Raw genomic sequence first — 114,789 nt, 5'->3', positions numbered from 1 at the left:
AAACGATTTTTAATTAAACTACTCGATTTTTTTTTTGTATTTGGCATTTCTCTGACAACAGTCTTAACGATTTTTGTTAGCTGGATTGCCGTTTATATTTTGACGATCATTTGTTGCTAGGAGACTACGGCTATTTCATTCAGAAAAAAAAACAATTGGCGATTGCCATTACAATTCGCGATGCTACCCATTATTTGATAAAAATTTATAAAGAACTTGTTATTAATCCTCTTAAATTTTTAAGCTACATTTATTTTAATTTTATTAATTAAAAATTTCTCGAATCATGTTATATGGTTTTGCTAATGCTGAGTGCTAATGGTTTGAAACTGTGCAATCAAAAATAAGTGTTATTGCTGCCAGCTCTTGCTTATTTTGATTTTTTTTTTATTCAGGAGGGACGGCTTTGCCATAATGCTTAAAATTGCCTTTTTTTGATTACCCATAGCAAAATTGTGATTTGGTAATGTAATGTGAAACACGAGCTAGAAACAGTGGAATATGAATGGAAAAATCGTTGAAATGTAAATAATAGAATGGTAGCATCTATACACCGGAGCCCACATATTTCCTAAACCTAAACCAACTCAATCAACTATTTTCTAACGGGATATTTTTTTATGTTTTCTTTTACTTATTCTAGGTGTTGCCTGCCACCTGATCGTTCACGCAATAACCTCAAGCAGACTTTTTTTTTTGTACGATTGGAACGTATTTTCGTGCGTGCTGATCATCTTTCGAGTGCCTTGACCTTGGACTGAGTGTTACGCTACTTGCAGCATAGGAGGATATAAGATATAAGAAGAAGAAGAACATTCGCGGTGCAACTTCCAAAGAGGATCATTTTGCATCTGCAATCATACAGCTGGAATTCAAAACATCGATTTGACAAGGATTTGGCCACCGGTCGGAAACATTATGAAAAAAAAAATGAAATAATGTATAATACTATAAGCATTTCAGTTTATTTTTCTCGATTTATTAATGTTATCTTTTACTCCGTTATTTGTAGACGAAAGCGTCAAACACGCACCTATCATCCAACACATTTAAATGTGTTTGCCTTACGAACGTTGAGTCCCGTGTGTTGTTTTTTGAGAATGTTGTGATAACATATGTTGGCCAAATTGTAAGGACCAGAATAACCATCTCTTTTTGCAGAAATATGTTTATTTTGTTATGAATATGATTTGTTCCTAGTTGCTAGCTACAGGAACGTTTTCGAATGCATTTACAAAGCAAAATGGAATCTAAATGACACCAGCATAACATTACTTCAGCTTTGAGGGTAAATACACGCTGTGCCCAGAATTAGCACAGAAGAAGGAAAGGGTATAAACCATTATTTTAAGAATGTGAAAATCATTAGTATTCTTATATTGCTGAAGATTTTGTTAAGAGAAGGAAGCACAATTTTATTTGTTGTAACAACATCAACTTTACGACGGTGTAACAGAGTTAATTTTGAAAATACTATTTACAAAGCTTATTAAATAAACCATTTATTCAACAAGCATTATCATCAAAGAAGCTACACATATTTAGAAATCCAAAATAAACGACACATGTCTTCCCAAAGAGTAGGAAGTTTTGCCGGGGAGTTTTATCCCATGAGCAACAATTCGATTTGTTTCTAATAATAAACGAGAAAAACCACTGCAGAAACGTTTTTGGGCGCATTTACAAAGCAAAACTGGAACTGAACTTAACGTGATCTTTAAGGGCACATTTTGAAGTATATTTACTTCAAAATGAACAAACGAGTTTAGAAAAAGACAAGAACAACGTAAAATTTATTGGGTATGAAAAAAAAGATCTAAATCAGATACATTCCTATATTTACAAAGAAATGGATAGAAAGAGGTTATGTTTTACATCAATATACATTGCAACAGTGCAACATGACAATGACACGATAAAATTGTCTACAGAACCAATGACACTATTTCCAAAGGCATGAAAGGTAGACTGATTATAAAACTATTCACCATTTATTGCCACAGCTGCTTTTTGAAATCCAAAGAAAACAATCAAACGTTCAGATACGCAAAAACGACAACGAGTTTTCATATATAGATGTATTTTTTTTTTCGCAAACGTTTTCTTTTCCTTTTAACGCAACACAGAAACAAATAAATAACCATCTGACAAAAAACAGAAAACAAAAGCACGCGGCTTCCTAGTTATTTCCCGTTTAACGTTTACCCAGCACAAACAAAACTGCCCATCCGAACACGTGAGTACGCCGCCTTCCTTCCTATTCTTTCCAATTCCAGCCACGGATGAGTACTTTGTTGTGCTTACTTGTTTAAATCATCCCTTAGATTGAAGTTTATGTGTTACGGAAATGTCTGCTAATTCGAAACGATACAATCGCCACTCTTCCGACGCCAATGCTATCGCGTTTCCTTTCTGTTTTGCTACAATTTATACTCTCACAACAAGATCGTTGGATTTTTTTTTACACCCCCCGTATTGGGTGCAAATACTCAGTTTTTTGCTTCATCGTTGAAGTTGTTTACAATTCATTCGATACAGTGTTTTTTATTATTTTGGAATCGTCATGGGTTCGAGAAGACTGCTGCATACACTGTTCTCCGATTATTAAGCTTATCAACGACCGCGCCGGGCGTCTTCCTGCTCTTGCCCGGCTCTGTTGCACTGGCTGATGAACGTTCCACCTTCGTCGATCGGGTGAGAGTATCGTATTGGTTGTGTTGCGTATTGCACAAAATAACCAACCCCCTTTGGTTGCGCTTCTTTCCACTTTGCTCTCACGCAAAACGGGCCACAAGCTACGGCCACTAGTAAGACGTAGTTTCACAAACCATGCGCCAGGGAGTAATCTTAAGTGGTATTGCTTAATACTTAATCTTTCATTCGACCAAAAACGGAACTTAATAAACTCGTTTTGAATGCATCACATGCTCGCGGTACCGTGTGACGCGCGTAGGGCGAGCGAACAGAGGGTAAGGTCCGGGGACCTGCTCACGCCGCTCCGCCCGGGGTGGCCGGCCCGACAGGCGTTTGGTCGCTCAGAAATGGAAATGTTTGCTCGAGCTGGACGCGCGTACTGCAGGACAGCACCTCCGGCAGGGTCGACACGAACAACCCGTTCAAGTACACCTGTAGCCGCTGGCGCCGCTGCTCCACGAGATCGGCATTCTGATGTGAAACAACAATAAAAAAAAAACAAATAGGAAATAAAAAAAGACACAATACTGATGGGAAAAATGAAGTTTTGGTCGGAATCGATTCCGGCTAGCTCCAAATATTTGTGGAATTGATTCCAGATAGTAGGTCCGGAATCAGTTTCAGGATCAGCGCCGGCTTTGGAATTGGATCCGGAATCAGTTTCGGAATCGGATTCGGATCCGTAATCGGAATCGGCTCCGGAATCAGAAACGGCTCCGAAATCGCAATTGGGTCCGGAAGCGGTTTCGGAATCGGAATCGACTACGAAATTGGCATCAGCTCCGGATTCGGTTCCGGAATCAGAATCGGCTCCGGAATCGCAATTGGCTCCGGAATCAGTTCCTGAATCGAAATCGACTACGAAATTGGCATCGACTCCGGAATCGGAATAGGCTCCGGATTCGGTTCCGGAATCAGAATCGGCTCCGGAATCGCAATTGGCTTCGGAACTGGAATTGAATCCGGAATCGGTTCCGTAATCGGAATCGGCTCCGTAATCAGAATCGGATCCGGAATCGGAATCGGCTCCGAAATCGCAATCGGCTCGGGTATCGGTATCGCCTCCGTGATCGGGATCGGCTCCGGAACTAGAATCGGCTTCGAAATCGGCACCAGAATCGGAATCGGCTCTGGATTCGGAATTGGATCCGACATCCGATTATCTGAATGGGCTCCGGAATCGAAATAGGCACCGGATTCGGTCCCGGAATTGGAATCGGCTCCGGAATCAGAATCGGATCCGGAATCGCAATTGGGTCTGGCTTCAGCCCACTTCATTAGTGGGTACAAGCAGGCCTTGACCAGCAGCGGTTGTTGTGCCAAAAGAAGAAGAAGAGATGAAAAAGCATTCATCGATTCTTTGCAGCGTGCAATTAATGTTTAGTTGTGATGCATGCAATGTTCTGATTGCTTTTTCGGTCAACTTTTTACAACGTTGGTAAAATTAAATCGATCTCCATAGCAATCGCATTAACAATCAAAGGAGCCTGACCGTACGGCCAGACAGGGTGAAATATACAGCGATATGAACTTTTTGACGGCATATGGAGATTCTGGAGCTGATTTCAATTCCGAAGTCGATTCTGATTGCAGTTGTGTAATCGGAATTGGAATCGATTCCGGAGACGGATAGTTCCGATTCCGAGCTCGCACCACTAGACACAATGGTGAGGTGCGGGAAGAACCGGCAACACGCCCGGCCCAGTCTCTTACCAGATTGCCAAACTTTTTCTTCGGCGGAAAGTCGAGCTTCTTGACCGTCGGGTACTGTTTCTGCAGGCGGCGGTGCAACCGGTAGAACTCGTTGTAGCGCCGGTACACGCACCAGCTCTCGTTGCCGGCCGTCGAGCCGCTCACGCCGGACGGGGTGATGCGGATCTCGTACACATGGTAGGGGCGGCGCGACCGTCCACCGTCCGCCGCCCGCTGTATCGCTTTCGGAATGCTGAAGCTGAAGAACGCCACCGACAGCCGGTTGGAGCGCGTGAGCGCACGCAGGCGGTAGTTTTCGCTGCAAACGAAATGGCACGGATTAGTGGGGTGTCATGCCAAGCTCTGCCTAGACACTTACAGACTCAGTGCGGCGACGCGCGACTCCAGCAGATGGCAGCGCTCCTCCAGCTCTTGATTTCTTCGCTGCAGCTTCTCGTAGGGCCGCCCCGAGGGTGCAGGGGTGGAGGGCAGTTCGGGCTCTGGCCGCAGCAACGGCGCCGGCGATCCGGAACGGGTCCGGTGCCGGTACGCCACCTCCGAGCCCGTGTCCTCCTCCGTGCCCCGTCCCTCTCCGCTGAGCGAACTGCCCGTGGTCGAGCGGGAGCTGGTGGTGGCGCTGGCCGACGAGTAGTTGAGCATGCTGTCCTCCGCCACATCGACCGTCCCGGCCGGCGATGCACTGGCACCCGGGTCTGGCCCATCCGCTTCTCCCGCGCCCCAGCCGCCGAGCGCTTCCGTCACCGTGTATGGCACTTCTTCCCGTGGCGCGGCACCACCCGCAGTAGCGTCCGTGCCTTCCAGCGGCGTCCGCCTGCTGCTGGTGCTCGGTGGTGTTAGCTGGCGCGGCACCGCATCGTCCAATATTTCCCGCTGCACCGCATTCACCTTGCGCACCGGGCCGACGGGCCGGCGGGTGACGATGATCGGTTCCGGCTTCTGCTCCTGCCCGGCCAGCCCCGTGACGGGCCGGTTGAGCTCGCTCCGATCGATCACGATCGCGAACAGGACGGTGCCGAGGCCGGCGGCCACGTTCGGCAGCACCGATTGGCACTCGCCGTGCCGCAGCATCGCCCACGGTTCGTAGTGTGTGTTGAGCAGCTCGCCGTCGCCGAGCCACACGAGCACGTACCGCTCGAGCGCGCGCTCGTTGAGGAAGGCGCGCAGCAGGGCCCGGGCCCGGCCGCGCCGCGTCACCACCTGCTGCAGGGCGCAGAACCGTTCGCGCTCGTCCCGCGTGAGATGGTTCGAGGCAAAGTCCCAGAAGCAGGGCCGCTCGACCGCGGGCCGGCCGCCCTCCGGCGGCCCGAAGTACTCAAGGATGTTGAACGGCATCCAGGCGGCCGTGCGCAGCCCGTGCGACAGCACCCGCTCCCACACGTCGCACAGCGTGCCGATCAGCGGGTCGTCCTCGGTCGCGAGCTTCGCATGGCCACCGTACTGCTGCTGGCACTGGCGCACCGTCGCGAGCAGCTCGTTCAGCAGGGCCTGCCGCTCGTGGTTGCGCTCGGGCTCCTGGTCCGTGCCCGCGGCGGCCCGGCTCCCCCCGACAATGCTCTCCAGCGTGGACGCGTTCAGCCCGAAGCTGCTCATGCCGACCATCGCACGGGCGGCAACCGTCGGACGCGCCAGAAATGCCTAAAACAAAACCCCCCCGAGGCGAAGTTACCGATAAAGTGAGGAGTGGATAAAGTGGATGGAGGGGAGGTGGTGGATTTCTCCAAGGGCGTGCTTTGGTTCGCTCACCAAACAACTCACCCAACACAGAACACCAGCGTGGAGGGGTTTTGTTTTCTCTGCTGTTCTGCCAAATCGAAAACTCGTGCGCCAAGGCCTGCTACGATTGACCAGCGATCGAATCCCTGTTGGGAGGAATTATCAAAACCTTGGGGTGGATTAGCGCTTTTACGCCCTCTCGTTGTGTTGTTTTGGTGCTGTCGTTTCGCGCGATGAGTAAGCTTTGTTTACAATTTTGTTTTGCTTTCGCGACGGTCCGCGGCCAGCTGACAGCTGCCCTGCTAGTGTGCGTGAGCGCGCAAGCAGGACGGCAAGCAACCGAACGTTTTTCAGTCAACCACACAACAGTGAACGCAGCTTATCGTTTTTGGTGGGTGGAATGAAAAGTCTCTTGCTTGCAACTTTTTACGCTTGGAATGAAAATGTGAAAAAAATATTTCTTTTCAAGCCATTATTGTGCATTTGGCATATTTATACGCTTGACCACATTTTATATAAAAACTTTTGTTAGGTCTGGGTCTATGAACATCTTGCAGCAATATTTGTTCAATGGCAACATCTATGGATTTTCCTATTTATTTCAAAAACTGTGTACAAATGTGCTCACAAAAACATTGTAAAATTACGTTGAAATGATTTTTTATCCGTTTTGGAGAGCAAACAAGTCCAAAAAAGTTCCGGCAACAAAATACATTTCTTTCACTTGCAACAAAAATGTTCCCAAAACATGAGTTTGACAGTCCATAGTATTTGACAACAAATATTCCCGTAACATTTTCATAGACCCGGGCCTTATTGAAATGTGGATCTATACCTGATACCTCCCAAATAGCCAGAATTGCTTAAGCAGCTCATTTTGGCACGCAAAAGATCGTTGCTCGAATTCGCCCTTTGCAGTAGTTTAACAGCATCATAGTTCCAGGCGGTCCTTCTAAATAGCACCTAAGCAGCTTCCTTATGCTACGGTACTGGGGATTATTTTTCTTTGTGTTTTATTATCAAGCAAACGTCATCAATCAAATAAACAACAGGATTTGTTTTGTTTGTGTACATGTGTATATTTTTAAATCCTTAATATTCATAAATAACACGAATCCAAGTGCCACAAATCCACTAAACGACCACTAAACGGCTTCTAAACGACTCAAGTTCTCTACCTAAAAGGAATATAGAAAGACTTCGTTTAGCAGACGGCAAACGACTCATGCATTCTAAAAATATCGAAAAAGCTGGTGGCGCTCTCTGTTGGTGGGATACCCCAACCAGTTGAGCTTCATCGCTTGGAGGAGAGCTTTCTCATTTCCTCTGTACTGTTGTATGGTTTCGCATTGAGGTTATGCACCGCTAGAACTAGAACGGCGATACGATTGTTTAAATACTAAACTCCAATGGAAACCACCAGCACTGAAGCTAGTGAGATTTGAGTAATGCTAGTTGGTGTTGATACCCACGTATCTGACCACACGACCATTCATCTAGATTTTTGCTCGGAAAGTTAGAAGGCTATATCTATTGATCAAACCAATAAAGCTGTGGAGCCTTCATTTTTTTTCTATGGATATTCAATTTACCAGTCGTTTAAGCTTAATCTGTGGCGCATGGGAAATGTATCAAAATTTACTGTACAATAACAATCACTTCCCTCAAAATCCCTTCTTCAAAGAACTAATCTAACTTGTGCAGCAGCAATGAGATTAGTGACAGCGTCAGTCTTGGACAATTTGACAAGAGCCAACTTGTACCGGTGTCATGCATAAAAAAGCTATAAAGTTCCACCAAGTTCGGCACATCTTCTTAACAAGCCTTCAATTTCCATCGTGAACCATACACATCAGGCTAACCAGCTGCATGGATCCAGAGAGTATTAAGTGCTTGTTAAAAAGCGCCATAGTTCCGCAAAGTACCGTCTATCTCTTAATCAGCCGCAAAGTACGGCATCGGCACGATTGTAAGACAGCCTCAAATGAGCTGTAAAGTACGAGCTGGCTATTTGGGCACATTCACTCCAAAATATGTGCTCGTCACACACATAAAACAAATAAAAAATATGCATGCAACACGGTTGTAGCATGTTGTCCAAACGATACGGCATCAATTTTGAGCGCAACATTGTCATATTTTGCGCTCCCCTTCCATTTTGCCATTCCCGTGCGCAACGGTTTTGCTATCCTGCGGTTTGAATTTATAACCACCAAACGTCACACAAGCTCGATGTGCTGGTGCAGCACGGTCAACTGTCATAACAATCCCGAAACGATCAAAACATCCTACCAGCGGTGTGAAGAACTTTCCAGCGCGAAAGGTAAATACCGCTGTGCCGCCTTAAAACACAAACTCGTCGGTAAATCGGGGCTTTTCATTTCTTCCAGTAGAAGATAGAAGAAGGAAACAACACAATCCTTCCTTCCTAGTGCCAGGTTGGTCACACGCACAATGAACACCGTTTTCCGGCCTTTCGCTGGTCGGTGGAGCCGGCTTATCAGCTGCACCACCCATCGGTTGCCTCCGGCCGTGCCGGGCCGCACTAGGATGCCACAGGAAGCGCTTGCCACCGGGCTGCTACGGACCAGCCCCACCCTGCACAGCCGTCAGTACAGTTCGATGAATCCAAACGATTTCATTGCCACCTCGCTGATCGATTCCGTCACGTTTGTGGCCGTCTGCTCGGACACGCTCGAATCGCTGGTTGACTACTTCGAGCAGATCATCGACGAAACGAGCACGCTCAAGAATCCGGACGTAACGTACGGGGTAAGAGTCGAGCGTTCGTTGCCGCGTCGCTGTTGCTCCTTTTTCTAGCTCACTTTCCCCCCTTTGCCAGGACGGTGTGCTAACGGTTAGCTTCGGGGAGCCGCACGGCACGTACGTTATCAATCGCCAGCTACCGAACCGCCAGATCTGGCTCAGCTCGCCCACCAGCGGCCCGAAGCGGTACGACTTCATCCCGGACAAGCGCACCGTGAACGAGGGCTACTGGCTGTACCGGCACGACGGCGTGACGCTGCACGAGCTGCTCCAGCGGGAGATCAGTGCGATCGTTGGCCGGGAGCTGGAATTTTTCGCCCTGCCGCACAGCCAGCGACCGCAGGAACCGGCCCCGGATGGACGGGAGGGATGAACTGGATTATCGACCGGCGGAGGAGGTTGGGGACGCAACACGCTGTGACACGCTGTGTTTATAGATTTAGTTTTTAGGACGGGAAAGGGCCCTCGAACGGGGAACTTCCTGAGGGAACTTCGGTGGCTCGATGTAGTACACACGCCGCTAGCAACCGTCGATGGTTTCCTTTGCCTGTTTGGTGGTTGCGCGATTAGCTGGATTGAAGAATTTTTGGGGGGATTGCTACTAGGGACGGATAGCTAGAACGCTTAATAAAACTCGTGCGTCAACAGCGCATAGAACGTGGAGCTGAGTTTGTCATGCTTGGTCAGTTGGAATTAAGTCTTTCGAAAAGGATCGACTGGAACTATATCCGTAAATGCTATCTTGTTGATTATGGGACTTATTTTAGAGTAAAAAAGAGTGTAGTTTGATTTTGAAATAGATTCTTGGTAAAAGAAAATTGGGTTAAGCAACGATCAGCCCTCTACCCTAGCCGACAATTTCAAATATTTTCGACGTCGTGTGTACGTCGTGTCGGGGTCGTCGCATTTAATTCAATATACGACGAAGCGAAATTTTGTAAAACGAAAAACGCTACAATTATGGAAGATTTTCTGGAGTATTTCGCTCATGGTTTTTGTCTAGGTTAATGGCTATAAAAAAGGTGGTTCAAAAAGTCGATATTTCCTCTCCCCCTTACTCTTTTCCCTGTGGGTACCGTACGATCCAGCCAGCTATTCTCACGCGGTAGCGGGAGTGATACCCACCTCCTTCATTCCCACGCTTCTCTCCCAGCAGTTATTGGCGAAAGCTTGACCTTGCCTTGTGTGCTTGAGACTTGGTTATTGTTTTTTCCTTCTCCGTTTTGTTTTCGCTGCTCGATCCATTGCGCGTTATCTACAGCCATCGTTCGAATCTGGATTTGATCTACGCTCATAGTGATATGTATGAATAGATTTACCGTTGGAGCTATTTGCCGGATCGATCGGATGCATGCCGCGCCCGGGTTTTATATTGTTTGTTAGTGCAGTTAGTTACACTTGTGAAAAATAATAATAATAATTAATCAATCAAAGGACGATTATCAATGCACTAGCACACACAGCATATCATGTGAAGACAACCAATGCTTAAAATTGTCAAATATTCAAATAAAGGATCATGTATTTGAATACATTTTTCTTTTCATTTTTTATTGTTTTTATTCAAATGCACAATTCCTCCAATCCCCCCTTCCCCTCTCCATCCTTCCCACACAATAGAGAATGCAGGTAAGGATTTAACCACCATGTTCTACCGTCTTCTTCCTTATTAAAGGGGGCTCCTCTCCGGAAGAAAGAAAGGCAGTTCTTCCCTGCCTCTCGCTCCATGCTGTAAACGAGGAGTGCCCGCCTCGGCTTAGCTGGCGCACGTATCGCTCGCTCGCGTTGCCTAGCTTGCTCTTTATCTCGCCTTTTTTGGAGACGCATCATCGTGGCGAATGATGCTGCGCGGCCATATCGCTATCTAGAGGGTGGCATAGAGAGTTGTAGTCTAGCCCGTCGTTGCACTCGCCATTGACGCAGCATGCGTAAGTGACGTTTATGCTGCATGCATTGGCCATAGCGCTGCGGCTGCGGTCGGGGATTGGCTATGGCGACCGGCCCTCTGGGAGCCTCAAATGCCAGTGGTGCAGCCGGAGCCACCCGCCAAGCTGCTCTACGCGTCCCTACCAGTGGCGCGTTAAACGGTGGGCGGCCGCCAGGGGCCCCGTCGATCTAGGGGGCCCCGTCATTGTGGATGTTCGACTTCGTACCGATTCTACCCCCCCCCCCCCTCTGGATGGGACTTTTACCATCTATTTCAAAAAGACACATTTTTAATTAATTCATTTTTCCCATCGCTTTACTCACTGTACTTTGTCGAGGGCCCCGAACTGCAGAAAACCGGGGCCCATACTACTCAAAGCAGCACATTAAATGTTCTAAGAAATCTGCCAATACTTGCATCAAAGCTGCGCTGCGACACGCGCGCACAGCTCAAATCAATACCTCATCATCGTTGGCGCAAAGTATTGGACAGAGCGAGAAACCGTCAATTTTTGCTGGTGTGGGTGGTCTGTGCACGAGACACCCAAACCCACAACCACGCAGAGCAACTTGCTGCTAAAATGGAATGCACAGAACGCTGCGCTTAACTACCACCGAAAACCCGTTACACAACACAAGCATACAACACACCCAAACAAAAGTTTAAAGGCCCCGAAACACAATATCAATACACCGGCTCGTAGCCGGTAAAATTAGCAGGAAAAATTGACTAACATCAAGCAAGCAACGGTGCTCCAGAGGGTAGAGGTTTCATTCGAGAAACGATTCCATCGATATCGATGTGTGCGCTTTTCAATTTGGCTGGGATGAAACGTGCTTGCGCTTGTCTAGGGGCCCCTATACTTGTTTTGCAGATGTGTGCCGAAAACAGACAGCTGTTTTCACGCGAAAAATGGTATTCACATCTCAAGCCTGAGATCGTGGAGCGTGCCTGCTTTTAACGCAAAACGTTAAATTTTCACGCGGGGCCTTACTCAACTTTTGTGGTCAACTGACAAATAGGGGAAATCGGGAAGGGGTGGTATTTATATGTCCAAAAAGAAACTGTGCCATGTTAATATTAAAATGATGTTTTATCACTATTTACATACAACTTTTTGCGTGAAGACAAGATAAAAAACCGTTACAGCTATGCTGAAACTAAAACTCAAAGGTGGTTTACGGGGCCCCAACTATTATGTGGACTCTTCGATGAAGGGGCCCCTTCGGTAAGGGCCCCCGTCGGTAAGGAGGCCCCGTCGATAAGGGGCCCCGTCTATAAGGGGCCCCGTCAATGAAGGGCCCGTCCATTTGGTGTCTTGGTGTGGATGGTCGATGCACGAGCTCACCAAAAAAAACGCGGAGACACTTGCTGCTAAAATCCAATGCACAGCACACAGAACAGAACGCTGCGTTTAACCACAAAGAAAACCCGTTTCAACAGCCACAAGCACACATCATACACAGACAAAAATTTAAAGGCCCCTAAACAAAATTTCAATACACCGGCTCGTAGCCGGAGAAATTAGCAGGAAAAAATGACACCAAGCTCGCGTCGCTTTAAAAAGCCTAGGAAGGTCGTTTGGTCAACGGTGGGTTCAGTGGGTTGAGGTTTCATTCGAGGAATGGTTAAATCGATGTCATTGTGTGCGCTCTTGGCTGGGATGAACCGTCCTGTTGTTGTATACGGGGCCCCTGCTACCGCTTTGCGATTCTGTGCCAAAAGCAGACAGCTGTTTCACACGAAAAATGGTATTTACATTCCTGGCCTGGGATAGTGGATTGTGTGTGTCTTTTAATGCAAAAACTAAAATTTTCATTCTTGGCCCTAATCGAACACATCCAGTTTGTGGACCGAAGAGAAGGGGAAATGGGAAAGGTTTCAGTTAGAAGGAAGGGGGGAAGGGTATAAAAATACTCAAGGAACCTATGGACCATGTTGATTTATATATGGTTTTCATCGACTATTTCAATTTTTGCGAATACAACAAGACCAAAAACCGTTACAGATGCATCTACATACAGCCATACACAGCCATAATACGAAGAACAATCTCCATTGCCGCGTCCATTTGGGGCCCCGTTGATGATCCCGTCTAGGCATGTGTAAAATGAACGAGAATCGCACCGTTCGAACAGTTCGGTAAAGTGCACGAACGAACGAAGTTCTTAACAAAAAGAACGACCAGGACTTTTGGAAAAACTGACTACACCGAACGCGTTCGAACGTTCCGTTCAGTGTTCGACGGCACACATAAATGTGGTAATAAAACGTGCAAAATCATATTGCTTTCTCGCTCTTTCTCGCACCGTGCGAACGGGTCGTCAGAGATCAAAATGTACCCTGTTGGTGTTGAAATCGTACCCATACAACTCAATTCCTCGAACGCCGTCGAATTTGTCCAGCAGTGTTCGATACGTGTTCTGTTGGTGTATAAATCGTACCTACACAACTGAATTCATCGAACGCGTTCGAACTGGTGTTCTATCTGTGTTCTGTTGGTGTATAAATCGTACCTACACAACTGAATTCATCGAACGCGTTCGAACTGGTGTTCGATCTGTGTTCTGTTGGTGTGTAAATCGTACCTACACAACTGAATTCATCGAACGCGTTCGAACTGGTGTTCGATCTGTGTTCTGTTGGTGTATAAATCGTACCTACACAACTGAATTCATCGAACGCGTTCGAACTGGTGTTCGATCTGTGTTCTGTTGGTGTATAAATCGTACATACACAACTGAATTCATCGAACGCGTTCGAACTGGTGTTCGATCTGTGTTCTGTTGGTGTGTAAATCGTACCTACACAACTGAATTCATCGAACGCGTTCGAACTGGTGTTCGATCTGTGTTCTGTTGGTGTATAAATCGTACATACACAACTGAATTCATCGAACGCGTTCGAACTGGTGTTCGATCTGTGTTCTGTTGGTGTGTAAATCGTACCTACACAACTGAATTCATCGAACGCGTTCGAACTGGTGTTCGATCTGTGTTCTGTTGGTGTATAAATCGTACCTACACAACTGAATTCATCGAACGCGTTCGAACTGGTGTTCGATCTGCGTTCTGTTGGTGTATAAATCGTACATACACAACTGAATTCATCGAACGCGTTCGAACTGGTGTTCGATCTGTGTTCTGTTGGTGTGTAAATCGTACCTACACAACTGAATTCATCGAACGCGTTCGAACTGGTGTTCGATCTGTGTTCTGTTGGCATGGAAATTATACCTATACAATTCAAAAGATCGAGCCCGTTCAAACGGATTAGTCATTGTTCGCGAATGAACTGAACTGAATTGATTGCGCTCATCATGTTGATCCATATTTAAGTAGTTTTTTTAAATAGAATCCTTAAGTGTGTATAAGGCATGGGGTACAATATATGCAGGAGACATTTTTGCTCGTATTAGTTTTTTACATGCTAGTTTTTGGTCGGTTTTGCGATGGATTGTGTTGACCAGACAGCCGAGTGCTTAATGTTTTTAAATGATTGGTTTCAACCGCAGAATGAGTACTTCTTTGGCTACAGTATGCGTCTATGGTGGGTAAATGAAAAAGATAACGAGCGTTCTTTGTGAATAAAAACCTCATGAAACAAAGAACGAAAGAATCGTCGTTCGCGTTCGGTTCTTTTTGGTGAGCGAACTAGTTCGTTCGCGTTCGGTGAAAAGAATCGTTTTGCTCATGCCTAATCCCGTCGATTGAGAGGCCCCTTCTATTTGGTGTTGTCAACCCAATATATCTCCATTTTCCCCCCGGGGGTTATGTTTACAATCAGATTTACTATTACTACCAGACCTATCAGAAGCATATTTATTTTATTTATCATAAGCAGTTTACTATCAGAAGCAGAAAACATTTGCCTTTTTAACATGTGCAATATTTTTGTTTAACACGTGCACCTTATTTGGAAGCGTAGAACGCTGCGATACATGCCCACAGCTCAAAACAATATCATTTCATCATCGTTGGCCCAATGCATTGAACGTTACGCGCGAGTTGGGTTAAGCGAAATCCGTTACAAGAGATGCCTCACGCAAACTACTTGCACATACGACATTAAAAGGCTCCGAAACCGATCTCAACACAACGGTTCGTAACCGGAGAAATTAGCAAGAAAAATTGGCTGACACCAAGCACGCTCTTTTTATCTGTTGAGGTTTCATTCAAGAATCGATTCCGATGTCGATGTGTGCGCTTTTTAATTTGGCCTGTGTCTATGTTATCAGGCAAAAACTAAGAACTCGTGCCCCTGCTATTTTTTGGGGACTGGACGAAGTGATGGTGGAAAAGCAAGCTGTTGAAGGGTTTGGGTCAAATTTGGAAGGGTCGGCGGAAAGGAAATATCGATATGAATGATCGCGTCAATATGCCACAATCGCCACAATATGCAGTCAGGCCCGAGAAAATATTTGCGCGATTTTGAAAGATAGGAAGATCCTATTCATTACAAATTAACTGAACATATTTTAATATGACAATTCATATCGTTGAACTATTCCAAATTTGATCACCATAACATGGATTGTCGGACCAATCAATATGGTCAAATTTGAGGAGAAATTAGAAAATAGAAACGAATAATTCCATAAAAACCTGACTGTTGATTTTACGAGAACAATGGTTACACACTATTGCATTTTAAGGATGCAACGATTTTCTTGGAGCTTTTTTTTTAAAGAAATGCACTATCAATTGGTCTGACCTGGCCTTACTTGTCCGTGGCCTCATAATAGTACTGAACGATTGTACGATTGTCTCGATAATTTTTCAGCTGTTAAGGTTTTTGTACCATCTTCAGATATATCCTGAAAACATTTTGCAACATGGAAGGAAGGGTACATTCAGAAGCGATATTGCGATTTTGCTTAATTGTTTTGAACTTTTTATGACTTTTGCACAGTATGCTGCAGACTCTTAATTGAAGAATCTTTACAATCAATTTTAGTTATTTAATAAAATGAATTTGAAACTTGCTTGGATGATATAATAATTTAAGAAAACCAATAACCAATCGCATTGTTTAATATCATAAACCAGTTATTTGGGTATTAACTGTAATAATATAATAATATATGTGTAAAAAAATGCATTCTCCTGGCCCTCACCGCTCGATCATTTAGAAAGCAGCTGATCTAAAGCAGTGGTCTCCAACCTGTGGTCCGTGGATTACTTGAGACAAACATATTGCAATACAAGGTATTTCCAGTTACTTTCGAATGAAAATATTGTTTTTCCCGCGTGCAACAAGTTATCGCTCTGACCGATTGAAAATGAAGTGGCCGTAATTCGAAGCAAGACGGTACTTCAGTATTCATTGTAAAGGTAAACACCAACGTAAAAGCAAAATATTGTTTTCATGTTATGCTCACGATGACGATTTTAAATCAAATCGTCCGTATTATGAAACACGAGCTAGAAACTGTAAAGTAGGTAAGAAAATATCGTTTAGAACCATCGTTCTTGTCAATAAAAGACAAATGTAACTAGCTTAGCGAAAACGATAACTTTCCGACCTTTAACTTCTTTTGAGTATAGATAAAACCAACTCCGATCATGGCAGGTCAGATTTGTTCGGATTGTCAGGATAGGACTAAGCCCATCCATCATCTATCGACTTCTCATTTAAGGAGTTTAGTTATGTCCTCCTACCCAAGGTAATCCCTCTAAACTCCAACGTCCGAAAGGTTTTTATGATCGCCTAGACGATCAAGTGTCGAAAGTCCGCTTCGAAACAGTATCCACAGTACCCAAAATTTGAACATACTACAAAGCCTTTCTGATATTACTGATTGTTTAGTCATTGATATCGATTAAAAATTGGCGAAAAAAAGTATTGAAATTGGGGTTTTTATTGATGCGCGGGTGGCAGTCCATGCTGCTCTTGTTCATCTCTGTTTCATAAAGATTTATACAGATGTGAACTGTATTTTGTCGAAACAAGTTTGTTGATTTGGTACGCACTCACGGTTATCATGAAATTTCAGCAAGAACAGCAAAGTGGTGTGAAGATTTTTCTCAACCAAAACGTTAATCCCGCAAGCCGAATACGCACCTAAAATTTATCGGGGTGTAAGCGGTTACCAAATCAAATGTTTGTTCATCACGAGCAAGTGGGCATCGCATTATGTTTTCTTTTGAAGCTCAGAAATGTCGTTTTGACAGAATAAATAGCTGCATTTTCAGTAATTTGTTTTACTGATATTCAGTGAAACGAGAAAACCATGTATTACTCAATAGCTTTCAGTAAAAAATGTAACTGCAGCAAACTTATAAAATTTGCAGTGTATGATTCGTACCTACCGCGGTTTATGCGGGTCGACCTACCGGGTTGGAACCATCCGGATCATTTGTGAGGTGCGAGGTCCTTTCCAAATCGCTGCTCCCATGAGTCGGAATGGTACTTGCCGAACTACTTGGCGCTCCGCTGACCACATATCACCGCTCCTTGGAACCACGTGGTCGATTACAACCAGTGGCCGAAAAGACCCCACAGGTCCCTGTCATCTGCGTACCAAGCCAATTGCTCACGTGCGAGAAAGAGCAGCAACAACCAAACCGTAGAGCCAATAGGATTGTGCGAATGTGACAGGACATCATCGACTGTGAGCGAGAGTGAAACAGAAGTCAGAACCGTAATCTTCCCATCCATAATTGGCGACCATAATTTGAGTGTGTGTCTTCGCTCCATACAAATCGTGAAAAAAAAACATTTTCGCTAGGTCGTAAATCGCGGCGAAAACCGCCTTTTGCGGCTAGGGTGTTTTGTCAGGGATGTTGACCGCCTTTTTGCGGATAAGGAATCATAGCAATCAGCTGATCACATACAGTGTACACTCTCTCTTATTTGAGACCTCTCCAATTTGAAACCCCCCTCTTAATTAAACATGTTTTACAGTCTTAAAATTTTCAGTACATTTTTGTCTCTATGATTTGGAAAACCTCTGAAACTCTGTACCCCTCTTAATTGTGTTTGGTAGTGATCAAATGAAGCTTTCGTGGGAACCGATTCCAGCTAGCCCCGATGTTTTCTGGAATCAATTCCGGATAGTAGGTTCAGAATCAGTTTCCGGAATCGGCTCCGGAATTGGTTCCTGAATTGGCTCCGGAACTGGCTCCGGAATCATAATCGGCTCCGGAATCGAATTCGGCTTCAAAATCAGAATCGGCTTCGAAATCGGAATCGGTTTCGGCATCTTTGGATCCAATGATGCTAAGTATTGATAACCGCAATTCAAGAACTGATTCTCATTCCGGAATTAGTTCCAATTCTGGAGTCAATTCAGATTCTGTTACCGGAACAAATTGCGATTCCCAGGTCGATTCCGATTTCCGGCACCGATTCTGATTCCGGAACCTATTCCGATACCAGCATCGGAATCGGCTCCGGAATTGGTTCCGAACCCGGCATCGGATCCGATGCCGAGCTACCACCACTAGTGTATGATGTTGCCATCGTTATTGAGTCGTGTATACTCCAATCTGCTATGTTTCTTTCTAGTTTGTATGGACTTTTCATTCACTTTCAATCTCTGTAATTTGAAAATCCCTCTTGCATGGCAGTCCCATCGCCACTCAAATAAGAAAGAGTTGACTGTATTTGCATTTTGTTTGCAGATTTCGTTCTAGTGGTTCAATAAAGAATTCCTATTTTGTGAAAGAATTTTAAAGTTATCTCCGAGATTTTGGTCTGGCGATTTGACGCCTACTGGGATGTGTCGTCTGCCCGTCTCGATTGATTTTCTCTGCAATATACATCTAAATCAACAAGCATATTTCAAACGAGGGAACGAAAAGAATAGTCCCTAATATTATTTTCTTAATGTTTAAAGCAGTGTTGAGCATATAATGTAATCGAAATAAACTTAAGTGTAATGAGTACTGTAGCTTAACAGCTAGGTGGGAAAAAATATGGAGTAGAAAAAAACAATTGCCATCAAAGACCAAAAACTTCACAATATAGGCGGTCTCCGAGATACACGGTACCTCTTATACGCGGATTCGGAGATACGCGGTTTTCAAAATTTGACAGTTCTTTGAGCAAATTGTACTGATTTGACACATCCATTGTGAAATACCAAATAATTTCCGTACTGATCGAATGTAGAATACCATTTAAAAGGGTTTAAAACTGTTCAATTCATTAGAAACATATCAAATAAATAATTTGGTAGCTAAAACCACCCCCACCTCCAAATTTGCACGAAAATTAGTGATATTTTGGCTGGAAATCACGAGATTCGACTTACGCGGAAATTCAAGATACGCGGTATTTTGCGGCCGTTTTCGGTCCCCAATAACCGTGTATCTCGGGGACCGCCTGTACAAGATTAAATTTCAAATTGAAATCCACCGTCATCCCTGCTGCTCGAAAAAGAAACTTCGAGAAATTGTCGCTTGCACTGCTTTATTTTCCATTCCATTTATTTATGTGTACTGATTGCACATGCTACTCCTTCCTTACACTTTACTTCTCTATTAATTTTGTTTTTTTTTTTTAATATTTGAAACGTGCACCTAATAGTTCTTGGTTTTACTTTTCGTTTGTTTGTTCGAAATAGAAACAAAAGCGTTAAGAAATATTCCATCAACTTAGTAACGGTTGGTGGGCGCGATCTTAAAGATAGCCCGCGTTTTTCTCTCTCTCTCTCTCTCTCTCTCTCTCTTTCTCTCTCTCTTTCTCTCTCTCTCTCACATACACACAAACACACACGATTATTATCCTTATCACTATCGGTATACAAATAGACAGCGCACGTGCCCGCGCGCTGACTCTTCGTGTCGAGTGTACACACGTGTCTAGAGAATGTGTCTTGAGTGTTTGAGGGTGCTTTTTGTTTATTCTTACTGCTAAATATGTTGCCAGCAGGACGCCCTGTGATGTCCTCAAGATGCATATATCGGGCTCATGCAGGATCGGTAGCATTAATGCTCTGCTATTCTAGTTTCGCTTCACTGCTTTCTTGTTTAGTTTAATCTTGCATACACCTACGCTCCACCCACACACACACACACACACAGACATGCGCGCACGCGCCCCAAGCTGGTTTGTTCTTGCTATGTTTTATGCTTTTGCTTTATGATTCGTGACAGCCCTATTGCTAAATTGCTGCTCAAGGAAGTTGCTGCATTTGGCTGCTTTTTCTTTCGTTTTTTGTTCGGCTCTTTCAAACATCTTGCCGAAGGGCGCCTTACTACTTGTATTGCTCTGTATTGTAGTTACCACCTTTTCCCCTACCTTCTTCTCACTGCCTTTTATTGTTGCATTCAGGGTAAATGGTACACCCTCAAACGCCACGATTTGTGGTTTTGTTTTTTTCGTATTGTGTTGGAGAGGACATTTTTGTTTCATCCGAGTTACACAGAATGGGAAGGGCGGAGCATGCATCACGAAAAGCACAAAAGAAAGTGTTGTAACGTCAGTAGTAGTAATAATAATAATAATAATAATAATAATAATAATAGTTAATTATTAAAACAACAGTCATTGATGCAATCAGCAAAGCAGTAATATTAATAAGAAACATTTTGTAATAAGCCATTACAACAGCCGTACCACTTTAATCGTCTTCCATACAGTTGTCGGTTATTGTATTGTAGAAAGTAATCGGTAGCGGGGATAGGTTGTAGATAGTAGTAGTGGAAATGGTGGTAATACTGTAGCATGCCTGCTATAAAAAATTATATAATCATAGAGCCATCTGGAAGCAATCACATTTCACATATCAAACAGTTAAAACACACACTCAAATAATTCCAAAATATAAACCAGGGTTTACGTGAAAAAAAGACAGATTGGTATAGACAGTAAATGAAGTTGCACGTATATTAATGCATGAGCTGGGAGTGTCCTCCTACCCAAGGTAAGGCCTCTCAGCTCCAACGATTGCAGTAAGGGAAATTTCTTACCAATTTCCAAGATCGCCTGCACGATCACAAGTATCATAAAGTGAGAACATAAACAGTAAACAATTCTTATATTTCAATACCGTTTCTGTTTGAGTCTGTTTTGATCTATTCTAACTCGTTACCGCTTAAATCACACTTCAATGTGAAAACATTTACTGAATGCGTAGTACAGGATTTTCCATGGGTTCTCATAGTTGTGGGCAGTGCTGCAAAATGTTACTGTCAATGTCATAAAAAATTCTGACTAAAACAAAATCCATGTCAGCGCCACGTAGTTAATTGTGATAATCAAAGGTTATGCTCAAACGGTTGGTGTGATCAATACATTCTTGGTGACATTTTAGCAATCAACGCTTGGTCAGTCACTAAGTAATGATTTTTTTCTACTGTGATCAATTCTGAAAAATGTCACTGACACAGTCATGACAAATTCCGGCTGAAACAAATTCATGTCAGCATCACGGTTTCTGGCTCTGTTTGACCGGACAGACAAGCAAAGCTGACAGAGCGAGAAAGAATGCCCATGTTGTTGCTTAGTACCACACGCCAAGTATATTCCAAGAATGTCGTGAATGTCACCGACAGAAAATGTCACGACCAAATGACTGACCAATAGTTGGTTGCACACAATTCCACCAGGCTTGTGAAGGTCGCACCAACAGTTTGAGTCTCACATCTGATCATTTCAGTTGTGTGCGCTCCACTTGCCAGTCAGAGTATCGCGTTGGATCCCAACATTCGCATGTCGTGTTCGACATGTCATGACGCACTTTCATTGAGTATCAGCAAAGGGCATCAAGCTACGACGGATATGTTCATTGTTTTCGTTGGTGAATATCTCGTGATGCTCATGACATTTTGCAACACTGTTTGTGAGACACTTCCTTGACTCTTGTGGAATTGATCTCCACATGTTGGAAATTGGACTCTATGGCACCCTTTTTGGACAGGCTCCTTGGAAATTCCTATTAGATTTGTCAAACAAGGGTGCTATAGGGTTCAATCTCCGTCACATAAAGCTCATTTCCCCTAAGGAAAAGCCAATAAAGTGCCCCACAGCTATGATAACTCCTGGGAAACCCCTGTAATGCATGCCGAAAAAAATACTTCATTTCCATCAGCGTAAGCACGTGCGCAACCAAAACAAAGCGGTTGGTTTTTAGTGTTCAGAAGGGTGGGGGGGAAAAGTCGATGTGTTTGATATTTCGTTAAAGATTTGCTTTCTTCTGGTTGACGGCACAGAGTCTCACTAATAACAACAAGTAAACTTTATGCCTAAGCGCCAGTGGGAGATTTATTTGAATATTTAAAAAATTAAATACATCGAAACCTGGATAAGAAAAAGTAACCCAAGGATGTGGAAAAAAATCTTATAAATGTTAATGTGTTTTTTTTTTTTTGTTGTTACCTATGGTGTTTGGCAAAAATGTTTGTATTTGAATATTTCTAACGCTTCCTATCATTTCATCGATCCAAACAAGCACAAATTATTTGTTGAATAACATAGTTAGAGGATTAAATCAATACACTTTTTTTCTTTTCTAGCAGCCATTGGTTTAGAAATTTCTGCGTTGAAATGGAGGGTTTAGCTCTCTCTCGTATCCAGGTATCCAAGGAAATCTCCGTTATGATGTGCACGTATTACTGTATTTGCACTCTGCTGCACTTGCCAATCTCTTGGTTGGTTGCGCTCGCTAGACCAAACGTTTCTCATATATGCTTTTGCAGTCTAAAGTGAACTGATTTTACCACTGCTCTTTTTTAATGTTGGTCTCCCCACCGTAGGAAAGAAAGATTTTTATTAAATAATTATGTTTCTGCATTAAACAATGTCCACCATTTCCGCTCGGAAACGGAGTGAGAAATCTCATAAATGACAAGCATGCACATACGGTACACGCCCTAATGATCGTAAACCGAACAGCTGATACAGCAGTGAAGGTTGCTACTATTTCCGGGTTGGAGGGTTGCGGCTGCCAACCAAATTTGGATGGGTTTAAACAATCTGACAAGCGACTACAGGCAAGCTACAGCTTAACCACCGAGGGCAAGCTGAACAAAAAAAAAAACAAAATAAACTACTCAAAATGTAAAATAAAATACAAAACAAGCCCGAAAACATTACACATTTTTTGCATCAAATTTGACAACTGAAACGAGTGGATGATCAGGTTGGGAGTTATGAGTTTTGCTAAAATTTCGAATAACCGAATCGTGCGGAACGTACTAACACGTTCGTTACCCGTGAGCGGGTATGTGATTGGCGGATGGCGCGTGTTTTGATTAGAGAGGCAGCTTAAAATAACAGCCCCCGGAAGGGCGGGAAGATGGAGACCAGTGGGGGGGTGAGAGTGGAGAAGGTAGTATGGATTTATCGTCTAATTTTGTTCACGCTAATATAAGACACAGTCTATTTATGCTTTTTCCTTTGCTTTTAAAATCCTATGACTCTACTATACCCACTTTTCTTAATGCCGCGCTACTATGCTACTCGGTTTCTTCGCTCTCCCTTGTTTTCCCGCTGCCTTTCCCCACCTTTCACCATTCGGTCTTCGTATGTACGTGCAATGCCGCATTTTGTTTCTTTTGTAATAATGATTAGAAATTATGTGTTGGGAGGGGGGGCGGGGAGCGGGACTACGTTCACAGTACGCATTTAATAAGCTTTCCAGCAAAAAGCAAACAAAACCTCTTCAACCAAAACCCGACTGTGACCGTTGGATTTTGACGCATTTTCAAACGCACTTCCATACAACAGGTAGATTTGTTTATGGTTTTTTTTCTGTTGCTGTTGTTGTGTGTATAGGAAAGAAACAAACATTATACAAAATTTTCGTGATTTTTGGCGTCCCTTAGTGTTTCTATCATCCAGTGCTATCGTATTGCTTATTGTTGGTAGATCCGGTGCTGGTGGCAAAATCGTTCGCATTTACAGTTTTGGCGTTTTGTTTCGGGTTGAGAAAAGTAAACCGAATCTTCATCGGTAACCTATTAAACTAGCCAAGGGGACCAAAGCCTACCTCTTTTCGCAAACGCTACGTTGGCCATCATCACACTGTCATTGCTGGTTGGGGTCGACTCCACTTCTCTGCCGTTGTTGCGGAGGGATGCAAAAGAAAAATACGCTTATTGCAAAACCCTACCAATTACCTTGAACCGAGCGCCACATTTGAGCACAAAGGGGGAGCAGAGCTTATGATGCGATTGCAATTGCGAGGCCCTTGTTTGCGCACTCGAATTTTCTTTTTTTTACTGGTCAATCGCGTCAAACGGCGAACCGTGGGCCAACATATAAGTGGAATAGAATTATTTACAATATATATCTTTATCTAACACTATGTATCGGATAACTTTTGTCCCGCTCTTCTGTCGCTCTCGCGCTCCCTTCCTTTCCACTTCAAGCTTTCCGCGCAATAATAATGCCTAAAGCTGTACATGCCCCACAATCAGCATGTTTGAAAAAAAAACCGGCTAACACTTTAACGTACTAGTACGAGCAAAACAAAAAAAAACAAACGAAAAAGAACAAAAAAAAACACGGAAACATTGAAATATGCATGTGGGTATGCATTACATGGAGCATACCGATAGGGACAGAGAGTAAATTAAATATAAAATAAAAACTAAACACACAACATAAACCACAAGTAAACGTTCAATTGAGAGTGGGTAGTGAGAAAGTGCGTGGATTAATTGCATTGAGCTACGGGTGCACATGGGACAAAACATAAGTCGTACTTTTAGACCTAATTCTAATTGCCAATTTTAAGCTGGAGACGAGCTGGACGTGACCAAAATCTGCGTCGCTCTAAGAAAAAAAAAAAGCCAAAACAGAAAAATATAAACCGCTACAAACCGTGGGTGCGTGCGTGCGTCCCCTGCCTCATATGATAATCTACCTTCCTTTTTCGATTGATTTCGTATGCCTTCGCTAAAGATGGTGACCCCATTCGCACCATTCTTCTCGTTCTCTCTCTCTCTCTCTCTCTCTCTCTCTCTCTCTCTCTCTCTCTCTCTCTCTCTCTCTCTCTCTCTCTCTCGGTATCGACCTATATTATCGTTTTTTTTGCTATTCGTTCGTTTACGCTTCGCTATGACTATTTTGTCTAGTTTCGTGTGTTTCTGCTTGTGTGCGTGTGTGTGTTTGTTTATGAGGAATTTGTATGTGTGCGTGTGTGTGTATGTGTGTGTTTGTTTATGAGGAATTTGTATGTGTGTGTGTGTGTGTTGTGGGCGCTAGTACCGCTCGGTTTGGCTGTTCTTTCGTCTGGGCACCAAACGTTCAGTCCGAGTCAAGTGCACGTGTTCGACACTGGAGAGGCGGACACAAGGGGTGACGCTGGGGTATTTTTTTTTTGCTTCTCCTTGCAGAGCACGGTCGAAGAACAGGATCCAGCCACTACGCGCTGGACACTATTACGACCGAAGGGCGGCGGCGGCGACGACGACGCTGCCGACGGTTTCGCTAACGGTTGCGGATGAGCGGGTGGCAATGTCGGCGCGGCACGACTATTGATCCGGGGCCGGCTTTAGCTCCTTGATCTGCTTGATCAGGTAAGCCTTCTCGTCGTTGAACTGTTCGTCCTCCGAGCGGTCGGTGTGGAAGCGGGTCAGAAAGTCGACCAGCTTTTCCTGGTTGCGCAGCAGTATGTCCAGGATCGGTTTCGGTTTGTTCGGGTTCGCGACAAACACCTGCAGGGAAAGAGGAGGGGAGGTATGAAAAAAGAGCAAGCCATGACAACGGAACCCGTTACTGAGAGCCCTCCCCCTTTTTTTCTTTCTTTCTTTCGCTCTCAACTTACCTTGAACACGTGGAACGCCTCGAACTGGATGTTGCGCGACTTCTCCTTGAGCATGTTCATCATCAGCTTCAGGTTGTCCGGGTTGGAGATGTACTTCGTCATGACCTGCCAAATAGGGGAAAAGCTGTAAGTCCGGCCCCGTAGCAGCGGGAAGAAGAGGGCAACGACCGAAGCAGCCCGAACCTTACCGTGAAGTTGTGCCGGTCGAGCAGCAGCTCGCCGAGCAGCTTAAGGCTTTGCCGCCGCGTCACGTAGTTTTCCGAGTTGAGCAGATGCTCGTAGTGGTTGAACACCTTGTCGTAGTTCTGCTCAAGGAACTCCGCGCACAGGATCTTGTGGCGGGTGAGCAGCTCCTTGAAGGTGGAGAATGCATCGGACGCAATATCGAACGTGGACACCTCGACGTAGCGGAAGAAGTTGAAGAACTCGTCCGAGTGCAGCATGATCTTGGCGAGCGCCTCGTAACGGGCGCACTCGCGCAGCATGGTACCGCAGTTCAGCGCGATCTCCTGATGCTCGTACCTGCAAGGAATGGTCGCAGAAGTTACAGATGCAGACGCTTTAAATTGAAACAAAGAAGAAAGAAGAATTTCAACATACCCAGCCATCAGCGTGAACAGAATTTCGGGCTTTGTGCAGATGTATTCCACCGTCGGCGAGCGGGTGCCGATCTGTCGTCTGAGCACATTGTTGAAGATCTGTGCCACGTCCTTCTTGCCCTCGAAGTCGATGCGGTTCAGGTTCTGAGCAGATGTAAACCCAAAAGGTTGCATTAGTTTAGTCATTTTCCCCGTGATGTTTGATCGTGCGTACCTGTATCAGAAGCAGCAGCAGGTTGGTGCTGTACAGCTCGTGGGCCAGCTGGGAAACGACGATTTCGGTTTGCGGTTCGGCATCGGACGTACCGTAGAGCATGTTTTTGATCAACACCTGGGTAAAACAAACAAAAGATACTAGGCATTAGTAGGTGCAGCAGCGAACAAAAGTGCAGCGCGCTCTGACATTCCATAGAACGCAGCGTTCCGCGTATTGGTTTGGATAAGTTTGATGAATGAATAGCTGCAGTTGAGGTCAAGTGAGGCTACCGAACCACGGAAATAGAAACTCCTTGCCATACTCATAGCGAAAATTCCGTGTCTATTTCATGTTCAAACGCTCGCTGAAATGATTCACCGCATAGCACAGCTGCGAACAAGCTGTATTTTTCTGGAGCGAACATTTATGGCGTTTTGCTCTGTACGTACCGGCATATGAGCTGGAACGTATATTTAGCAGTGCAGTGAAGGAAAATGATTCCGTCATGATATCCACATCAATCGCACTGTTTACACGAATCAATGCGGCACCGGAAGAGGGCCCCGTAGGATCGTAAACTTCTGGGCAGCTTTGGTATTTGTTTACAAGTGCACTTTAATGTCTACTCAAGACGGCAGGATCTTACGAGAAAGAATGTGCATTTCCGTAAGTGTGGCAAAAATCTTCACGATCTTGTTCCTGCGGTATGTCCGGAGAACCTTAGGAAGCATCACTATCTAGTTGCGCTACCTTGATCGGTTTCGAAATTCGTTGAACCTTCAAGAACTCAGTCGGAACGGCATTCCAGCAAAAGGTAACTTATACGTTATACTAGTCAAAAGATCGTTACGGTTTCTGGTTATATTGAATTCCAGAAGGACGACATCGAGGACAGAGAATGAGTGATTTTTAATATTTGGAGTTGTTACACGTCCATTAGCTGCTATTGCTACCATCTGATGGACATCAGCTTGTGGGAATATCTGAGGAAGTTAATACTGGAATTAATTGGAATTACACTTCATGCTTCATGCCAACGGTGCATCGTCATGGAAAAAATTTCAGCTAAAATGATATTTCCAGCTAAAATGACCATTTGTTCTTAGAACATGAAATCATGAACCGGACGCTACGGAATGTCTTGGTGACATCACAACATTGCAGAGTCTAGCAGGATCATCTGATCTGACACTGATTTGGTCAGCAAAAAAAAAAAAGAAAACTGTGCCAACTATGTCAGCCTCCGTCTAGACAAAGTTGAAATCAGATTCCACACACTCTCCTATCCTCTCCTAACCAGGGGCTCTGCCTTTGTTGGTGGATATCGCTAGCAGCGAGTTCTGATGACTACCATGATGCATCGTTTGCAAAATAAAAACACTCTGCACAGATGCGCTGTTTGCACAATCTTGCGCGCACAATGCCGTTGGGCATGATTCATGCCCCCCCAGACAAGGTACTGTTTTCTCACCTGTAAGCTATGTCCACAAGTATACATGTTTGGGGTAATGCTACAAGTATGATGCAGGTGGAAAAGCTAGCATGGCATTAATAGTACACTTGTGCGGTGTTAGCACACTTGTGTCACTTTGTCCATGCATGCTTCAATCGCATACATTGCAACTTGAGGACGTGCAACATGAGAGATGCTCTATATCTGAGGTTAGTTGTGGTCCATTGCTAAGAAAGTAACAACTCAGATAAATCGATTCTTGAAGATTTATTTATTTATTTATTTACGTCCTTATTTATTGAAAGACCTTATTAATCGTCACGACCATATTTCTAATATTCTTGAAGAATCATGAATCATAGCGAAGAATCTCAATCATGAAGAATCTCTTAATTCCAGATTTTAAAGGCTACAGGAGCACATTGCATGGGGTGTCTGGAGAACATTCGATTACGCTAAAGTTTCCGATCTCAAATATCTGAGGTAAAACGGCCGATGAGCATTTCGTCATGTTATATTATTTTCTTAAGGTTATTGCTACATGCCATCTGTGCGAACGATAATGATTTCCATCCTCAAACGTGAATGAACGTGACGCTACGGAATGTCTTGATGACATCACACAATCGCAGAATCTAGCAGGATCATCTGAGCTGACACTGATTTGCTCAGCAAAACAAAGGACGGTGCCAACTGTGACAGCTTCCGTCAAAACAAAGTTGAAATCAGATTCCACACACTCTCCCAACTCTAACGAGGAGATATGCCCTTCGCCGGTTGATATCACTAGCAGCAAGAGCTCTGATGACTACCATGATGCATCGTTAGCAAAATAAAAACACAGATGCGATGTTTGCATATCTTGCGCGAACAATGCAGTGGACCAAATGACTCATGCCCCGGGGAGGTAGCTGCTCACTAACGCGTCCCACCGGTAAACTATTGACAGAAGTGTGTATGCTTCTGATAATGCCACCAGAGTGGCAAAGCTGGCTCAGCATTATTAGTAAGCATTTGCGGTATTTGCACCCTTGTGTCACTTTGTCGCTCCTTCGATAGAGCCTGGTCTGGACGTGACTATGCCAATCAAGGCAGTCGGTAGGCATAATTTATTTTTGTATGTACCATAGTTGTTTTTTTTTGCTGGCTAATTTCACAAATAAATAATCGGTTTTGCTATGTTTATGTTTTACGACTTCTGGGGAATGACTGCACAATACCAGCGTAAGCATGCTCCTTTCGGCGAGCGAGTGACGAATGCCTTCGAAGGGGTGATGTTTATTTGTGTTCGAAAAGGCGAGCATTAAAAACTAATTTTATGCCCGTCTGGAGCTACAGTTCAGGAAATGAGCTACCTCCCTCGCCGGGCAGCTTCACGTACCACCACCGCGCAAAGCGATGGAAACTTAAGCCATCGCCAGCGAATGGACGACACACGGGCTGCACAAAATTTACGACGCTTTGTTGACGCGGGACCGTTCAGCATTTCTTTGCATCCTTTTGATTTTCGTTCGTTCTTGCGCGAAAAGAATCTTCTCGCGGCGCGGACGCGGGACTGCAATAAAACACGAATGCAAAAACCCCAACTCGCACTCGCAAAAGAAACACGGCACACCAGAGAGGACCGATCAGCGCGCCATCAAAGCGGTCCCAGCATGGGAGGGGAGTTTCGATTTTTATTGGAAACATGAAGCATGACCGAGCTCCTGCTAGAACCGAGTCGAAGTGCAGCTAAATAACACCAATAAAACGGCACTTCCCTTGCTTTCGGTTTGGTTCGGGTTTGTTTTCGCCCACAGCCCGCCCAAGGAATACGCGCGTGCCGCCCGACTCTCGTCTTGTCGGGTAAGAGCGAAGGTCTCGCGAGAAGACGAGGTCAAACTACGACCAACGGGAAGGAATTGCCGAGGGAGCCGGCGGTCGTCGTGAGTCATCGCCGGTCGGGCAGACATTCGGTTCTGTCCCTCGCTGGCTGTTTGCTGTGCCGGTGTGCATAATTGGTGCAGTAAAAGTGTGGCGAAAATAACATTTCCCCTCCGCGTCGGTGCAACGACGGTGCTGCCTACGCTGCATCCTCGCTGCATGCATGGGGCTCACCCCCTGCGGCAAGCTCGGTACAAGCGACTTCAAAACGATCAGTTCAAGCGGGAGAGTGTCCAACATCGCTGATCTTGTATTGCCCGTACCGCTTGCTCGCCCCGTATGTGGCTCCAGAAAAGCCCAACGGCGCCAAACGGGAGGGAAGAGCTGCGAGCCACTGTGAGTCATCGGCGGGAAAGTTTGGGGCGGCGGAGGGAGGAGCGACGTGAAAGCGAGTGCCATAATAAATCGTTCGCTGGGGCGCAAAATGGTACGGTTAATTAAAGGAAGGTACTGTAAAGATCGACCGGTCAATTGGTATTGCTTTTTTCGTACTGCTTTACGATTATAAGCGCATAATTATGCTTACCATTGGCAACAGGCATTGTAAAATTGATCCTGCTGCAATATAAATCATCTTCGTCTTATGACGGGCATGTGTGCAATGTGGTATCTATACTTCCAAATGAATTTAACAAATTTTAATGAGCTTTAACGTTAATTTCTTGAACATGGGGCTGTGTCGTGTACCGCAATAATAGCGAACGTATAGCGATAACAGATAATTGCATTAATTTATAATTTCCCTACAGCCATCTTTCGATAGGAAACCAAGCATACTAGTTGCAATGTCAGTTATTTGTAAAGTGTTCAAACTAGGGACCCGCAATACCATTTTATTGAGATGTACTTGTATTCAAAATAGTCTCCATGGAGAGTAGAAATCGAAAAAATATGTTCATTGTAGCGGATACATTTTGAGTCACAAAACTACAAAAATGTATTGCCCAACGGCAATGTATTTAACTGTACACATGATAAACTAAACAAATCCTGCTGCGGTGCCATAATTAAACATTATAAGATAGTAAAATTAACGAAACTATTGTGGGGTATTTACAGCGGCTGTCTGACGACAGCTCCACAGTATGGTTGCAAAATTCCCCTAGTTGATTGCAACACTCCCCTATATGATTGCAAACTTCCACAGCTTGCTTGCAACATTCTCTTACCGATTTGCAACATTCCTCTAAGGGATTGAACTATTCTCTTATATGGTTCGTAAGACCCTTGTCATATCCCTTGTACCTTTGTAAGTACTCTTGTCATATCAATAAGTTGAGAACGAGAATAATCAAAGCGTTTTAGCCGGTACATTGGGCAGCCTTAAAATTATATCTAATAGATCAACTGATCATCGTATTTGTCGTGCAATTACGCTTTAAGCTAGGACGTAAATATTGTCCCCTTGTGTTGTTATACATGATGATTCAACAAAATTATTCTGAAAATAAATAACACACTAAAAATATCTTTACAAGGTTTTCCAAATCAGTTTCCAAATGTAAACGTAGTTATTCACCGCGTGCAAGGTGTTAATTCTCAGCAATCTGATTTTTAATTTCCATCCTCATAATTTTGAATTTCTTCATCATGATTTTCAACACTTCTATAGCTGGATTGAGTTTGACATTTCTTTCTGATGTGTTGAAAATCATGTTTAAAAACTGAAATTTCGTCATGAAGCAAATACACCATTTGACAGCTGTTGAAAAACATCTTGGTGACGGTGAATTATTATGTGCACATTCAAAAGTGACTTGGAAAACACTGTATACTGTTTTTGTCCTTTACAACGGTCAAGCCGTATTGCTAATGCCTGACAGGGGTTTTCAAGTCATTTCCGAATGTGCACACATTTTTTCATCACCTGCAAGATGTTTTCCAACAGCTGTCAAATGGTGTGAGTTGCATCAACATAAAATTTTAGTTCTTACACATGATTTTCAACACACCACAAAGAACGGTCAGACACAGTCCAGCTTGCGACGTGTTGAAAATCATGTGGAAGAACTGAAACATTATTGTGATGCAAATACAACATTTGACAGCTGTTGAAAAGCATCTCGCAATCATTGAAAAATGTTATATACATTGGAAATCGACTCGCAAATTTTATTTCATTTAATTTTTTACCTTCAAATAACTTATTTTAATACCTTTTTTATTTTGTCCTATTCACCTTTTTGTATGGCCATCTTCCTTTTACTCGTTGTTTTTTGTTTAATAGCCAACGACAAGTATCATAAATCTTTGAAATACAACCTATCTAACAAGGCAACAAAAAACACCCATGTACCCGGTGTGCGAGAGAAAAATGCCGGTGAAACCTTCGCCAAAAAAAAAAAAACGGTCGTACCAGTATGGTTGTGTGGCAGCGTTTGTGTATATGGGGCCGCCACTGATTTACCGGGTAAAAGTAAGTATCTAGTCCGGAACCGGAGAGAACCATCAAAAGCAAAGATTCAAAAAAAGAAGGCAAAACCAAATACACACACACACACACACACACACACACATACCGCCACTTCGATTATGCACACTCGGAAAACGGAAAACCGATGAAAAATGCACCGGTTCATCGCGGAATTGAAAGCGGAAAAAGAGAGAAAGAAAGAGAAGGAAGAAAGATAGAGGAAGAGAGAGAGAGAGAGAAAAGGAGAGTAAACCCTAAAAAAAAGGAACAAGAAGAAACAACTCTCTCACAAATTAGCAGGTAGCTGTGCATTAGAAACACACAGGAGCCCCCCTCCTTCCCCTGTATCATAAAAGGAACCCGACAGCATCAACACAGAAAAACGAACATGTCCAACATTACCCGCTCTAAAAGAAATTAGTTTTGCATCAAGTGTTCTGTAGCATTCTAGCTCCATGGGGGAGGGGGGGGGGGGGGGGGGGGGAACACTTTAATCACAAGTGCGATTGCTTTAAGAGCTCAATAAACTATTTTTTCCCCATACCCCAACCATCCAACCGCCCCTCACAGTGCAGGGTGGGGGAGGGGGGGGGGAGGATGTGTCATCGACTATTTGTAATTGGCTCGGTAAAATGGTTACCGATAAAACGGGCGCTTTCTTGCCACCGGAAGAAGGAACGAAACGTATGACCTCACGATGTTCTGGCCGCATTACAAATCGCCTTCCATCGCCTTTCAGATCGCGAGGGACGGAAAGTGGGCTGTGGGGTTTTGGGTGAAGTCAAAGAAGAAGAAGAAGAAGAAGAAGAAGCAGAAGGGAAATCAGAAATATGTACGCATCAAACGCATCAAACTGTGCAAGAGACTGTGCAACTGTGTGCAACGGACGTGACACGGGGGTAACACCATGCAATCAAATCACTGCGTTTCGATAGCGAGAGAGAAAGGGATAGAGAGGTAGAGAGGCACTGAAAGAAAAAGAAGATCGGTAAAAGGAAACCCCGTACGTACGGAAATGCAATCTTTAATGGTTTGCCGATGCATCGATGCGTTAAGAATACACTTAAGAAATAAAAAAAAAGACTACAAATTGACGACACCGACGACTTTCATCATTCTCATAGCGTGAACCAATAAATATCTTCATGCTTGGTGCAGGCAGCCTAGGCAACATCGCTCCAATCGCCCAGGCGATTGAGGCAGGCAAATAAAATAAAGTTAAAATAAATAAAAAAAACCGATGAAGCGCATTTTTGTATGCTTCAAAGGATTGCTCATTGCGTTGGTCGGCAGATGGTTTACGTTTTATTGCCACTTTTTTACGATCGGGTGGAGGTCTGGAGATAGAGAGTTGCAGAGCGACCCAACGACAAGGCGGATTTCAATACCCAATCACTTCCCGAAATCCTCAAAAAAAATATGCAATGCTACAAGTAGTAGTAGTAGTAGTAGTAGTGTCGTATCCAACTTACCAAATTCTTGCTGACATCTTCCTGCGCCTTTTCAGCCTTCTTGTCGCCGCGCTCCAGCGAGTTGACCGCCTCCTTCAGTGCCTTCACCAGCTCCTGGGGGCTTTTCTGCGACTTGCCGAACAGGGGCATCTCGGTGCGAGTGGCTGTTTCACGATGGCCGAAACGTTCACGTTCACGAAGCCTCCTCCCGAGCAGCCCAAGCAACGCACCGCCGAACCAGAAATCACTAACAGACTCACACGAGTGTGCTGTTGCGCGCACGTTTTCGGCGCAGTAATGATCTGCGTCCACTCGTGTTCAATGCACAACAATAAAACCGCACGCACACACACGACAACCACGTTTCACGCACTAAGCACTATTTGTGTTTGATAGGGATGAGCGATTTTTTTTTTTGAATGCTGCAAAAAGAAGGCACAAAAACGTTTGTAAAATCCCACTGGCAAGGTTTATCGAGGCAACGCTGACGGACGGGTCTTTTGGGAAAGATTTGGTGGCAGAGAGATGATTGCTGAGACTGCTCGCTGGAAATTGGCCTGCCGAGCGACGGGAAGCAGGGAAATCACTTCAACGGGTGCAAAAACAAAAAATAAATAACAATCACAAGTAACACCCAGAGCGGTATGGTTTTGTATGTACGCGCGCGCACGCCCAACCGTTCACCACGATGCACAATGCAAGAATGCACAATGCATGCCCCGAACGTGCTCGGTGCGGACTCGCGAAGCGCTTCCGAGAGGAGGCAGTGCACAAGAGGAGATAGACGAAGAAGAAGAAGAAACCGATCGGCTCCAGCTTCGATCAAATGCTGTTCGTAAACAGGGTGGGGGGGAGTCCACACACACACACACTCTGCCGGCGAAACTGCTCGAATTGCCGGATCGCAGGAGCGCTACAAAGCTGTCACAATTTGTGACAGTTTCCAGGGAGAAAGAGAGCGAGAGAGAGAGAAAGAGAGAGAGAGAAAGAGAGAGAGAGAAAGAGAGAGAGAGAGAGAGAGAGAGAGAGAGAGAGAGAAAGAGGAGGAGAAGAGAGATAACAATAACACTCTGAGGACAATACAGTGGAGCCCCGCATATCGAGTTAAGTCCGTGCCTGTGACTCACTCGTCATACAAAAAACTTTTGCGGGAGGCTCTTTGAACCATAATTTGTATGAAAAGTGAAATTATTGGTTCATTTTTTACCGCCAATGTGATGGTAAAAAGGGTGCATATACGCATCTGATAAAATCTGAAGTATTGGAAAGATATTTGTAATTCACTATTTATTAGTCATTATTACTGATTCATTGTCTTGATACGATCTTTTATGAGTTTATATCTTAGGAGAGTTTGATGTTCCGCAGATAGACTACTTCCTGCTAGTCTTTTTTTTTTGGAAAAAGCCAGTTTCATCACAATTAAATATTTGTGGTGGTAATTATTTTCCAGCATAGTTGAGGTTTTAAATATATTTTTTGGAATAAATTTATTGCCATGAAATCTACAACACACTTGCACACCACATATGAAACTCCTCCGAGTGGCAGCAAATGGCAGGGAAAACTTTCTTTCTCGTATCCAGCACAACAAACACTCGTCAATATACATGACGAGACACACTTGTGGCAATAGTTTTATGTTAAACGATGCTTACAAAATTTCTTGATGCCTGATTGTTGGCACATGAATAAATCAACAAAACTCTTAGATATTACGTGGATATGTATTAACTAGTGATGGAGGCTCGGGATCGGACCTACATGATTCCAATTCCGTGTTCGGAATCATCTTCCGAGCCGATAACGTTGCTGACATCGTTTCAATTCAAGAGAGAGTCACAATATGCTCCGGAAACGGAATCAGAATTGACTCCAAAATTGGAATTAGCTCCGAAATGAGGGTCAGTTCTTGAATTGAAAGACGAAGTTTCAGAAGCGAAATCAGTCCGGGAATCTCCATGAGAATGGATCGTTTACAAGTAAATTTGGATTCTTTGCGGCTATCACTATGTAGCATCATTAGGCCCAAACGCCTATTCTTATGGAGATGCCGAAACTGACTCCGGTTATGAAGCCGATTCTGATTCTGGACCCGATGTTTAATTAATGTTGCCTACTATTTCCTCCCATTTTGAACGACAACCTAACCTGCAGTACACTGCATGAATATAACTAATAGTTTAAAAACCATAAAACTAAAGTAAGTTAAATTGTTCTCTACACAAAACATGAGGCTGGTTTAAAATATTAAGGATCATTCATACCTCATGTCTATCAACTGATCTATTGTCAAAACTGATATATTGCCCCCAATAAGGCCCCAAGAACGCTTTATGCTTTGTCCTTGCCTTAAAAAACTACTCATAAGAAAATGTAATACAATCTTCACTTGCCCATATCCATAAGCCATTCAAAAATGATTTTGATGAACCAATGAGGAAGGTTTGGTATGAAAGAGTAATTCAATGTTTGGGTGTACACTTTGCGTGATGTTCCAAAACCATACAAAACTATTCATCATAGTGTTGCAAATAGAAAAAAGAGCTATTTGTCTACAAGAATGTAACCAGCAAATGCAAACAGGTGTTCGGCATTCGTACTATCCAGCCTGTCCAGAGAAAAAAAAACAAACTCCAGTTGCGTGGTAAAAATAAATTCCAGACGCTCGTGTCATCCCGAGCTGACTGCATGATGTTATTTAAGCCACTGACATCACAAAGTCCATGGACCATAGTGTTTATTTTGGTGTAAAAGATGTTGAAATATTATGTATTAAGCCTGTAGTTCGGCAAAATGTGTACATCAGAATTGTTGAAACCCTTTACAGACTGCTCGAGAAAGAAGGTGTCTTCGTTGAGCTCGGGATCCTAATCGGCCGTTTAGTTCACTCTATCGATGATCCGTATGTGCCCTGACATGTACAGACAGAAGTATAAGAGTGTTACAATTGAGTTTAGACTAGATGCATACTTTGTATGCATCGTCGCATCAGGTTTTTGATAACCGTTCATTACGCGCAGTGGATTTTTGATAAAGAGCAATCGATTTCAGCAGGCTGCTTACGAGAGGTGCGTTTATAACAATCCATGTGGCAGATCGATTTGTATAATGAGCGTTGGTCATATGTACTAGGGTGCTACTAGGATTAGGACCTTCCTTATTATTCGAAGAGACGTGTGGTCTTGATTCGGAATCGGACCTTTTGTCTGCCCTTTTTTACGGATGTCCTCGCGACTATGCAATAGACCTGAACTCTTGTTGTCGAATATAAGGCGTCATCCATCAATTACGTAACGCAAAAATTGCACATTTTCAACCATCGTAGCGTAATAAAATTGTAACGTTCTTCGGTAAGTTTTTCCGTCCATCCGACCGTGGTAACCAAATTCCGTCGTGAGTTCAATCCTCACATGAACCGGCCCCCTAGCAGTGACGTATTATTCGGCTACGTAGTACATAAAAAGTAGCGAAATCCTTTTTTAGGCCGGCATAACCGCGAATGTAGTTTAATCAAGCAGGACAATCATCGTTTATTACTCATTTCTTATATGAAAAAAAATTGTTTGCATTACGTAACTAAAGTTTAATTCTCCCTCTTACCCGTGTAACAAATTGTAACATTTGTCGACAGCTCCTCCACCACCCCTCCCCCTCAGCATTACGCAGTTGATGGATGACGTGTTGATTATTGTTGATGTTGTCGCACCTTTTCTCGACTGCTCGCAAGGCAGCTTTTTCAGGCAACGCTCTGCCAGCTATCGATCACCAGTGCATATATGGCTTGCACTGTATGAGTTGTGTTATCTACGTTAGTTGACAGTTTTTTTAGAAGTTTTTTGTTTTATTTTTCGTTAAATATTAATATAATTTTAGACCATACGGCCTGTTTGGACAGTTCCTCTTAAATAAAAAAATTCGATGGATATTCACATGAACTAGGCAAATCCCACATGGAAATAGTGGGTGTTTTGAGAGTTCTTTAAATTTAGGCAGAGATGAATGATCACCTTACGCACAAAGACTTGTTCAACAGTCTCGTTCGATATTAAACAGAGTGTATAACTCCTCAATTAAACGATAGCAGGTTGCTATAAGCATTATAGAATTTTGCTCCAAGAATACTTATGAGATCATGAAGACGTTTTCTAAACTCTGCTAATGGAATGGCATTAAACTCCAGCAGCAACTAACGTAAAACACGTGATACATTCTCCACTCTATTGGGGATAAGGATTATAACGAATAATGAGCAAATAAAGCTTCACGGCTGTTTGGCGTCGTACACTGAAGTGGGATAATTAGGTGCTCAAACACATCCAATTACAAAGCAAACCGCAAACAATCCACCCGCTAATGCGCTGGCCATATTTAACAAATCTAATTTTATGATCAATTTCTCACCCGACCAAACCGAACGGTTCGAAGCGGTTTGGCGATGGAACAAAGCAGCCGATGGTGGAACCAAGTCAGGGTGCATCTTCACACTCCCCTCTAGCGTCCCTGTTATCAGCAGTGTGACGTTTGCCCACCGAGCCCCGCTCGTGATCGTTCGTGTCGTAGGCGTTTCACCTATTGCCCTCGTTACAGCAGACGCGTGCTTCGTTTAGGTTTATTTCTGCTGCCGATAAGCCAACATTACCAAGGGTGAGGCTGGGCGAACGCAGGATCCCGAAAATGCAACCCGCCACTTTTCCCGCAGAAGCCAAAGCCATGTGCAGTGTTATCGGGTCGAAAGAGCGATGACTAATTGCTTGCCACAAAGTAGCACAGCTGCAGGGGTTGCCTTCATGACGCCAAAGTGAACGACAAAAAAAAAAAGACAAGACATCACTGACCTAATCGTTTGATCAGGTGATTTTTACGCTGAAACGATCGAACATGGAACTTCATGATCATAAGCAACAAAAAAAGAGGAAGCAAAACCGATAGCCTAAAAACTGGTACGATTTAGGCCGCACCGCGTTTCGCATCGTCGCCCCGCCAAAGCCCCGCCAAATCGGCCGTGGGCTAACCGGAAGCGGGCTCCAGAGGGGGCTCGGACGGCCCCAATTTCTCTTGCCGGTGCCGACATCTGGGGACTGGGTGGGTTTCCATTCGGCAAGCATGCTCGCAGCCTGCTCGTTCGCTCTGTGTTCTTCCCTTCTTTTGCAGCCGAAGCCGAATTTCCCGGTTTGTTTGTTTTTGTCTTCTCCTGCTACGGATTTCGGCTCATTCTGGCTGCGGACACGCGAACGCGCCTGATCGTTCTGCGCAGCAGCCACTGCCCACCCCGTTATGGATCGTTAACAAATAGCAAAACACACATACGCAAATACAACCCAATATGTGTGTGTGTGCCCGAGCGACCGTAAACAGTGCGCGATTCGGACAACAACAAACAACGGAATTCCATCCCTTCGCGTGGTTCAACACGCTGCTACGTCACAGAGTACGTGTTGCAATGACGTCACATGACCGGATAGGGGTGATGTGTGCCAACCAATTATGACGCTTCTGGTAATTGTGGTTTAATGGTGGCAACGGTAGAACATCCTTCACTACCATCAGCATCATCATCATAGGCAGGCAGGCCACGAGCTTATCTCCAATTGCCATTTTACCTTTGCTCCTTCTTCCTCCTGTCATTAAAAAGGTGGCCACAATCGTGGGGGAGACGATGAGCGGGAAAATATAATGCGCATGGGGCAATGTGTGCCGTACAGAGCTTTCCCAAATTTACACACGATCACTTGCACCACACACACACACACACACACTACGCTTGACAGATGCTGAGGTATCACCGCGAGGCACCATTACGCGATGCGGTGCAATCTCGCCAAGCGTGATCGTTTTGGCTAGATTGCAGGGTTTTGCAGGGCAGTGCATCAAGCGAGCAAATCTTTTCTAAATTAAGCAACAGTGCACGCTGCAAAAAAAGCAAATTTAGATATTTGTTCGCCTATTAAGCTAAAACACAATTTGTTAGCAAACCCAAGAAACATTGTCCATACCCTTTACACTTAAACATGTATTAAAGCATTCTTTGCTATGAGTGTACCGAGCCACATAGTTTTAACATGTCTTTTGAAGATGCTTACCAGTCTTGAAAGTTATTAAACTTTTAAAACGTTCTGAAGACGCTTATAAGACTGTCTGAAAAAACCAAAATTGGAGTTTTGATGGATGATTTTAATCAACCTGTAAATGTATTCTTAAGCACGTTTAAAGACTTGTTATTTGAGACTAAGGCATCAATATCAATTGATGTTATTAAATGAATATTAAGTCTTGGACGAAGGGAACATGGAACAGGTTATACAGATTGTATCTGAAATACGCTATTAACGCAAAAACTGGATAAGCCGAGTAATTCTAACTTCTGCGTAAGTTGTATTTTGCAGTTTTCAGCTATAACATATTAATCTTCTTTTCCTTTTGCTTCCAGTGGGTGGTTTTATCCCCTGCAAAGATTATTAGATCTGTCTAATTCTAATAATCTATATACGGGATAAATCTGAGAAAACCACGATTATGTAAATATGTGTATTCCAAGGTTCCTTGTACAAGGGATTTTTTGTACAAGGTTCTGCGTATCTCTGACACTGCTTGTACGCGGAGAGTCTTCAAACTTTTTAGTCTGAACAAGCGCTTCCTAAAGCTATGTGCTGTTTAAAAAGATCTTAGCCACACATATTGCACAACAAATCAACTGAACTTGTAATCAGGAAAGTCCTTCTGATCTTAAGCCATTTTTAATCCATTAATCCAAGGAATCCATTTTTATTAATATGATTGTTGATTTATGTGTCCAATATGTGTCAGTCATGTTTCATTTTGACCCTGTATGCCTGTATTTTGAAAATATTTAATTTTTAAACTAAAAAGATGCATGTTATTGAGGCAATTTGATATTTTTTAAATTATTAAAATGCATTTCAACGGTGAAATTTTCTTGGCATGGATTTCTGCACATACGCGAGTGAGATCGTGAGAAAAAATATCAATACAACAACAAAATTCTCAAGAACATATCCATAGCAATAAGCTGAAATTTTAATAGTTTATTTGCGCTTCGCCTCTTAAAGGTCTAGAAATGGTTTTAACTAGCAGTCTTAATAGAGTTATGAGCCCTTTCATTCTTAAGTGAGTTTTATTTTAATCTTATTGGGTCATACACGACTCTCAAATGAAAAAGGGAAGGTTTAATTAAATGACCGTAACAACATCGTTAACAATATGATAAGATTTAAAATGTTCCTTGGGGAAATTATGTTGTTCTTATTTCAAAAACGCCACATTACGAGTGGAGCATCATCAATTATAGCGATCTTTCAACTTTTCGATACCATGCGGTTGGTGCGATTTGTTATTTGCCTCACATTAGTCCCCAGTTTCGGTGATCATCTCTTCATTTAACGAACATTTTTTCCCAGCGAGTATCCTTTTGGTATCTGAGATCGGGAAATGTTTAGTTGCTGGGAGCCATGTCTGGAGCATACGGTAGATGGGAAAGCAATTTGTTACCCAATTCATTAATCAGATCATGATTTATGAATTTGATTCAATCTTAATCAGATTCATGAATTTGAATCTTTGAAATGATTCAATGAATCTAAATCTTCGTTGGAATTCATGAATCACGAAGTTTCCATTAATCTCGAAATATTGAATTCTTCTTGGTGTAACAACCAACGTGTTTATGCCAGCCCATACAGGCATTCTAGAGTTCTTGGTATCACGCAGCCGGATAGTCTTTTTTGCTAGGGAAAGACGGTCTATGCGAGAACCACGATGGGCATGTCGTGCGAGTTAACGGCTGTAACATGGGATCGCGCAAATTATAATATAATAAATACAAATTATAACAGAATATGCTCAAAATTATGTATGTCTAATGAACCATGTGCTCCTGGAGATTCATAAATCTAGATCTAGATCATGAATATGTCGAGATTATTCAATCTTCAAAGATTCATGAATCTTTAGAGAGGCGATACAAGATTCGGATCACTCATCGCTGAAGACTAATTTGAATGAATAGCAACACAAGATTCATGAAACCCAGCACTAGTGTGTTCGCGCGGTAACCAATTTGCATTAGGCTTTCTCACATCCCAAATATTTGTGATGATCACTATGAGAGATCTTTTGGGTGTCAGCTTTCTAGATCAATTTTTATTAATGTTTGTTTTTGTTGATAACCACCTCTTTGGGGTGTCTTCTGCGATCATCATTCTCAGTGCTCATTTCACCACATTTTAACTTATCATACCAATACTTAAAGGTTGATTTTGGTCCGAAAACTCTTCATCGAGCCAAATTTATTGTTTCGACTGTTTTTTTTTCCCTTCAAACAAACAATATGTTATCAACACGCGAAATAATATTTTTCTATAATTTTTCAAAACACAAAATGATTTAAATGGCGAAGTCATTGCAATCAACTGTTGACACAAATCTTTGTAAGGTTGGTACAAAATTAAAACAATATATATGGATTTAATTTTACTAGGGCTAACAATATTCCCATCTTAGACCCGACAATGGTAATTGATTTAAAAATTAAGTAAACAGTTACAGAAAATAACTGTCAACGCAGCCGTTAGTGAAACGCAAAGGACATTGGACTAACATCCTGAACTTTTAAACGACATTTCTTTGCCTAAATTGTAAGCTTGCCATCTTAACCCATCTCAACGTTCACAGCATCTCCGAGCGCCCCGTGACGTCACAATCTCTCGAAAGGCAACCCTTAGCTCAGCACTTTTCCCCCGTTATAATCTTTCCGCTAGCGTGTAAACATTACGCGTTCCATGTACACCAGCACATGCTGCGGTAGTCTTACTACACGGATCCGCACCTTTGCGTAATAGGCGTCAGACGAGGGAAAAAAACACAACTAGCTTGTTTGCTACTGGAGCAACCGGTGTGTTTGCTGTTTGGACTGCACGGTCCCACCATTGGACTAATCGGAGACGTGACATTGCTCGGTGTGCACTTTATTAGCAAACTACAACTGCTCTGCCGATAGTGCGCTTGGATTACGGACGACTGTCAACAAGCATTGGCGTGCCTGCGGCTCGAAATGTTTAGAAATGGTAATTCTACCAGTAAGGAGCGTATGTTTGTGTGTATGTTTTTGTGGAAATGTTTACCAAACCGAACTAGTCCGTTGTAGCCATAACATTTAATCGCACTCGCTCGCAATTAATTACGCGGCAAAAGTGAGCAATTATTTGAGTTTTGACATTTGATAATTCTACTGGTAGCTGGTTTGGTAAATCAGCATATCAGAAGGAAATAAAAAGATCCTAGTTGTAGAAAATAATGTACATTTCACTTTGTGTAAGATTTCACAGAAAATTGTTCCTGAAAAGTTTCCTGCTGGACATGTGAAGATATGGATTCTTTTGCATAACGTGATGTACCATTCCTTTAAAAAAATCATAGAACAGAGGAGATGCAGCCGAACTATTAAGAGCAGACACTAAGCTAAAAACTCTGCATGGAAAATGCCCAAATAAAATTCTAGCTAGGATTGCTATTAACAATTTCAGGATCTCCAAGAATTTTCCAAACATCTGGGATTCTTGCATTTTAATTTATTTAACCCTTTTTTTTAAATACATAGTTCATATTGATGCATCAAAACTATCAAGAATCAACACGGAACTAACAAATTTACATTAAAAGTCCGCAATTACAGAATTCCGAGAATGTTGCAAAACTATAAAAATCCGCAATTTCAGGAATTCCGAGAATGTACCAACATGTTGAGCTGCGGTTGTCAATTATGGTTCTTATTTATAATATTTTACGTAAAAAAGACATTTGATGTCATTTGAAAATTTAATCACGAGAGCAGAAGAATCATAAAGCAATCTTTCTTCATGTCTTTTGAAAATGTTTAATGTTTAATATTTGCCATTTGCTCTTTGATCGCATAAAGGTAACGAATTGTTGGGATGTCGTTTCATAGAGTGAACTAGGTACCTGTCACAGGGTTTTTTACTTGATTTCCCAAGCGTAGCAACGTTTTACGCAACTGCAGAATTTGACAGGACAAGCTCTTAAGTTGTTTTCAGAACGTCATCATGCTTAAGACAGCCTTCGCACTTGATATCGCAAGCGCGGTACAATTCCAGGGCTGCGGATTCAAGCAAGTATTCAACTACATGTGTTTAAACAAATTCAAGTCAATCTGTGCTCTCAATTTTCGGGTGTGTGCGTAACTTTGAAAACGTGTACAGGCGCTGGTTAGATGATTGCTACAAGCCGCAAAACCCCTTGTGATATTGTGTAGCGCGCTTGCGATATCTTCTGAAATGTTGCAGTTGTGTTCAACAATGCTAAGCTTGTAAAATCAAGTAAAAACCCTGCAACTCAAAGCTCTTCTGTCATACTGCAGTCTTTCCCCGAGTTAAGCGACTATTGAGTTCCGGAGACATTCGCGTATCTTGTATATTCGCGCAGGTCGAATATCACGTTTTGCAGCCAAATAATTGTTTATATTTAGTTATTTTTTATTTAATTAGTGCGTTTATGTACTAAATGACTTATTTAGAAATCGCATAAAAGATAAGATTATTTCTGTCTTTATAGCGATTTCAAACATTCAAAAATAATTAAATTTATTTTGCATTTGACAATTGGCGGAGAAAATTGCACTGATTTAACGTATAAACTGTTAAAATTAAAAAAATCGCGTGACTCACAACTCGAATTCACGTTAGTCACGTGTCGCGTAACTCGGAGAAAGACTTACAAGATTCTCTTTTCCTAGAACGATTTGCTTCGAATCCTGCGCGCTGGTGAGATTGGGCTGGGTTAGAGTAACCCTGTACTGGCTCCGGAATCGGAGACTCCGAAATTGGTTCAGGAATCGGATCCAGAATCGGAATCGACTCCAGAATTGATTCCGGAATCGACTCCAGAATTCGGAATCCGTTCCGGCATCGACTCCGGAATAAGAATCGGTTCTGGAATCGAAATCGGCTCTCGAATTGGAATTGGCTCCTAAATTAGAATCGGCTTCTAAACGGAGTCAGTTTCGGCATCGCCATAAAAATAGGGGTTTTGGTCCAATCATACTACGTATTGATAACCAATACGAATACTTTTTTCAATTCAAGAATTAATTTACATTCCTAATTCTAATTCTAATTCTGGCTAATAATTCTGGCAGCTCATTCTAATTATGGAATCAATTATGATTCCGTTACCGGGGCAAATTGCGATTCTCAGGTCAATTCCGATTCCGAAGCCGATTCTGATCGCGGAATCGATTCGATAGTCTACTCTGGAATCGACTCCGGAGTCAACTCCGGAATCGACTCCGGAATTGGAATCGATTCCAGCATCAGAATCGGCTCCGGAATTGATTCCGAACACGGAATCGGAATCGGGTAGCTCCGATTCCGAGCTCTCACCCCTAATGCAGAGTAAGATTATCATTTTGACGGAATGGGGGAAATATTGGGGTCGTTCTTGGCAGGCGCACCATCAGCTGTTCCACTGGTAGGAGCGGTCGAATTTTCTTTTTGTGGATGACGAGATGACGAGGTGTTAACATCACAAAAGGACCAAAAAGATTTTATACATTGCAATGGAAAGAGAAGCAAGAGAGGGAAGGTCGGAAGGACGGAAGGCCAGAAATCTTCCTGGCTATGTGTATGTATGCGGCGCCGGCAGGTAACGGTTTCTTTCGTGGCCTTGTTCAAGGATGTACAACAGTGCGGTTGATCGTGGAATAGATTGTGACGCAAAACACACACTCACACATCAATCGTTGACAGTAAAGGAATGAAACGAACGATTCAATTTAGCAAAGGAACGACAAAAAAGGAATCTTCCACTGTCCTGTGTGTATGTGTATGTGTGATTTGATTTGATTGCGAGATGGAAAGGGGACAGAGGAGTTGCATTGTTGTTTTTCATTTGTTCCACATTGCTTTCTAATTATTGCTTAACATGTGACAATCTTCTGCTAGTTCTGCTAGTGTTTCTTCTTGTTTGTTTTTTTTTTAATGGTTACACATACGCACGCTTTCATTCTTTCTCTCTTTCTCTCTCTCTGCGTATCGCTCACATTTACTGTCAGACCAAAACCAAAAGAACAGGAACAAAAAGGGCAACACATTTCCACACCAAAAGGGGAACCACATAGCACAACAACAATTCGAAAAATAAGGAACGAGATAGGAAGTAGTTTGGCGTCTGTGTGAGTGTGTGTGTGTGTGTGGTTTTTGCGGATAGGGAGGTGGACGGGCGGAGGGGGGGGGGTGTTTGGGAGGGTGTGATGGGAAAGGATTGGAAGGCTCTCCCCCCAAATTTGCCTCAAGACGGCCAGTGTGTGTGTGTGTAAGAGGTGGGTGGTGGGAGGAGTGCCTGAATTGCCCAAATATTTAAACCCCATTCCTGAAAGGCAGGAGAGGTGGTGGGTGGTGATACCGGTCACCGAAATGGGGTGGTTTGCGGGCGTGCATGGTTCTATTTATCATTTTTTGCACATACACACACACACACACACACATACGTGCACAAACATGCAATTACAGAGTGGCCACTTCCGCCACACGGTAGCACACTATCACGCGCCTGCACACACAAGCACACACACGCACACAGAAACACAAATTAGGCATAAGGAGATACGGGATGGTTTTGTTGTTTTTTTTTCCTCATCATCATCTTCTCTCTCTCTCTCTCTCTCTGCCTCGCGCGCACACACTCTAATGCTGTCATCTGCCTGCCCTTTCGCGCCCCGCTCTTCGCTTCGCCTTCCGGCGCATCTTCTTCTTCGTTCGCGCTGCCTCTATCTCGCTTTCGCACACGTCGCGCTGCTGTGACGCTCTATTTTCATCAACAATATTACGATTGTGTCACTTCGGGACGGGATTCCTGCTCCTTTCATTCCCTTTCCTCATTTGCGTGCAATTGCGTGCACACACACACACCCTACACCCCCCAAAAAAAAGGTGTGCAGTGATAAGACACACACCCACACACACACACACGCGTAAATACACACACGGATGGGCACAGGAATTGTTACACTCGTGTGGGGGAGGGAAGACGATTCGCAAGGTGGCCCGCGGCGGATCCTGTTCTATTATTCACCGACTTAGAAAGTGCAGCAGCCGCACACACACAACACACACACACACGCAACCCACCCCCGTCAGTGTGGACCGGATCAGGGCGACACATGCACGACACTGTTTCGCTGGCTTTTGGGTTCGTTCCTGGCTGCCGCACACCGACCGATAGAATAACCAGAAACGTCTAAAGGACGGACCACACCGACACGCACACAAACTCACACACACACTCACACTGAAGCACACGGGGCGCGCGTTGGGCAAGAATGTACGTCAGCCGGAAAGATATGCTGGATGACCCTGCTGGTTGAGGCAACCGTGTGTCCAATACCTTGACACAGTGGGAACGGCTAAAGTTAAATAGCGTAAAAAAAAATATCAAAAAACACCCTTTTTATTTAAAAAAATATCTTCAAGCGAGAAGAGAAGAAAGAAAATACACAATAATACATAAAAAAAGTTGAACATAATTATTTCAGTTTGTTTTAAATATATGTCCACCTGCTTCGACAAGGGACCATTCTGGCACAGCAACAATGACGCATTGGTTTGTTCCCGTTTTCGTTGCGGTCGTAAAAATCATCCTCACTTTAGACCGGTACGGTACCATAGTTGCGCTATGACCGTATCTCTCTGTGTTTGTGTGTGTTGAAGCCCGTGTCTGTGTGCGTGCGTGTATTCTATTGCTGACGTATTGCTATCAAGGTTAGTAAGCACAAGCTATAGCTTTGGTAAGCTTTTTGGCACAGCGGGCCCAGCGGTGGGTATGCTTTTTTTAAGTTGAAATTTAAATTGTACTCCTTTCAACGAGAATGTTTTTTGGTTTGTCAGTTTTCAGCTTCTAAACGACTCAAGTTCTCTACCTAAACGGAATATAGAAAGACTTCGTTTAGCAGACGGCAACCCAAGTGCCACAAATCCACTAAACGACCACTAAACGGCTTCTAAACGACTCAAGTTCTCTACCTAAACGGAATATAGAAAGACTTCGTTTAGCAGACGGCAAACGACTCATGCATTCTAAAAATAGCAAAAAAGCTGATGGCGCTATCTGTTGGTGGGATACACCAACCAGTTGAGCCTTCATCGCTTGGAGGAGAGCTTTCTCATTTCCTCTGTACTGTTGTATGGTTTCGCATTGAAGTTATGCATCGCTAGAACTAGAACGGCGATACGATTGTTTAAATACTAAACTCCAACGGAAATCACCAGCACTGAAAAGCAAGTGAGATTAGAGTAGGCAGCGGTCTAATGTTGTTGCGCGCAACATTGTTGCTCGGCAACATGTCGCTGAGGTGGTCTATGAATGTTGCTGGCAACATTTCGCTTTGACATTGTTTAGCGTCAAAAAATTGCCTATTAACAGCTCAGAGTTTATTTTTTATCATTCACTTGTTGAATAAAGTGTTGAAAAAACAAAATATACATCAAAAACTTTATTATAAATGCTTAAAATCCAAATTTAGTGGATGTCAACAAAACGCACACTGCTGCTGTGTCATTTCATACACCCGATTACCATGACCAAGGTAAATAGAAAATGTTGCCAGACAAAAATCAAATTGGATTGAATTTGGCATGCAACAAAGTTGCGCTAGCTGTCAAAATCCATACATTTTGCCAGCAACAATGTTGCGCGCAACAAGATTAGACCAGTGCCTAATGGTCGTTGGTGTTGATACCCACGTATCTGACCACACGACTATCCATATAGATTTTTGCTCAGAAAGTTAGAAGGCTATATAGGTCATGATAAGATGAAACTTGTCGAAACACATTGCAAGAAAAGGATAGCAATATAATGATGAGTTGTAATACGCCATCTATTGATTAAACCAATGAAGCTGTGGAGCTTTCATTTTTTTTCTATGGATATTTAATTTTCCAGTCGTTTAAGCTTAATCTGTGGCGCTTGGGAAACGACTCACGCATTCTAAAAATAGCGAAAAAGCTGGTGGCGCTCTCTGTTGGTGGGATACCCCAACTAGTTGAGCTTCATCGCTTGAAGGAGAGCTTTCTCATTTCCTCTGTACTGTTGTATGGTTTCGCATTGAAGTTATGCATCGCTAGAACTAGAACGGCGATACGATTGTTTAAATACTAAACTCCAAAGGAAACCACCAGCACTGAAGCAAGTGAGATTTGAGTAATGGTCGTTGGTGTTGATACCCACGTACCTGACCACACGACCATTCATATAGATTTTTGCTCGGAAAGTTAGAAGGCTATATAGGTCATGATAAGATGAAACTTGTCGAAACACATTGCAAGAAAAGGATAGCAATATAATGATGAGTTGTAATACGCCATCTATTGATCAAACCAATGAAGCTGTGGAGCTTTCATTTTTTTTCTATGGATATTCAATTTTCCAGTCGTTTAAGCTTAATCTGTGACGCTTGGGACGCCGCCAATCATCTCATTGCTGCTGTACAAGTTAGATTAGTTCTTTGAAGAAGGGATTTTGAAGGAAGTGATTGTGATTGTGCAGTAAATTGTGATACGTTTCGTGTAATTTATGAATATTAAGGATTGAAAAATATACTCATGTACACAAACAAAACAAATCCTGTTGTTTATTTCATCGATGACGCTTGCTTGAAAATAAAACACAAAGAAAAATAATCCCCGGCACCGTAGCTTAAGGAAGCTGCTTAGGCGATATTTAGAAAGACCACCTGGAACTTTGATGCTGTTTATCTACTGCAAAAGGCTTATTCAAGCAGCGATCTTTAGCATACCAAAATTGGCTGCTAAAGCAATTTTGGCTATTTGGGAAAGCTCATGAACACTGCGTTACGTAATTAAAAGTGGTTCCTAATCAAAAAAATTTTGTTATTGTAAACAGCTTTATTTTTACAATTGTTGCTTTTTTCGTACACGAGGGCTTTCTATCGTTTTTTCGTGTGTCGTAGGAAGTGCCGTTCTGCTCGCTGTCATTCCTATTTTATTGCAGTTCTTGTAGATTAGATTATTGCACCCGAGATAAGTATAAGTAACCTAATTTTAAATTGTTTACATTATTGTATTTTTATTGTGGCTTTGGTCAAAGTAAAATGAGTTTCAATCAATGCTGAAATTTCATTCTAAAAAAACAAAATCAAACATTTAACGGCCAGTTCAAACCGAAAAAAATAACTGTCACCACTGACACCTCAGAAGCCCTTGCACTTTGGCCAGCTGTCAGCGCGAGTAGCCGTTTGTTTATTGTTTGTGCTCCTGCCAGTGTCAGTCTGGCTGGTTCGCTTTTATTCGCAGTTTTGATTGCAAACAATACGAACCCTCCTTCGCACCGACTTTTGCGACTGGAGTGAAAATCCGCCGCGAATGAATCGTTCGCCCACTTCATTGTGAAAAAAAAAAAAAATTAAAGTAATACAAAAAACAAGCATTAAAGAACAACCCGAACGGGGTGGCGCAAGTGGGTGTTGAAAACCGGGCGTTGAAAATTTACGCGTACTCGTGGGTGTAAGTGTGTTTTTTGTGTGGTTGTGTGTTTGTGTGTGCAGTCTTATATTACGTAGCGAGCGGTCACGGGCACGGGTTCGAATCTGGCCACCGACGGCCGTGCGAAGCGCAACGGACGCAATTCAATCGACTGGGTGCTTTGTGTTTGTGTGTGTGTGTGTGTGGTGTGTGAGTGGTGGGGCCACCAGTTCGCCCCTTCGGTGCACCATCGGCGACCATCCATCCAGCCCACGATCTGTCCAACCGATGCGTCTGCGCGGTGTCACCGTTCAATAAAGCACTAAACGAGCAGCGCACGGCACGGGGAGGAAGAGACGAAGCAAGCGAACACACACACACGCACACGGTCGCGGTGGAAATCCACCCGTGGAAAGAGCCCGTGCGGCACGTGCCCGAAAGCGAGTGACCCCAGCGCATCGGGGGCTTTGACACAGTGAACTAGAAAGCGGCTGTGGTTTTTTTTGGACGGTCCGCTTTTCGTGAGCCGTGGGATTGCCAGCTGAAGAAACCACCGAAACTACCACCAACCCCCCCCCCCCCCCTCCGATGTGAACCGCTCCGCCCAGCAGCAGGACAACGAAATAAAGCGCAATGGCCGATCAAACGCCGTCACCGGAAAGTGAAGAGTTTCCCGGCAGGTTGCTGCACCAGGTAAAGTGTGTGTGTGTGTGTGTCTACCCTCGTGAAAAGCGCCGTCATGTCCCATCAGTTCTCCCGGCAGGTTTAGGGAAGTATTGATTTGAAGGGGAGGGAAATGGTGGACCTTTTTTTCTTCTCGCTCTCTGCTCTCGCGCCGCTGCTGCTGCTGCGCTTTCACGTAACGCACGCGGAACCGACCGGCCACTTTCTCCGATGAATGAAACATGAAACATGAAAGGCGTGAAGGCAGCGGTGGCAGTGGCGGCCCATAAATAGCCTCACCACCTTGACCCTGAGCGGAGCCGAGTGGTGGTTTTTGGCAGTGGCCGCATATTTTTAGCACCGTTGCGGTCGCCCGCCCCCACACACTCGCAACGCTCAGCCCCGTGCATTGTAACGCATTTCCCTACAATCAAACGCGGCGGGTCAGTCGGGACGAGGTTTGGGAGACGAACGCCCAGAGCAACGTGCACGCCTGAGCCAATCAACCGTCATCAATCAATTCCGGATGTTTCTCCGGCACCGCGGGTTACGGGGTGCAACTTCCTGTCCGTGTGTGAGAGAGTTTTTTTTAAAATGGCTTCACCCCTCGGCATGTTGGGCAGGCCCGGTAATGTAATCTAATCAAGTTCCGTCAACTGGAAAGACGAGGCGAGAGACGATTGGAGGTTCGGATAGGGAGAGAGAGAAATAAACCGTCGCACCGTATGAGCGATGAGCTTCCCAGCCATCCAAAATCCTCCACCGCCGCAGATACGCGGGCGGCGGGCAATTCAGGTGAAGCAGAGACGTCCTACGCCATCCACTCAGGGCCGCTTTCTACTCGCCGCTTTGACATTGGTGGACGCGTGTTGAGGGCCGAGCGAGTTGCATTTGGTGTGAGCGCCCGACAGACAAGAACGACGCAAGAACGACGGCAGCTGGCCACTTGTCTTTGAAGGTAAGTTGCCAATGGTCTCCCAGCCCCAACCGGGCAACAATCTGAAAACCCGTTCCTTATTTCTTCTCTTTTTTTACAGTTTTTTGGCTTCCGATGGCCCGGAGCTGAATCTGCCAGAACGGGGAAAACAGCGACGATTGTCAGCTGCTGCCTGTCTTGGCAGGGCTGTTCTTATGCTGCGGTCACTGCTGAAACCCAACACTGCTTCGCCATCTGTCCGTTGTATGGCTCGGAGGGAAAGGGGTGGAGTGCGACAAAAAAAACGAGTAGCACAGTCAGGGCTGTAACGAAATGATTGAGCGAAAGCATAAAACAAACCGTGTTTTTTATGTTTAATGCACATGCATAGTTTGTTTGTGCCTTTCTTGTTTCTCAATCCCTCGCTCGGCCTCTCTCTCTCTCTCATTATCTTATAAGGGGTCTTTAGACTTTTGCTAATTCATGCATGCGTGGGGTTTGATCTGCAAAGCGAAAGCGCAAGATGTGGCCATGACGGCGGGCGCACTGTTTCATGCGCCCGATGTAAATGAACACGAGCGAACCGGGCGTCTAGCAATGATTACAGATAAGGGGGAGAAGAAAAACAAAAGGTGAAAGCCATGTTTATTAAGCCACATCAAGCTCTGTTGCCTACTTGCACGATTTTGGCTGCTGTTCGTGCGATATCCAATGCAAGACACCTTCAGTGAGACAGTTTGATTTTGAACATAGCATGTGTGAGAGATTGTGTTGAAACGCGTTGTACCCAGTTTATCATTAAGCTAGCTTTACGTTGAGAGCAGTGCTGCAAAATGTCAAAGTCAATGTCATAAAATAATCTGACTGAAACAAAATCCACGTCGGCGTCATGCGCTCATTTGTAATAATCAGAGGCGATACTCAAAACGATGGGTGTGACCAATGCATGCTTCGTGACATTTTTGCGACCATCGCTTGGTCAGTCACAATGTCATGACTTTTTTTTTTACTGTGATCAGTTCTGCAAAATGTCACTGTCATAGTTATAACAAATTTCGGCTGAAACAAAATAATGTCAGCGCCACGAGCTCTACTGTGATGGCCAGAGGTGAGACTCAAACAACTGGTGCTATCATCACATGCTTGGTGACATTTTGTGCTAACAACTCTTGGTCAGCCACTTGGTGATCATCTCGATAGTCATGGGAGATATGCGGTGCGTACGAGTGGTTCCAAGATACAAAATGAGCATGCTTTCTTGCTCTGTTTGACCCGACAGACACTTAAACCAGACAGAGCGAGAAAGCATACTCATTTCGCTGCTTGGAACCGCACTCCAAGTATATTCCAAGAATGTCGTGGATATCAGGCTTTAAATAAGGTAGGGAATTTGCGCTCCACACTTTGAGCAACAATTCTCAACCAATTGTGTGTTTCTTGAAGTCACGCAATGTGCTAGAAACGTAATTTTCGACTAACTTTTGGTGTTTGGTACGATATATTCTATGGCAAGGGCAGACTCATGGTAGCCCTAACACATCAAAAGTATTATTGTATTCAAAATGCAGCAAAGTCTGCAATCTTTCAACCGATTATCGTATTTACAAAATCTTTACATACGTGTCAGTAAAAAATAGTAAACAGTCGCATCCACGATAGTACAGCTGTTTATTCGGTATTCAGGTATAATTCCATTCTCAAACTCGATTAGAACGGATAGAAGATTTTTTCTATGTTGACTAATAGAAATTACCGTATTTTAGTGAGTGTAAGGACCCCCTTTTAAGTCGATAATGACCAAAATCATATTAAAGGGGTTGTTATACAGTGCCTACCATAACTATATGGACAGTCGTTTTTCGCGATTTGCGGAAAATTCAGAAGAGACAGATAAAAACAGTGAATGATGAATTGTGCAAAATACTATTTCACATATTTGTAAATGTTTTTCAAAATTGTATGACCATTTAGGATCGTTTCATAACTATAAAGACACTTCGAAAAAAAATTGTTTTTTATACTAGCTAATGCATTTAAAAATCGTCCAAAAATAAAAATAACATATTTTTGGAAGGTTTTACAGAAATACATTTTTTGATGATTTATCGCCTCTGTAGTAGTAAGAGAATATGGAAGGTTACATGGGAGGTGGGAGGAAAAAATATCAGATTTGGATTACATTCCTTAACTATATATGTAAGAACAGCTAACATTTGGTTTCTGCTTAAAATCGTTATTTTGGGTTATGTTTTAATTTTGATTTTTTTTACTTTGATCTAGGAGAAATTGATAAGATTCTCATGACAGTTTAAAATTATTATTTTTTTATCGTTTTTCCAAATACTTTGGTTTGTATGGTTACAACAATCATTAACTGTAAAAAAATAGATTTTTTGTATATTATAAAATTATTTTCTTAATTATTCTTATGAAACACATAACACTTTAAAAAAGTTATTAAACACTTTAATAATCGTCAAAAATGTATTTCTATAAAACAGTCCTAAAATATGTTATTTGTATTTTTGGACGATTTTTAAATGCATCAGTTAATATAAAAAACTATTTTTCGAAACATCTTTTTAAGTTATGGTACGACCCTAAATTCGTTTTTTTTTTTTGTAATAAGCCATGGTAATAAAATATAGATAAAAATACAAAGATGTGAAATAGCACTTTGCACAATTCATACATTCACTTTTTTTATCTATCTCCTCCGAATTTTCCGCAAATCGCAAAAAAAAAACAACTGTCCATACTGTCCAACAACTGTCCAGTTATGGTAGGCGCTGTAGACGGGTAGTATATTTTTTATTACATTTTCGAGACTAGGAAAAAGCAAGGAGTATGTTGCCAAGGATATGCGTAAGGAAAATGAAAGAGGTTTGGAAACTGAGCGACTAATAAATCTCGCTGGTTCCTTAAATTTTCGATTTAAGTTCCTAAATTCACTTGCTAAATTCAGATTCACTTTAGCATAAGGACAAAAACGAATGCTAAGAAAATACCAAAAAATCCGGAGGTAGATTGATGGCCTTCCACTCGTTTTTTCTAGAAAAAAAAGAAGAAAAAAATGGTCTGAAATAAATTGGCAACATAGACAAAGATGTTTTTAAAGTAATTTAATTCTAGATTATTAAAAATTCATCAGGGAGGGTCGTCTTTGACTGCTTAAAGTAATGAAATTAAGGATCTGATACTTTTACAGGTGATTTTTTATTGCTTAAAACTGAAATTTAAACCTCGAAATTAGCAAAATGTCGTTCTCGATCACGATTTCTCGCTATTTTTTCATTTCAAGAAATTAAAGGCTTAAAGCTATTATCGATTCAAACAAAAATGATCTACAAAAACAAAGCAAAACATGTAGATGTTATGCGTAAAATTCTGTTGCTTGACATATTTCTTTGCTAAACACGAATCTGGTGTTCGAAGCGAAGCACGTTATTTGCAATACAATTTTAAACTTTATTCCAATAATAGAATAAATCTTCTTGCTGCAAAAAAAAAAAAAACAAAACAAAAAGCAGCCAGAATGCTCTAGAAAAGGTAGAAAAACGTAATATCCGATTTTAGCTAGTCGCAATTGTAAGGTTAAATAATAGCCCATGGTTACCGAAACAAAAAGCATTTTTGGTTAGGCAAGGCACCGAGCACCGTGCCTCAAATTAGCTCTAAATCGTCCACATTCCCCACATTCCATACGATCGATCCGCCCGTGCTGCCCTACATACCCATACGCTGGCAGCTCAGCTGGCCCGGGAGCGAACGGTTCCATTCCCCGTTTGCGCCGACCCACGGTGGGCTTCCCGGAGACGGTGGCCCAAACGCGCACCGGCTGCAGCTATTGCGGCTTATGTTTTCGCTGCCGTTTCCGCCGCGCCGTGCCGGTGGTGGCGGCAGTGGATTAGCTGAATGCGATTTACCCCAGCGGTGGGGAAAGCTGATACGGGCGCACCGGTTGTAACCTGATCGGGAAGGGTGGACGCATCGGCTCGCTGCGGTTAGCGTAATGTACTGTCCGGTTCGGTTTTGCGCTTGGCGAATAGCTGTGAGAGACGTGCAAAAAAAAAACAACCAAATGGACAAACAACAAGGCTTCGTACGGCATCGTTTCATTAAGCCGGCGAAGAATGTGTACGCCACGCTACTAATTGTATTTGGCGCTGGTTGTTCCGTTCTGAGAAGGGAGCTCTGAGGATGTTGTAAAGGGAAAAAACGCACCCAGCCACCGGAGGTCATTAGCCTTCGTTGGGCCTGTTGGGTCCGCAGGATTCGCGGCCTCGATTTGCAAGCCCGTTGCGGTCCGCTGTGGGCAAGGTGGGTGGGAGGAGCCCAGCGCTGCAAAACAGTAGATGCGCGACACTCGGCATGAGCGGACCACCACCGCGCTAGCAGGCGCTCGGGCCGCATATACTGCCGGCATACTGATGGGACTGTTCGAGCGCAAGATACGCGAGCTGCGCGTGCTGAGCAAGCTGCATAATCGCAAACTTCGCATCTTAAAGGCGGCCCTGTGGGACAACGTGGAGCTGCTGGAGGACCTGCTGCAGGAGGAGGTGCACCTGATCGACTGTCTCGATTCGTGGGGCCGGGCGCCGATCCATGCGGCCGCCATCACGGCCGACTCCCGCTGCCTCCCGATGCTGATCCACGCCGGGGCAAACATCAACGCGACGGCCGGCTGCCGGTGTGACAATAAGGTAAGGGATGAAGTGCGTCCGAGCAGGCGTTTCGGGGAGGGGCTGTATTAACCTTTTGGTTGCTTCCTGTGCTTTCCCAGACTGCGCTCCACTTCAGTGCCGAGCATGGGCACGTGAGCAACATCAGGGTGCTGCTCGATGCCGGTGCCTCCTTCGTCGCGAAAGATCGCAACGGGCTGACGGCCCTGGACCTGGCGGAGCGGAGCGGGCACGAGGCGTGCGTACAGCTGCTGAAGGATGCAGCCGGTGAGTAGCTAGGTGCCGGAGGTGCCATCGGTCTTATCGGTTGCGCTCTATCTGTCTTTTTTGCAACAAAAAAAAAAAGAAGGGAGAAAACAACCGCGGTTTATTGAGTTAAGTTGTGTAAACAAAAGGCACGCTGCGGAGGCTAATTAATTTAATCTAAGCGATAATGAGCAGGCGGGCTCGAGTAGGTCAGTAGTGTAAGCGGACGGCGACGACATCTGCTTCGAAACGGTTACTTTATTTATGTGCAATAGAGAGAGAGAGAGAGAGAGCGGGAGAGAGGGAGAAGGCAAAGATAAGGACAGCAAGGACAATGTGCTAGAAATACGCAAAACGCCGCTCGGTCACAACTACATCCGCAGGGATGACGGCCAGGCCCGATCCAGACCGGGTTGGGGTTGTGGAATGTGGGGGAAACCCTTTTTTGTTGTTGTTGTTGTTAGAGGGCGTCCCGTTGTCAACCCAATTTTTCTCGGGCATGCGCATGATGCCGGCTTCAAACAACGTTGGGCTTCCAGCGTACGATACTGCTTCGGCGCTTGCGAACGGGACCGTGATTCTTTCGCCCTTTTCCGCAGGCGTCTTGTTCGCGCTCTCCCTCTCTATCTCATGATGGAATCAATTGTCTGTTAGAAAACACTTGCAGTTAGGGCTAGGAGTTAAGGAGCAAGTGTCTGTTAGTGAATGAAAATTTTGAATTTAGGATTTAAAATTATAAAAAATAAGGAAGTTTATTTTAGCATTTACACGTGTTGGTTGGCACTTCCTCTCACGCGCTCGTTCTCAATAGAAATCTTACAATTTTCCGTGTGAGAGACGGAGCTCGTTACGACGGCGCGTTTTTTTTTCTCTTCTGGTCCGTCTGCAGACATACACACAAAGTCAGGGAAAGCACAAAACAACAACAACAACAACAACAACAACGTTCCGGTGGACCACGATGATGGCATGATAGTCACCGCAACACGGCAAAAAACGAAAACCCCGTACCAATACCACGCCACGCGGTCGCGCGTGATACGCAAGGCAATCGGTGTCGGTGGCGTGGGCTCGTCGGCTCGTGTGTTGTGCCGGAGTGGCTGCAGTCTGGTTTATTATTTTTTTTTTTGCGCAAACCCGCCAACTGCTGTGGCAAAGCGTGGCGGGAAAGGCATCGGCATCGCCTGCCACTTCGCTCCGGTGCGGGATCGTGATTGGATGTGTGGTTTACTTTGCTGCTTGCACCGGGACACACACTACGGGATCGTCCGGGCCGGCTAGCAAAAGAAAAAAAGTCGAAAGGAACAAACGGTGCGCTCTGTACGCGACAGTCCTGACGCTGATGTGGTCCACGTTTTGCCGCGAGCGATGGTAGCGTAGTGGGTCCACGTCCCATGGACACGGCGTGTGTAGACATTGGTGTGACGTGCGCGAACGTGCGCGTGTGATTCGTGACGCAAGACAAAGGGGCGGCCCCAAAGATGTCCTGGAAGTTTGGCGAGGTGCCCAAACCGGGCGCCGAACAGGCGTTCGATGCGTGCGACTACTTCGTGGACGAGGTGATCGAACCGTGGAAAATACCAGGTAACCACGGGCGTAATTGAACAAAACGCTCTCTGTCAGTGTGTGTGTGTATGTATGTGTGTATGTGTGCGTGTGTGACCCTTTCTGCAATATTGATTGTTGCGCAAAGGTGAAAGGATCAAGCAGGGGGAGGGGGGGGGGGGCAGAGTCCGCGTGGACTTATTTTTAGTGCCCGTGTGGACTCTCACGTGTGAATGCAGTTGCGTGCCGCTGGGTACTTACACCACTCAACAGGCGCCAGTGTGTGCGTGTATGTGTGTGTGTGATTTTTTTTGTTAGTTTTCCCTTCGTTGTCGTTTCCACGTGTGTACATTAGTGATGGGTAAAGTTGGCAAAAATCCGAGTAGTCGACTCTGGTAATGTCGGAACCGACTCCTGAAGGTAGGTCCGTCCAGCATTATCCGGTGTCAGAGTCGCCTGGAGTTGTCAGGACTCATTCGGAGTAGTTTGGAGTTGGCCGAAGTGGTCCGGACTCGTCCAGAGATGTTCGGAGTTGCCAGGAGTTGACCGAAGTCGCCAGTAGTCGGAGTGGTCCGGAGTTGTCAGGAGTCGTCCGGAGTTGTCCGGAGTCGTTCGGAGTCGTCTGCAGTCATCCGGAGTTGTCCAGAGTTGTCCAGTGTCGTCCGGAATCGCCCGGAGTCGCCCGGAGTCGGAGTCGTCCACAATTGTCCGGAGTTGGTCGGAATCGGAGTCGTCCGAATTTGTCCGGAGTCGTCCGAAATCATTCGGAGTCAGCCTTCGAAACCAAGGCCTGTTTACGAAGTGCAGGAATTGATGACTCTGGACAAATCCGGACGACTTTTAACGACTTCGGTCAACTCTGGACGACTCCAGAAAGACTCCGGACAACTCAGGACAACTCCAACTCTGGACGACTCAGGATAACTCCAACTCCAGGCGACTCAGGATAACTCCAACTCCGGGCGACTTCGGACAACTCGTGGCAACATCTCTGGACATCTCTGGACAACTCCGGACGACTCCAGAGGAATCCGAACGACACCGGACGACACCGGACGACTCCGACTCCGAGTGGAACTGGCGGTTACCATTTTCCCGGAGTCGGAATCGGACTAACAATAAACGGTGTATGATCGGAGTCGTGGGTGCGCTCCAGAGAGCACATCGCTAGTGTGCACATGCATGTTTAATTCCGCACGGGCAGCGAGCATACAAATGTTGCAATCGATTTTTTTTACATTTTAATTGCCGTCTGGCGTTTTGGAAAGGTAACGAACACCTTTCAAACCATTGTTTGAACGAATTTGCAACAATGATTGACCTCCAGAAATTTGGAACGGTTTATTGTGCGGAGGGGCGGTGCGTGTTGTCTCCTTGACGAAACGGAGCATTCGCAGCGAAATACATTAAAGGCGATAACCGGGCAAAGCAGAGCAACAGAGGCAAAAGACACGAAGACGAGTTTTACGATCGATGGATCCAGTTGGCCGTAAAATGATATCGTTTCCTCCGTAAAGAGCAGTTTTCTTTGTGTGAAAAAAGAAAAAAAAAGCCTCACGCAAGTTATACCAGCTTTGCGGTTTTGCGGAACGGAACTTCCCAGCTGCTGCTGCTGCTGCTGGTTTAATGTCTGCGGTTTTGGGCTTCCGTTGGCTTCCTTAGCTTAGATATCGCTGCTGCTCAGCACCGATCGAACCCGCGGTTGAAATGTAGCTTGGAAAGGGTAACAAAACAAATGCTTCTCAATCTCTCTCCCGCTGCTAGATACGCGCGAACAGATACGCAGCCAGAAGCATCGGGCACTGCGGGAGGCGGTGACGGCGACGGACGAAACCGCCGTCCAGCTGCTGCTGGAGAGCATCGGTTCGGATCGAGAAATCATCGTCAATATGGCACCGGGCGGTGCCAACACGCTCCTGTTCATGTATGTAGCTTTCCGTTTCCCGTGTTGGCGTGTGAAAACTTTTGTTTTAACTCTCTGTTCTCTTTCTCTCTTTCTCTCCTTCGCTTCGCCAGTGCGGCACAGGCTGGGTCGGAGCGCATCGTCCAGCTGCTGCTGGAAGCCGGTGCGGATGGGCGGGCACATGCGGTCACCAAATACTCGCCCCTGTACACGGCGGTCCACAACGGGCATACGCAGGTGGCCGCCCTGCTGCTCGACCGGTTTCCCGAGCTGGTGCAGCAGGTAACGGTCGAACGGTGGCTCCCGTTCCATGCCGCCTGCATCAATGGGCACTGCGCGGTGGTGGAGCTGCTCATCAAGCACCCGTACGTGGAGGAGCTGCTCGGTGTGTACCGCAGTCCGAACGGGGAGCTCGAGTGGCGGCTGCCGTTCGACCCGAACGCGCAGGACGTGGCCGGCCAGACCGCACTGTACGTGGGCTGCCTGCTCGGCAATCCGCAGCTCGTCGAAACGTTGCTGAAATGGCGGGTGAAGTGTGTGCGGCATACGCTGGCGTCCAGCACCGACCACGAGCAGGCGGAAATGGGCGGCAGTGGTGGTCGTGATCACGGTGGTAGTGGTGGTGGTGGTAGTAGTACTAGCAACCCGCTCAGTCCCACCAGCCGCAAGATATCGTTCGGCATACAGTCGATCATGTCGCGGCTCAGCCTGAGCGGCGGCCGCACCGATCCGTCCGAGGAGGGGGAGGAGGGCCAGCAGGGCGAGATGCGCTGCCCGCTCGATCTGGACATTCTTTGCGGGGCGGCCCGGGAGACGGCCCTGCTCGCCGCGGTTCGCGGTGGCTTCCTGGACGTGGTGACGATACTGCTGGAGAACGGGGCCGACCCGAACGTGATTGCGCGCGCCGTAGAAGACCAGAACGATCCGAAGTAGGTATTTATTTACTTCAATTAATTTAACCGCCAATAAGTTTTTACAAATTTTAATAGTAATGCTTAGAAAATAACGAAACCAACAGCTTTAAAGGCCGGGGTACATTGTCCGTACTCGCTAGTGTAATTTCGATTTGCACTAGCGCATCTGGCGAAGGTCAGGAACATCGATAGTGCTAAGGATTAAACCAGCAGTGAAGCAAGACTGATCAATATGCCGTCTCTTTTCTAAAGAATCTATTTCCATAAGTTGACAGCGATACCGTGGTACAGTCGTCAACTCGTATGATTCAATAACATGCCCGTCATGGGCTCAAACCGTCCCCCCATAGCAAGGATTGACTATTCGGCATGTCCGCGTAGGACATTACGAAGAAGTAGTAGTAGAATAAAAGTAGAAGAAGTAGACAACGGTCTGAATATGCGGGGCAAAGGAGAAAAGAGCAATATGCGCCGAATAACGACTCTGGTGAAGAGTTTCTGTACTTTTTCAATCCGAGTAATGCCTCCAATACTGGTAGGACTCAATATTATGCTGATGGTCGAATCTAGAAGAGGGACGGGCTAGGCCAAACCCGTTCGGTGGCGATTGGAGGAAAGATGTTCAAATCAAATGCGAAGTCCCCTTGGCTATCGACAGGAAGGATGCGGCTAACGACACTACCTTGAAGTACGCCAGAGGAGCAAGAAAATTTATCAGATAATGTTTTACCTAATTTGACAAGGTTTGAAAGGTAAGACTGTAACCATTCAATGAGAGTAGATGAGATTTCAAGTTTATTAAGCTTAGTCAACTGTAGAGCATGTGAAACACGATCGAAAGCTGCTTTCAGATCGAAGCAGACAGCGTCAATCTGAATGCCATATATTCAGGAATTGAAATAAAGATGAGACAAAGGACATAAGATTTGTACTTGTGGCACGTTCAGTCATAAAGCCATGTTGCTTAGGACTTATCCAGGACCGGCAGGCATTGGATATTGCAGGATGCAATACCGATTCGAATGCTTTTGCACCTCCACAAAGCAGGGTGATGCCACGATAATTGCTTACATTGTCACAATTATTCTTTTGATGTATGGGAAAAAGTTACCTGGATTTCTACAAGGTGGGAATCGTTTTTCAATTAGCGAATAATTGGCAGCCAGCATCCTTGCACGCAACTCAACTACCTGATATAGGTGAAGTTTGGGACGACTTCAAAAGTCCATTCATCTATGTGTACGTAACCCCTACGTCAGTTTGGATTCGTTATTAGTAGGGTCGCTGATGTTGCCGCCATCAGTTTGGTCTTTGCCTCTATTATCTGCAATCCGAGGTGCCACCTGCTCGATCCCTTGGAAGGCTTCTGCTACTTAGGAGAACTGCAGACCAATGATGTCTATATCAAATGCCAGGATATGGGTTGATTTATAACAGATTGTTCTCGTAGTCTCCACCCTGGAGATACGGATGGCTTTCTCTAGCGCCAAGTTGAATAGGAGACAGGCCAGTCTGTCCCCGTACCGCAATCCTTTGGTGGTAGCAAAAGGCCCTGAGAGTTTTCCATCCATCTTCACCTGGCAATTGACGTTGGTCATAGTCATTCTAACTAGCCCTATTAGTTTGGCCTAGATTCCAAAAGAGTTCATAGCGTCTTTCAGTTTTACCTTGTCTATGCTATCATATGCGGCTTTGAAGTCAATAAAGTGATTGACGTGATGATACGTGTTGTGTCAGTATTATCCCATCTTCTCCTAGATCTGCCGCATGGGGAATCTGCCGCACTAGGACACAGTATTTTAATCATTAGGAGTATTGATATAATAAGTAGATAAATTATCAGCAAATAGAATACAAGCCTCAACGGGTGCTGAGCCAGAGCGATTGTCGAGATGAATGGGATAAGGAAGGACTTTATGAGTTTGTAGGGAATGGAAATGTTGCCTTAAATGGCGGGGATGGGTCACAAGTAGAGCTTGTAGCTTACATTCTATAGTAATCTATGAACGATAACGTACCCGATTATAATTACGATATGCAGATGCTGCGTATTTAAAGGCGCTAAGGTTGTGCAATGATCAATGCCGTTGGTAATAGTGTTGGATAACTCTGATTCAGATTCATGAATCTTAGTGAATCTTTGAAATTATTCAGTGAATCTGAATCTCGGATGGCAAGATTCATGAATCTCGAAAGATTCACGAGTCTCTAGGCATTCACGAATCTTAGGCCGCGGGGCCACGGGGCTTTCTCAAGCTGAGAAAACATTCTCAAGCACTCATTTAAGTTTCTCAAGCACTCAAAACTTGTTCTCAGACGCGAGCTCGTGGCCGTCGTCAATTTTTCTCACTCTGAAAAACTGATAAAGCCACTCAAGTTTTATGTAGCTTTAAATAGAAAATATGTTTTTAATCGCATTTTTTTAACTTTTTCAATTATAAATATTGAATACATTTTCCAAAGAGATTATCGAAAAACAAATAGCACAATTGCTTATATTTCAGTTATCCGATCGCTGCATCGTTAATTTTCTCAAAGATTCTCAAAGATTCTCAAAAGCGATTTTGTTCCGATTCGACAAACGCTGAGAACGAGGATTTCTCACAAGCATTCATGAGAGCTTGAGAATATGAGCGCTGAGAATCCCCATGGCCCCGCGGCCTTAAGGGATTCATAAATCTTCAAAGATTCACAGAGCTTGAACTTTTTATTACTTTTCTTCTTGGCGTAACAACCTTGGTATGCAATACAGGCTATACAGGCTTTCAAGACTTCTTGGCAAGTACGACGTAGCCTAATAGTTTGTTTTCCTACGGGGAGACGGTCCATGAGAGGCTTGAACCCACGACGGACATGTTGTTAAGTCGTGCGAGTTCACCACAGCACCATCGTACAAATTCAATGTTTTGAAAATCATACGTCTCTAAAGATTCCAGATTCCCTGGAGATTTTATGAATCTTAGAGATCTATGAATTCTTGGAGATTCATAAATCTTGCGATGCGAATCACTCATCGATGAAGATTCGTATGAATGAATCTCAACGAAAGATTCGTGAAACCTAACTATGGTTGGTAACGGCGTAAATAACAATTGTTGTCCGTCCGTAGAGAACGAAGCAGACGATTCGACTATGGTGGCTTCACATGGAGAAAGAAGAGGTACATACATGTAAGTTATTCGTGAAAAATGTTACAGCTTCATCGACCGACGACGTGCAGGAGGGTTGCAAAGCATTAAGCGTTCGTTTTGCACAGTGTAACAGCATAGTTCTTAACCCCTCCCCTCCTTCTTTTTCCCTTTCAGATCTTCGGACGAGATCTACGGCTTTTCCAACGTGCCGCTGGCCGAGGCGACGCGCCAAAAGTCGCTGCCGATGGTGGAGCTGCTGCTGAAGCACGGCGCACGGGACGACCAGTCGGTCGCGCTCGGCATCGCCGTGCAGAACGGCGACGAACCGATCATCTGCCGGCTGTTCGCGATCAAAGCCCATCCCGATCCGGACTACAAGATCAACAAGCGGGCGCTCGCCGGACAGGAAGCGTCCACGCCCGAGTACGGCACGGCGCCGCTCGCGTTCGTCGGCAAGCTGGGCGGCAGCTTCACGTACAGCTCGCTGTTCCCGAGCACCGCCACCATGATCAACTGGCACAGCAATAACTGCCGGCTGGGGCTGATCCGCATGGCGTGGGTCAGCGAGGCGGTGCTGCAGTGCAACCGGAAGCTGCGGGCGCACCCGAAGTGCCACCAGCTGGCGCTGGCCGCCCTGACGCGCATCGATATCTCGCACAACACGCTCACGACGCTGCCGGCCGAGCTGTTTGCGCTCGGCAGCCTGCGCTATCTGAACGCGGCGCAGAACAAAATCGAGCGGCTGCCGCTGCCCGACGAGGACGCTGGCGGGCAGGGCAAGCGGCGCGGCTCGGCCAAACCGGCCGACTACCAGTGCCCGGTGCTGGAGGAGCTGTACCTGCAGGACAATCGGCTCGAGTGCGTGCCGGCCGTCCTGTTCCGGCTGCCGAACCTCGCGATCCTGGACGTGTCGAACAACAAGCTGCAGGAGCTGCCGTTCGAGATGTGGAAGGCGCCGAAGCTGAAGGAGCTGAACGTGGCGTTCAACTTTCTCAAGGATCTGCCGTCGCTGCCGCTGCCCGAGCTGCTGCTGAGCGGCGGGCAGGGCCAGGGCGGGGACGGTGGCCGGCCGGAGCTGCCCTCCCCTGTGACGATCGCGGTGGAAGGTGGTGGTGGTGGTGGTGGGGGTTGTGGTAGCAGTGCAGCGGCTGCCGCCATGTTCCATCCGTACACTGGCACGAGCGCCTCGTTCGACGATGGTACGGAGGCGCTGGCGCGGAACCGCCACGTGACGAACCTGGAGCTGGTGCGGCACCACATTTGGGCCCGCTCGCTCGAGGTGACCGAGCAGGAGCTGCGACTGGCGGACGCCCGCCACGACAGTGCGCTGTCGCAACTGAGCAGCCTGAATTTGGCGAACAACCTGTTCACCAGCATCCCGCTGGCGCTGCCCTGCCTGGCGGTCAATCTGACGCGCCTCAACATGTCCTATAACAGCCTGCGGTCGATGGGCCACGTCACCAGCTATCCGGCGTCGTTGAAGCAGCTCGACCTGGGCCACAACGAGATCAGCTGCTGGCCCAGCCTGCCCCGCATTGCGGCGTCCGATCCGCACCTGATGTGCTACAACCCGCAGGAGGGCAAGAAGCATCCCACGGATAGTGGTGGTGGTGGTGGTGGTGGTGGAGCGGGCACTGGTGGTGGTAGTGGGGGCAAATCGGGCAGCCGTGGCGGGTCGGGCGGCGGCGACACGACGCCCTCCTCCAACGCGTCCACCACGTCGTACGGTGGCACGGAGATGACGACGGTGGTGAAATCGTCCACCAGCTCGAACAGCATCACCTCCCTGCGCACGGCCGTGCTGAAGAGTGTGTGCTGCCATCGGCGCCACCTGCGGCTCGAGTCGCTGCGCACGCTCGTGCTCGCCGACAACTCGCTCACGCGCATCCAGCTCTCCACCGACGACGTGACGACGCTGGGCGAGTCGGACGATGCGGAGTGGAGCCTGATCGGGATGGCCAAGTCGCGGCTCATCTTTCCCAACCTCTCGATGTTGGACATCAGCAACAACTGCCTGAAAGAGATACCGGCCTCGATCCACGAGCTGACCAACCTGAGCGTGCTGAACCTGAGCGGCAACATGGACATTACCGAGCTGCCACCGCACATGGGGCTGCTGTCGCGGCTCTGGAACCTGAACACGCGCGGCTGCTCGCTCCAGGACCCGCTGCGCTCGATGATCGACAGCAAAAAGTACAAAACGATGGACATCGTCGGCTACCTGAAGTCGGTGTACGAGGACGCGCGGCCGTACGCGCGCATGAAGCTGATGGTGGTCGGCGTGCAGGGCATCGGCAAGACCAGCCTGCTCGAGCAGCTGCGGGCGGAGGGCTCCGCCCGGGGGAAGAAACCGGTCGACCACTGGGCGAAGCGGATGGGCCACCGGCACATCAACCAGAAGACGTCCCGCGGCATCAACATGTCGACGGTCGGCGTCGACATCGGCGACTGGGTGTGCGAGAAGAAGGTGCGGGGCCAGTCGCACCACGGGCCGGTCGTGTTCCGCACGTGGGACTTTGGCGGGCAGCGGGAGTACTACGCGACGCACCAGTACTTCCTGTCCAAGCGCAGCCTGTACCTGGTGCTGTGGCGCATCATCGACGGGCGGCGCGGCCTGGCCGAGGTGCTCCAGTGGCTCGGCAACATACAGGCGCGCGCCCCGAACTCGCCCGTCATCATCGTCGGCACGCACTACGATGCGGTCGGCGAGACGCTGCCGGCGAAGAAGGCGGAAGAGCTGCAGCAGATCATACGCGACCGGTTCATCGCGGTGTCGGACGCGGAAAAGATTGGGCTGCCGCGCGTGCTCGACTCGATCGAGGTGAGCTGCCGGACCGGGCACAACATCAAGCTGCTGGTGGGGCTGATCTACGATACGGCGTTCTCGCTGCGGCCGCCCGGCTGCAAGGAGCCGCTGCTGTACCAGCGCGTCCCGGCCAGCTACCTGGCGCTGGAGGACGTGGTCGCGAACATTGCCGCCAGCCTGCGGCAGCACGGTGCCGATCCGGTGCTGGACGCGGACCGGTACCGCCAGACGGTCACGCACGAGATGCAGCTGCGCGGGCTGAAGGGTTTCCGGGACTGGTCGGAGCTGAACCAGGCGACCATGTTCCTGCACGACAACGGCGTGCTGCTGCACTACGATGACGCGACGCTGCGCGATCTGTACTTTCTCGACCCGCAGTGGCTGTGCGACATGCTCGCGCACGTGGTGACGGTGCGCGAGATCAACCCGTTCGCGCGCACCGGTGTGATGAAGATGGACGATCTGCAGCACGTGTTCAAGAGCTCCTGCCTGGGCAGCAACAATAATCGAGGGTAAGCGGGAAGGGTGAAAGGCTGTGTGTGTGTATGATTGCGTGATGCTGACGATGCTTCTCCTTTCCTACAGCTACATCGTGAGCCTGTTGAACAAATTTGAAGTTGCCCTGTCGTGGGACGCCCGCACACTGTTGATCCCGTCCCTGCTGCCAACCGAGGAGGATAGCAGCTCGGATCGAATGGTCACGGTAAAGGTGAGTTAGCCGTTTTTATACTAGCAGTCTCGGTAGAATCGTATTTCACAACCTTATGTCCTGCCAAAACTGTCAATTTACTGTCTTAAATTTTAAGTCAAATTTGAATATGTTAGTATAGTTTTGCCGCATTAGCTCCATGCTGTACGCTTCCACTTGCAAAATATTACCTGTTTCAAATGTTTGATTTGTTCATTTGTGTATTGATGGCCCGTTTCGAAGGCGATTTTTAAGGGATTGTAACGAGACTCCAACATCGAAAATATGACAAACTTCATTAAATGCCCCAATCATGGAGTTGAGAGGGACTCTAGAACCATATCCAGTTCTACTACGGTTTAGGGCAACGAAGCAACGGACGGGAACGAAGCTGAATTGCGGGTGGGTAAAAGTTTAACTGCCGGAACAGGGATGGACAGTCGATATCACTTTGCAGTAAACCAGCCACAAACGCGTTTCATAAGGTGGTAACTGACTGCCAGGTGGCCAAGGTAACAGGCGTGCCGCGTATCGGGTTAAGCGATGTTCTATCGATTCCATTCTCTCAGAGAGTCTTTGGGTTGAGGGCTTTCAGACAACACAGGCGAGTACTGGATGGATAATACCGCAGTATAATGTTTTGATGCAGATTGGGTCTTTGAAATCTTTTGTTACCCGAAACAACATGCCATGCAACTGATTACCTCGAGTAATCACATCCTCCGTTTGCTGGTCAAAGGACCGCTTTGAATCAAGTATGACACCGAGATTAGTGCGCTCTATTTGTAAACCGTTTACTGTGTAGCTGGTTTTTCTGATTTCTCGTGCTCGTGTGAAAGAAATGACTCGACATTTTTCAATGCAAAGGCTCAGGCAGTTGCGATTGTACCAATCGGTGAAAATCGGAAAGGTATTGCTGTAGCTCGGAGTGGTATGTGTCATTCTTTATCGTCATGTAGATTTTGATGTCTTCTGCATACATTATGTGATTCGCTGCTGGTACTACATAAGATAGGTCGTTGATGAAAGGTCGTTAATGAAAGACCTTCAAATGCACTGTTGGAAAGATACAGCATAAGATCGATTGATAAGGTTACGATTCTAACCGTCATGTTAAATTTCGCTCCAGTCCCAATTTATTCATCTTGGCTAGAAGAATGTTGTGATCGAAGCTATCAAAAGCCGCCTTTAAATCCATATAAATTGCATCTATTTGCGTTCTGCAATTCATGTTACGGAGACATTGTGATGTAAAGTCAACAAGGTTAGTGTTCGTCGATCGCTTTGGAACGAAACCATGTTGTTGAGGGCTAATATAGTGATATGAAGACGTCAGCAAACTTGTTTGGATTAATTTCTCAAATACTTTGGCACCAGCACTGAGTGGTGTTATGCCCCTATAGTTGGCTGCTTGTTCTTTGTCACCTTTTTTTAAATATGGGGACAATCCATGAGCTCTTCCAGATAGAAGGGAACTCCCCCATCTGGGCCAGGACTAGCTTTAGGATTAACTGCTTTTAACGCATTTAGTACAGCTTCTTGCGATATATTCAGGTATAGTTAGATTAAGGTCGATGACATCATTAGGAGTGTTAATTAAAGGTCGCTTTTTGGTGTGATAATTAGCACACACGAGTGACACTCTTACCATTTTGCTAACTTTAGCTGCTTTAGCAACACCATTAACTGTTGAAGATTTATCAAAAAATCATCATGTTGATGTAAAATGCTAGTTATTTAGATTTTTTTTTTCATACAAAACTACTAAAATTTATTAAAAGCTGGTAAAACTAAATGTCGATGTATCAATTATCGCAGTATGCCAAGGATGCATGCATTGCTTACTACTGTCGTCATTTTGGTTGTAGTGTAAAGTTTTGAAATAAGAAACATAGGATTTCTTGTTGCTAGTTTCGCGATTAAACGTGTTAAAACACGTGTTAAACGTCGCTTAGGTTCGGAGTACGTCACAATGTTATAAAATCGGTAAATTTTCATCAAAATGACACCGACTTGAATGGCTTTCACACGCAAACAAACACTCCCGCTCTTTCCTGAGCTCTCATAGTTGATCACGTCTTGGCCAGAATGTAAAAAAATGGAATTAAAAGATACATGACCAATGGATACGATTCTTCATTTAAACCTGTTTCTAACTAAAACCAACTATCCTAATCTATTTAAATCAGGTATTTGATTTATTGCTATCGGTATACAATAGCAAAGCAACATTCTAGTAGGATTAGCCGTACAAATTTGCGGGATATTTTTTTGGTAGCTATTAACACAATGAGTGAAAGAAAGCGAAGATTTCAAACGATGCATATTTTACGTATTTAATACTTTTCATAAACTCATTCACAACTAAGTTATGGTGTAAAGATGCACTATTTTAACTTTTAGCCACAATAGAGATACTTATGGCGAAAGACTAGGAACATTGTAGTCATAATGGATATCTAGAGATGAAATCATAGATAGAAATTTCCTACAATGTGCACTAAAAAAAATTTGATGTACAAATTTAAGGGTCAGTTTATTTTTGACAACAGTAAAATCGGTACATCGAAGGCATATCATAGCCATAATTGGTACACGTACGCTTCTTCTTTTAACGAACAAAATGTCGAATGTAGAGCCCAAGTCCTTGCGTTCAACATAACATTTCTATGCTGTTGGTTTCAGGTTTCAGGAGGTTGGTTTCAGGAGCATTTTCAGGTCATCTAGGTAACATAATCTGTGATTGAGTAAACAAGATCGTTATTATAATCTGTCAAACCTCATAATTTGCGAACAATACATCACCTGATGCCACAGAGAGTTCAGAAATAAAGGCAGCATTATCAGATAATTAGGAAAACCACTGTATGTAGTTCTTCATAGAGCACTCCGATCATGTCTTACATACGGCATGATAGATCTTAGCATATTACCTTCATATTTCCCTAGATTATATTTTATTTGAGAAGTCAATCTTAAGTGAAGTTGGATGGATCAATCTTTATGGTCGAACTCCGTGTAAAATTTCCCCATTATATGGCACTTCTCCTCCTGGCAATAGTAACAATATGCAGTGATAGTTACTAAATGAACATTTTTGTCGATAATTTTTTGGCCGTTAAGATTTTTGCACCATTCTTAGAATATCACCAATCATGTGTGCGGCATGGGATGAGAAGGTCATCAAGAAACGGTATTGCCGGATCGATTAGAAAATTATCGGTAACAATATCACTTGCCGTAGCGGTCAGAAAAGTCCGCCCGCCGCAACATTCATTCCCATGAAAGGTTTTGCTATACAAATTACTGACCATCTTTTAGGATGACATTTCATTCGTTTGATGAACTAATCATTAAGGGTAATTATGTGATTCGAGTGTTAGAGAAAAAGTGTCCACAATGTTTATTTTGTATAATAAAGCGTGTTAAAAAAAACATCGATTTGTCTCGTGTGTGTGACATGTCTAGCTGAGCTAAGGATTTTGTCAATCATTATTCATTGCATTACCCGACTCAAACGATCCTAACTCAAGATCAGAGCTACGAGAAGTGTTATAATTTACACTAATAGTAAATAATTTCAATGAAAAACGAAAAATGATAGTAAAAAATGAGACTTATCTAACAACCGTCTATAATACGGATATAACTTCCGTTCCGATCTCGTAGTACAGTCGTGAACTCGTACGTCCTAACAACATGCCCGTCATAGGTTCAAGCCCCAAATGGACCGTGCCGCCATACGTAGGACTGAATATTCTATCGAGACAACTCCGGAATCGTCCCCGGAATCGAATCTGGAATCGACTCCGGAATCAGCTTCGATTCCAGCATCGGATAGACCTGGGAATCGCAATTTGTTCCGGTAACAGAATCAGAATTGACTCCAGAATTGGAATTAACTCGGGAATGAGAAACGTGGCATGGGAGGAGGCGATATCGCGAGAATGGCATGGCGATCAAGAGGCGATACCGCTCTCGCTTGGTTTTTTTGTCAGATCAAACTATTGCGCACTCTGTTCCCGATCTTAAACTGAAGAATCTTTGCAATTACAGTAGAACTCCTCATAACGAGTACCCCTTATTACGAGTTTTTCACATAACGAGTAAATCTCAGAGTTGAATCTCGCATAACTTTCGTTACTAGGACGAGAAGTATGGTATAACTTTATGATGTACAAGTGTGTGGTATGATATATTGACGTGTACTGTAGATCAAAAGCCAGTTCATTTATTGAAATCCTTGAAAAAATAGTTCGTGCTGCAGAATATTTACATCAAAGTTTCGTGTGTGATAAAAAAATGATGAAAACTAGTATAAAATGTCTAACATCTGAGCATCGAAGTCTTCCCAAACACAAACCGATAACAGATCGTTCAACATTTTTATTTTGCAGCAATTTTAATCATTGATCAAACAATTGAATGAGTAATAATGACAGAGGAATAGTGAACTGCAGATTAATATCCAATTATTAGTATTTTGAAGATGTCTTCTCGATGTCTTTTTTCATCTTTTTTCTGTTGCTCATGTGCATTTATACTAGCATATTTGTGATCTTGGAACTATTTATTTCACTTTTGATACACATTGTAATGGAAAGAGTCTCCCACATAACGAGTTAGTAACTGGAACACATTAAACTCGTTACGAGGGTTTCCATTGTAGTTTTTATAATAGGAATTACCAATTTTGAACCTTGCTTGGATGATATAATTACATACAAACAGCAATATCTCATTGCTTGAAATTATGTACCAATCACTTTGTTGTTTCTAAATGTGTTTTTATTTAGAAGGAAATTGCTAAAATGTTATAATGTAATCATTTATTTTCAAAAAAACTGCATTCTGCTGACCCGCGCCTCTCGTTAATATGCTAAATTCTCCGATCTCTGATTTAAATCAATTTAAAAATATTTAGTACAGGCAGGCCTTGACCGACATCGGTTGTTGAGCCAAAGAAGAAAGAAAAATATTTAAACAGCATAGCTAATATAAACATTCTTTCTCTGTCTCTCTCTCTCTCTCTCTCTCTATCTCCCTCTCTTGCGTGATAGATTGCAACACGTTCGAAAGGATGGGTGAATCGGGCACGCCGTAACCCGCTGGCCTACACCGGCCACTCACTGCCCTCGTACGATCAGGCGCCTTCGCAAACGCTGGCCAGTTCGGCTAGCCTGGACCACTCGCCGATACCGACACCAACGCCCCTGGACAGCAGCCACCCCGCGACCGGCACCGGCTGCGACGTGCAGATGGTGCCCCACCCGGACCGGTCCATCTCCCGGCTGCTGCTCATGTCCTACTTTCCGTCCGGCTTCTGGTCGCGGCTCATTACGCGCGTGCTGGCCGACGACCAGGTGGTGGAAGCGGTCCGTGGCCTCTACCCCCTGCCCAAGGACCTGCTCGACCAGTGGCCCGCGCTGGAGGAGACGCCGGCCCTGGCCGCCCACTGGGCGGTATGGCAGACCGGGCTCGCGCTACACTTCGGCCCGTCCACGGTGGTGTTTAAGATGCGCGAAATCTCCGTCACCTGCCCGACCTCTCCGTACCGGAACCCGATGAACCGGTTCAAGCTGAAGCAGGACGGCGTCTGGTGCGACATCGACCTGACGGCCAGCTCGATCCTGGAGATACACTTTCCGTGCAGCGCGCTGCGGGTGCAGGTGCCGGCGACGCCCGACGAAGCCCGGCCGCCGGCCGCGCACGAGATCGAACCGAACGTCCAGTGCCTGACGCAGCTGCTCGCCCTAACCGTCGACCATATCGATCTGCTGCTGGAGGACTGGTACCCGACGCTCGGCACGCGGTTTGTGCACACGTCCGAGGGCCGGTTCCTGGTGACCCGGCTCGTCCCCTGCCCGCGGTGCCTGCGGGAGTGCGAGGAGCGGCACGCGCCGAACCTGCCGTCGCAGGTGAAGCCCTGCTCGGCGCTGAACCAGCGGTATGCGGCGAACGGGGGCGGTGGCGTTCATCGGCACCATCGGTTAAGCATCGGCGAGCGGCGAACGGCCGACGGGGGCGGAACGGGCAACGGCGAGACGAGCGGCGGCGGAGGCGGCTTGAACGAGCTGCCGGGCATACTGCACGACTGCACGGCGCTGGCCGGCCGGAAGTCGCAGGACTCGCTCGGCTGGTCCGACTGCGACTCGGGTGTCGGCCAGGAGACGGCCGACAGCTCGAGCGAAACGTCGATCGAGTGCTACACGCTGGCGGCCCTGGCCGGGGACGGTTCGCCCAGCTACAGCTGGATGGTGGAGGAGTGCATACTGGCGGCGTACGATCGGAAGACGGTCGCCTGCCCGGTGCACGGCGAGATCGAGCTGAGCCGCATCACGCCCGACGTGGTAGGTGGTAGAGAGGCGGGGGCTAGTGTTAAACAAAACAGTTACGAGCTTTTATGTTTTCTTCGTCTACTTTTAGAACTTTATGGACCTGCCCGACCACTATCTGATCCGGTCGAGCGATATCAACCGCGGTCCGCTGCTAGGGCGCGGTGCGTTCGGGTTCGTGTTCAAGGCCACGTGCAAAGCGACCCGGCTGGCCGGCAGCAGCAGCAGCATCACCACTACCACCACCCTTGCCGGTCGGCTATCGTCGCTTCTGTCGTCTCCGAGTGCTGGCCCAACGAGCGGCGGGGGCAGCACTGGCGCCGGGCCCACGATCAACATAGCGATGAAGATGCTGCAGCCGGTTGCGCCTGGGCCGCGGGCACGCCAGAGCGCCATCATCGCGTACAAGGCGGCGCTCGGCAAGTGGGAGCGCGATCCGCTCCAGCACGCCTGCAAAGCGTACTGCACCGCCCGGCAGGAGCTGGCGGTGCTGCTCACCCTGCGCCATCCGCACATCGTGCCGCTGGTCGGGGTCTGCACCCAGCCGCTAGCGCTCGTGCTCGATCTCGCGCCGAAGGGTGCGCTCGACGCGGTGCTGCGCCACTTCCGGCGCAGCGGCGCCCGCATCGGCCCGTACTGCTTCCAGGCGCTGGTGCTGCAGGCCGCCAAAGCGATGGAGTACCTGCACCGACGGCGCGTCATCTACCGCGACCTGAAGGCGGAAAACATTCTCGTGTGGGAGTTCCCGGAACCGCACGCGTAAGTACAGCCTGTCTGCTTTGGACAGTGGTCGGCAGAATAAAGTGCCCACTACTTACAATTTTACCATTTTTTTCCCCCGTGAAAAAGGAAGTTATCGTACTGCTTTGATTTTTGAAACATTGTTCGCTACATGCTTATGAATGTGCAGTACCCAGTGCTGCAAAATGTCATGAGCATCACGAGATATTCACCAACGAAAACATAGAACATATCCGTGGTAGTTTGATGTTCATTGCTGATATTCAATGAAAGTATGTCAACGACATGCGAGTGCTTGAGTCAAACGCGATACTCTGACTAACAAGCTAATACCGTCGCAAGCATAATCATTTTTCTCGCTGTGAACAGTGCTGCCGAATGCCACTTTTTCAGTCACCAAAACTCATGACTGAAACGAAGTTCAAGTCAGCTCACGTACACAACTGTGATACGACTGTGATGATCAGAGGTGAGACTCAAATAGTTGATTGGAATCACATGCCTAATGACATTTTGGGTGGCACCCAACTCTTGATCACTCATTTGGTCACTTGGTGATATTCACGTCATTCTTAGAATATACTTGGCGTGTGGTCCCAAGCAGCAAAATGAGCATGCTTTCTCGCTGTCTGGTTTAATTGTCTGTCGGGTCAAACAGAGCAAGAAAGCATGCTCATTTTGTTTTTTGGTACCGTACGCACCGCATATCTCCCATGAGTATCGTGATGATCACCGACAGAAAATGTTGCGACCAAGTGATTGGTCAAGAGTTGGTTGCACACAATGTCACAACAATTGTTTGAGTCTCACCTCTGATCATCACAGTAGAGCTCATGACGATTACATTTTTTTTGTTTCAGCCGAAATTTGTCATGACTCTGTCAGTGACTATGTCAGTGGAGGCCGGTCTTGTGGCGACTGTACCACCAATACCTGTATCAACTCGTACGACTTAACTAATAACATGCCCGTCATGGATTCAAGCCCCGAATGAAACGTACCCACATACGTAGGACTGACTATCCTGATATTTTTTTCTTTGTTTTATAGAAGCTTTGGACCTTCTGGTTGGCATTCGCCTCTTAGTTTATTCTGATATGGTAATAAATAAGTCACTGAAAGCCAAACCCACAAGTGGTACAGGCAGGCCTTGACCAACAACGGTTGTTGTGCCAAAAAAGAAGAAGAAGAAGAAGAAAGTTAGTGACATTTTGCAGAATAGTAAAAAAAGTCATGACATAGTGACTAACCAAGGGTTGGTCGCAAAAATGTCACGAAGCATGCATTGGTCACACCAATCGTTTTGAGTATCACCTCTAGTTATCACAATTAAGCACGTGACGCTGACATGGATTTTGTTTTAGTCAGATTGTTTAATGACATTGACAATGGCAGTTTGCAGCACTGGCAGTACCAAACCATGACAAAAACGATAAACTTGATCTGAGAAAAAAATGTTTTTTTTTCCATAATTGATCAAAATCACTCAGACAGAATAAAGTACCCATTTCATTCTAAAGAAAATATATCTTTGAGCAAATATAAGACCAATCCAATAATTTATATGCATTCCTCTGACATTCCAGACCTTCAGTTTCAGAATCTTTGGCAAATTTTATTTGATTCTATCTGCGAATATTTGGGACTGGTTCTTCCTACGAGCATTTCAGAGCTTTAACATATTTTGTTTTATCTTTATCACGCCATTTGTCCACACTTGCTTCGAAAATCGCCCACGAAATCTCGATCGGATTAAGATTAGGACTAATTGAGGCCATTGAAGAAGTTTTTTTTATTCGATTGCAAAACAAAATCTTCGCGTATGTCTTGAGTCGTCGTCCTGTTGGAATATTTATTTATTTTCTTACTCCGTATTTTTCGTATAAAACAGATAAATTCATGCAGGATGCTTATATAAGTAATAACTCTCATCATGCTCTCCACTCCTACTAAAGAAAATCTCCCCCTGGTCATCACATTGGACCCTTCATACATCATGGTTTGTTGGATCACGGCTAGATATATTCGAACATCAGTTCTAATTTGGATTCATCTGTCCAAAGATCAGTTTTCCAACAATCTAATATCTACATGTATGCTATATCTGCATGTTCTTCATCATGTTAAAGCCAATTGGCTTTGTTAGACTTGCTGTAGATAGGGCGAGGGGCTTGAAGGACGCTACATCTTACGAACGGTAAATTAATAAAATGGCAATGTGATTGCCAGCGGGTGTTTCTCCTTAGGATTAACTATTGTTAGTCCGATTCCGACTCCGGCAAAATCTGAATCATTAGTTCCGCACGGAATCGGAGTCGTTCGGAGTCAACCAGAGTCGATCGGAGTCGATCGGAATCGTAGTTGGGCGGAGGCAATAGGAGCCGTCCGGTGCAATGTGCTTGAGATCAGGTATTTTATTTCCTTTTGTTTTTTTTTTATCTTTCATTTTGCACGTCGTGTACAAATCTGTGTTTCGAAGGCCGATTCCGGATGACTCCGAACGACTCCAAATGACTCAGAATGACTCCGAACGACTCCGAACGACTCCGGACGACTCCATATGACTCCGACTCCCAACGGCTTCGGCCGACTCCTGACGACTCCGGACGACTCCGGGCGATTCCGGACGACTCCAAACGACTCCGGATAATGTTGGGCGGACCTACCATTCGGAGTCGGTTCCGGAATTATCGGAATCGGAACCTATATTAGCATCCCGAATGAACTCTATGGGATATTTCTTAAAAAAGACGGGACTTGAAAACTAAAAACTTGTTATTACAGGCTTACATGCCAACACAGACAATCAATAAAAAAATTAAAAAAAAAAAACAGCTCGTATCGAATAAAACACCTTCAATGTCCTCCACGAAGTCTACATTTTGGTGCCATCGAGAGCTTGTAACCGCGAGAGTGGATACAACTGGTGTAACAAAAAAATACATGCAAATTTAAAGCTCTGAATTACGATTGAGAAGAACCAGATGCAACACTAGATAAATTTAAAAAAAAATTAAAAAAAATCCTAAATTTCTGAAACAAGGCAGGAGTGTAACTTGGTGTTATATATGTTAAAAAATTCTCTAGAATGTTTAAAGTTATTTTGTCCGAGTGATGTTGATCCAATTTGGAAAACAATATGTTTTCTCAAAGCAAACTCCTCATTTTTGTCATGGTTTGATTTGGCACGAATGACGTTTTAAAAAATAAAGCAGTACGTTAAACTCATTTTTCACGAAAACAGGGAAAAATTGGGAAAAATTAAAAATTGTTAGTAGTGGGCACTTTATTTTCCCGACCACATGGTTTAAGCGGATTTACAAAAACATAACCGATAAATTAAACGATTTTTCTCACTCCCCCCCTTTCTCACAGTCACGATCATCCGTCGAATGCGGTGCACATCAAGGTGGCGGACTACGGCATCAGCCGCATCACGCTGCCGTCCGGCTCGAAGGGGTTCGGCGGCACCGAGGGCTTCATGGCGCCGGAAATCATGCGCCACAACGGCGAGGAGGAGTACACGGAGAAGGTGGACTGCTTCTCGTTCGGCATGTTCCTGTACGAGCTGATTTCGCTGCGGCAACCGTTCGAGGGCCACGAGGCGGTGAAGGAGTGCATCCTCGAGGGCGGTCGGCCAGTGCTGACGCACCGCGAGACGCACTTCCCGTCCTACTGTCTCGACCTGATGGTGCTGTGCTGGGACCAGCAACCGAAGGTGCGGCCCTCCGCCAGCCAGATCGTGTCGATCGCGACGGCACCCGAGTTTACCCACCTGCTGGACGTGATCTCGCTGTCGCACGGGGGCAGCGTGATGGACGGCATCGCCTGCATGATCGCGAGTGCGGACGGCGAGGAGACGGGCGTCGTGTCCGGGTACGAGCTGTGGCTGCCCTGCTCCAACTCGCGCATCGACATCCTGGGCGGGTCGGCGAAGGGCTGGCAGCAGTACCATCGCATCCTGTGCCCGCAGGTCAAGGGTGGTGGTGGTGCCGGCACGACCGGCACGAGCAGCGGCGGACAGGCGGGCGGTACACCGGGCAACGGGCCAACGCAAGCGTCCGGTTCGCAACCGACCACGCCACACCTGCTGAAGACGATCAAGCTGACGACGGCCTGCGCGGTCGAGTCGGCCGTCTGGATCGGCGACGCCGAGGGCAACATCTACGCGTTCAACGCGGCCGACTGCGTGCACCTGTTCTCGTACGCGCTGGAACCGTCCGCCCCGTCGCCGGTGGTGGCGCTCGTCTACCTGAAGAAGTTCCATCGGGTGGCGGCCGGGCTGGAAAATGGGCGCCTGTTCCTGCTCGACTCGCAGCTCATCCCGAGCACGTACGTGTCGGCCGAGGGTAGCTTCGTGCTGTCCGAGCTCGGGTCGGGCGAGCGGCTCTGCTCCGTCACCGCCCTGTGGCACTCCGAGGACGAGTGCGAGCTGTGGTGCGGCGAGCGGGACGACGCAATCAGCGTGTTTTCGCTGCGCAACTCGCACGTGTCCGGGCAGCACCATCTGACCCACTTCCCGGCGCCGCTGCCCGTCCGGGGCCTCAGCGTGGCGCTGCTGTACGCGTCCGGGGACGACTACGTCTACTCCTACCTGTCGCCGAGCTACATCCTCTACCAGTGGCGCTCGTCGACCAAGCGGGTGGAGAACAAGCTCGACTGCTCGAAGCTGGTACCGTGCTCGGAAAGTCTCAAGAGCATCGCGATCGACGAGCGGCTCAGCCCGGGCAAGTGCCAGATCAGTGCGCTGGCCGTGCTCGGCAACGAGCTGTACGTCGGCACGACCTGGGGCTGCATCATCGTGGTCGAGCGGGGCAGCCTCCGGCCGACCACCGTCTTCCGGCCGTACGAGGAGGACGTGCGGTGCATCGTGCCGGTCGTGCCGGTGACGGCCGGGGACGAGTCGGGCGGTGCCTGCACCACGCCGCTGATCGTGACGATCGGGCGCGGCTACCGGTCGCTGATCGAGCGCTACACGGACGTGACGGTCGGGCCGAGCACGGCCAGTGCCGGGCGGCACGGTCTGGCCGCCACCACACCGACCGCCCAGGACAAGCGGCTGAAGGAGGCGCTGCTGCGGGACCGCTCCAACCACATGCACGCGCTCATCTGGTCGGCGGAACACTGGGCACCGATCTAAGGCGCGGTCCGGGTGTGCATTAATTGTGTCTGTGATTTAATTTCGGTTTTAAATGACTTTTCGCACTGCTGCTTTTTGGAGGGACAACAGCAACAACAAAAAAGGCAAACAAACAGAAAAGAACAATTAAGTTAAGGCGGCAGCACGATTTGGGCGATTAAATTAGCTTCGTAAACAACCCCCCCCCCCTTTCTCGTTCGCTTTACCGTCGAGCCGGGTATCGAAAATCCCCCGTTTATCTTTTATTGTAATACTTACGGCACCGTCCACCCCCGCCTTTTGCTTCCTCGATCTTCCCGGAGAGAGAAGTTGGTCAGTCTGTGACAGTCTCGAGGCGGGTGGCCGAACGAACCTGAGTTATGGATATTATTGCAAATAACTAGCTTATTTAAATTTAACATTACGATCGCGGGTGGAACGCGTGAGAGCCAGGGAGAGACACAGAGCGTGGAAGTGTATAGGTAAAATAAAACAATATATATTTTAACACGGTCAACACTGTGTTTCGAGTGCGCAATTTTGAAAACCCGATGACCGTTGACAGTACACTAGAGTTGTGCCTCAAAAACCGGAACTGTACGATTCGTTCAATTCATCCTAAAGAACGAACGACCGACGTTCATCTAAGCAACATTCATCGATTCTTTATAAATCATAATGTACTGAGTTTTTCATGAAAATAACGTCCTACCCGTCGAAATAAAGAACGTCTTGGTACGCCAGGTCGTTCATTTCCCCCATACAGATCAGAACGTGAACCTAGTGTGGCCACTCAACCGGGAAAACCGGGAAATAACCGGGAATTTTATTTTTCCGGGAAAAACCAGGAAATTCTCAAAAAAAAAAAAACGGGAAATTATAAAAAAAAATTACGACCATTGTTTACCATCGTACCAAGTGCATTTTAAATTAACGGGATGTTTTGTGTATTGTTCGAATATATATTGTTGCGGTCGTGTCGAATTAAGGTTACCCACTCACACATCGCCTGTACATTGGCATTTTGCATTTTGCTTTGGGGCCTCTACCTTCATTCCGCCCGGGTGACTGGGTTCCCACACTGGCACTGATGGTTGAGGTGGTGTCGCTTGTGCAGTCCGATCGTTGCTCCTTTGTTTTATTATCACATAAAGTACACTTGCCGTAAAACACAATCAAGCAAATGTCCCAAAATTAAGAAACCCCCTGAAATCTCCTGTATCTATTCGTGAGGTGCATCATCAGCGTCGTGCGAGTGGCAGCATAATGCATGGCTGCTGTTTCACCAGAATTCTGTTCTTCACAGATTTTTATGCTTTCTCCAGTGGCTGGTTGGTCCATGACTTCCGGTTACCCTTTTTTTAAAGGTGTGTGATGGCATCTGTTAATCAACAATTGATACCAGATGCAAAATGTCTTTGTCACGGGGTGAAGCCTTTACCCGTTAGTGTCATGATACTAAACCAGCAAAAAGTAACATTTTTAGAGCTTTTATTGTCGTTTTTTCATCAGTTGTTTGCTCATATAAAACTTCCGAAAATATAAAGAATGCACGCACATTTAAATAGCTAAAGATCCGTAGTAGTCAAATTAGATCCACAAACGAGCTCAAGATTGAAAATTTGGTTGTACAAGTTTGATAAAAATCATGCCAAAAATGGTTCTCAAATGTGTTGTCACTCCATCAGATTAGACATTATATGGTTGAATAATTCACTAATAACTTTTATCCAGTATTTATGAGTATTTATGAGCGTCCATCTTTGCCGCAATGCCCGTCACACGAGGCGTAAACTAAAAAAGTTTCATTCATTCAAAAGCAAAAAAAAAAAACGGAAATTTAAAAATTCTGATTCGAGTGGCCACCCTGTGAACCGTATGTCCAGGACGTTCACGAAATGAACGACCTATCCATCGAAATAAAGAACGTCATACAAAGCCAGGTCGTTCATTTTCTCCCATACAAATATGAACGTGAATCGTAATCCTACCCGTCGAATAGCAGAACGTCCTAGTACGCGAGGTCGTTCATCTCATCCAATACAAATATGAACGTGAACCGTATGACCAGATCGTTCACGAAAAGAACGTCCTACACGTCGAATTAAAGATGGTCTGCCAAAAATGTAATAGAGTAATTTCTCTTGCAAAATTAAACCATTTTGCATGCATTAAACCAATTTTTTTTGATAAACTGAAATGAACGAATGAATCGCGATTCGCGACGTTCAGTTCATATAATTGAAAGAACTAGTACGTTCACGTTTATGGAAATGAACCGAATTACCCAAGCCTACAGTACACGCGTGGGTGAGTTTTTATTTTAATTTCTAAACGTGTTTAAGTTCAAGTAGTAATTTTAATTCACTGTTTGGATGATGCTCAGATGCTGCTTCTACTCGCTGACAGCAACAAATGACCTCGCAATCCTCGCTCGTGGAGTATTTAAAAAAAAACACACACACAGACATAATAGGGTGCGCGTGCGGTACACGGGCACTTGCCAGCTCGTAACGTAACGCTCTTAAATCTAACACCGCCCATCTGACCCCTTACTCTAACCCGCCTGGCGCCTGCTTGCGACCGACGCGGACAGCACCTGGCGCAGCGAGCGGGACGCCAGGTCGAGCGGCGTCTTTTCGTACCGGTTCTGCAGCTCCAGGTTGGCGCCGCCCCGCACCAGCTCGAGCGCACACTCCTGCTTGTCCTCCTCGCAGGCCATGTGCAGGGGCGTGTTGCCCTCGCTGTTCGGTATGTTCGGGCTGGCGCCCGCCTCGATCAGCAGCCCGATCAGCTCGGTCGACCCGATGGCAGTGGCCCGGTGCAGCGGCGTCTCGTTCAGGTAGTCCACCACGTCCACGTTCGCGCCGAGCTGCACCAGGTGCCGGGCGATGGCGGGCTGGTTCTTCGAGCAGGCGTACTGCAGCGCCGAATGGCCCCGCCTGCTGCGCTGGTGCACGTTGGCGCCGCGAAACGTCAGCATGGTGACGATGGCCGGATGGCGACCGAGCGTGGCCAGTATTAGCGGCGTCAGCCCGGCATCGTCCTCCGCGTTCAGCTGGTCCGGGTGCCGCTCGAGGATGGACTCGACGAGCCGCTCCTGGCCGACGAGTGCCGCCCAGTGGATGAGCAGCCGTTCGCTCTGAAATAAAAAAAGGGCAGAAGGTAGCATAAGCCGGAAAACGCTGCGTGAAGCTTACCTCGTCCCGCTCGGTAATGTGGCTCGGGCAGCGCATCAGCGTCGCCTGTATTTCGTTCTCCGACTTCCGGGCCAGCTCGTAGAAAAACGTGCTCTTGCTGCTCATGCTGTGCGTATTTGGTTTGTTGGTTGGGCTGGAGTTGTGAGGATTTCAGCTTCAGTTACGACTCCAGCTACGATGAGACGGGTATTTGCCTGTGTTGCTCGTTGGGTATGCAACCACCATCGACGAGTGCGATGAGTTTTGTTTTTGTCCTCGGTGCACGAATGACAGCCAGAACTGTCATCGCGGCGCTATGTGTGTGTGTGTGTTGTCATCGGAAGGGCGAAGGGTACAAAACAATGAACGCACGTGCACATTTTGAGCGGATGAGCATGTTGTACAAAACTCTTATTTGCTAGACGCCGTTAATTTTATTATCCGAACATTATAAAATATTTTGGGCATAAGCTAACACTTCCTTTAGCGCCTTTCCTAAGCCCTGGTATGTGTGTTGGAAATTTGTTTTGATGTTGTTTCGCTCAGTTCCTAGAAGCTGCGGCTGGAATTGGGCTAGAGCTTTTCCATATTTGTTATGAATATGGATGACCTTTGAATAAGTAGTAACAAATATCCACGTCCACGACCACATCAAACATGTAAATGTTACTTATTCTATCGCTTTTTTGTTCCTGTAACCGTATGACTTGGATAATATTCGGAGATGGTCCTTGTAGGGACTAGCGCTTTTGCCATTAGATCAACAGGCAGTTATGGAGTGCTTAAATCATCAGACAATTCGGGCCGTTCCTATGATCGTCAAATCGTGAAAATCTTGTATGAAGTTCTGGAATTTCTTGAAATTGGTCAATGGCCCCAAACCTTGAGAGATGATCTACGACTACGGCTTTTAGTGGTAATTTCAACAATGTTTTATCAAGTTGCAAACAGGAACTAAAAAGTGATTAAATACAGACAATTATTTAATCAACATTGAAATATTATGAAAAGAGACATAGGAAAACCCCCAGATATTTGAAGTTGTTTCAAAGTAGTTTTTAGAAGTTACAAGTTCCTTTGTTAAGAAGATGGAACTTGTTTCAAGGGGGAATCAAGATTGGAGTTTAATTCAATATTTAATGAGACATTCGCTATTCATTGTGTTAAGGTTCTCATAATCTCCTTCTTATCGCTATTTTTTATAATTGGAAGCATAAGTTCCAGTGAATGTTAGTCTATAGGGAATCTTTCTTCTTCTTCTTCTTTGGCACAACAACCGCTGTCGGTCAAGGCCTGTGGGTACTAGTGAAATGAGCTTGGCTTTCAGTGACTTATTGTTCAGTGACATATAAAAAAAAGATAGCTTTACACATAAAGATCCAGAATTTAGCCACTCCTGCAATCAATTCTATAAACAGCATTGCATTCGGTTTCTGGATCCGAAAGAAAACGAGATCTAGCTGCTCGCGTGGTGGAAAATGAAAAAAAAAAACCCGAACCAGCCTGCTTGTCTGCAGGCACCATTGTGGCAAGAAAAAACGTTGGGTGGGCTTTCCCGGCAACGGATGTAAACAATCTTCCCTTCCTTAGTCGTCCTACCCACTAGATCCCTCGAAGCCAGTGAAAAGCGTTAGGCCTATGCTGCACCATTCACGTTCTGGCGGTCCGCGAGCTCGATGCTCTGTGTCAGTGCTGGTTCGACGATTGGCGCATATTGTTCTGCTTTAGTGTTCCGATTCAGGCCTGCGGTGTCAGGAGAATCAGGTCTCAGTACCGTGTACTGCTCTGGAGTGCTCGTGTAGATTATTGCCCGTGCGTGCGTTTGCTGTGCTATAACGACGATTTCTAGAGGAATTCATTCTACCAGTCTCCAGCAAAAGACAAACTACAGCCTCAAACTGAAGCAAAACTCAAAGGTTTCAACATGGAAGTAGAGATGCTGGTGATCATCAATCAACCCGGTGCCTGCTAAACTACGTGTTCCGTTCGTTTTTGGTTGGTAGATTTATTGTATGCTCATCAGACGAGAGCGTTCAGTAACACTAGACCACAGGTCCAGAGCAAAGCCCGAATAAGTGAGTCCGCGACATGCTATCACCTGCCAATCTGGATGAAATCAAGGAACGCATTAGCAAAAATGAAGAAAGTAAGTCTGTTTTTGTTTTTCAATATCCCCTTTCTTAGGCTAGTAAGAGGTCAAATCGACAAGGAACTCTTAAGTACAAAAGTCAATGTGTCCCTCCAGGTGATGCGCAAATTGTCCAATTACGCTCACCCTGGCTGGCTCCCCTGTTTGTTTGTACACTGCCCCAGCACCTCCAGCACATATCTCCGCGAACCTGAGACATTGCCTGCACATTGTCGCAGTAAGCTCTTTGTGGTAGACGGGTCTAAAAAAACCTCGTTCTTCTGTAGGATATACAACCAGAAGTTTGGTTCCGCTTAAGCTATTGCCTTTTGTCATTGATCTAACAAACAGCCAGAGAGGGAGATCTGGTGTGTGTGGCCGGAGTATACCCCAAAGCTGCAAAAAATCGGGTCAGCTATGGTTGCGGGCTAGAAAGCAATTCGCAGACGGAAGAAACAATTTCAAACAAATATTCCGTTACGACGGCAGGTCGCGTGCGTGATGGGACTGTGTGGGAAATCCTTTGCATTTACGTTGCCTTCCGCCAGCGAAAGGTCCTGGGTGAGGTAGATGGGGGTTTCTCTTTTTAAAGTACAACTCCGAGGCTCGTCAGCATGCTTTTGCTAGAGCTTTCGTCGAAATTTAAAATCAGGGCGCTTACTTTGTACGCATTATCAATTTGTCTTCAACGCAATGAAAGCGTGGTGATGTTGTCACAAAAATAAAGATGGGCCAAAAGGTAATGGAATTAAAGAGATGTAATTATTGAATAAAAAAGGTATACCCGTAAGGCATGGGGTGAATAATAAGGTTAGGAGGTCACCGCGGCATTTGGGCAACATAGTTTAGCCAATACAGGAGGAGCAGGCGGAGGAAGTGCTAAAGGTTGGGGTTGTTTGGTTGTTGCCCACGATATTCTGTATCATACGCGCCCCCCCCCCCCCCTCAAGCGAAAAAAAAGTATGGTAAGAATAAGCAGCAAAAAATGAAAAGAAAGTCCAAGAAAAGGGAACCATGACAAGACACTCTTTGTGAATATGAGACAGAGCCCTGTTGTATTGGGGCGGGTTGAATGGTTGCCGAAAATAGCATCGGCGAGGACTGTGGAGTGGTAGGTGCGAGTCTAAAACCGAGAATAGATAGAAGAACTAGGACAACGATGTCATCGAACTGGGTTACTAACATCGCGATTGCTATAGGTCAATGACAACCTATCCATGGCATCTATGGCACGATTAACTTAAACATTCCAGAAGATGGCAGGAATTTTAGGTCTTGAGGACAGTAATGAATTTGTTTGTCCAATTTTTGCTAGATGCCAAAAAGAGCGAAGAATCCAATGGTTGAACATAAAAAGGAATAGAAGATATTGATGAATAAACTTTTGCCGCCAGTATTGTTTTGAACTCTGGCAATTCACCTAGAATACAATCTACAGCAACTTTATGCCTACCTGGCTAGATGGATTGAGATAACAAAACTTTACGTAAGACTTAAAGGAAGGAAAATCGGAAGGAGAAATTTGAACATAAAGGCGATGGGTCAGGAAATTCTGACCTTTAGCATGTGTGTTTCTAACTACCCAAGGCACTTTCAATGTTCAGGAGTTTTCCATTCGCATAATATTGACTCTCAGAATGGTTCTTAACACAAGTCAATCTTGTTGCTTTGTATTTCCACCAGAAATTAATGTTCTGCAGGCAATTAACAATGTGCTGAAAGAGCGTCACGAAATCGAGTCCAACTACAAGAATCTAGCGCTCAAGTTCAAGGAGATGCAGGAGGAGGAAGCACTCCGTCGAGCGAAGGTATGTAGTGTACGTGTACGAGCCTACCGCGCGTCTGCTCCACCTAGAAAGTGTTTTAATGAAAGGTCTATTCTCTCTCGGTTACAGTTTGATGAGGCGCGCAAGAAACAGCTGGCAGAGCTGCAGGCGAAGGGTGAAGCGCTCTGCCGGGAAAAGGCAAAGCTGCAGCATCAGATCGAGCATGTCACCTGGCACCTGGAGGGATGTCGCCGGCGTCGCCCCTGTTTAGCCCGTCTACCCGAGAACTGCCCACTAAAGGGTGATGCGCCGAGCTGTCTGCCCCATTCGCCCGAGAAGCTGAAAATCATGGTAAGGTACTGGGTATATGGGTGTGCGCTAGCTAGAACCGAACGTTATCGTAACGACCTGTCATCTCTTCAAGGCAAACATGAAAAGCACCGCCGATCATCTGGTGCGAGGGATCATGGACCTGCGGAAGAAGATTCACATCGTGCAGGATAAGCTCGAGCACGAAGTAGCGGTAAGTGGTCCAGTTTTTGTTGATGCTGTAGTCTAGCATAAGTTTCATTATCTGAATATCGTGATTCATGATCAAACAAATCCGTTTCAGCGTAAGAAGGAGATGGAAAAGAAACTGGCGGAGCTGCGGAAGGAGATCTGCCGCCACAACAAGTGCATGCAGCAGCAGCAGCAGCAGCAACAGCACCAGCAGCACCACCATCACCAGCAGCAGCAGCAGCCGCACGGCCACCATCACCACCATCACCACCATCACACGGTGCCGGTGGCGGGAGGTGGGCACGGTACCACCTCGCTGCCGCCGATCGCGAAGAACTGCATCGCCACCAAATAGCAGCGGGTCAATTCCGAAAGCGTTAAGCCCGATCGCCACCAGTGTCCGCACGGGAAGTACATCAAGCTGCCGAGGGCCACGTCCAACACGACCTCGTGAGGAGCCCGCGTGAGCCTTGCTCTCGTCCCGTTTTGAACATTTGCATGCGCTTGGTAGGATGCTTAGCTTTTGCTGGCGAATGCTGGTGGACTTCACTCCACCAGGCATCAACCAGGTGGCCCAGAGTTTACGCTTTTTGGAATTGAAAAAAAATCAACAAACTATTAGTTCTTATATTTCGTTGTACTGATTCGGTACAGCCGTGTAGGTCAAATCCCCCCGACAGGCAATCTGTGGTTTTTCGGAAGTTTGGGAATTTGTGGTACGTGGTCCGCGGTCTGCTGGCCACCGGTTTACCAGGGTTTTGTTGTTTATATTGCAGCTAGCATAGATTAGTTAATAGAAAGAAGTTTGGTACACGCTTCCTTTTTAATCCTTATCGTCGTTAGCAGGACGCAAAGTTAATATTCCCATGTTAATCGCTGTAGTTAACGTTAGCAACAACACAAAAGTATATTATACGTATCCCTCGTATGACTAAGCGTTATTGTTTCGTGCTCCAAGTAATATAATAGCGATGTGGCACCGATATAATTAAACCGTACGATGCATTTAATGCAAAATCACTGCGCAGAGACGTCGGATCTTGAGGTGAAGAACGCTTAGCTGGTTATGATCAATCTTTTACGGCAGCGGGGATAACGGAAGCAGAGCGAGGGAGATATTACGCGGTAGGGACATGGAGAGATAGAGGGAGATCATAATGAAGGGCTTTCTTTTGGTTTCCTCCAAGCCAACGAATACTCTGTTGAGAAGGTGATGTTAAGAAGGTTGATAACGATCTTAGGGGTTGAGGAAAGATATTCTCTTTCGTTTGCTTCTGTTTTCTCCGCTCACTTTGTATCATTACCTTGTTTATCATGTTATTGCGAACTTGTTTTCATACTGAATAAAGGAAGAAAGAATATTCTATACGGCAAATAGGAGATGATTTCATGGCACTAAAATATTTCATGGTCGGAGCTTACTTTGAGACAAGCAGGAACTTCGAATAGGTCGCATTATTTGATAATCTAATACAATGATATGCAAATTCTCAAATACCGTCCACGTAAGCGTTCCGATAATATGGGTATCATCTCAATATGTTGAATCGATTGGCTAAATGATTCGCGAGTCTTGGGGCCCCAACGTCCCTGCTTCGGGGGCCTTAGTACTTAGTATTCTGTCAACTTTTATACATACTGCATACTATAGACCAGGGGTCTCCAAACTTTTCAGTTCGCGGGCCGCATTGCTTCACAATCAACTATGTTGAGGACCATTTTGACGCTACCTTTAGAATGGGTGGAAGTTCAAATCTTGTTTTAATAAGAAAATACTAGCAAAATACATAAAATTTCTGGAGCTTTCATTTATTGAATCTTGATTTTCGTCTCCCAGAATTAAAAATATAAATTTTGATTGGTTAGTCAGAAAAGAAAGCTATTTAATTTAACCTTCGCCCAGTCATCGCGGGCCGCATTAAAGGCTATTGAGGGCCGCATGCGGCCCGCGGGCCGTAGTTTGGAGACCCCTGCTATAGACTATCGATCTACGGGGCTCCTAAATCGACGAGGCCCCAGGCGACCGCCTAGTTCGTCTACCGTTAAATCCACCGCTGGCTGCAGTGGTTTTTATCTTTAAAAGCTCAGGTTCAGGTCGAGGGTTGGGTCCAGTTCAGTTAAAGTAAAATTTTATCCAACAGAGAAAGCTCCTCTAGCAGTTGTTATCGTTCGACTCTTTCAAGTGACGGCTTTATGCCCTAAAAGTGGAGGTGCTGCTGATATTTCAGTCTGGAGGATCAGTCAGAGACAATAATATATTTTAATTTTTGTACATTTACAAACAAAATTTAGTACGGGGTAACGTGCGTTAGTTTGGTATTGCCTGTCTACTTGGATTTTTATGCCTATGGCCGCGGGGCCACGGGGCTTTCTCAAGCTGAGAAAACGCTCTCAAGCACTCATTTAAGTTTCTCAAGCACTCAAAACTTGTTCTCAGACGCGAGCCCGTGGCCGTCGTCAGTTTTTCTCACTCTGAGAAACTGATATTGCCAATCAAGCTTTAGTTGTAGCTTTAAATAGGAAATATGTTTTTGATCGCATATTTTTTTTAAATTTTTTTCAATTATAAACATTGAATACATTTTCCAAAGTGATTACCGGAAAACAAATAGCACAATTGCTCATATTTCAGATAGCCGATCGCTGCCTCGTTAACTTTCTCAAAGATTCTCAAAGATTCTCAAAACTGATTTTGTTCCGATTCGACAAACGCTGAGAACGAGGATTTCTCAAAAGCATTCATGAGTGCTTGAGAAAATGAGCGCTGAGAATCCCCATGGCCCCGCGGCCTATGAATTTCTGCTTTAGTTCTACATCCCTTAATACCGGAATGTCTAAAGTGCATAGGAAAAACAATGCTGCCGAGAATGATTCGATAAGCCTTACCGGTGAACTCATTCGTTCCCAGGAACGTTTGCCGTGACGCTCATTTTCATTCCTTTCATAGCCTTCCAGACACAACAAATAAAAAAATGGTCTAGATTTTATACTGCCCAATCCACTGGTAAAACCCTGTCCACTCATGAGCGACGAATGTTTTTCGAGCCACTTTCGACAAGGACTTCAGAACCAGAATAGGTTCAGAATCATTTTCAGGATAGGTATGGATTTAGGATAAATTCTAGGGGTATGACTTTGGGTCAGTAGCAGACAGAGAAATGATTTACAGTATTGGAGATAAAAAACAGTCCCTAGACCGGTATGGATTAATGACCCGTCTCAGGGCCGATATTGGATCAATCAGCCGTACCGGCGAACTCGTTCGACGAGAAACATTCGTCGCTCATGAGTGGACAGGGTTGTACCTCTAGGTTGACCAGTACAAAATCTATTCGGTTTTCTTATTTTTGATCTAGAAGGCTATGAAATGAGTGAAAATGAGCGTCGCGGCGAACGTTCCCAGGAACGAACGAGTTCGCCGGTATGGCTGAATTTCAGTTTCAGGACCGGTATGGGGTTGGGAATAGGCTTGGGCATTTCGGTCCATTTTCATGAACGTGAACATACTAGGTTTTTCTTTTAGATGAACTGAACGTGAATCGCGATTTATTCGTTTATTGCATTTATGAAAATATGATAATTGGTTTCATTTCACAAGAAGAATATAATTACTTTACTACATCTTGAAAATTATTTGTAAGACCAGGACAATGTTAATTTCGACGGGTTGGACGTTCTTTTTGTGAACGATCTGGTCATACGGTTCACGTTCATACTTGTATTGGATGAGATGAACGATCTGGCTTTCTAGGACGTTGTTTATTTGGACGGATAGTAGGTTATTTTCATGAAAAACTCAGTACATTATGATTTATATAGAATCGATGAACGTTGCTTAGATGAACGTAGGTCGTTCGTTCTTTAGGATGAATTGAATGAATCGTACAATTCTGGTTCCAAGAGAGGCACAACTCTAGTTCGGATATGTTCCATTACATCTACATCGGTTTTTCTTGAGGATCCGTTGCAGGAATCGTATAGATTCAAGATAAGTTTCACATCTGGTAATGGTTATGATTCTTGATGTGCCATGTGGATTGTAGGAGCACTTGAGAATTTAATTCATTAAAATCCTTTGACAACACTCAGGATTTATAATACAAGCTTTTATTTTGCTTTTAAGCCCTGCTTGTGTTATTAAGGCATGTTGTTAAGCTCGGCATGATATTGACGACTGTGACACGAGATCTGCATTAGAAGGACGAAAAAATTTTCCTTACTAGGAACAAACCACTCGCATCTATGATAGTTTGGGTGCATTGTTCACGTACAAAATACGAAACCCCTCCACCCTCCACTCACCGTACTTTCCCTCACTTACCCATGTATAAACCGTGCATCGTAGAAACGCAATAGCAACGCACCACTGCCAGCTGTCAGTTGTGTACCGTGTGCGCACGGCAAACGTCAAACGGCCGTACGGGCGAGCGAGCGAGACGACAACCCCGGGCAGCGCATAGTTGCGTTACATCAAAACAAAAACGCAGCAACAAGAGAACAAGCGCTCGGAACAGTAAGGCAAGCGGTGCGCCGCGATTAGTTCTGGTACGTTTTCGTTCGTGTTTAGGAGCCGTTTTTTTCCCCGTAGTGCAATTGCACAATTACAATTCGCATCGCAATCGACACAACACAAGCAACGCGTACGGTGAATCCCTGCCCACCCACACGATGTGCAACTAAGCGCGTGGTTCGGCTCGAGGTATCACCGAGGCTGCACCGTTTGGCATGAGTCAGCTACAGCACTAGCACCTAACACTCTTGCCCCGATGACAGAACTCGGGCAAGGGATAGAGTGAAGCTGCGTTTTGTGTGTGTTTTCCCCGTTCAAGAGCAAAAGCAAAAAACGTCCAGTTTTGTTGCGGTACCCCGGTAAATACGGACAACCATCTCTCCTGCCCACTCTGGTGAAGCGTATCGAGCGGAGGGAGCTGCAACCATGTCGAACCTTTACCTACTTCCAATCTCCGTGTTTTTGCTGTTCAATTTCACCTTCATCGGCACGTTAGTATTGCGTATCTCTGCTCGAATGCCCTTTCCGCCTGCTAAATCGCCTTGGGCTTTCACCGTTTCAGGTACATTGCCGCAGTACTGCAAGGGCATGTGGTGCCGACGGTACCGTACATCAGCGATGCGGCCACCTACTCACCCGAAAGCTGCGTGTTTGGGCAGTTCATCAACATCGGCTGTGTGCTGCGTAAGTAGAGGCGTAAATCTAATTTATGAGGGTTTTTTTAGTTCGTTTGCCAATCTATTGGAGATGAATCATACGACCAATGACTCAAGTATGTTGGAAAATTACAGTAAGATCTACATCCATAAATTAATTATTTAATAAATGTTCATAAATTGATACATTCATGTATTCTGCAACGATCAGGTCATAAACCCTAAATTCCATAGTACAAAAGTAATTGTAGCTCGATGATTCAGCAGTTTTTGCTAAACTCTGTTAAAACCCTTTTAGTTGGCATCACAATCTACGTGCGCTACCGGCAGATACAGGAGCTGTCGTTCCGGCACAGTGACGTCCGGCAGGCGCTGGGCCGGTGCAGCGGCATCGGCTTCTGGATCGGTATCGGCAGCTGTCTCGGCATTAGCATCGTCGGCAACTTCCAGGAGACGAACGTGCGGATCGTCCACTACGTCGGCGCGTTCCTGAGCTTCGGGCTCGGCACGGTGTACTTCTGGATACAGTCGTACATCTCGTACTACATCCAGCCGTACATGGGCACGATGCAGAAGGCGAACCTGCGCATGGCCCTGTCGGTGGTGTGCACCGTGTTCTTCATGATCGTCGCGGTGACGGGCGTCATCTCGCACATTCTGTTCCGCGGGACGGACCCCCGCAAGTGGTACCCGTCGGACGGGGGCTGGGAGTATCACGTGGCCAGCTCGATCTCGGAGTGGATCGTCGCGACCGCCTTCTGCTTCTACGTGCTCACGTTCACGGACGAGTTCCGCACGATGCAGCTGGATCATCCGCCGGTAAAGACGAACATTTCTTAGCTTTAGCCGTACATCCCATGTGTAACGATGAGTAATGTTGTTTATGTGTTTTGCTGTTGTTATTCTGCTCTCATTATCAATTATAGCTTATTCTGCTGGAAATTGACTCGTCGCGAACGTACGAACCGGTCATCAACGATGCGCCCGTAGCCGTTATCTCGTGATTTGAATCGCGGCACGATGGCAACGAGCGCACCAGCCTGCGAGCATCAACGCACAGCCTTAGCCGACCGGGCGCACCCGCTGACGACGATGGGGGCGGGGGTGAGGACGGGGATGGTGCTAGTAGCAACCAAAAACACCGTCCGGTGCGATCCTTCAGCGATACTGATCTCAAACTGCTTTGCCGGCGCTGCTCCGAGCCGGTTCGGTTCGCCGGCGGCCAAAAGCGCTCCCCGGTGGCAAGGGGCACGCCCCGGTCCCAGCGCGCACCGTCGGCCGGGTGCAGTGTTGCGAACCATCCGCCCGTCGCGGCGGGCAAGCTTGGCTCGCTGACACTATCGCTGATGCTCGTCGCCCTGATGGAAGCACTGCACTCCCTTACCCTTTACTTTAGTGACAGCCTGCGGCAGAGCTACATTTGATCGTACGTCGTGTTCCGGTTTTCCACTTCCCCCTGCGACCGATAGTGGTCACCCTGCACCCTAGCAATCCCATTTAGCGATATTATAGGAAGGAAGTTAGTGTTGTTACATGCACACTTTTATTTAATATTTACAAGAAGAAGGCCACCATGTTGGGGATTTAGTGTGGCGAGGAGTAATATTAGGTTTGAACAAAAAGGCAATTTGGTTGTTTTATTTCTCTTAGTCTCTTAGCACCACCTCCCTTATCCCACTTAGCTCTCGAATGCTCAGCAGTTAGGATCGAGCATCTTTAAGCGAGTGAAGCATGCAGTTATTTGTTGAAAATGAAGTCTGGTACAGAAGCGTTGGAGCAAGATCGGTAGGGTAAGGAAGAAACAACAATGAGCTGTGTTATAGCAGAATGGAGAACAAATACCAATGCTCGTAATAATTCGCTAGTGATGAAATAAAAAAAAAACATAATCAACTACACATGAATCGATAGTGGCTTGCTCTTCTGGCGACGCAGATCATATTGATGTTCAAAATCGCCATGCTGAGTTTGGGCAATGTGGATTCTGTTTCGCTGTTACCGACAGCGATAAGATGCAAGCTGACGTGTCTTGTACCTGGCAGTAAACTGAACGAATGTTGAGCGTTAAGCATGTGTGATGACATCTGGCACGTCATTGAGGGTAAGTTTTGCATCATTAAAACATTCAAAATATCCTGCATCGGTCCATCGAGTCAGTTCGGACAAAGGCTGGAAATCACATTTTGGTGGCATATTTCGGGAATTCCTTTCGCTCTGGCATCTTGGCTACTTGGTCAGTGTTGAATTCAAGCGGATACAGGTGCTGATAATCTTGAACAGTTTGATGACTTGCAAGTACCGAGAAGATTCAATGCGGTTGGGATTTAGGTGCAATAACTTAGATGTGGGAGCTCGGCATCGGAACTATCGATTCCGAATCCAGAATTGGAATCGGCTCCAGACTCGGAATCGGTTTCGAAATTGGAATCGGCTTCGGAATTCAAAACGGGAATCGTAGTCGGCTCCAGGATCGGAATCGACTCAAGAATCGGAGTCGGCTCCGGAATCGGAATAGACTCCGGTATCGGAATCGGCCGCGGAACCGGAATTGGCTTTGGAATCAAAATCGACTACAGAATCGGAATCGACTCTGGTATCGGAATCGGCTCCGGAATCGGAATCGGCTTCGGAATCGGAATCGGCTCCGGAATCGATTCCAAACACGGAATCAAAATTGGATAGGTTCGATTCCGAACTCCCACCAGTATAATGAATGCTTCTACCCCTATTTAACACGTTGATTGGCACATCACTAGTATCTGGGTGATGGGTTTTATTTCTATGTACTTGAAAACGATCCATTCTCATGGATATCCCGGACCCGATACCGATGTCGAAGCTTATTACGATTCCGGAGCCGATTCCGATTCCGGAGCTTATTCTGATTGTGGGACCGACTCCGATTCCAGAGTCGTTTTCGGACATACTATCCGGAATTGATTCCTACCAATACTTCATTTTCCCCATCAGTACAAAAAATCGATCAGGCTTGGCATAATATTCAATGTCACGATTTAGAAATTCTACTATCGTTAAAAGGGACTACCAGAACAGTTCGTTGAAGTATCTCCTATACCGGGAAGATGTGGGAAGATATACAGAAAATGATGAACACGTGGTTGGATGCTTGGGAGCGATGGATAAGTAAGGATGCTTGGGAAATTCACGAATGCATGGAATTGTACATCCAATGATAGACTTAATTAATCGGAATGCTTCAACACCTAAAGTCACCTTCACCTGCCGGAAGATAGTCAGTAACACCTTCTTCTAGAACGGTCATGCGATAATAACACTATATCGGATCGTTGCCATTTATCAAATGTGATAATTGATCCATCAGAAGAAGAAAAAAAACAGGCACCAAGACACGCTACACACCAACACCGAAAACGGCGTTCTATTTCCCATCGCCTGAAGGTTGCCGAAATCGCGTGATCAGCTGATGGTGTGATCCCGCGCGCGCCTCCCTCGCCAAGTCATATGATCATCCTCTCGAGGTTCTTCATCAACAACACCACAGCGCTATTTTTTTTTTGACAGACCTTTGTGTCAGTTTGTCTGGTCGGTATGTTTTCATTCACTAGCTCGGCGCAGACCCGCAGGGGATTGTGAAGAGATCTATGCTGTCGTGCGGTGCGTCACCTACACAGTGAAAATCTTTTAAGCCGGTTAGCTTACCGGGTAAGGGCCGGCAGGCAAAGTCGCGGATTTGTGTTGTTTCATGTGAGTGTGTGGTATTATTTTGTGTTGTTTTATTTTTTGCTCGCCACTGGGTACACACATGTTTTGTGTGTGGACCAAACAGTTCAGTCTCAGTTTGACAGTGACCGAAGACGCAGTAGGCCGTACCATACCATATCAACCGTCTGGCAGAGTTCAGTGCGTTCGAGCGCGTCACAAGCAAGGTAAGTCGCGAGAGGGAAAGGGCTTATTCTATTTTTGTGCGTATGCCTTCGGAGATTATTATTTCATAATCGCGTGCGCGAGCAGACGAGACGATGTTTGCTGTTTTTTTTTGTTGTGTGTGCGCTGCGAAGCGCCGGATGCAAGCTGGGAAGGGTGTATTGCTCTTATCAGCTCCCTTATCAAGCTTCCTGTCGTTCGCTGCGACTGTTGGGCAGCTCTTGGTCAAGTGTTGGGGATTTTTTGCCTGTATTTTTTTAATAAGAAAAAAAAACTGTTTAATTAATAACAAATCTCTCAAAAGTTTGCCAAACTCTCAAAACTGTTGCAAAGCAACAAAAAGTGACATCATCCACATGCGCGTCGAGTTGCGAAACTTATCCCGATAAAGTGACCGTGCTAATAAACGACGCTTCATTCTCGTCATTATACAGCACGCGGCAATGGAGAGTGTGAGCGAGACAGAGCGCACCAGTAGCGTGCGCAGCTTCCCCAGCCGGTGGCGACCTGCGCAGTGGTTTTAAACCCTCGCCGAGATGCGCGAACAGCCGACACTAACGGAACGAACGATCAGCGTCGGAGCGGCGTATTAGCATTTATTGCTCGTTTCATTAGAACCCTCCGGTTCTGGTTGTTGTGTTATCACAATTCCGGCCTGTTGTTTGCGCGATGTTTTTGTTTTCACTCTCTGCTTTTCGTTTCTGTTTCGTGTGCGAGATGGTTTTTTGATTTAATCAACGACTTGTAGCGCTTACTGTTAACTTGTTCTGCCTTTCCGAATAGCGAACGGAGGGGGGATCTTGTGACGTCAATTATGAGTTTTGCGCGAGAGATAGAGGGATTTCAACCGGTGATGAAAGTTAAAGGAATGAATCAACAAATTGGATATTACATACTATTAATTTCGCTACATCTAACCGTCTTCGTCTACCCATATGATTGTTATGAGCTTAGCGTACAATTGGTTCTGGTAAAAAAGAAGTCTTACCCAAAAAACAACAAAACACAAAACCACTTCAACATCCAACTCTCCAATAGCAAGCACACGTACACGTGCCAAGACACGTATCTGCGAAGCGAATCATCATCATCATCATCCCGCTCCGAGAGATCATTTACCCTCCGGTTGCTGTTCCGAAATTTCGTTGAATAATTCAACAGCTGATTCTTTCATCCAGTTTCTTTCGCCAACCCGTCCAACGCGCGCTTGGCCCACTGCCAAACGTATCGGCTCGCGGCTGCATCGTAAAGTTAAACATGTTTCCATGGCCCTTCACCAGCGCAACAACAACGGCAGCCACGATTTGGCTGGGTTGGTGTGGAAAATATTGGCCAAGAAAAACAAGTGGTGCGGGAAACGTGTCGAGCATTCGGGAAAAACGGGGTTTTCCGTGCTTCCGTGCCTGGGCCGCTAAACAAATCGGCAGTAAACGGGGAACCGCCCGGTGTGGCCGGCGCGATGTATTGAGTTGTCATAATTTGGCTGCGTTTGATGAAACGGTTTTTAGCTTCAATTCACAATTCACCAATTTTCCGACTCCTTCCCTTTGGGATAAAAAGGGGTAACAAATGAAACAACAACAAAAAAATCAACCCACCATTTGATTGGATTGGGCTGTAAAATGAGACCCTTTTGGGCATGGTGGGAAAGGAAAGTGAATTTTATGCTTCTAGTATTCTTCCAACGTACCCCCCCCACGATCATTACCACCAAAATGTAATACCAACATGTTTTTCCAGCTTAATGTGTTCATTTCGTCGGGTTCAAATTATTCTGCAATTGAGCAACCCTGCTAACTCCTGCCAACGCACCATTGCACGTATGCATTGCGAACTGATTGAGTGTGTAAGTAAGAGTTAATAGGGCACGGATTAACTGCTGTAGAAGAGAGCAATTAAAGCGCCCGGGGCACTGTAGCCATGAACTACGGCCGCAGCTCCCGCCAGCTGAAAATGCAAATTCCCACTTTATACGGCCGGGAAGGGCGGAAGCGCTTTAAAGTTCTGAACAAGCTAAACTCCACCGAGCTACTGCGGGAATCTAAAGGATCTAGACGTCAGTGATGAACTCGCCCCGAAAAGGGTGGCAGAGCGGCCTGCTACCTGCGTCCCCCGTTTCACCCTTATCGTCCTGGTGGCAGAAGCATGTGATTAAAATCAATAATACCAGCCTTTGCCTTTCGCGCCTCGGCCTCGGCCTCGCCTTCAGGCTCTCTCGTATTCTTCAACCGCTGGAGATGGGAAGTTGGGGCGCATGAGGGAGGAGTGTAGATAAAATTCGCATAAAAATGGAAAATGTAAAGTGGAAACCTACCTGCCAACGAGTGGAAGTGGATATCTAAGAAGCAATAACGGGGGAATGGAACTCATCCTCCAATTCATCCAGATGCGTATCGAAGTGTTCCGATATCATCTGCGGCTGGCAGTTGATAATGGCAATAAAATGTCAATTTCTCGCTTCACTTCGCACTCGCGGCAACGAGGGACAATTCGAGTGCGACTGGGGGAGGGTTGGCGAGTAGTACACCTGTACCCGGGTGGGGTGTAGGGTTTCGAACGCACCATTTTCTTACCAATCGCAGACGGCTGGTGGAGGAGGTCGTGGCATTAAAAAAGAATAATAAAAAAAACTTCCCCCGAAGGGTCGGTAATTTAAAACCAATATTGTGCCACATTTTAAAGCTCTCACGGCTGGAGGATGGTGAGGAAGGAGTGAGGGAAAACGGGCTTACAAGGCTCGCTCGAGTGGAAAGGAGCTCACTTTGAACCAGTTAGGGCCTCGCTTGAGTCTATTTGAAGGGTCTAAAAATACAAATAAAATACAAAACGGAGTCCGTTTTGGGGGGGGGGGGGGGGGCAACCTCGCTTCCGTACGTAAATCCAGGCCCTAATCTATTTGGGTTAATCATCCGTCACCAGGTTGCTGGGGACGTTTCCAAGGAGAAAAAGAAGAAGACGAAGAAGAAGCATAAAAAAGCGAACCCATTTGGCACTTAATTATTGTCAATCTCGGCTGCGCTAACAGTCTCGGAAATCACCAAAGGATTGGTGAGGGGACGTTCGGTCTGCATTGGTTGGGTGGGTTGACTTTACATCAGGTAGGTTGGGCGATCGTCGGCAAGGGAAAAGGCAAGGAGCAGGTTCACATCACAGCCAAACCATCAGGGTAATATCGATCGAAACTCCTTTCAGATGCTGTGCTTCCTCGGCACAACGGGTTCCGGTTGCGTGCGGCTTGTTTCGCTCGCTTGTGCCATGTGTGTGTGTGTGTGTGTGTGTGTGTATTGCAGAGGTAGAGCGTGCGTGTGTTTGCGTGATTGTAGGGTTTAGGCGTGCAGAAGACAGCGCTCTGAGTTAACTCCATCACGCCAGCATCCAAGCCGGGATGCTTGGAACGATAATTAGGCTCGGCGAGACTGCTGTGACCTGCTTCACCTGCCAGTGCGAACGGGGGATAGAGGGTTCTATCGACCCGGAAAGGATTGATTGAGCAGCTCGGCCAAAGCAGCCAAGGGCCCTTTCCTACATGGGCTCAATCGATCCCAGCGCTGTGTTTGCTGTGCTTTGCTGTGCTGACAGGTATCGAACGCGTGGACGAAACACAGGGGGAGGGGGGGATTTTGCTCGTGCACATTGGTAATGGGTAGAGTTGTCAAAAATCCGGAGTCGACTCCGATCCGTTCGGAAGTCGTTCGGAATTGTCTGGAGCCGTCCGGAATTACCCGGAGTTGCCCGGAGTCGTCGTCCAGAGTCGTGCAGATTAGCTCGGAGTCGCTTGGAGTCGTCCGGAATTGTCCGGAGTCATCAAGAGTCGTCTGGAGTCGTTGGGAGTCGTCCGGAGTCGCTCGGAGTCGCCCGGAGGCGTTCGGAGTCGTTCGGAGTCGTCCAGAGTCGTTTGAAGTCGGAGTAGTCTGATTCCGGTCGACTCCAATGAGACTCTGGACGACTCTGAATGACTCCGGACAACTCCGGACGACTCCGGACGACTCCGGACGACTCCGGACGACTCCGCACGACTCTGAATCCGGGCGGAACTAGTGGTTCCCATTTTGCCGGAGTTGGCATCGGACTAACAATAGTTGGAGTCGGATCGGAGTCTTGGGTGCGCTCCAGAGAGCACATCACTAGTGCACACCTCGAGCAACTCGGGGAGCGAAAACTTCTGGACACACTTCTTCTGAGAAGTTCGCAGAAGTTCTTGGCTGCGGGTGGGTCACTTGTTTTTTTTTGGCAGATTTTTTGTGCAACTTCGTCGTGCGCATTATCATACTATATCAAGCAGTGGTTGAAGTCTGTGTGCTTTCGTTGCTGCTTCAGTGCAGACCTTTTTGGGAAGCGATGAGTGGGAGCCCTTTTTTAATTACATACCTTCTTCCGTCACCTCCGAGAGGTGTTTAGAGCTGCTGAGAGAATGTAAAACTCATAATTAAACCCCTGTCTAGTGTGATGACGGGTAAGCTTTCGCAAAATCAACGCAAGAATACGGAGAGAAAAAATCGATAGTATATTCTCCTGTTTTTCCCGCACACTCACTCGCTCACCTTTCGTCTGGCACGCTTAGATGAACCAGTGTCGTCCACGGTGGAATTTGCATTCGCTCAACAACTTTTAATTAGATTTGCATTTAGCTACAAATCCCTAACGGCAAGTTCTTAGGAACTCTCCGGCAACCTTTTTGCTTCGGCTCGTTACAGATAAGCCAAGGCGGGCCGCTCTATCGTTGCGCTCATTTCGACACCCCCACACACCGGTGTGCGATTGATTGATTGATCTTTAGTGTTTGCTGGAAGATCCAAGATCCTTCGGTCCGGCAAACGATAACACTCGGAGCAAGGCACCTTCTAGGGAAACGACTTGGGACCTGTTAGCATGGAAAGGCGAAATTGGGGGTGAAACAGATCGCGGTAAAGATTTGCTCATAATTAAATTGTTTGTACCTCTGCAGATGCTTGGTTTGTGGCAGGGGCGGTGGGGTTGTTACGTTACTCCCGAAACTTTCCCGTATCCACCGTGAGCGGAGTGAGATTTAAGATGTTGAATCGCACCGAGCGTGCGAAGAAGGGTTCACAGTAATAATATTTCAAATCTTACGTTGAAAAGGCAAAAGCCCTCGCTTCCTGGAACATTTGAGTTCGATCGGAAATCATGATTTAGAGCTGGACTGGGCCGACCTGTGAAGGAGAGAGGGGTTCCAAGGGTTTTCTTCCCAAGGGGAAGGGAAGGCCACTCCTCGCGGCTTTCATTACCGGCAACTGGATCGTGTATAGTATTGAATATATTAATTCGAAATCAAACTTTAACCATCCATTCTCACCGAGCTCTGGCGCTTCAGGTGCCGCCGCTTTCCAGAATTTTGATAATACCCGTCTGTTGCAAGGGTTAGTATAGCTGGTTCTACTGCAAGAAAGTAGCAAAGAGAGATGAAAACGCGAGCAGAATGCTCCTCCCCCAAAAGAAACATGTTTGATGTGTCGGCGAACAGAATTTCGGCTATGGCGCTGTGGAAGAAAATTCAATTACCTGATAAGGTCAACCCAGCTGTCAGGCCGGCCTAACCGAGGCATGGGCTCGCGGAAATGGGAGCTGGGGTTGGCTTCTTTTTCAATCCCACGACGACATCTCTTTCCCGCGACCGGGCACCATCGAAACCCCGCTGAATGTACCCAAAAACTGTAAAAAACCAAACCAAACAAAACAAAACAACCTCTTTCCACAAAATAATAAACGATAAGCTGTAGCAGCAGCAGCAGCAGCAGCAGCCGGCCAACATCAGCGTGTTGAGTTACGAGCGTTGGGGCGAATGGGGTGCGCAAACAGGGGAAAAGGTTGGTGAGGTTTCCGTGTAATCTTGCCTGTTTAGTGGAGTGGAGCACTTTTTCACTTCACTTTATGGAACAAATGAAAACTCTGGCTTTTGTTTTTGCTTTCCCCGCTACCTTTGCTGTGTCATTTTGTGGTGCCGTGACCAGGAAATTTTCGAAGCGATGGGAGAGTAAAGCAAAACCAAAACAAAAAACTTCAAACGAAGCGTTGTTTCCGTTCGAAAGAAAAAAAATCCTCCAGCCCAATTGATCCGTTGCCGAAGTTTAGTAGGTAAAAAATCACACGAAAATGCATCACCTTCTTTCTCTTTTCTCAGTAGTTTTTTTTTAATCCATTTTCTCTCTCACGATAGCTGATTTCAAGTTTCATCGCCGTCCTTTGAAAAAGGTTACCAAAATTTGCATGATTAATGAGTGTGCAAATATCTCATTGCCAAGCGCGATTTTGCTGATCGGTGCTGAGCAGCAGAGAAAGGAGGAACAAAATTTGCGTCGCAAAGGCGAAAAATCGAACCTCACCCTCGATCTTACTGCTCGCTGAATATTAAAAAAAATGCCGGCTCAAAGTGAGGATAATTTTGATTTGTGCGTGGTGTATATATTATTCCATGATCCTTCTCGCTTTCTCTCTTTTGTGTGGGTTCTGTTTTTATTTCTCGCTCCATTTTTTCTCCTTTTAAGCACAGCCAATCTGAAACGTGTGTGTGTGTGCGCGCAATTTGGAGGGTTAGTCGCTGGAGAGTCATTTTTCATTTTCGCCCCTATTCACAGCAAGCCAGCAACAGTTGGTGAAAATGATTGCTAATTTGCCATCGCGACACCGCCACGGCCTTCCGATGACAGGGCAGGTTCGGATGGCTGCTGTGAGGAGGGTTTCAATTTTTGCTATTCCTCTTGTATCGATTAGTCGCGTACGTCCCCTTTTTACTCCACCTTTTTTTTGTTGGTTACGTCTACGGCTGTGCGAAACATTGCAGGCAAGATACTTTGTGGCACACTACCGACGAAAGGGAAGCAGTAGGAAAATATCGATCGAAACATCGAGAGCAGCGCAAAAATAGATTTAAAACCTGCAAAAAAACAATCACTTTAACGATCCAAACCATCACCCTCCCCATCCCCTGTCATTTTGTGACGCTCTGTGGTTTATGTGCGTTTGTTTATGTATTGATTCAAATCAACCTTTCTGATTCGAAGCTACCCAGCAACAAATCCTCCATCGAAGGAGCATACGCGAGCTAAGAATTACAGCCAACAACAAAAAAAAGGTGCAGGAATCATCCACTCGACAAAAGAAGACAAACGTGAAGCTAGTGCCCTCTGCGAGGGAGCGTAATGGGGCGGGCAGTTTATAAATGTAGCTTTTTTGTCTCTTCCTCCTCGCGGTCGGCCAACCCTGTTTCGCAGAAGACTGGTGCGTCTGCCGTCCGCCCGAAGCCGTCGCTCGGTGGGTCATCAACTGGGAGTGATTTGTCATAAAAATTTATGTCAATGCACATAAATCTTCCGCCCTTGGTTTCGCTGGTACGGTCGAGCGGATGCTGCGACGGTGCCTCGCAGCACACTGTGGGCAAATGTGGTCGGCTCGGGGGACGACACAAGAAAAAAAAAGAGGCAACCCAGTCGAGTTTAGGCAATGTTTTTGTAATGCCGATTTTTGTCTGAAGTATGTTTTGGGCTCAGTTTTTGTTTTTGTTCATCGTTTACTGCCCCTTGATTGCTAGCAGCATTCCGTGATGTTGTTGTTTTTTTCCACCGTTTAAGATGTAAAAGACAGTTGTGTGTTGCTTTTTAATTTTCACCCACAGTGAGACCGATGGTTGACTGGCAGCGGCGCCAGGCCATCTATCTAGCCGTGGCACGCCATCCAGGTGCTGCCCCAATCCAACGTCACGTTGGAGCTGATCTCTCTCCGGCGGCCGTAAACTTTATTAACCCTGGCTGCTTTGGGGATTTTTTCTTTCGGATGAGGAAAGCTCAAGGATAGGGGAAGTAGGAGAAAATTATTATAACCCATCATGCTTCACACCACACACCCATCAGCATCGTTCCCGACCTTCACACGGATTGGGTCGGGTTCGTGTGCCGTGGTTCGCTAGGTTAAGTGAATTTTTATTCGACACCTGCCATCGATATCCCCTTAGTGCTGGTGTTCCCTCACGATGGGGCTAAAGGCGCACAAAAGAGATACAATGAAACACGCATGCAGGTGTGTGTGTGTGAGAGCAACAAATTTTCGATCATTTTGTTTCGGTTGCGGGAAGAATATTAATTTTTCACAATAACGATTATTATTTGCACGTGTTTTTTTATTGCTTCACAGGTGGAAATGATTCTAAGGAATTTACATATTTTTCAGCAGAGCTTTTCACTATCTTTGCAGTGAATTAATATGGTTTCCTTAATCACAACACTTTTTTTTCGAAATCTGTCCCCGTGTCATTGAGAATCGATCACACAACCTTTCGTTTGGAAGATCGCTTGCTTGACGCGACACCGTGATGCTACGCTCTCGCACAGTTCGCTACAAAGTGCTTTTGATTGTTGTGCGATTCTCAAGGGAATACGAACATGATTATGATTTCAAGTTCGGTCGAGCTTTGGGCACGGAATAATGATAAAAAATAAACGCTGCAACATTTCCATAATCATGTTGTACAGAAAATAATTACAAAATGGAAATCATCTCTCTCTTTTTTTAAATTAAAAATTTAAATTAAAGCACCAACGAAACCCATTCTTCACCCGAACCTAGTTACTAGAAAGAAATGTGACTCTCAGAGGGAGAGAGAGGGAGAAAAAAACGTTCTGTGTTTTTTTTATGAAACGAAAAACAAAACGTTATTATTTTCAGACCTTCAAATCCCCCTCTCCCCACTCCATCCTGCACAGCTCGCCATGTTTTGATGGCATAAAAATTCGGAAATTAAATTTTACTTTCGCCCGCCCGATCGCCGGCTGCTTCGTATCCCGCAGCGACGCTGTATATTGCTGGCCTTAGCTGTAATTTCCCGCCAGCGCTTGTGCTTTGCTTACATACCCTCCCCTCGAACTGTACCCTGCTGCTGGATATTCTGACCGAAAAAAAAGACTGGATATAAATATCGGCCTGTTGGAAGGTTTTTGTGGGTTTTGACTCCTGCTCGCCTGAAAGCGGGGACGGGGCATGTTTCAATCTCAGGTGTGGACACGGCAAAATGGTTCAATTGAAGCGAAAATGCCACCGAGAGCGAATGATCTGAAAAAAAAAACACACACACACACATAAATGCAAACCCGTCCACCAAATGCACACCGTTTCGGCGCTTGCGGGGAAAGGTGCGGGCCAGGTCTGCTGGTTTGAAATTGTTTGCTGCGAAACTGAGCTGCTGCTGCCCGGACACGCCATTTTACATTCTCGCTGCTACAGAAGTAAAAAAAAAGGTATAGAAGCACTAGCCGTTATACCACATCACAAGGCGAGAACACATTTCCACGGCGTGTGTGTTTGTGTGGTGGAGGGTCAATCGTGGCTGTTTGCAAAAAAGGAAAGAAAGTTGAAAAAACACATTTCTTCACCGTAACCCGCGCGCTCGAAATGTAGCTGAGCCATGAATAAAAAATGAGCCCCCTGCTTTGCAATGGCCGTGTCCCCGCGGAAAGAAGAAAGTACAATCTGTGTGCTTGTGCATGTATCTGTGTGAATGTGTTGTGCATCGGTATTGGGCACGAGCTTCTCGGATTACAAGGCTGGCTAAAAAAAAACACGAAAGCACAAACGGGATGAATTTTTTTGCTTGTTGTAAAAGGTTGATTTTGTGTACGGTTGTGTTTTGTATTTAAATATTTCACACATTTATTGGATTGTGCTTTTTGGTACCATTTTTTTTTGCAATGGTTCACTGACGCTGGGGTGGAATGCATGCGGCAAAGTTTCCTGTTTGAAACGGTCCAGAAACAGGTTAGGAAAGCGCAATAATATTTCACCAACCCCAAAAAGCCAAGACAATTTCAAGGGATTTTGAATGTCACAACAAGCGCACGTTCATATAAAAACACACCCACAAACACACATAAATACATGGATTTGTTACAAGCAGTTGGAAATCACACACACACACACACACACACACACACACACACACACACACACACACACACACACACACACACACACACACACACACACACACACACACACAACGAGCCCACAGGGCAGGGAAGAAATGGCCCTGCCCGGCTGGTGGCGGAGCTTAAAATGATGATCACGTACGCTAACGTCGACTGCAGCGACCTCTATCCATCGTGGCAGGTTATTGCTCCCTCGGCGGTTGAGGTTTCCGGCTTCATCTCTGCATCATCTTCCCTCCCCCACCAACCTGTAGGCATGTGGGACTCCTGGCCGCCTAATATTCGACATAATTTGAGCCGATCGTGCCGACGAAACTGCGCACGTAGGTTTGGTTCTGCCTCTGGTTTGCTTTAGCATACCGCAGCCGCTTGTACGCTGGTAAGCAGCTGCCCGATCCTTTTTAGCCTTGATGCCTTGCGGGGGCGTGCGGCGCGGCGGACGGCTAATATTTTGCTATGGTTTATTTTCGGTGCGTGTTGTTCCGGGCGCGTCAGCAAACCATCCACCGCTGGGGTTTTGCCGTGTGTGTGTGTGTGCGGCCGTGCGGTATCGGAGTGGAAGCAAATAACATCCAAATCGGTCAATCGGCTGCTAATGGAAGTGAGCTTTTGTGTAGCTATGTGGCTGAGTGTGTACATATGTGAGAAAATCGTCAGGAACAGTGTGTGAAGCTTATGACTGCAGCAGCGAAGGTGGAGGAGGAGGAATAGAGAAGTGGTGGAAAATGGGCTAAACAATTTTTTTTCTCTCCTCCCCACTAGTGTCTGAGTGTGGCTCAGTGGTTTTTGCAAACAAAAAAATAACTGCACTAGAAGCCACCAAAAAGCTACATTTGTGATGCGGATTGCACATCGTAAGGCGCTACCGTCCATCCTGTTCGCATTCGGACAGTCGGCTCGTCCATGGGCGAGCGGAAAGTTTCGTCTACAACAGCGATGTCAAACTCTTTTGTCCTCGTGGGCCAAAATGCCACTGAAAATAGTAGCACCGGTCGCAGCCTAGTTTTTAAACTATATTATACGATATAAAAATCTGATTTCGGGATAATAATTACGTTATTAAAGTTTAATTTTTGACATAAAAAACATAGCTGTAATAGATTATTTCCAATTGATATTTCCAACATTTGCATAGTTTTATGGCAACTCAGTGGGCAAAACTAATTGAATTGAAGTAGCGAATTCTTACTTTTGGTGCTGTCTAAAGTTCATAAATTACAACAGGTCGTTCAGTCCAGTTCAGATCTTAATTTTAAAGAGGAGTGCAAGGTGTCATACAAAACATTAGTACCCGTTATTCTCTTCCTACCAAACACCACAGAAATCTTCATTCATTATGGCGACCAAAATCAGAGCCATAAGCTCCTGCTTTAAGAAATTGCTTAATTGGTCGCCGTGTCTTGACTGATGGCTTAACAATAAAAAGAGTAATGTTCTTAAACTACGTACATATGAGTAAGACATTCACGATTTTGTATGAGCTTGAAACTAAACCGTGGATTGTTTCTTTTAAGAATTGTTCATTAAATATTTGTTACCTACAAATTTAATCATCGTAAAGGGTTTAACATAGTTTTTGCCATTTTGCTAAAATTGTGCGGAAATGAATGCTCATTTTCGTCAAAATAGCCATGTTTGGTTTTCATTCTATGACTACAACAGTTTTTGCAATTCATATCGTTTTTTTGCATATAGAGAAGGTAGAAAACCCCGATAGGGTTTTACGACGATGCATGGCTTGGCAATTAGTTACTGAGAAATGTTTAAAGAAATTATTGAATCGTACCATATTAAACCTCTTGAATTCAACGAAATATCTAAACCGGAACTGAGAGGTATAAATAAGCAAAATAGAAAAAAAAATCATGAGTCTTTTCATCAACTACGTAGAATTGATAGAAAATAATGAAATAAAACAGATAACGGATTAAAACACGTTGAAGGTCATGATAAGTTAGGGAATAGTGTGAAAGCAAATATACGGATTTGTATTGTTTTAATAAAAAAAAGTAGAGAAACCTACGAAGTTGAAAATCTCTTCATATTTCAGGAGTCTGCAATTGACTGACATGTACTGTAGAAGCAGAAATGCTTCAACGAATAAATTTTGGCTCAAGCGGTCGCGGCCCAAACCAAAAGACCTCGCGGGTCACAGTTTGGCTCCCGGGCCATCAGTTTGACATCTCTGGTCTGCAATGAGCACGCCACCATCGCATTGCCATCGTAGATAAGTAAAGTTCGTTGTTTTGCGAAATGGGTAAGGTTTGCATACATTCAGGCATGCATGCATGCGCTGCTGAGCAGCAAACGATTGCGACTCCCCGGGAAGGTGCTTTGCCGTACCGGCGATGATTGTGTCTGAATGATGGAGCCAACTCGTTATGGGTTATGATGAATGGGGAGGAAATGGTGGAACGGGGGTACGGGGAAACTTCCTTCCACTCGACAAAAACAGCCGGGTTTGGCAAATGAAGCTCTAATTTTTTCAAGCCCGCGCACAAAACATTTCCTCCGGACAGAGACCCTACACCCTCCCCACAACCGGATGGGATGGGACCTATCATCATCATTTGGTGGGGGAAAATTTCACTCCACCAGTGGGTTCCCGTTTGCCACGAGCCCCTTCATAACCTGGAAGGTGCACACTACCGGGGAAGCTTTAAAGTTATGTCATCATTCCCAGTGTGCGTGTGTGTGTTGTGTGGCTGTGTAGATGCTATACCGACGAAGCGTCGGTATTGGGAAATGGCCTGCCGTCACCTGCTCTCAGCAAGACCCTCGGCGTGGGTGGGGCGAGCAAATCCTCCGGAAACCTTTGCCAGCTTCGGTTTATTATGGTAGCACAGTTTTGGATGCTCCTGTTTCGGCCGTGATAAGAGTGAACGCTTCAGACGAACGCTGTCTCCGGGTTCCTGTTGGGTGGGGGGAGTGGAATGGCACGGAGCGCCCGCAGTCGGTGGATGAGGGAAGGATGTTTAACATGGATAAAATGTGAGAGTGAATAAGCACGCCGGGAGATAGCGTGAATGGGGGAAATGGGAGCACAGGGAGCGCGAGAGAGGAAAATCCCACGAAACAATGCTAATAGATCCGCTTCCATAATAGATCCGGCCGCCCGCTCGCTATCTCCACGTTCAGCTGTTTCTCCCAAAAACCGTTGCGCCCTGCGTGCGGAGATAGAAGGAATCCGCGTGAGGGTTGGTTTGTGTGTGTGTGTGTGTGTGTGTGTGTGTCTTTGTGGAAACCCCTCTTGCCGCGGAAAAATCGATCATACACTGGTGCTGACACCGCAACCGCCGGAGATAGTGTACTTCCTTTCCCACGTTTTTTTTGGGTCGTCGTTTTGTTGCTGCTGTTGTTGTTGTTGTTGTTGTTGTTGTTGAGGGAACAAGAGGTTAGCTGATGCTCAAAAACGCACCACCCACCCAATCCCTTCTCGTCCATTGTCCATTTCCACCCACACACACACACACAAAGCTCAAGCGGACGTCCAATGAGCTCGAAGGAGGGCTCAAAAGCCTCTTGCAAAAAAAAAATAAAATAAAATAAAATAAAAGAAAATAAAACAGCTCTTCAGAAAATCAATAATCATCCCCGAAAAGCCCACCCAGGTGGTGTCCCATTGCTGTGGCTGGGGCAAAGGAGCACGGGCAGCTGGGGGTAATGTACCTGCCGCTACCTTTGTACACCTTTAAGCTTACTTTTATTGCCGGCTTTTCGGTCGAATGGAGGGAAAATGGGAAGCAGAAAAGAGTCTTCTACCGGAGCAAAAAAACAAAAAAAAAAAAAAAAAAACAAACGAAAAATTGGATGTTGCAAAAACACTCTTCGACCACCGCGACCTCCGCGGCACACGCTTCCCACGCTACAGCATCCAGGGGCAGTTGCTTGTAAAGAGCAGCAGCTTTCCAATAGTCCGCTGATTAGTGGACCATGTTGTGTCACTGGGATCGCTCTCGATGATTCGTAGTTCGTTTCTCTGAGTGTTTGTGTGTGTGTGTGTGTCAAGATGTCAGCTTATTCTTTTCCAACCCCTCATCCCTTCAAGGCCACAAAGAAACTGTAAAAGGAAAAAAAAAATCCGTTAACGGTATTGTCCGATCAATTGGGTCGAGTTTTTCGGAGGGAAGCATTTTGGTTGTGTGTGTTCTTAACTTTGTCGTGGAAGACGTGGAAACCGAAACGCTGCAGCCGAAAAATAAGGCAGAAAAGCGAGGGGAAGAAAACAGTAAACCAGAACAACCTCTCAGGCCCCGAGTTCTTTTGTTGCGGCGGGGTGGGTTCGCTGCTTCTGTCCGATTGTGTCCGTTGGAAGCCTACCGGTAAGGCTGGCGCAACAAATAAGCTACACTTGGGAAGCGGTGGGCCAACCGAGGGCCGAGGGGGAAGGATTCAAAGAACAATGGAAGATGTTTTTCACCGACCAGTTCCCAGGGGGTTAGGGGAAGGGGGGGGGAAGGAAAGGTACAAGATTGACGAATGATGATGATTGAGAATTGAGAATTGGAGAGGAGAGGATCCATAACGTGTCGCCGATTCCATCTCGTTTGTGCTGCATCCGATTCGGCCGTTGGTGTTTTTTTTCTTTCTTCTTTCTTGTCCCGGGTGGGTGCTGAATAGTGATGGGAAAAATGAAGTTCGATTCCGGAAGGAATCGATTCCGACTAACTTCTAATGTTTGTGGAATCAATTTCGGGTAGTAGGTTCGGAATCAGTTTCCGGAATCGGCTCTGGAGTTAGCTTTGGAATCGGCTCCGGAATCACCATGAGAATAAATCCTTTTAAAGTTGATTTGAATCCTTTGCGGCTTATTAAATAAGGGTCAAAGCATCCAGTGCATGCGAGCAAAAACCGTGGAATCATTTTGACAGTTCTATGAAAAAGCAATAATCGTTTCATTGCAGTATGCATTGAAGGTTTAGTTGTGTTGCAATGCAATCTGCTGGATGCATTTTCGGTCAGTTTTACAACGCGTTGATAACCATAAAACGAGCTCCATAGCAATTGGATTAAAAACCAAAAGAATTTGAGAACAAGGGCGTTATGTTCTGATCTCCCAAATGTTCATTTTTGGTCGTATTGAAGTAAATTTTATAAATTGCATGGTTTAAATTTATTTATTTATTTAACAAATAATAACATACTCAATTTAATCTATCTGGCATGTCCCATGCCCAGAGTTTACATCAAATGTATTTAGAATGCTATAGAAATTCTGGAGCCAACTCCGAATCTAGAGCCGATTCTGAATCCGGAACCGATTCTGATTCCGGAGCCATGATTACAGAGCGATTCCGGAATCGAAATTGATTCCACAGACGGAATCTTAATCAGGTAGTTCCGATTCCGAGCTCTCATCACTAGCGCTGAACGGCGCGAGTCGGTTCACGCTGAAGATGGAGCCATTAGGGAAAGGGAACAAGTAACAACAGGCCGATGGGAAACATGTACGCCAACAGGCAAGGGAAAATGATGATGATGATGAGCCACTAATGCTGATGTTATCGAGCAGAAGAAAAAATAAAAAAAACACACACACACACTTAATCAAGAAATAAATAATTTCGCTTAGTAAGTTAACGATAAGGCGAATCTGGGAGCAGCGAATATGTCTTTCTGACGGCCGTCGCCAGTAAAATCGTAAAAAAGTGTAAAATCAAACCCGAGACGAATGATCCCTTCCATTCTGTGGTTCATAAAAATCAAAAGCAGTTTAGCCGCAATTTTACCGTCCTTAGAATTGCAAATGGTTCTATTACCCGGCAGCCAGGCAGTCCGTAAACGTTACGGCTAGTCAAATGAAAAGAAAGAAGAACAAAAAGGAATTGCGCTTGAAATCCACTAAACCCAGCAGCCCAGCCAAGGGAAATAAAGCGCCCGGGCTTCTGCGTTGGATGGCTCGTTGACGTTGGTGCTGGGGCACAGCGCGAGCGTGTTTGCTGCCTTTCCACGCTTGTCTCAAACCTTCGCCTGCCACTTTGCTACCTTCGCTTACGGTGTAGTGCATCATTACGGGAAGCAGCACTCACCGGGAATGGGCGAAAAGAGCGAAATACAACCAGCAAGCGCTCCACTCCGAGAGTTCGCACTCGTCGCATCGGTTCTGCGCTTTACCCACAACGCACAGCGCTCGTTCAACTCAACCGGTGTGCAGTCGTTTCGCCGATGTACTCCGTGTGCGATTATGCGATTACCTTTGTCGGCTGGCCCTCGAGAGACTTGGAAAACCGGGCACGGCGCACGAAGGTACAAATCGTTCACCGGGAGTATCCGGGAGCTGGGCTGGGACCACGGGATGCATCATGGATGACGAGCAAGTCGATTGCGATTGACGACGTGGTACGACGTGGCTTTGTTGTTTGGTTCTCTGCCTGCTCTACCGGTCCCGGTGCTGTGTGCTCTGTGTGAGGTTTTTGAAGTGCAGAATATTATGCGTGTGCTTCTCGCGGGGAGGCCGCTTTTATTGGGCGCTCAATGGCAATGGCAGCGGGATGCTGGGTGGAACGAATCCATTGTTTTTTTGAAGTTGAAGTATGAAGTATTTATGTGATGTCGAACCGATTGCCGATTGTCGAGCTTTTGCAGCTCTCTGTGCCTCTTCGTCAGGCAATCCACATCTAAACAGAGTGGTTTTGTAACGTGGATTGCATATTTTACGGGGCATCTTTGTGGCAGGGTGACCTTTGTGAACGACTAGTAGGCAATGTATTTGCTATCTTTATACGGCTTTCCTGACAAGGGATGATGTATAACCCCGCTTCGAGAGGTCGCTACATACGTTGAATTTAATAAATAAATAAATAAATAAATAAATATTATTGGGTAAAGTTACATTTGAGCCGGTCTCGTAGTACGGTCGTCAACTCGTACGACTTAACAACATGCCCGTCATGGGTTCAATCCCCAAATAGACCGCGCCGCCATACGTAGGACTGACTATCCTGCTATGGGGGGAAATCTATTAGTCACTGAAAGCCAAGCCCACAAGTGGGTACAGGCAGGCCTTGACCGACATCGGTTGTTGAGCCAAAGAAAAAAAAAAAAAAAAAAAAAAAAAAAAAAAAAAAAAAAAAAAAAAAAAAAAAAAAAAAAAAAAAAAAAAAAAAAGTTACATATGCCCGAAAAGTACAGAGTACGCAAAATATCTTGTTCTTTTTAAAAATGCTATAAAATGAAAACTGTAAGTGATATTTAGTGAACTTGCTTGTATTTAAAAGCTTGTTTCTTCCGGTTAGCAATGGAATATGGTTTTCAGATTAGATGAGATCCACATGGTTGCCATGCAATGGTGGCCATCGGTTGAACATTAAATAAAGACATCTTGTACCACAGATTGCATACTGTAAGGCTAGCTTTGAGAAAATATATAAGTACGCTTTGAGGTATTCTATATCGGCCCTGGAATTGATCTTGACCCTATACCGGTCCTGGAACAGCTCCAAAAACCTGGAATTGATCCCGAACCCATATCAGAACTTACACTGAGCCTATGCTGGTTCTTGTTTTTCATCGGTACTATCGTCAACAGCTTAACAACACGCCCGTCCTGCGTTCAAGCCTCGTATGGACCGTCACCCTAAGCCAGGATGGACTATCCGGCTGCGTGGTACTTAATAAGTCTCGAAAGCCTGTATGGGCCGGCATGACCCGTTACCCCTAAAAGAAGGTTATTTGTTACAGTAGCTCTTTTTTAGAAATTTTGTTGTAACGATTTCATACATCTGGGTCTACAGTGGCGGCCACCTAAAGTCTTCTGACATTGAGTCTTTCTGGAATATTCAGCGGAGCACTTATCACTTCAACTGCTAGAAAATTTTTGTTTGTTTTTGTTAACCCCAAGATAATATCAGGGGGTTTTTAATAACTTTCCGAAGCGTGCAACGGAGTTTTTAAAGATTCCAATCGAACTGATTTTCGAACTGATTCCAATCCCAGACAGGTGTTTGAACTAGTGACCATGCCGGTTGTGGAATTAATCCCGATCACATCCCGGACCTGGAATGGATTCTGAACCCATACCAGACCCATACCCATACTTCCCTACTGATCCTGATTCTGATCCCATATAGATCCTGTAACATATAAGTACCAATACTGGTCCTTGAACTAATTAAAATTGCCTATTGGTGGTATGTCTGAAACTGATCCTGACCCCATTCTGGTCTCTGATAACGTTGCCTTTTTAATTCGTCTCTAGAAATAGTATCAAAGTCTGTCTCAGTTAAGGAACTACTCGAAGAATCCGGGTTCTGCGGTATTATCGTCTAAATCAAACGACTTAACATATTGCCCGTTGTGCTCCCTCGCAAGGACCGTCGCCCTTAGCAAGGACTGACTATCTGGCTGCGTGGTACTTTAGTAAAAAGTCTTTAAAGCTTGTGTAGGCTAGTATGATTTGTTATCCCTATGAGAAGATTATTTATAGCAGTATATTTGTTTGTTGC

The 114,789-nt window shown here is 45.6% G+C and overlaps 8 protein-coding genes across 18 annotated transcripts in view; 5 read left to right on the top strand and 3 right to left on the bottom strand.

The window, feature by feature from the left end:
* Positions 1-1,969: 1,969 nt before the first annotated feature.
* LOC1272402 (sorting nexin-29) lies at positions 1,970-6,403 on the bottom strand. The gene is made up of 4 exons (XM_061659087.1): positions 6,163-6,403; positions 4,766-6,042; positions 4,408-4,705; positions 1,970-3,165 (listed from the first exon to the last, which is right to left on the bottom strand). The coding sequence occupies exons 2-4, from the start codon at positions 6,004-6,006 to the stop codon at positions 2,989-2,991; spliced, it is 1,716 nt and encodes a 571-aa protein (XP_061515071.1). The 5' UTR covers positions 6,007-6,042; positions 6,163-6,403; the 3' UTR covers positions 1,970-2,988.
* Positions 6,404-8,326: 1,923 nt separating this feature from the next.
* On the top strand, positions 8,327-9,549 carry LOC1272401 (frataxin homolog, mitochondrial). 2 transcript variants are annotated; one of them, XM_061651631.1, is made up of 3 exons: positions 8,327-8,443; positions 8,511-8,892; positions 8,963-9,549. In XM_061651631.1, exons 2-3 carry the CDS (start codon positions 8,575-8,577, stop codon positions 9,257-9,259), a joined length of 615 nt encoding a protein of 204 aa, XP_061507615.1. In that variant the 5' UTR covers positions 8,327-8,443; positions 8,511-8,574; the 3' UTR covers positions 9,260-9,549. The 2 variants fall into 2 exon arrangements, with proteins under 2 accessions (XP_061507615.1, XP_311351.6); XM_311351.6 differs by having other exon boundaries at positions 8,350-8,443; positions 8,514-8,892.
* Positions 9,550-21,995: 12,446 nt separating this feature from the next.
* On the bottom strand, positions 21,996-46,999 carry LOC1272400 (protein Mo25). 5 transcript variants are annotated; one of them, XM_061658994.1, is made up of 7 exons: positions 46,887-46,999; positions 33,589-33,989; positions 26,346-26,462; positions 26,133-26,275; positions 25,721-26,054; positions 25,533-25,637; positions 21,996-25,422 (listed from the first exon to the last, which is right to left on the bottom strand). In XM_061658994.1, the coding sequence occupies exons 2-7, from the start codon at positions 33,715-33,717 to the stop codon at positions 25,240-25,242; spliced, it is 1,011 nt and encodes a 336-aa protein (XP_061514978.1). In that variant the 5' UTR covers positions 33,718-33,989; positions 46,887-46,999; the 3' UTR covers positions 21,996-25,239. The 5 variants fall into 5 exon arrangements, with proteins under 5 accessions (XP_061514978.1, XP_061514984.1, XP_061514990.1 ...); XM_061659000.1 differs by having other exon boundaries at positions 46,676-46,889; XM_061659006.1 differs by having other exon boundaries at positions 46,728-46,889.
* Positions 47,000-49,865: 2,866 nt separating this feature from the next.
* On the top strand, positions 49,866-80,284 carry LOC1272399 (leucine-rich repeat serine/threonine-protein kinase 1). Of its 4 annotated transcripts, XM_061642696.1 has the most exons (10): positions 49,866-50,771; positions 56,166-56,360; positions 56,441-56,606; positions 59,895-60,054; positions 60,147-60,962; positions 64,253-67,396; positions 67,470-67,593; positions 72,633-73,922; positions 73,999-74,666; positions 78,024-80,284. In XM_061642696.1, the coding sequence occupies exons 1-10, from the start codon at positions 50,712-50,714 to the stop codon at positions 79,786-79,788; spliced, it is 8,388 nt and encodes a 2,795-aa protein (XP_061498680.1). In that variant the 5' UTR covers positions 49,866-50,711; the 3' UTR covers positions 79,789-80,284. The 4 variants fall into 4 exon arrangements, with proteins under 4 accessions (XP_061498680.1, XP_061498669.1, XP_311349.6 ...); XM_061642685.1 differs by lacking the exon at positions 49,866-50,771 and having other exon boundaries at positions 55,171-56,360; XM_311349.6 differs by lacking the exons at positions 49,866-50,771; positions 56,166-56,360; positions 56,441-56,606 and adding an exon at positions 57,173-58,169.
* Positions 80,285-82,024: 1,740 nt separating this feature from the next.
* On the bottom strand, positions 82,025-83,274 carry LOC1272398 (26S proteasome non-ATPase regulatory subunit 10). Its single transcript, XM_311348.6, has 2 exons — positions 82,968-83,274; positions 82,025-82,909 (listed from the first exon to the last, which is right to left on the bottom strand). The coding sequence occupies exons 1-2, from the start codon at positions 83,070-83,072 to the stop codon at positions 82,325-82,327; spliced, it is 690 nt and encodes a 229-aa protein (XP_311348.5). The 5' UTR covers positions 83,073-83,274; the 3' UTR covers positions 82,025-82,324.
* A 1,016-nt stretch (positions 83,275-84,290) lies between these two features.
* LOC11176093 (putative mediator of RNA polymerase II transcription subunit 26) lies at positions 84,291-88,716 on the top strand. 2 transcript variants are annotated; one of them, XM_003437057.2, is made up of 5 exons: positions 84,291-85,092; positions 86,758-86,882; positions 86,970-87,191; positions 87,265-87,363; positions 87,454-88,716. In XM_003437057.2, the coding sequence occupies exons 1-5, from the start codon at positions 85,035-85,037 to the stop codon at positions 87,694-87,696; spliced, it is 747 nt and encodes a 248-aa protein (XP_003437105.1). In that variant the 5' UTR covers positions 84,291-85,034; the 3' UTR covers positions 87,697-88,716. The 2 variants fall into 2 exon arrangements, with proteins under 2 accessions (XP_003437105.1, XP_061498606.1); XM_061642622.1 differs by having other exon boundaries at positions 84,525-85,092; positions 86,758-86,891.
* Positions 88,717-92,201: 3,485 nt separating this feature from the next.
* On the top strand, positions 92,202-94,134 carry LOC1272397 (DNA damage-regulated autophagy modulator protein 1). The gene is made up of 4 exons (XM_311347.6): positions 92,202-92,342; positions 92,414-92,535; positions 92,806-93,326; positions 93,434-94,134. Exons 1-4 carry the CDS (start codon positions 92,278-92,280, stop codon positions 93,509-93,511), a joined length of 786 nt encoding a protein of 261 aa, XP_311347.5. The 5' UTR covers positions 92,202-92,277; the 3' UTR covers positions 93,512-94,134.
* A 1,897-nt stretch (positions 94,135-96,031) lies between these two features.
* LOC5666790 (uncharacterized) overlaps positions 96,032-114,789 on the top strand; it is a 21,789-nt gene continuing 3,031 nt past the window's right edge. Inside the window, exons 1-2 of one of the 2 annotated variants that reach the window (XM_061642594.1) lie at positions 96,032-96,191; positions 96,316-96,415. The gene's annotated coding sequence lies outside the window, so the exon portion shown is untranslated. Of the gene's footprint in view, positions 96,416-114,789 lie in introns of both variants that reach the window. The other variant, XM_001689349.3, reaches the window with a different exon arrangement.

This window comes from Anopheles gambiae, chromosome X (genome assembly GCF_943734735.2).
Source record: "Anopheles gambiae chromosome X, idAnoGambNW_F1_1, whole genome shotgun sequence".
Lineage (NCBI taxonomy): Eukaryota > Metazoa > Arthropoda > Insecta > Diptera > Culicidae > Anopheles > Anopheles gambiae.
The sequence above is the reverse complement of the archived record's forward strand: the minus strand, read 5'-3'. Positions and strand labels throughout refer to the sequence as shown.

What these genes read in the sequence shown, in the direction of transcription:
- LOC1272402 (XM_061659087.1), bottom strand. Translation starts at nt 6,006, where the DNA reads ATGGTCGGCATGAGCAGCTTCGGGCTGAACGCGTCCACGCTGGAGAGC. An exon ending in CGCGTCGCCGCACTGAGTCT is followed by an intron (nt 4,706 to 4,765) that starts GTAAGTGTCTAG and finishes TTTCGTTTGCAG; the next exon opens with CGAAAACTACCGCCTGCGTG. An exon ending in AGAAAAAGTTTGGCAATCTG is followed by an intron (nt 3,166 to 4,407) that starts GTAAGAGACTGG and finishes GTTTCACATCAG; the next exon opens with AATGCCGATCTCGTGGAGCA.
- LOC1272401 (XM_061651631.1), top strand. Translation starts at nt 8,575, where the DNA reads ATGAACACCGTTTTCCGGCCTTTCGCTGGTCGGTGGAGCCGGCTTATC. An exon ending in ATCCGGACGTAACGTACGGG is followed by an intron (nt 8,893 to 8,962) that starts GTAAGAGTCGAG and finishes CCCCTTTGCCAG; the next exon opens with GACGGTGTGCTAACGGTTAG.
- LOC1272400 (XM_061658994.1), bottom strand. Translation starts at nt 33,717, where the DNA reads ATGCCCCTGTTCGGCAAGTCGCAGAAAAGCCCCCAGGAGCTGGTGAAG. An exon ending in AAGATGTCAGCAAGAATTTG is followed by an intron (nt 26,463 to 33,588) that starts GTAAGTTGGATA and finishes TGTTTTACCCAG; the next exon opens with GTGTTGATCAAAAACATGCT. An exon ending in TCGACCGGCACAACTTCACG is followed by an intron (nt 25,638 to 25,720) that starts GTAAGGTTCGGG and finishes CCTATTTGGCAG; the next exon opens with GTCATGACGAAGTACATCTC.
- LOC1272399 (XM_061642685.1), top strand. Translation starts at nt 56,013, where the DNA reads ATGCGCGACACTCGGCATGAGCGGACCACCACCGCGCTAGCAGGCGCT. An exon ending in GCCGCATCACGCCCGACGTG is followed by an intron (nt 73,923 to 73,998) that starts GTAGGTGGTAGA and finishes GTCTACTTTTAG; the next exon opens with AACTTTATGGACCTGCCCGA. An exon ending in GAGTTCCCGGAACCGCACGC is followed by an intron (nt 74,667 to 78,023) that starts GTAAGTACAGCC and finishes CCTTTCTCACAG; the next exon opens with TCACGATCATCCGTCGAATG.
- LOC1272398 (XM_311348.6), bottom strand. Translation starts at nt 83,072, where the DNA reads ATGAGCAGCAAGAGCACGTTTTTCTACGAGCTGGCCCGGAAGTCGGAG. An exon ending in ACATTACCGAGCGGGACGAG is followed by an intron (nt 82,910 to 82,967) that starts GTAAGCTTCACG and finishes TTTTTATTTCAG; the next exon opens with AGCGAACGGCTGCTCATCCA.
- LOC11176093 (XM_061642622.1), top strand. Translation starts at nt 85,035, where the DNA reads ATGCTATCACCTGCCAATCTGGATGAAATCAAGGAACGCATTAGCAAA. An exon ending in CATTAGCAAAAATGAAGAAA is followed by an intron (nt 85,093 to 86,757) that starts GTAAGTCTGTTT and finishes TATTTCCACCAG; the next exon opens with AAATTAATGTTCTGCAGGCA. An exon ending in AGCTCGAGCACGAAGTAGCG is followed by an intron (nt 87,364 to 87,453) that starts GTAAGTGGTCCA and finishes AATCCGTTTCAG; the next exon opens with CGTAAGAAGGAGATGGAAAA.
- LOC1272397 (XM_311347.6), top strand. Translation starts at nt 92,278, where the DNA reads ATGTCGAACCTTTACCTACTTCCAATCTCCGTGTTTTTGCTGTTCAAT. An exon ending in AATTTCACCTTCATCGGCAC is followed by an intron (nt 92,343 to 92,413) that starts GTTAGTATTGCG and finishes TCACCGTTTCAG; the next exon opens with GTACATTGCCGCAGTACTGC. An exon ending in TGCAGCTGGATCATCCGCCG is followed by an intron (nt 93,327 to 93,433) that starts GTAAAGACGAAC and finishes TATCAATTATAG; the next exon opens with CTTATTCTGCTGGAAATTGA.